At 40.4% G+C, this 121,896-nt stretch overlaps 8 protein-coding genes across 19 annotated transcripts; 4 read left to right on the top strand and 4 right to left on the bottom strand.

Moving 5' to 3' along the window:
• The first annotated feature begins 840 nt into the window (after nucleotides 1-840).
• On the top strand, nucleotides 841-34,213 carry LOC146717965 (ATP-binding cassette sub-family C member 5). Of its 2 annotated transcripts, none has more exons than XM_085433745.1 (30): nucleotides 841-951; nucleotides 1,168-1,214; nucleotides 3,829-4,017; nucleotides 4,541-4,696; nucleotides 9,303-9,450; nucleotides 10,313-10,546; nucleotides 10,862-11,035; nucleotides 11,945-12,092; nucleotides 13,030-13,178; nucleotides 13,613-13,720; nucleotides 14,447-14,791; nucleotides 14,992-15,063; nucleotides 15,266-15,390; nucleotides 15,483-15,555; nucleotides 15,709-15,912; nucleotides 16,162-16,287; nucleotides 16,605-16,716; nucleotides 16,797-16,981; nucleotides 17,366-17,512; nucleotides 18,357-18,486; nucleotides 18,817-18,970; nucleotides 27,831-27,959; nucleotides 28,176-28,362; nucleotides 29,439-29,528; nucleotides 30,006-30,198; nucleotides 30,307-30,466; nucleotides 31,263-31,341; nucleotides 31,433-31,546; nucleotides 32,119-32,283; nucleotides 33,039-34,213. In XM_085433745.1, the coding sequence occupies exons 3-30, from the start codon at nucleotides 3,839-3,841 to the stop codon at nucleotides 33,129-33,131; spliced, it is 4,179 nt and encodes a 1,392-aa protein (XP_085289871.1). In that variant the 5' UTR covers nucleotides 841-951; nucleotides 1,168-1,214; nucleotides 3,829-3,838; the 3' UTR covers nucleotides 33,132-34,213. The 2 variants fall into 2 exon arrangements, with proteins under 2 accessions (XP_085289871.1, XP_085289863.1); XM_085433737.1 differs by having other exon boundaries at nucleotides 841-997.
• A 3,154-nt stretch (nucleotides 34,214-37,367) lies between these two features.
• Nucleotides 37,368-72,864, top strand: med12 (mediator complex subunit 12). Of its 7 annotated transcripts, none has more exons than XM_085433616.1 (43): nucleotides 37,368-37,528; nucleotides 38,213-38,317; nucleotides 38,436-38,627; nucleotides 44,318-44,477; nucleotides 44,628-44,803; nucleotides 45,405-45,515; nucleotides 45,865-46,137; nucleotides 46,250-46,396; nucleotides 46,866-46,965; nucleotides 47,049-47,185; nucleotides 47,552-47,683; nucleotides 48,564-48,690; nucleotides 48,890-49,119; nucleotides 49,217-49,276; nucleotides 49,380-49,553; nucleotides 50,505-50,649; nucleotides 51,554-51,672; nucleotides 52,911-53,054; nucleotides 53,152-53,315; nucleotides 53,993-54,124; nucleotides 54,296-54,523; nucleotides 54,613-54,757; nucleotides 54,983-55,103; nucleotides 57,934-58,044; nucleotides 58,128-58,241; nucleotides 58,375-58,511; nucleotides 59,001-59,180; nucleotides 59,688-59,759; nucleotides 59,874-60,037; nucleotides 60,173-60,334; nucleotides 60,536-60,737; nucleotides 62,700-62,809; nucleotides 63,083-63,218; nucleotides 63,977-64,126; nucleotides 64,387-64,749; nucleotides 64,856-64,985; nucleotides 65,119-65,333; nucleotides 65,512-65,586; nucleotides 65,776-65,996; nucleotides 66,132-66,297; nucleotides 66,806-67,015; nucleotides 72,293-72,374; nucleotides 72,467-72,864. In XM_085433616.1, the coding sequence occupies exons 1-43, from the start codon at nucleotides 37,427-37,429 to the stop codon at nucleotides 72,502-72,504; spliced, it is 6,462 nt and encodes a 2,153-aa protein (XP_085289742.1). In that variant the 5' UTR covers nucleotides 37,368-37,426; the 3' UTR covers nucleotides 72,505-72,864. The 7 variants fall into 7 exon arrangements, with proteins under 7 accessions (XP_085289742.1, XP_085289723.1, XP_085289705.1 ...); XM_085433597.1 differs by having other exon boundaries at nucleotides 66,806-67,027; XM_085433579.1 differs by having other exon boundaries at nucleotides 64,856-64,997; nucleotides 65,119-65,324; nucleotides 66,806-67,027.
• A 392-nt stretch (nucleotides 72,865-73,256) lies between these two features.
• mars2 (methionyl-tRNA synthetase 2, mitochondrial) lies at nucleotides 73,257-76,716 on the bottom strand. Its single transcript, XM_085433678.1, has 3 exons — nucleotides 76,089-76,716; nucleotides 75,408-75,742; nucleotides 73,257-75,065 (listed from the first exon to the last, which is right to left on the bottom strand). The coding sequence occupies exons 1-3, from the start codon at nucleotides 76,363-76,365 to the stop codon at nucleotides 73,887-73,889; spliced, it is 1,791 nt and encodes a 596-aa protein (XP_085289804.1). The 5' UTR covers nucleotides 76,366-76,716; the 3' UTR covers nucleotides 73,257-73,886.
• A 2,474-nt stretch (nucleotides 76,717-79,190) lies between these two features.
• LOC146717962 (magnesium transporter NIPA2) lies at nucleotides 79,191-83,447 on the top strand. The gene is made up of 6 exons (XM_085433702.1): nucleotides 79,191-79,354; nucleotides 79,552-79,684; nucleotides 80,928-80,984; nucleotides 81,286-81,376; nucleotides 81,631-81,791; nucleotides 81,913-83,447. The coding sequence occupies exons 2-6, from the start codon at nucleotides 79,552-79,554 to the stop codon at nucleotides 82,545-82,547; spliced, it is 1,077 nt and encodes a 358-aa protein (XP_085289828.1). The 5' UTR covers nucleotides 79,191-79,354; the 3' UTR covers nucleotides 82,548-83,447.
• Nucleotides 83,448-83,518: 71 nt separating this feature from the next.
• Nucleotides 83,519-84,607, bottom strand: timm8a (translocase of inner mitochondrial membrane 8 homolog A (yeast)). Its single transcript, XM_085433727.1, has 2 exons — nucleotides 84,371-84,607; nucleotides 83,519-83,755 (listed from the first exon to the last, which is right to left on the bottom strand). The coding sequence occupies exons 1-2, from the start codon at nucleotides 84,479-84,481 to the stop codon at nucleotides 83,594-83,596; spliced, it is 273 nt and encodes a 90-aa protein (XP_085289853.1). The 5' UTR covers nucleotides 84,482-84,607; the 3' UTR covers nucleotides 83,519-83,593.
• Nucleotides 84,608-87,823: 3,216 nt separating this feature from the next.
• Nucleotides 87,824-100,229, bottom strand: btk (Bruton agammaglobulinemia tyrosine kinase). 5 transcript variants are annotated; one of them, XM_085433647.1, is made up of 20 exons: nucleotides 100,134-100,229; nucleotides 98,527-98,604; nucleotides 97,549-97,600; nucleotides 97,159-97,322; nucleotides 96,929-97,033; nucleotides 96,283-96,364; nucleotides 96,046-96,171; nucleotides 95,898-95,959; nucleotides 95,623-95,810; nucleotides 95,164-95,226; nucleotides 94,923-94,977; nucleotides 94,760-94,839; nucleotides 94,305-94,432; nucleotides 93,856-93,927; nucleotides 93,282-93,453; nucleotides 92,889-93,108; nucleotides 92,701-92,765; nucleotides 92,491-92,609; nucleotides 88,811-88,968; nucleotides 87,824-88,716 (listed from the first exon to the last, which is right to left on the bottom strand). In XM_085433647.1, exons 4-20 carry the CDS (start codon nucleotides 97,297-97,299, stop codon nucleotides 88,645-88,647), a joined length of 1,908 nt encoding a protein of 635 aa, XP_085289773.1. In that variant the 5' UTR covers nucleotides 97,300-97,322; nucleotides 97,549-97,600; nucleotides 98,527-98,604; nucleotides 100,134-100,229; the 3' UTR covers nucleotides 87,824-88,644. The 5 variants fall into 5 exon arrangements, with proteins under 5 accessions (XP_085289773.1, XP_085289756.1, XP_085289781.1 ...); XM_085433630.1 differs by having other exon boundaries at nucleotides 98,527-100,229; XM_085433655.1 differs by having other exon boundaries at nucleotides 97,159-97,317; nucleotides 98,527-100,229.
• Nucleotides 100,230-100,682: 453 nt separating this feature from the next.
• On the top strand, nucleotides 100,683-105,967 carry rpl36a (ribosomal protein L36A). Its single transcript, XM_085433714.1, has 5 exons — nucleotides 100,683-100,765; nucleotides 101,349-101,454; nucleotides 102,342-102,409; nucleotides 103,571-103,693; nucleotides 105,887-105,967. The coding sequence occupies exons 1-5, from the start codon at nucleotides 100,763-100,765 to the stop codon at nucleotides 105,905-105,907; spliced, it is 321 nt and encodes a 106-aa protein (XP_085289840.1). The 5' UTR covers nucleotides 100,683-100,762; the 3' UTR covers nucleotides 105,908-105,967.
• gla (galactosidase, alpha) lies at nucleotides 103,571-112,208 on the bottom strand. The gene is made up of 7 exons (XM_085433690.1): nucleotides 111,816-112,208; nucleotides 110,360-110,534; nucleotides 108,170-108,344; nucleotides 107,423-107,514; nucleotides 107,164-107,325; nucleotides 106,769-106,966; nucleotides 103,571-106,572 (listed from the first exon to the last, which is right to left on the bottom strand). Exons 1-7 carry the CDS (start codon nucleotides 111,974-111,976, stop codon nucleotides 106,243-106,245), a joined length of 1,293 nt encoding a protein of 430 aa, XP_085289816.1. The 5' UTR covers nucleotides 111,977-112,208; the 3' UTR covers nucleotides 103,571-106,242.
• Nucleotides 112,209-121,896: the final 9,688 nt, after the last annotated feature.

Here is a 121,896-nt window from a genome sequence, read left to right as displayed (position 1 = left end):
ATAATTTCAGTCAGATTAATGAACTAAGTGTGCAGATCAAAATCCATATGAGACATCTGACCAGAAATCTTACTTATTTAAGCCAATTCTTACCTTGAATATAGATTTATTTCTTTTTTAAATAGTGGCCATAATTTAGAAGATTATTAATATTAATAATCTTGCCACGTGCATTCAAAAAATTCTGCCCAAACTTCTAACTTTCACTATTTTAATTGCATGTAAATTTTCCATGTAATTTTGTACCATGTTATATTTAATGGAATCTGTTCAAATGAAATCTGCTCGAATGGTGTAGATTCGGTTTAAACCGAGCACGTTTTCTTTAATATATATCAACCATTAATTTTATATATCTCAATTTACTCAGAATTATTGCTTCGTGTTTATTGAGGGTGATCTATCATTTTATATCAGATATAACTAAAAAGCCCATTCCCTTCTGAAAAAGTGAGAAATACCTGATGGGGTCACTCACACATATTATTTCTTTATTATATTTATTATCTCTCTAGGACATTTCTCTAACCTGGACTTTTTTTAAAAAAAATGAAAGTCATTTGAAGCTCATGCGGGCGCCGAATGATCCATTAGAAAACTGTCTACATTTTGATGATTGTGCAAAGAAAGCCTTCCGATGAAGGGACGGACAGTATGTATGGTGCACTTTGAGCGGTAACGAGAACCGGGCGAGCCAAATATAACCAATCACAGCAGAGCGGCCCTCCCAATGCCTAACAACCTAGCAACCAATTAAAATGCAGCATTCTTCCGCCTGTTTAAAAATATCCTCTGTGGACCCGCCCCTCCCTGCTGCGTGCACTTCCTCGTTGTTATCCCCGTTACTAGGGTGACCGCTAAGCTCTGTCAGCGGTTGGTGGAGACCGTGTGACATAAGAGCGTTATCGGGAATTCCTCTCCCCTCGGGGCTCCGTGTGACGGCAAAAGGAGGTAGCTTCAGTTAATGCCGGGAGAAAGCAGCACGCATTTCATACACGTGAGGCGCTAAAGTTTCCCATGTTTCCTAAACGTGTATTCATCCGAGCGCAGCTCCGCAGATGAGGAAGATGTGTCTGTGCGGAGTTTAGACTTTAATGAAATGACAAAAGTTAGAGAAGAGATACCATGGTCGTTAGAATCTTCTTCTTCTCTGGTTCTTGCTTATAGGCACAACATCTGAGATCTGTACTGACCTGACCAAGGAGGACTTAAAAGTAAGTGTCACAGTGAAAACATAAATTAATCCCTCTGTTTCCACACCAGTAACAGGAACATATGATCTTCTGCGGGATCTCTATAATTAAATGCCTGTTTAGAGGGAGGCTGCGTTTTAAAAGTATTGATTTTTGATAAAGTCATCAAGGAATTTAAGGGCAAAGCGTGTAAGTGTGTCTATCCTAATATCAGACATTATGTTTACCGTAACTCCAGTTATTAACTTCTCTGCCTCTAATTTCTACTTTTCTTTGTGCCTTTGCTACTTTTTAGTTGATATGTGAACTTTATGTGTTTATGTTTTGGTAAAATGAAAGCTGCAAAATGACTTCTCTCATGCATGTTTATGATTTTGTTGTCCCAGCTGAAACCTGACTAACAAGTTAAACAACTATCCAGCATATTTAGTCTGAACCTTCTTTGTTTTGCTCCAGGAGCTCTTTGAATGCAGGCTGCAAAGGTTTATATTTTAAACTAAAAGCGTGCAGCCTTTCCCCTAAAGAGAGCTTTGAAACTTCACAGCCATATGACAAACTTCACATGACTGGGGCATGGAGGACTTTTTTTTTCTGTTTTTCCTGAACTCAGAGTTAGGTTCACATCATACTTTTACATTAGGAGTTACAGCATGTTGTTACTTTTTGTTATGCAACTCTGTTATGCACCTTCGGTATGCACTGTATTGAATCTCACTATCTACCACGGTCTCTGGTGAGTCTCTTGGCACAGGTCAAGCTGACCTTGTCATGGAGGTTTGCCATACAAGGGATCAGTGACGGTGTGTGGACACACCGACAGCTCAGATGTCTGTTCCCGAGCTCCTGGGGCTGCTGGCAGGTTGTCTTTAAATAGATAAGCACTTTAGTTGTACACCAGAGAGGGGCTGTGACCTATGAGCAAGGTGATTCTCGAGCCTATCTGTGTCTCAGGGGACGATTCAGCAAAACACTCACCATATGTTATAAGCCATAAGGAAACTCCAGAGGTTTTGATAATGCTATAATCAAGCAAAACTGCTAACAAAATCCTCAAACATTAACATATGTTATATCCTCCTGAGATTTATATGGAAAAAAGGTATTTTGATTTTTTCCATATAAATCAAGTGTTGGGTTGGTAAAAAACACATTGCAAAAACAATTTTGTTTTTAACTAATTTTATTAAAATGTTACAACATGTGCACTACAGTGCACAAGGAGAGTTCATTGATCACGAATGTGAAACTAACAAAATTCAGTACTTTTCTTGATTTCTAGAGAGAACTCTTCATCACTGGTATTATTCAGGTCTTGTTCATATATTTGTCCCTGTTCATCATACAGACCTTTGTTGGCCTGGGCAGATTGAGGCAACCTTGAAGGACTCTCTTTAGAAGTGGTCTGACTTTCCCCAGGAGATCCTTTTTTTTCTCATTTTCTGGCAGCTCATCGACTACTTTCAGCGAAGACCTGATCTTGTAGAAATGACCACATGTCATGGAATCAGCCATAACTGCGACTCTTATTTTGGCAGCCCAGTACATTGGCATGGTACACTGAGATTCCTAAAAAGCTATTGGTTTCTTCTGGTGTTGTGTTGAATCCTGTACCATACGCTGGTTGGTCAACAAGGACAAGTCCTGAATTAGTTTTACTGCTGGAAATACTGCTGTGGGCTCCAGTCATTAAGTGTCATTAGGGTACCATCATCTCCAATTCTGCATTCTTCCAACAAAGTCATAAACCGAAGATAATGGAAAATTATTTAGCAAAATAAAATTTAGATACTCCAATATCCGATATAGTTCACTTACAACACATTTACACCATCTTTATAAGTTAAATCAATTTACTGGAAGACATTTCTGCACGTTACCCGTACTTTTTTCACTCAAAATCAAAAATTCCTGATTCTCCTACATGCTGGTGTTGGACCAGATAGGATGACGGCAGATTCCAGCTGACCCTGTGTCGTTCTCCATTACATCCGCCACTGCATCTTGATAATGTTTGTCTGGCTCCTCCTGGGTTTTCACCCTCTCCTATTTGGCTCATATGACTCTCATCTTCTGAAAGATCTATGTCTGAATCTCCCTCAATGATTGTGTTAAGAATTCTTTCTGCCTCTGTCAAAGAGTTGTCTACTAGAAAAAAGTGAAATAAATTTAAGTACAAAGTCCTGACGAGCACCAGAGTACACATTAATAAATGAGTCATTTCCTCTGTGAAACTAAATAAGCTTAGGTCTGAAAACCCCCTCAAATTACTTACTAGATGTTTGTTTTTGAAAATTAATCATAATCTGAGTTTAAAAACATATTTTAAATGTAGACATCATGCTTACATGTGACATCATGCTTACATGTGACATCATGCTTACATGTGACATCATTTTAAAGCTACTGTTGTCCTCTAAGAAACATCAGGACTCAGCAGAGTGGCATGTAGAGTGTGAGTGATGCAAGCCAAAACTAAATGTGTACTACAGTGCACAAAAATGAATTACTGTGTCTGGAGATATTATATAACAATGTTTGGGGGTTTTGTACTATTGATCAGTTACTGTGTAACAACTTGGTGTAAATAAATAGAAATATTTGTACAATGGCTTTCACAATGCTCTTTTCTCCTCAGAGGGCCCAACATGTTCCCTGGTGCACTGGAAGCAGCCGAGTGTGTAGAGGGTCTGTCACTGCCCTCTCTGCAACCGCTGCCAGAACTGGAGGAAGAGGAAGCAGAGGCTTCATTGGAGAGGGGGCCAAAGAGGCCAGGACGCTACAGGAAAAGCCTTCAGCTTTTAAAGCCCTTCAGGATAAGGCACAAGTAAACAAAATCGACTTTAATTGTATTTGATGACTCTGGTAGCGAGAGAGATGAATGAGAACATAAAGGCAGAGACGGTTTTAAGCTCCTACAGTGTGAAGATGTTGTTGTATGTTGAAGTGTGAAGATACACACAGACTCTGGAGTACACATTTGCTCTGTTTGGCCCCTCCCTAATGTGCTGACTATTCGGGTGTAGCCTGAGGCCATGATAAGGGCTTGCAACATATCTTCCAGCAGCACAGTGCCATGTCTGAGCATATACCCACTGATAACCCCCCACACACACACACACACAACTTCTTTTTCTTTTCGCTGCACTCTTAGATTTCTGTGAAGAGCGTGTAAATTACTATCCAAACACAGCCGGCATGATTCACCTTTCATTGACTCTGGCGAGTCAAAGGCGCCGATTATTTCTCAGAAAACCTATGTCTGTCTGTTCCCCCAGCATAGCGCCTCTGTGTGTGTACCTGTGCTTTTATACATCTCACCTATTTCCACGTCTTCCACTCTATTCCAGGCACCAGCATCCAGTCGATAATGCTGGCCTCTTCTCATTTATGACTCTGCACTGGCTCTCGCCGCTGGCAGTGAAAGCCTACAAGGCGTCCAGCTTGTCTATAGATGATGTGTGGGGACTGTCTTGCCACGAAGCCTCTGCAGTCAACTGCCAAAGGTGAGGTAATTGTGCCAAAGCTGAGGTTTGCCTGATGAAAGGGACCTGCGGTGTTAGGAAGAGTCTATTTATTGTTGAAACAGTATTCCCACAATACTGGAACCTGGTGAGGCATGAAATAAAAAGGTGAGGTGGGAGTTATTTGACGGTGTTAGATTTTTACGTTTTCTTTATAACAGAGAAATTTAATATATGGGAACTGTCCCCTCTTTAAAAAAAGGGACTTTTGAGTGAAATCACAAAGCAAAACTATAATATGCTGTTTACACAGACACTACATGTTGTATAACATATTAATATTGAGTTTTGATGAGCCAAACTGTTTCTTCTACTTTCTTTCTTTCTTTACAGTCAACAATCTGGGAATTATTTTAAATCAGTCATCTGTGTAGCATAGCACTGCGGTAAATACAGGCTAGTATATCTAGCTGGCTGTATTTACCCAGCATCAAATGTGCTGTTCACTCCTTTATGAAACAGCATTTACTAAAATTTGCAGCGTCATTGCACAAAATTATAGCCTTATTCAAGATTTATGTCGTCATTAACAAAGAGAGTGAGAATGAGGGTCACAGACAGAGTGTTGGAAACTACTGAAGAACAAACTCCTGTTAAATGGATCTGCCATTTTCTTTTTCTTCATCTTTTCTTCTTCTTTGTATTATTATTAACATCCAAGACTACATATGCAACATATATACAAAGGAAAAAAGAAACAAGAGAAACAACTTTGACCAAGCAGGAAGGTTTCGACTGGTCAGTACAATTTAGTTATAGATGTTCAAAAACAATACCAGGTCTACAGGGCGTCACAGAGCTGACCAATATTTCCCAGTGTAAAACAAATTGTTCAGATGTATAACTGAGAAATGCTTGTCCAGTTTATCAATGAACATTGTGATTTCCATTCATGTATTAGATGTTGGGCTCTCCTTCCTAGTCTTTCTACCAGCCACCAGTAGTTTCATTAAGTTCTTATTATCTCTTTTATCTAGTCTAGAGGTGTATACCCAAAATATATAGACTTGCTCGTTAGAGGAATTTTTCAATTAAAGTGTCTTTTATCCCCCTTCAATAGTCTTTAATAACAAGATGATGAAAAGACACGGTAGTACTTTAGAGATAGCTGATAGTAGTTGACAGGGAGGTTAGCCCTCTTAAGCCTGAGATTTCTGAGAGGGTGAAATAAAAAATCTTGTCAAATTCTTCCAACAAAACCTAACCCGTCTATCTTTTTTTGTTATTTATGTTAACATTTATTTATGTTAACATAAATACGACTTATTAACACTTATTCATGTTATTCTGATATTGTTCCACAAGTTGTAGATGTGATATTTTTTATTTTTTGCAGACTGTGAAACTTTGCCTGTCTTTGCTTTTATGAAACGGCCTCTCTAAGATGCTCTTTGTATAACCAGTCGTGTTATTGAGCCTTCTCTTTTTAGCGCCACTTACTCTTCTAACCTTTTGTTGACCCCTCCCCGACTCTTTTGAGACGTGCTGCTGCCGTCGAATTCAAAATAAGCTAATACTTTTTTGTGAATTGGCACATTTTCTCAGTTCAAGTAGTTGATATGTTCCCTACAACCAGCTGCAAATAAAATATGGATTCATGAGATTTGCAAATGGCTGCATTATAGGTTGATACATATGCACAAAACTACAGTTTTAGTAGCCTAACCTATAGCATAGATTAACTGGATGGTCTGTAAAATGGATTTCAAAAGGCACCGGTACCACAAGGACAGTCGAGAGGGCACAGACATAAATGAACCCAAATGAAGCCTGGCAGGCAGCCTGAACAGCCCCTTTTTGGCACTAACATCGGCCCTGTCTCTCAACAAGAAATGAATAACAGAGTTACCCTTTTTTTTTTTGGTTCGGTGTAACAACATTAATTTATACAGTTTTTTCGAGGGGAACTCTGTTGACTTCCATTTTCAGCCCTTGTAGTTGTTGCTTGGTTTCTTTATAAGTGTTGAGTAATGCCAGTGTCATCATTTTAAGTAACATGCAGTCAGCTCACTGCACATGACTGGCATCTTCATTATATGCTCTGATGCTTTAGCTGAAGGAGTGAAAATGAAGTTACTAATTTTCAAATATTCAAATTGCTAATTAACATCTAGTGAAGTTGTGGAGGAGAGTTGCTAATCCATTCTTGGTTAAAATGTGCTTCGGTCACTTGTACAAGTAGATTCTCTTTGTGCTGCAACCCTGAGCTGAGATTGTGTTATTTGTCCAGAGTATCCTGTGGAGCTTGCTGTTTGAGGATGAATTCCACTGATATGATATGTAACTGTACAAGCCTGTTTCAGTCTCGTGGGACAGGGTTGTCTTTTTAAAATAAATATCGAGAAAGCCCTTTTGTTAAACCTAGTGAGATTAATTGTGACGAAAACGGAAAATGCAAGTTCACGTTTCATTCAGTGTTATTAGTCAGGGTTTTTGGAGTGATACAGCTGTTATGCTGTCGTTTTAGTATTCATAATTATGTACCGTTTTGTGTGTTTGTGCAGCACATAGTTAAGCTATACCTTGAGACTTAACTGATGAACATCCTGTGTCTGTTTACAATACAGGAACGATGTGATGGGATAAAGGCAGGGGAGTGTTGCTAAGAAAGGCTGGGATTACAGATTACCGTGAGAATTTGTGCCTCTCTTAGACAATAATGGCATTAAGTGTGTACCTGCAATGCACAGTGTCTCCCTGTCTCATCCATTAGCTGTCACTGACAGGAGCCGGGCTGGGGCAGACCGTGAGATAAAAGGCCAAGCTACAGCTTGGGAAATGCCTCGTAAAGACGCTCTGATTCTATGAATGAACCTAAATGTTTTACATTAAGCTTATTATTTGTGCTACTCAGGGAAAGTAAAACCAGTGTTTTTTTCCATTGCTGCTGTGACTCAGCAGTAAAAAGGAGAGCGACTATTTGAGGAAGTTCACTCTTGTATCTGGTGACAACTGCGTAGGTTGCCAGTAATGCTTGTTCTGTTTAAAGATCGTGGCTCAGGGCTGAGAGTTTTTGTGCTGCTTTGTGTATGTTAAAAAGAAGCAGACACAGGAAGCAGCAAAAGAGCACAAAGCCACTGGGTGGGTGTCTGTCACAGTTTACATAGCAAGAACATTTACAGAATGGAGATGCAAAAGCACAGCACGGGAAATTGGAAAGGCGCCCTGGGAGAGTTGACACTTGTTGGTTGCTCAGTGAGGTGCGAACCTTGAATGCTGTGTGCTGTTCAAACACACTCCTGCAACATCAGCTTTGCGTGCCATCTGGCATGCTGAAACGATGGCTGTCAGGAACATTTCACTCCTGTTCGAAAGCAAATAATTCCTGCTTTACAGCCCGCACTGTTGCCCCGCTGTTCTCCTTTTCATTTATATGTAGGTACATGTACGCACATGAGATCTAATATGGTATTTCTAAATACACATGACTTTGGATTTGTGCGATCAGAAGTTTGCATGTGCTCATCGTGCATATAAATATGATGGCAGCTGTTTAGAAATGGCTCAGAGAGACCTCCCCCGCTCGTGTAAATCTACAATTTCCCTTCATAGATCTTGACTGAGTTCCTTGGACTTTCTCATTGTTTTGAATATTGGCCAGTCCTGTCACACAAATGCTATGTATGTGCACATTTTAGCCTGTATGTATACTTTTGTCCCCGTGTGGATTAAATCCATTATAAATTCATACTTGTGCAACCAGTTCTTGCTTTCTAAAGTAATGCTTTAAAATCGTTCCACCGTGGAAAAAGAACAGTTCAAACTCATTAAAATCATTAAAACTCCCAAATTATCTGTAATCTTCTGACCACAGTTGTATATTCATTTTGGACAGTAATGGGGGGGTGCTTAAAAAAATCTCTTCCAGTTTAATTTGCTATTCCTCGCTTGGTTCTTTGATTGGATTTAGGAACACTAGTCTAACTTTCTGTGAATCAAACTGTGTCTCTGCAGCATTTGGAGTGCAAATAATTGCAATTCCTTAGATTTAGCACCATTTGACTTCAAGTAGCAATTACCAGGCCGTGCAAGAGTGTAGCGGGTATAATGTTGTGTCTATCTCTGATACGTTTTTAATAAAGTCGTTAGGGCGTTAATTACTTTCTGCAGCTGCTCGACTGCTGCTTTATAGAGTCATTAGCCGTGATGCATTTGGCCAACAAGATATTTACCCACTTCAAATGGCATTATACAGCAATAAAAGTGCATTAGCACATCTTTAACATGTTTGGTGGTACCTTTCTCAGTGCGATTATGTGAAGCGTGATTGTATATTGTAGGTCACCTTTATACTATTATCACCCTAGCTATCTTCAGTTGTCTTTGGGGTTTTTTGATTGCATTGATTGCCTTCTATACTGTTTTTATCCTCTATTTTGGGAAGTGCTGATTTTATCCAATTAAAGAAAAAAATATCCAAGAAACTTTTGGGCTCTTTACCACCACATTGGATAGCACTGATGCGTGAACAAAGGGGAAGCCGTTAGAGAGTTATATATATTTAGTTTAGTGAGAATGGACTCATGTTTGGCTGAACTGTGCACTCCTATAGTTTGTCACTATTTGTGATCCTGGGTTTTGGTTCCAGGCTTGAACATTTGTGGCACGAGGAGCTCAAACGAAGCGGGCGAGAGGGGGCATCCCTGACAAGAGTCTTCTGGAGGTTCTGCCAAACCCGTATGCTGGTGGCCGTATTCTCCCTGCTTCTCACAATGGTGGCCGGCTTTGTTGGGGCTGTGAGTACAGTCTAAATCCTTCTTTGCCTTTTATATTTTTTTGCTGATTCAGCTAAAACGCCTTTCAGCATGGTCGCTGGCTTGGAGCCTCAAGTCCATGTATTTTCAGAAAATCACTTTATCCTGTTTCATGCTGGTCTGGAAATTGAAATGAAAACATACTGGGAGATTACAAAGCCTTAGATACTGAGAGTCATATTAATACCATAGATTAGCTGTTTTGTACCCAGTCACACTTTGGTCCAGATATGCGCAGGGCTTTTTATGTGGCACACTTGTAGCTTTAGATTCCCTGCCAAAACAGCTCTCAGATGATTGTCGCAGAACAAACTCAAAGTGTGAATATTTCTAAACATTCCTTATCAGAAAACTGAAAACGGAAGGGTAATGATGTTTGAAGTTCTAAGTCTGTGGCATGTCTGAGTGACTTTCATTGTTCCTTTTGCTCCAAGCTGTTTCTTTTGATGTCTTATGTGCATACTGTGTGATTCCTGTACCCACAACTAATAGCATTAACTGGATTTAGTTCTTAGACAATGACACATTTGTCGCACATTCTTATGTGATTTTTTCCTCTTTAGTGCATTTAATGACAAAGCAATGTTGTATGTATTCTTTCTACTGACTAATTTTACTTATCCAGGCGAGCAAAAATATTGCTTAAAAATGCATTTTGTCATATTTTATTTTGTCCACTTTTAATCAAGTTATATATGAAATATTTCCTGTGTTTCTGCTTGTTTTTATTCTGTGTCTCCTACGTTATCTCTGTCCTTGTTGTTCTCTGTTTTGCCACTGCCACTTTTTCTCTGTGCTTTCCTTCTTTCCTCACTCTTTCCTTCCTGTCACTCTATGTGGGCAGGCTATCCTGGTTAAATCTCTGCTGGAGTATTCCCAGAGCTCAGAGAGCTCTGTGTGGTATGGCCTGTCTCTGGCAGCCGGGCTCTTCCTCATGGAACTGATGCGCTCCTGGTCTCTGGGACTCATGTGGGGCGTCAATTACCGCACTGCAGCACGCCTCCGTGGGGCCACTCTTACCCTGGCCTTCCACAAGATCCTCCGCCTGCGCAGCACTAAAGACATCAGTCCGGGCGAGGTAGGTGTTGTAACCCTGGAGGGAACTCCTCTTCATATTAAAGAAATCATCCCTCGCTGCAGGGCACCACATGCAGATGATTGAGATGGATTTAATTTCTGCTCTTACACCAGTCCTGCTTAGATTTCGACAAATCCCATAGCCTGAGGGAGGGGAGGCTGTCTAAGATTAGTCATTACTCAGCTTAAGAGGAATCATTGTCCATAAGTGAATGTGGGAATAAGGATAACTGTGTTCATAAAACTGTTTTTGTAGTAATATTTGGAGGAATTTTGAAGCAGTACTTTATGTAAATCACTGTCTCTCTCTACCTAGCTGATCAACATCTGCTCCAGTGATGGCCAGCGGCTCTATGAAGCAGTGTGTGTGGGCTGCCTTCTGGCTGGAGGGCCACTTGTGGGAATACTGGGTCTATCTTACACTGCATTCTTCCTGGGCCCCACGGCTCTGATGGGGTCATCCATTTTCATCATCATTTACCCTGTCATGGTACGACTTTCACTATAACATCTAACCAGAGGCAAAGAATGGAAAACATGGTTGTCTGTCTGTCATTCTTTTTAAAGTGGACCTTTTATGCTGATTTCCGGCTCCTTATTTTTTATTCCTGGACTCTGCTAGACTTGCATGAGTCACAGTTCAAAAAACTGCTTATTTATCTTGTGCTGTGCCTCGTTGCAGCACCTCTATTCCTTCTCTGTCTGAAGCAAGCTGTTTTTCTCCTTTTCTCCCATCCTCCCTGTAAGCCAACTTTTTTTTAAAGACAGAGTGGTGTGCTTTAGATGACCGTATTAGGAATATCTGCTCTCTTTGACAAACAAATCCAGCAGCAGAAGAAATTGAAATGGAGCGTTTAGGGCAGACTGAAGCTTTTTGGCTCATGTGGATTACGTGTACATAAATTGACCTGATTTAAAATTTTGGTGATGTGTAATATGAGCGTCCATCAGTATGACAGTTCATCGATATGAGAGAAAATGACATAATAGGTCCACTTTAAGATAATGTAATTATAGCAGTTTCAAAAAGTTTTACCAAAGATTACTCAGCAGAGAGTTTATTATTGCTGATTCATTCTTAGTTGAAGACAGAAATCGTAACGTCATTAAAGTCTTTAAGTTAATTTAGATTATTGGAGAGCCAAACAGACACTTTTTAAAAGCATCATAACTCTGTGGCTATCAGTCGCCTGTCAACTTTCTAACTGTTGTTTTCAAATTACACTCAGTCTGAGCTGTAGTCTGACAGCTAGAGACCCTGCTATTGATGGGGAAGGCGTTTATCACTCTGGTCTCCGGGACAGGCCTGCAGCACAGTTAATGTGATTATGTCTGCTTTCATTTCCTCCCCCGCCACTTATTTCTCCTGTCATCATTTCCCCCGTTCCTGTCTGGACAGATGCTTGCATCGAGGTTGACGGCATATTTCCGCAAGAAGTGTGTGGCAGTCAGCGACCAGCGCGTGAGGCTGATGAACGAGATCTTGGGCTGCATAAAGTTCATCAAGATGTATTGTTGGGAAGATGCCTTTGCAAAAAACATTCGCAGTGAGTGGCAGTCATGTGACTCAGCAATATATCCAATGCTCATTTCTTGAATGTGGTGAAGACCTGGGAACTTTGTGCAGGTCAGCATTTTTGAGAATAAAGTGCCACTTCACTTGAACATCTTTTACTCATGCAAATTAGTCACTAAATGAGCGGTTTATCACCTAAAAGTAGGCTTGTCCTCGTAGCAAACTGGCATGATAACCCTGCCCCTTAATCCATTTCCATTAACCTGCCCTGTTTAAGTGTGCCATTGTCTATAATCAAAGGCACTTTCAATCCCTGCACTTCAAGATTAATTTGCAAAGTGTTTGGGGCCCTATGATACCTTAAATGGCTGTCAAGGCTGCTCTACTTATTCATGACTAAGCGATGGCCTTTTCTCATGAGGTCCTTGCTCTAGGTCATGGATAAGCATCATTTTCCCTATTTAATCTGCTCCAAATTAGCCAGCTGGGTCTCACTTTCATTGCTGTCTTGTGATTACCTGCTATAATAACAATAATTAATTGGCGTTCATTGGTGAATGAGTCTTAAGAGTTACAATGTCATTCCAAATTTACAGTCAGCAATTGTGCCGATGACTCCTCCTTTGTAGTTTATGCAAGAACACACACATCCCAATGGGGAATAAGGACAATGAAGTGACTAAACGAGCCCGTGCAAACGGGATATACAAACATAGACGAGAGGGTCAGGATTCAGGAATTGGACTTGAAAAGTTTTCAAGGATCACCAGCTTTTGGAGCCCCTTTGAAGAGCGAGTCTCTTGTCCTCTCTTGTATCTATTTTTGTGTGCTTGCTATTTTGGTGAGTGACTCTGATTGTGGTGTGGATTGGCTGGCCAACACTTTCACTCGACCCTTACGTCACATTCGCATTCTTTGTGTCTGTCCTTGGTTATTTATCATCTCTGTCTTTCTAATCTCCTCGACAGAAGTGCGGTTAGAAGAGAGGAGCATACTAGAGAGGGCCGGGAACGTCCAAAGCATAACAGTGGGATTGTCTCCTGTCATTATGGTGCTCGCAAGCGTCTGCACTTTCTCCTTACATATGGCCTTAGGTTATGACCTAACCGCAGCTGAGGTATTTATATATAAAAATCTACCGGTGTGTGACAAGAAAATAGGAAAAACAAATCATAAAGACAATGAATGACAATTATGCTTTGTGGTATGTAGAAAAGTACTGAGCCCGGCCCAGAGGATTCTGATTTTCACATCAAAATGGCAACAAGACAAAAAAAATCTAAGGGACATATTGGGGCACGGATGGTCCACTGGCTAAATCATTAATCAATGTTGTCCAAAACTGAAGCACTATGGTGTGGTTTTCCTATAATTTGTCACCCATCCGTAGTCAGCATGTTGACTGCATATTTATTTAAATCATGTAACTTTTAAGATGCCCACCGAGTCTGTGGTCATGACGAGCACATATACACATTTTAAAGTCAAACTTCATGAATATAAATAAATTATTGAGTATAACTGTCTCCATCTCTACACATCCCACCTCAGGCTTTCACTGTGGTTGCAGTTTTCAATGCTATGACCTTTGCCCTGAGAGTCACACCACTGGCGGTGAGGTCACTATCAGAGGCTTCTGTTGCAGTCAAAAGATTTCAGGTGAGAAAGACGGACTGGTGTCTTGTAAAAGTGGATAAATGATAATGTTTCATGTAAAGAATAGTGATGTAGCTGTTGATGTCTTCATGTCTTAATAGTATTTTAAGATGTCAAGGTTGATAAAGCATACATGAACTTAATAATCCATATCACTTCTCAGAATAAGTACCTTTTTTTAGAGGTCACACACTAAATTAAACTCACATAGTGTGTCAGTGGGGAAGCAGTTTTTAGCCTATTCACGTATCACATCTGACATTTTTTGCTGTTTTCCAAACACGTGATAAATACAAAGCTAAGTAAAAAGCATTTTTTTAAAAAATATACTTTATTAATCCCCTGTAGTGAAATTACTCTCTGCATTTAACCCAATCAGTCAGTAAAGCAGTGGGCAGCCACCAATTCAGTGACTGGAGAGCAGTGTGTAAGGACGGTACCTTGCCCAGCGGTACCTCAGGGTAGCCGTTCAGTGGATTTGAACCCCCGACCTTCTGATCATTAGATTTATCCTTGGGTTTTCTGTTTTGTTTTATTTTTATTTACAGTCGTTTCTTTATTTTTTCCGTTTTCGTAGTACTTAACCTGTTTACCACATGTAAACATGTTTTTAAAAAAGGATTAAACTGCACTTTTGTTTTTCAAGCACTAAAATATTTAAGTAACTATTAAACTGGTCATCACAATGCGTGTTGTCTATAATCTATCCCACTACGTTTGACTCCACAGAGGCTCTTCACGATGGATGACAGAGAGGAGGTTGTAGAAAAAATGGAGGATCCTGGCAACGCCGTAGAATTTCAGGTTGCCACGCTGGCTTGGGAAAAGGCAAAAGGCAAAAAGCCAAACCCGGCTCCCAAGAAGCGAGGAGTAATGAAGCATGTGCTGCGAAGGGAAAAGCTTAGCTTGTACATTTCCACAGAGGATGGCAAAGGAAACAAGGAAAACCCCAATGTGCAAAGTCTCCTCACAAATATGGAGCAGGAGAGTCCACAAAGCACCGTCTCCTCCACTCAAAGCATACGCCCCCCACTGCACAAGACCCTGCACCAAATTAACCTGCGTATAAAGAAGGTAACACCACAAACACATATCAAGTCGATTAATTATGCTTTTTCTCAGTTGTAGTCCTTCCATACATGTTACTTACAGTGGTGAATACTCATATTAAACATGACAAAAGGGTATAAAGTAAAGATCATTTTAAACAGTGATTCCTACAAGGCTACTTTGGTAGCATTAGAGAATGTTCTCTATTTTGCCACTGCTACTAGGGGTCGCTGGTTGGAATCTGTGGAGGTGTCGGGAGTGGAAAGAGCTCTCTTCTGTCTGCTCTGCTGGGACAGGTGAGATTCGAGTGAATGCTCAACTAGATGCTCACTTTAGATTTCCTCTTCAGATAACCCAGAATAACTCATGAATAACAACAAGGACAGCTTTTCTTGCTGAAGTTTTCAGTCACACACAATGTCACAGTATAACCTGCAATCTGAAAAGGACTTTTTCAACTGTTTTCTCTGCTCCCTACCTTCTGCCTTTGTGTTTTAGATGACTCTGTTAGAAGGAAAAGTTGCTGTCAGCGGTGGCTTCGCATATGTGTCCCAACAAGCCTGGATCCTAAATGATTCTCTCAAGGAAAATATCTTGTTTGGAAATAAGTATAACCCAGACAAGTAAGAATAAGTACTGTATAACCGTGTTATAAGTAAAAAAGCGCTAAACCTGCAAATTTATCCCTAACTTTGCATATTTGTTTCGACATTAGATACAGTGCAGTGCTGGAGGCGTGCTGTTTACTCCCAGACATTGCAGAGCTCCCATATGGAGACATGACAGAGGTATCTGTTGCTTCTTTTTAACAAAATGTCAGCTCCGAAAACATCGATTTCTCAAATATCATGCCCAGCAGTTTCATTTTATGCAATAAATTTAATTCAGCCTCAGCACGAGGAGAGTTTTGTGCAAAATGTATTTTTATTTTCTCTTTTTAGATTGGCGAGAGGGGTGCCAACCTGAGTGGAGGGCAGCGTCAGCGAGTGAGCCTGGCGCGTGCACTCTACAGTGAGCGGCCCATTCTTCTCCTGGATGACCCTCTCAGTGCTGTTGATGCCTGTGTGGGCTCCCATATCTTCAGTAAAGCCATTCGGGGGGCCGCTAAAGGCAAAACCATACTCTTTGTAACGCATCAGCTGCAGGTAAGTATCACCTGTGAAATTCCAATAATTTCCATCAACATCCTTTTGCAGTTTCTGCTCTTTTAGAATATTTCAGTCCTTTCTGTCGAACTGAGTCTTTCTTGCTTTTTCAACCATGAGAAATGTTGCCTCTTTGCTGGAAAAGCTCCTGCGATCAATTAATAAAAAGTTTAAACCTTCAAAAATCCACAGAATGTCTGCAAAATTAATATCTTGCTCTTTTGCCTCTTTCATGCATTTATCTTTTAGTATCTTCCTGAGTGCGATGTTGTTATTCTGATGAAGGACGGCCAGATTGCTGAGCACGGTACCCATGTGCAGCTAATTGGTAAAGACCGCAACTATGCCATGCTATTCAACAGCATGCAACAGGAGGTAAGGCCAGGGGCGCACGAGGAGCAAAGCCAACTCTTTTGAATAAGGCATCTTTGCCCTCACGACACAATAAAACTGAACATTACAAGCTGAATAATTCATAAGCCCAGAAAGGCAGGCCCTGTAGCAAGGAAATGTTAATGCATACAAAGGCTTTTATTATTTATGTGTGCAGTGATTTACTGGTGAGCTGCTAAAGACCATGTCACCGATATCTCTGTTTTAATAATGTCCACAATGCCATTGCTATGGCCGTTGTGATTTCTGCTGGTGACATGTGTCAAAACTCTTCCCCCACTCCCCTTTTTTACTCTCAGAATCTGGTGAAAGAGAAACTAAAAAACAAAGAGCAGAGGGTAGGTGGAAATAAGGCTGACAGTGCCACTGATGTTGCCGAGGTCAGCCCAAAGATGGAAAGCAAGAAAGGAGGTGAGAAACTCTGCCCGTTTTCATGCTGTTTTCCATGAGAATGGTTCATAAGTAACTTCTTTTCTGGCTTTTATATTTAGAACCATTGATGAAAGCTGAAGAGAAAGGCTCTGGTTCAGTCCCGTGGTCTGTTTACGGAGCCTACATCAAAGCAGCGGGAGGCCCAGTAGTCTTCGTCATCAACATCTTCTTCTTTGTTTCCACCACAGGCAGCCTAGCTTTCAGTAACTGGTGGCTGAGCCACTGGATCAGACAGGGCAGCGGGGTGAGTGTAGATGACTCTAGTTTTCTATAATACAGGATTCTCAGTGGTGTGTGTTTGACTCCCAAAAGAAAAATAACTACTGTGTTTGGATGAGTGTGGCAGCCGACTGAGCATTAATTTGGATGTGCATGATTAAAAAAGTAACAGCACCTTGGTAAACTTAATTAAAAACAAGAGTGAGCAGTAAAGAAACAGATGTGCAGCTAAGCAGTTGGTGGCTGCTGTTGAGAAATGTGCTTGGAATGGCAAACACCACCCAACGGACTGATTTTCATGCCTTTTTTTGTGATCCAAAGTGTGCTTTTCTCAATTTCATTAGAGACCAAATGGGGAAAGAAAGATTTTTTTTGTCAGCCTGTAATTTGTTGCTCCATCTGCCCTCAGAACACATCATTAATCTCGGTGAATGAAACAATAGCGAGCAACAGCATGAGACTCAACCCTCATATTCGGTACTATTCAACTGTTTACATCATCTCCATGGGAGCTGTGTTGTTGCTGAAGACAATCAGAGGGTTGGTGTTTGTGAAGGTAAGCCCCTTTCTTTCACGTTTGTCCTCTTAACCACTGATGAACTTTAAAATTGAGTAGAATGTGTACCTTATATCCAGACAGCGCTCCTGCTTGAACGTCTACACTGTCATTTGTTCATGCTCTTATGGATCCAGTGCTTGCAGGACAAGTCAGTTTATCTGTCCACTGTCCTGTCTCACAACTCATACAGTGGCTGCATGCATATCAGTCTGTTTCTTTATGAGAAACGGAGACAAAGAAGCAGAGAGAAAGAGCGTGTGAGTGTGTGTGCGTGCACGCTCGTGTATTTCAGCATCCCCTCGAGTGTGCATCCTCGTTTTCAAGCTAACCCATCCTGACACTGCACTGCAGAGGTTAGATCCCCACGTTAATGTGTGCCACTTAAAATTGCTAATTTTTCAAAGATGGCTAATCTTTTTTTTACCTCTAGCTGTGATGAGATCTTTGTGAGTGTTAAATATTCCATTAATAGAATAAATTTGTTCTCTGCTGCCACATGTAATTTCTGTCCAATTGTTGAAATGTCTCATGCGCAGTAGGTCATGACCTTTTATGTCCGCCTCCCGGAAACTCATCATAAATGAAGATTTGACAGCACTACTCTGTGCATGACAGCTACCCACCACTGTGCACATGCATAGCATATGTAGCATTTATAACACTCGGGCAACATATGTGTTCCACTGTACCCGCTGTGCTTTGAGGTTTAAAACTGTGTCGACTAACAGACAATTTCACTCCAACTGTCTGTTTATCCAAGCAATGAATGTGTCCATACGGTTGTTGTTTACACGTGTCAGGTCTCGTGTTCAAGCACAACATGTGTTGTCTGTGTTGACAGTGCACCGTGAAGGCTGCCTCCGTGCTCCACGACAAGCTGTTCAGCCGGATCCTCCATTGCCCTATGCACTTTTTTGATACAACACCTCTGGGTCGTATCCTGACCCGCTTCTCTAGGGACATGGACGAGGGTGAGTCTTGATTTGTCTTGACTGTGAACCTTTCCCCCAGGAGACCTTTCAGTCAGTGAAGTCACCCTGGTTGACAAGGTGTAGTGCAAAGACACAGTGTGATTGGACATGGAGCGTTTTCCCTAGTGAGTGGCTCTCTGTTATGCACTTCACTGGTGTCTTTGCTTGACATGTTGATTTGTGAGCTGTTGTTTCTTTGGGTGGTTGGGTTTAATATTTTCGCAGACTCTGCTGTTTTTTTGCCGCTCATAGATTTTCCCCTGACAAAAGACACTTAGTGGGACCTAGAGAGACTCTACACAGTGCATCTGATGTACTTTATCTCCACAGTGGATGTGCGTCTCACCATGCAAGCTGAGATGCTCCTGCAGAACCTGTCCCTGGTGCTGCTTTGCTTGGGAATGGTGGGCATTGTCTTCCCCTGGTTCCTCATTTCAGTCCTGCCTCTGGGAGGCTTTCTCTACATTGTCAATCGTCTTTCCAGGTCAGACATTCAACACTCTCGTCCTAATCTTGGCTTTTGTTATTTTTTCCAAGACTATAATGCAGACAATGTACAATGGTCAGCTCCATACTGTGAAATTGCTCCATACAGACAAAATGACTTAAGCTTTTTATGAAAAGCAATAAATTTCACTGTAACTAATATTGAACCCCAAGTACCCCATGATGCATCCATCTGGGTTTGGATAAATGCGTGACGATTAACAATGTGTCTGTGAATGCAGTTGTGATCATGGCTTTGAAACTCAACTTGGGATTCAGCGTTGACTAGCTAACTTGATAGATAGTTAGGTTTATAACATGAGTTAACTAGTAGAACAGCTTGGGAGCACAGTGGTGCATTGGCTGCCAAGCAAGAAGATTCTCTGCTTGTCATTTTAATTCGTCATTCTAAAGTGGCTGTCGGCGTAACCTCTCACCCAGTATCTGGTGTATGCTTCCATGGATGAATGAAGTGTGCCAACATGATTGAGCTGAGCCAAGGGTAAAGAGCCTTCATGTGACTTTATTTTAGTCTAAAACTTAAAAAATCAAGAGTAAAACCTCTATAATTTATCCAGTTTTTAGTAAAAGAGCTGTTTTCTATGATAGATATGGACATAATGGAAATTCTGAAAATTCAAGTAGCTAATACTGTATGGTCCCTCAAATTATTGACCCCAGAATATCCACTTTTGAAAGATTGTATCAACTATGTGCTAAAAGTGTGATTTGTGTACACTAAAAACATGCTCCACATGCAGGCATACCAAGAGTCATGATCACACAGTTTCTCCATTTTTCCTGCCTTCATAAGTTTACAAAAGTTACGGGTCCGCTAGTCTCTTGGTGGTTCATCCCACCACACAGATGCTTAAAGTCTTTTTTTTTTTCAAAGCAAGCGTAACTGACAAGGAGATACCGTCATGCAATGCAAAGTAATTGGAGAGCAGTAAGTTGCTTTCCCCTATGAGTTGTATTTTTAACTGACAGCTGCCTCTTATTTTCTCTACATGGAGTTGATAAGAGTGAAGTGCATGCAGTAAAGGTGAGGCTTAACACACAGAGCTAACACAGGCAAAAAGCCCACCGTAGATCGTCAAAGTTAGGGTGATAAGTCACTCACTAATCAGAACACCTGCATTTTTGTTTTCTTTTGTTTAGTTCTCATCTCGTTTAGTTCTGGTCCACAGATTGAAACAATACCCTTCATTTTTAGTGTCTCTCATTTTAAAATTCAAAGTTTTAAGAGAGACACTTTTCTAAAGTCCAGCCTTTATCTGACAGCCAATTTTAGTACAAGATGGCGCCAGTATGTTCGGCTCGCCGTCACTCCTCCTCCTGTTTTTTGGTTTTTTGTTTGCTGTTCTTTGCCTTAACTGTGGAAATCAACTCGCTCCGGACTTATGACCGGCAAACTCTCTTTATTATTCGAGACTCAGCAGTGTCAGCACCTTTGTCCTCTGTCTTTGATGGACAAACAAGCGGTGTGCCTCCACTGTTCGATGGTATTCCACCTTACCTACGTCGCACCTGGTTCCTCCCTCCCAAGCTACACCGGAAAAAACGTTGGAGAAGACGAGGGAAGCGAAGTGGTCTCCTGGCTCGCACAAAGGCATTTCTATCACTCTCCTGCCTGGCTGATCCTCCCCTCGCTCAGATGGGTTTCTGCTACTCTGCTGCGGTGAGGGGCTCACTCCAGCCCAGAGGACCCTGGGTGAAAACCGTCTCTCAAACTCCGCCTGCTGTTGCTCCGGCTTTACCGGTAGGCCCGCTTCTTGGCCCGCGCCTCCCTCGGTCATCTGGCTCACTCCTCGCCATGCCGGCGGCGGCGTTCTCCTCTGGTAGGCGACTCTCTGCTATCTCCGGCCCACGCCTGGTGTTTGCTCCCTTCCTGCGTGACTCTCCGGGTCCGTCGCTCGCTGTTTCCGTTCCGGGTCCTCAGTCATCGGCTCTCCTACAGCCACGGATCCGCAGATTTGGTGCTACAAACTCTAACCTACGCCCACTCACCCGCATATCAACCCCGATGACAGCTACTGATCTCACCTTATCTATGGCTTTGATCAACACTCGATCCCTCTCCAATAAGACGTTTCTGCTCAAGGATTTTTTTCTCTTCTTACGACTTGGATTTTATGTTCCTGACGGAGACCTGGTTACGCGCTGGTGAGACTGTGGCTTTCTCTGAGCTTCTTCCTCCAGGCTGTTGTTTTTTAAACACTCCCAGGTCCTCTGGCAAAGGCGGAGGCCTCGCCTGTGTTTTTAAATCTGTTTATGACTGCCATCAGATTTCTTTTTCCTCTTTTTCCAGCTTTGAACTACAGCTTTTTAAACTAAACTCATCCACTCCGTTACTGATTGCAGTGGTATATCGTCCTCCCAAATTTAACAAGGACTTTATCAGTGAGTTTGGGGAATTCCTTTCAGGGCTTTCAGTAGATTTCGATCATTTTCTTATTGTTGGTGACCTGAATATTCATGTGTGCTGTCCATCTAAACCCCTGGTTAGAGACTTTGTTTCACTGTTGGATTCCTTCAACCTTACTCAGTGTGTGTCTGGCTCCACACATGAGAAGGGTCACACTTTGGACCTTGTCATGTCTCACGGCTTGGGTATCCACATCTCTGAAATTTGTGAGAGTGCGTGTATCTCCGATCATTTTCCTGTTCTATTTTCTGCCACTGCACATTGTTCTGATGCTGCAGTTAAACCTCCTTCACGCCGTCACCGGATCATCAATACCCATGTACCATCTCAGTTTTCTGCTGCTTTTAGCAACTCTGAGCTCTCCATGGTGGACTGGATTGATTCCTTGTGTGCAGAAGATTTAACTGCTCTTTTCAACTCAACATGTACTTCTATTTTGGACCTCATCGCTCCCCTAAAAACACTCCGTCCCAAAGCTCACGCTGAACCCTGGATTACAGACTCTGTTCGTGCTCTCAGGCGCACCTGTAGGTGTGCTGAGAGAAAATGGAAAAAGGACAAGCTGCACATTTCTTTTAATATCCTCAGAGACTCTCTTTCAACCTATCAGAAAGCCGTTAAAGAGGCCAAGTCCTCCTACATATCAAACCTGGTTAGCAGTAGTGTCCATAAACCTCAGACTCTGTTTCGTGTTTTAAATTCCATTGTAAATCCTTACACATCCACCAGCCTCACACCTTCTGCCACCCTCTGTAATGACTTTCTAAAGTTCTTTGTAAACAAGATTTCCTCCCTGCAGTCTGTCATTCCATCTTCACCTTCCAATCCCTGTGTTTTGTCTTTGTGCCATTCTGCCTTTAATCAGTTCGAACCAATCTCTCTCTCTCAGCTGCATGAAATAGTCTGCAAGGTTAAGACTACCAACTGTTCCACCGATGCTATCCCCTCTCGGCTTCTGAAGCAGGTTCTGGACTCAGTCGGACCTTTCCTTCTGGTCCTGATCAATGCCTGCCTCAGTTCTGGTTGTTTTCCAACACCCTTCAAGCACGCTGTTGTTCAACCTCTCCTTAAAAAGCCTAATCTAGATCCATCCCTACTCTCTAACTATAGGCCCATTTCCAACCTCCCTTTTCTGTCTAAAGTACTGGAACGAGCCACCCTCACGCAGCTCCAGCTATTTCTTGACAATAACAATCTCTATGAGAAGTTCCAGTCTGGTTTTAGAGCTCGGCATAGCACAGAAACCGCCCTTCTGAGAGTTTTTAATGATTTGCTTTTAACTGTTGACTCTGGTTGTGCTGCTGTCTTAGTAACCTTGGACCTGACAGCAGCCTTCGACACTGCTATCCCGCCTTCAACATTGTCGGTTTAAAGGGCACTGTCTTAAAGTTTTTCCAGTCCTATTTGAATAATAGGAGTTTTTCTGTTCACCTTGGTGAACTGTCATCTCCCAGAGCTCCTTTAACCTGTGGCGTACCTCAGGGGTCCATACTAGGCCCCCTGTTGTTTATTCTGTACTTGCTCCCTCTGGGCGATGTGCTCCGTAAACATAATGTGTCCTTCCACATCTTTGCCGATGATATTCAGATCTACCTCCCTCTGAGGTTGAACTGCAATGTTTCTTTGCAGCTGCTACTCTCCTGCTTGTCTGACATTAAGACTTGGATGACTCTTAACTTCTTACACCTTAATGAAAGCAAAACTGAAGTCATTGTGTTTGGGCTTCCTAAAGATCCCAACTTCTCTCTTGACTTTTTGGGACCCCTAACCTCCGATTGCACTTCTTCCATTAAGAGTCTTGGTGTTATTTTTGACAATGCTTTTAAACTTGATAAACAAATCAGCTCTGTAGTTAAGGGATCTTTTTATCATTTGCGGATTTTAGCCAAAGTCAAGTCTTACCTTTGCAGGAACGATCTAGAAAGAGTGGTCCATGCTTTTATTACTTCATGGCTAGACTACTGCAATTCCCTCTATGCTGGCCTAGATCGTTCCTGTCTACATCGCCTTCAACTGGTGCAGAACGCTGCCGCTCGCCTGTTGACCGGTTCAAAAAAAAGAGACCACATCACTCCGGTTCTCTGCTCTCTCCACTGGCTCCCAGTTGCCTTTAGGATTGATTTTAAAATCTTATTGCTGGCTTTTAAGGTTTTAAATGGCACTGCACCTTCTTACCTGTCAGAACTCCTTAGTACTTATCGCCCCAGGAGATCTTTGAGGTCAGCCGACCTGATGCTTTTAGATGTTCCCAGGTATAAAGACAAAGGGAGAGAGGGCGTTTGCTGTGGCTGCACCCAGACTGTGGAACAGTTTACCTCCTCACGTCAGACTCTCCAAAAGCCTAGAAACTTTTAAAACCGCTCTTAAAACTCACCTCTTTTCATTGGCTTTTAGAAAGGTTTAATTTATTTGTTTTATATATTTTTATTTTATTTTTATCAGCGAGGTGTTATTACAAAATTGTGTTCTATTGTATTTTTATCTGTATTTACTGTACAGCACTTTGGTCAGCCTTGGTTGTTTTTAAATGTGCTCTATAAATAAACTTGACTTGACTTGACTTGACAGCAGTGAAGAAAGCAAAGTTAAGCAGATTTTCTTTAAGCCTGATGGATGCTTCGATAAAGAAAATTAAATCCAGCTATAACAAGGACTGAGAAATTACTTGAGAATGGAGGAAAGCTGGTGATTCTCAAAGCCTTTTGGCTCTTTTCCTGTTTTGTTTTACTTTTCCCATTTTTGCACTGAGGGAATATGACACAGTGCACAAAGTTTAGATTAGATATATCAAAATTTAAGACTTGCTCTTAGCATTTGTCATGTGGCTCAAGTTCTTGTACACAAACATACTCTTTGCCTTACGCTTAGTTTAGTCAGTTTGGATCTAATCACCCCAGTGGGGACCAAATATTGGAATGTTACTATACTTGTGGGGACCAGCAGACTTTATGGGGACAATATCCCATCCCTATGAATTTGAAGGCATTTGTGAGACTCAAAATGTGGTTTTAGTGTCAGGGTTACAATCAGGTTAGGGTTAGGCATTCATTTTTGATGGTTAGGGTTAGGGTGAGCCTTTAGGGAAAGCATTATGTCAATTAGATGTCCCCACTAAGATATGAAAACAGACCTGTGTGTGTGTTTGTTTGTTCCTTTTTAAAATGTGGCCATGCAGAGCTGGCAGATTGTGGGTTGCAGCTTTCTTGAGAACTGCTCATCAAAACATCACGAGTGACTGAAGTAAAACCAAAAATACATGAAAATAAATCAAACTGTCTACTCTTCTGTGTGTGAAATAGTTTGAAATTTAGACCCTTAGAGTGATGACATTTTGTAAAAGCTACATGTCTCTGTCATGTCTCCTTTTCAAAGACTTCAAAGGCCTCTTTGAGGCTTAAACGATTGAATAAGTTTTACAGATAGCTGTAGACACTCACTGTTGTACCACTCTCCTGACCTCCTCTGTGCAATTTGACAATGATTTGAACCAAAAATGTCAAATTTGGATTCCTCACTCCATAAGACCTTTTGTCACTCACTTTCAGTCCAGTTCTTGTGTAATTTAGCAAACCTCGGTGTTTCTCCCTGTTTGCCCTTTTTAAGAATGGCTTCTTGACAGCGAAGCCTCCACTGTGACCATTTCTGATGAGGCTTCGACAAACAGTAGATAAGCTGAAGGGACAGATGTATCTCTCAGGTCCTATGTCAAGCTTTTTCTGGCTTTTTTTCCTATTTATTAAGGACACAACTTTCATCTGCTGAAGATGATCCCCGGGCTTGCCATTTCTTTTGTCACATAACATAGCAAGCTGCAAATAACAACATATCAAAAGACAGAATATAAAATTGGTTCTATCGTTGATTGTCTGTTAGGTGTACACACAACACTGGTTCTTCCTTTGAGTTTGTTGCCTTTTTATGCGTGAATGATTCATAGGTCAACATATTCCTCTGAAGATGATCAGGTACAAGAACTAGACTGAAAATGTGTGGAGTAAAAAAACAGCCAAAGATAAACTTTGAAAGGCTTTCAGAAAGCCTAGAAAACTATTGCTTAAGACATTCTTCCCATACACGAATATGAGCAGGGATCATTCAGTCTGGGTGAAAGTCTGGTACAAGTCTTGAGAACTGCTAATCCAAAAATATTTAACTCACTACTGCACTTACTGGGGCGATCGTGGCTCAAGAGTTGGGCCTTCGTCTTGTAATCGGAAGGTTGCCGGTTCGAGCCCCGGCTCGGACAGTCTCGGTCGTTGTGTCCTTGGGCGAGGCACTTCACCCGTTGCCTACTGGTGGTGGTCAGAGGGGCCGGTGGCGCCAGTGTCCGGCAGCCTCGCCTCTGTCAGTGCGCCCCAGGGTGGCTGTGGCTACAGTGTAGCTGCCATCACCAGTGTGTGAATGGGTGGATGATTGTGTAAAGTGCTTTGGGGTCCTTAGGACCAAGTAAAGCGCTATACAAATACTGACCATTTGCCATTATTCAGACTGAGAACTTTTATTGTCATTGTACAGTTGCTTGCACAAAGAAATTATGTAACAAGACCACAAGGTGCAAAAGTAAAAGACAAACACAAACAAGCCGCCAGTTAAAATCTTCTCCACTTATTTAAAACATGCTCTAATCAGTAGTGTTTAATATGGAGTCACTTTGGACCACAGAGAGAGACTGCTAAAGGTAAATACCATGGAAAGAAGTACTGTGATAATCTTTATCTGAACTGATCTGTTCCATAGTAAATTTTGCAAATGCACCTAGTCATTTTATATAATTTTTTCAGCAGTTGTGCAATATAGGTGAAACCACAGAGGGAAACAACAGCTCGCCGGAGTCTCGGGAAATAACCAGAGCATATTGTTATTTCCTCTATCAGTGAGCTCAAGAAGCTCACGAGTCTCTGTGTTATTGCTGCTCCGATGTGAAATCTGAAAGCACATTTCGATTTAAACACATAAAACTATGAGTGTTTTTGACTTTTAGACTTGTATCATAATGACAAATATAAGATAAACTGATATACAGTAGCTATGATTATGTTTGGAGGTGGATTTAGTTTCAGGGAGCTCAGACATTTAAAACTTTCCCTCCCAATCTCTGTATGTACCGCTTGATATTTTTAAACTGGAATTCTTGATTACTTTAATCAGACTTGACACCATTTTTGTCTCTCGAGTGATTAATAAATCACTAAGCATCTTCAGTCATCTTTAAAGAAACATTTTATTTATGGGTAGTGCAGGAATTAGTGATGAATTCTGAGTAAACAACAGAGACCCAGAAGGAAGAGATGATCCCCACCTGTCACTGGAAGGTAGTGATGACCCTTGGCAATGCTGTTGAACAGGACGAAATGCTGTATCTGACAAAGTCACGACATCCCGAGATATTTATGGATGTTACATCAACCTAGATCTCCCATTGATATTACCCACTTCTAAAGCAGCTTTTTATTGAATTCTGAGACGGAGCAGCCCAGGGCATAAACATGTTTGTCTGGATCACAGCCTCGAAGCGAGGAAGTATCATGTTCCTTCCGTCTCTCTTCGCAGCTTTTTATGAGAAAACTGAATGATTCATAGGAGATGTGTAATTCCCATGTACTGTTCGTTCAGTCTTGGCATCTAAAAATAGGAAGACACCACACCTTTGTCAGTATAACTCTCTCCCCGACACTTTGTCTCGAATGGCGAGTCTGATGTCTGGCTGTCTGTGTGTATGAAACACTGCTCATAATGTTGCACAAGCATCAGATAGAGGGAAACGGTAGGGAAGTAAGAAAAACTGGTGCCATGTTTTGGACCATGTGCCGATCCGTCTCTGCCCGTCATTTCATCATGATTTGTCTGCAGCGCTCTTGGATCGTTAAAGCTGATGCGTTCTCCATTCCTTCACTCCTCACTTGTGTTTCGGTATTAACGTGTGAGGTCAGTTTTCCCTCCGAAATAGAGGCCAGTGCAAGTAAAGTAAAAATGTGGCTGAAAGCTGCACTGTCAATTTAACTGAAATATAACATATGTGCGTTGGTTGTCAAAACAAACATTACTCTCGTGTTTCATAAAATTGTCTCTTTTGCACGTACTCCGGCTCGTCTTTTGTGATTTCCAGTTGAATGTAATCCATTTGAACCATTTACCCCGCACATGCTAGAGCGCACTTTCTCACAATGCCTTACAATTTTCATTCAAATGAGACTAAGATGAGTGGAGGCTTTACAGTTCTGCAGTGTGCTGACTCATTAGGATTTTCATAACCATTTAGGGCTGCAAATCACAACATAAATGAGTTCTAATGTGTTTCTAATATATCTGCTTCTGTGATGTATACACAGTGGAAACGGCTCAGAGTAACATCAATACTGAGCTATGTATTTTAAATAAAAATGTGAATTTCATGGAAGTTCAATGTATGATTTTCATTGTTCACTTGCAGGGTACTGCTTCGTGAGCTAAAGCGCCTGGAGAATATCAGCCAATCGCCATTCACCTCTCACATCACCAGCAGCCTTCAAGGCCTCTCCACCATCCATGCCTATGGAAGAGGGCATGATTTCCTTCAAAGGTGAGTACAAGGCTAGCTATGGGCATCATTAAACTTTAATTTCATCTTATCTCTTCTTGTAGTTTTTGAGTTTGCTCCTCTGTTAGTAAACATACCAGAGCCCATACCAGAATATTTCCCCTCAGCAAGCAGGAGAGTGCAGAGCTCTGCTTGCTTCTACTCTGGCTGAAATTAGTTTACGGTATCTCTCTTTCTCTCCCTCTCTTTTTTTTTCAGATATCAGGAATTGCTGGACACCAACCAGGCCTCAAACTACCTCTTCAGCTGTGCAATGCGTTGGCTGGCTATCCGCCTGGACCTCATCAGTATCTCCCTTATCACTGCTGTAGCACTGCTCATTGTCTTCATGCACAATCAGATACCTCCAGCCTACGCAGGCTTGGCCATATCATATGCAGTGCAGGTGTGTAAACAAACTCATGTAGTAACACAGAATGTGCAAAAACACTGACGGCTCTGGTCCTCTGAATGGCAAAAAAGTTGACAGTTTGAAGCTCCGGGCTGTGTAGGAAGGGTAGCAAGGCAGCCTCTATAACTGTGTGCGTCTAAATGTGAGTTAAAACTTGTCTGAATATACACCGATCGCCTTGTGTACTTAACCTTATTGAGAAAACTGGTCCGGGCAGTTTGGGGCAAGCACATGTGGCTGGATGTTGCCAACGTGTACAGCACGGGCCGGATAGGTCTTGTTGCAGGCGCATCCTGTGGATGCTTAATCAGACAGGGATTTTAGTCAACACTGGGAGCTCTTTGTTGAGAATTTCAAGTTAGTCCTGAACAGATTCTTCAGTGTGGGTGTTCTGGTTGCTGCCATGGGTGGTAAGCTTTGTCTGCACCATTGTTTGGGTAGGAGTTACGTAACCACAATATAACCACAGGAATCCCATGAAGTAAGAGTTCAAGGTGGAACATTGAACTCTAACAGGGTTACCATTGTCATTCTTGGCATCTTCACCTTGCCTAGTTTTAATGTTTGCTTCATCGATTTGAAGAGACAGATTAAAATGAGGCTTTTTGTGTTTGACAGAACAAAACATCATTCATCTTTTTTATTCTGCAGTATTTTAGCTGTTATTTGCTGCTTAATATGGGTCTTGTAGCACTGCATGAAGCAGCCATTGATTAGCACAGGTTACATGGTCTGGCTTTAACGCACACTCTCACCTTGCTGTACACAGACAGGATGATTTTCACAGTGTGTCTTAGAAATATGTTTGTTTTCTCATTGCCCAGTTTTTGGTTTTTTAAGATTCTGTTCTTTACTGCATGTTATAATCGACACAGAGAATTGAAATCGATTAACAAGATCGTGAAGGAGCCATATCAGCAAACCTGTTTATTAGGCTGTAAATTGCCAGTTGTTTTATTGCTCAATTGCTGAAGGGGGCAGCGCACATAAATAGCGAGTGTTTCATAGTAATTGGTGTGACACTGTTAATCATTAACCTTTTTACCCCTCTGCTTTTCTTTCTCTTCCAGCTGACTGGCTTGTTTCAGTTTACCGTGCGGCTCCTCACCGAGACAGAAGCTCGCTTTACATCTGTTGAGAGGATCAATCATTATATAAAGGTAACAGCATTGATTAGCACAGTGAGAAAGGTGGATTGTGTAACAGCATGTCTGAAATAACAGCACTAGACCAGACCACATGAGATATATGACACCGTTTTAATTCAAGGCTGTTGGCAAGTCCGTGTGTGTGTGTGTGTGTGTGTGTGTGTGTGTGTGTGTGTGTGTGTGTGTGTGTGTGTGTGTGTGTGTGTGTGTGTGTGTGTGTGTGTGTGTGTGTGTGTGTGTGTGTGTGTGTCACAAGCATTTGATTAGGAATGATAGAAACCTCTTGTGCAGTATTAACACACTCCAGGGCACATGATAGAGCTTATGTCACACAACTGCCATCAAACCACAATATCAGCTCAACTTTTTCTTCTGACGTGCCAAGAAAATCTCATAGAAAGAAAATCACTACAAATCAGTTAGGGGGCTTGCCCCTACACAGAGATTTACAGATTAATGCCAGATACCATCACCTTTTCCTTATCTAAGACTCTTGAGAGCGAAGCACCTAGACGAAGTCCTGAGGCAGCCCAACCTGCCCCCTCCTGGCCTCAGGAGGGAAAGATCACCTTTCAGGATGTTGAGATGCGTTATCGCGATGATCTGCCGCTGGTGCTTAAGAACCTGTCCTTCACTATCCTGCCTGAAGAAACCATCGGCATTGTGGGCCGCACTGGATCAGGTACGACTGACCTTTTCAGTTCCCCAGCCGGCAGACTTTTCAGCTTCCGTTTCCACTTAAATGTGTCTGCATTTGTTAACGCAGCATGTTTTCTATATGCGTTTGCAGGAAAGTCCTCCCTAGGAGTAGCTTTGTTCAGACTTGTGGAGCTGACTGGGGGCTCTATTATCATTGATGGAGTCAATGTTGCACAGATCGGTCTGTATGACCTGCGGAGCAAGCTAGCTATTATTCCTCAAGAGCCTGTGCTCTTCATCGGTACTATCAGGTAATCCATTGATAATTACTTTCATTATTAATCACTGCAACTGGTTTATTGAACTACCTTAAAAATCTTTTGGCTAAAAAATCATATCAGAAAACACCAACGTTTTGGCAATTAATGCATCTGCTTTAATGGAAAATTTGTTTTAGTTGTACAACCAGGTAGATAGCTACTCTCTTCCTCGAAAGTGCCTATAGTCAGCCCATCTGTTTAAAGCTATAGTATATGTGTTGAACATCAAAAGTGAGCAGGATATTTTCCATCTAGTCACTCAGTGTCTGTGATTGTGTTTTCAATTTTGCCTGAAATTGGCTTTTGGGAGATGTTGGAAGATGTCGCTGCTGTGTGTGCACAGCGGTGATCTGATGTGTGCCCATTACAAAAAGGAAAAATGATGCTTTGTGTTAAGAAATTAAACAACAGGGGTGCTAGGTCTGACAGGCCAGAGTATTCAAAAGCAAAAAAGCACCTCTGTTTTGTGAATGAATTCCCTCAGCTGCAGGTCAGAATCGATCCTGGCCATGGATTGTTTTGAGCTCAGGATCAGAGTATGCTGCCCTTCTTGTCATAATGTGAAATAGACACGGGCAGATGCATTTCAGGAGGTTGAGTTTGCTTCGATCACCCTAAAACCTGCCCCAGATGTACCAATTTGTGAGGGTGTGTGGTCCTCTGCATAAAAAAACACACTTCATGAGACTAGAAAAGTATAATAGTATAATATATAAGTGTTGTCCATTTATCACTGTCATAATGTATAATCAGTATGAACGTCAATACCATGGTTTATTTCCAATAGGAGCAATTTAGACCCATGGGATCAATACTCTGATGCTGAGGTCTGGGAAGCTCTCGAGAAGACACATATAAAAGAAATGGTGAGTTACAAATTGGTTGGAGTGTAAATTATATTTTACATGACTAAAGCAGCTTCCTTTTACATCTTTATGTCCCTTTGACCTTCCTCAGGTCAGCCAGCTGCCTCATTCACTCCACTCAGAGGTGACAGAGAACGGAGAGAACTTCTCAGTGGGAGAGCGGCAGCTCCTCTGTGTGGCCAGAGCCCTGCTGAGAAACAGCAAGGTGCTGATTGTATAATGCTGCTGGTTTATATTTCCATGTGGAATAGTTGATAAACTCCTCAGTTCTAAAATGAATAATCAGTCTTGCCATACAACCACCTGCATGGGATACCACTGCCCCCTGCTGGTGGTATCCCATAGCTGGTACGGCTTCTGAACAGATAGCATGAGGTCGGACATCATCAGGACATAGCGTATAATTTTATTTGTTTTCAGCTATTTTTGTGAAGTACTATTTCATAACTTTATATGTCAATAACCATGCATGTGCACCACAATTTCAGCCTTTGCTTTGTTTGGAAGGTTTCTTTCAGTTTTCTTATTTCATCTTATTTTTCTGCAACCTTGGTTGATTAAATCAGCTATCACACACCTGCCCCTCAAATGCCTCTCACATCATATAAATTCTCCTTCACTGAAAACAAAAACTTTGCTTTGAGCAATATTTGCATCGTTTTTTTTATATTATAAAAAATTACTCGATTCCATAATGTGGGTCGTTAGAGTCAATGAAACAGTGCAATCGAAGTAACCAAACTCCCATAATATGAATGCATGTGTCTCTTTTTAAAGATCCTTTTATTGGATGAGGCAACAGCAGCCATTGACACCGAGACAGATCGTCTCATCCAGGAGACCATTCGCACTGCGTTTGGCAGCTGCACTACTCTCATCATCGCCCATCGTCTCAACACAGTGATGAGCTGCAGCAGAGTCATGGTCATGGACAGCGGCCAGGTGAATATAAATGCAGTATGTCTGACTGTGAAACTCGGTCCAGTGGTTGAAACTCAATCGTTGATGTGATATTCCCTAAATTACTGTGTGTTTGATATGACGGATGGAATGAGACAGTTCATGTTTCACTTGAGCAGTTTTCAAGACTCTTGATGGTAGCTGATAACATGAAAAGCACACAAGTAGTCACCAGTTTATGTGTTTCAGCCCTTATCCCTTAATCAGTTGAGTTTGCATTTTTGGCATCAGTAAGTAGAGTAAAATAAGATGGATGCATCAGAAGAGACAAGATTTATAGCTTGAATTTACACCCAGTTTTTTGGCTGTGCAGTGGAGTGAAAAAATCACAGATATTCGTAAGCGTGTTGTTTTATTACTATTAGATGTACCTAAATGGTTCATTACTTCATGCATTTTGCATTAAAAAGACAATTACATTTCCATTTTGTAATCTTTGGCTTTGCCTGTATTATAAAAGATCCCAAAATATTTTGTTGTTCGAGCCTCGTTGATAATGTCAACATGGCTCAAACAGTGTTGGCCACTGTGTGCCGGGAGTGATCGCTACTCCTTATAGGAACTTATGATTCAGCAAAGTGCAGCAAAGGCTGTCTGAGGACAATATTTCCCACATATTGAAATGCTTTTCATACACGGCCGCTGGGAAATATCTTCGGTTGGAGTAAGTTTGGAGATAATGTGCCCAGACTTTATATGCAAGTGCTGATTTTGTTTTATCCTTTTCATTCTCGTAGATTTTGGAGTTTGACAGTCCCGTTGCCTTGCTGGCAGATGAAAACTCAACATTTAGAGCCATGATAGAAGCATCAGAAAACCAAAACAGATAAAACACGCTGGAGCTGAACTTTGGACCTGAGCTGTGATCCTACAAAATATCAAGCTGAATAAATGATTTGCACACACACACAAATCCTGCCAAGTGTGAAAATGATGAGTAAAGAAATCCACTGATGGGTTGTCCATGCAACCGTGTCCGTTTATTTCCTCACCAAAGACACAGAGACAGCACTTCCTAACAGCACATCAAATCTTAGTATGCTAAGTGAGATCTATCAGCCACCTGCTCTTTGCCGCCGTGTCACAGGAGTTGTTTCCTGGGCACCAAACAATTAGCTGCAAGTGAAACAGAGCTGCGTCTCTGACAATAGCACTTTATGTGTCATGTGGACACTTGGAAGGACGTAGGATGGTTCTTTTTTTCAGTTAATCAGTCAGACACTAAATTAGTTTTATTTCCATGACTGAGACCTGACAGTCCAGGAAATTAATGTTAGGCAGAAAATGGTGTGGATCAGATTTAATTTCTTATTTGCATTGCTACTGATGTTTGTTTGTTTATGTCAGGAATTTATTTGTTTGAATTAATTATTAAATACAGTATATTTGAAAAACATCACCTTCTATTCATTCCTCAAAATGGCTTTCCAAAAGAGGCTAAAATGTTTGTGTTTTTTTGTTGTTGCTGTAATGAGATAATTTCAGTAAATTATTGCAGATGTGATATGTGCCTAGACCTGTAAACAATTCCAGGTTATATAATGGAGTTAGCCATGTAAGCATGCTCTTTTTAGACTGCATGCAAGCACTGTGTTTTCAAATTAGCTCATCTTTTCAAATGCTGGAGTTGAATGTTTTGCCAGCAAGATCATTTAGGTGTTGAAGTATGGTGTGTGGTTTGCAACAAAACTGAAAACCATCAGGGTGTGTCTGTACATGTTCTGTTTTCACACATGAGAGGACTGCAAACGTCTGCCTTCGAGTATGTGCTGAACAATCATGAAAAGTGCAATATCCCTTATTTTCAAGATTGCCTTTGTACACTTGAGATTGTGAAGCTGTAATATAAATTTGTTAAATGTGGGATTTTTGATATATAGAGGTTTTTTTGAATAAACCTATTTTTAATTTATTGGTGACGTGTCTAGTCTATTCTTATAAGATGTCCATCAAGGATGTTATGTGGTTGTTTGATTTGTCTCTGGATTCCTCAAAAGGTTATGAATGCATACGCAGGAAAGTGTTACCAGAGGAATTTTTGGAAAGGATCTTTTGCATTCCTTGAGAAAACAAACTAGGGCAATTCATGTTTTATCTTCACATTGAAATAATTTCGATACATGCTTTTGATTTACTAGACTCGATTCATACATGCTGTGGAGGTCTTTATCAGCCTGAAAGCCTTGAGCCTTCTTCATGCTACTCTTGTTTTAATGGTAAAGGAAATTGCATTATTTTAAAAGTAAGAGCAGTCAGTATAGTATAGAGGGAAAAAGAAAGTTTTGTAAAGTGTCTTGTTGCTCCTTAGCAGCAAAACATCTGATGATTTTTCCTTGGGTGACTTGCCTAGAGTTAGCTACAAGTTTCAAAATGAGAATCAGTTAAAAGAAGTGAGCTTACCGGCCTTCATCACCCTCACTTTATTCCCGCTTGAGGCTATTAGCCTGAGGAAATAGTACCTAATGCTACCAGTAAACATGATTTGCATTGTGGGTACTGCAGACACAGTGTGTGTTTTTTTTTTTGTTTTTTTTTTGACAGGGGAAAGAATGCATGGAATACAAAACACATCTGGTTCTACTGAATTTTAAAGCATTTCCAATGTGAGTGTAACAGTGCCGCAGACGAGTCACGCTGTATCAGTCAACTCCTATTTTTCAGTCTATTTTATAAAAGTCACAGAGACATTTATACATGAATATTCCATTAGCTCGTTAGGGAATTGTGAAGCCTTTTGTTTCAGAATAACCCCGCATGAACATGACATCTAAGGCCTCCTCCAGTACTGTATGCAGGCGTTCAACAAACGCAAAGGTTAAATTGGGGTTTATGAGAACATTTCAAAAGTGTAAAGTCCTAATCTGCAGATTTCAGCAACAATCTGCCCACATGCACTTCAGCAAAACTAAGAAATCCACTTTTTTTTTTAACCCTTGAGATCAACTCCAAGTGAAGAAACATGAAAGTAACAAATAGAACATATGACTTTCCCATCTGGTCACCTCTTCCTGCAGTATGAAAATCCACCAAACTGGCATAAACAGCTGTTGGTAAATAACATTAATTCCTTACAAGGTAGGGAAATATCTGAAGATCGTGAAGTCACACAGGAGTAAAGGGAATACCTTTAATTTATGAAACTTGAACTATTCCACATAATGCAAAAGTTACACTGCATTTCATTTGGAGTAACCTTTGTGTGTGTTTTCTCGGACCCCCAAATGATTGCATATCAGACTCAGAATGTTAATATTTTTTGCCCAGGATTTACCTCCTCATCACACACCTTACAATAACCTTACCTGCTGCCTTCATGCTATAATGTATACTTGAAGAGAGTCCACAGTGTTTTTGTGTTGTAACTTTTTATTTTATTTTTTTGGAGGAAAATATTTGAAATGTTTGACTAACTGTGAAGTTTTTTCTTCTTAAAAGCTCAGACTCTGACTTCCTCAGTCCGAACTGGAGGGACAGATTTTCATATTACACTGAGATAACTGCTAATGTGCTGAAACTGGAGTTAAATATGGAAAATTTTCTGGAAGATTATTTCTGAAGACATCTTAAAGAAATTACAAGAAAGCTTGCCTGAGTTCGGACTGTGTTTAAGAATAAAAGTGCTCATACCAAATATTGACTTTCCAGTTAGATGTACAAACTTATTTTGCCGTATTACACCATGTATAAAAACCATGTATATTTATTTTGTATATCTGTGTGCGTGCGTGTGTTGACTAGGCTTTAAAGGTTAAATGGGAGACCACAAATTATGCAGGATGTAGATTTTTTTAGTCAGACATTAAAGCTAAATACCCCCTAATTAAATCTAATATTATATAATAGCCTAATAACCAAATACACGTGAGTGTTTTTAATAGCGCGCTTTTAATCAGAAAGGAAAAACATGGAAACGATTAAAAACATTATTTGTTCTCTATTTACTTACTAGAGCAGGGGTCAGCAACCTTTAACACCCAAAGAGCCATTTGGACGCAATTTCCACGCAAAAGAAAACACTGGGCGCCGCAAATACTTTTTGACATCTAAAATGAAGATAACACTGTATATATTGTTTTTTTACCTTTATGCTTTGTGTGAAGAACTAAGGTGTGTTGCTTAAATCCATGAAGTGCTACAGAGAAAATTACATTTTATTTATGTAATGAACACACTTTGAACTCTTAAAGAAATATAACAAAAGCAAAGACACGCAGCTGAACTAAAATGATCCAGCAAACAAAAACTGTTGTGAGCCGCCACCCTTATATCGCCTTTGGACTTTTGGAGCCTTGACCTGACTGTTAAAAAAAATTATTGGAAAATGAAAAGCAGATGTTTGCAAAATTCTGCCTAAATATGTATTTTACCCGGTTAATGTGTGCAGCCCCGCTGCAGGGGAGGCGGACGCACCTGAGCGGCGCCCGCAATCACGCCTTAACGTCTGTGCTCTCTATGCTGTTGTGTTGGTGTGTGTCGGGCAGTGAGCTGCAAAGCTACAGCCGGCTGTATGCGTACAGCACCCGTGTGTGAAAAGTGGTCAATAAAGAGATGCTGAAAAGCCTGTTCATGGAAACATCGTCGGGTCTGCCGTGATATGTTTACAATGGGACTTCTGCTCCTCAGCGTCTGCAAATCGAGGCTGTACGAAGTCACTTTCAACTTTACGCAGGACTGTAAGCTGTCGTCTGTGAGGCGTGAGCGCTGTTTGAGCGGCTTATTTTGAGCGATCAAAAAATAATAGAATATCATTTTAGATTTATATTTCAATATCACAATAATCTTCCAATTTAGAACTACAAGTTAAAAAAGAACTAACATAAGTAAAATACACAAAAGCTAATTACTTTAAAAAACTAATTAATTTTCCCAAACCACGCGGAGCCGCACTAAAAGGACTAAAGAGCCGCCGGTTGCCGACCCCTGTACTAGAGTAACTTCTTCTTCTGTATAGGGTCTACTGGCGGTTTACTAGAGTAACTAAAAAGCACAAAGCTTTTTATGCAATTTAGTTTCCCTGACTTTTATTTTGAAGTTCACGACTGGAACCCTGCCGGAAGTGAGTTTGGCTGTTGTAGCTCGCCCCAGGCTGCTGGAAGGAGGAAAGCCTTAGCTGTGATGCCGCTGGATGATGGCTGCTTTCGGGATCTTAAGTTACGAACACCGTCCATTAAAGCGGCCCCGACTCGGCCCTCCGGACGTTTATCCGCAAGATCCAAAGCAAAAAGAGGTCAGATTTGACGACGTGCTCCCTGAACGGCCGGGAGTAACGTTTTCTCGAGGAAAATTGTAGGCAGAGGAGCTGTGCGAGCTAACACTAGCTTGCAGTCCTGTGAACGGTCTGGGCCTAGCAATAACAATGAACAGAACCTAGTTGTCAGTTTGTTAGCTAGCTTGCCCTTCTTAGTTGACAATCAGCTACTTGGTAAGATCGCTGAGTTTGCTAAGCTAACTCTTCGGGTGGCGGATGCGTTGCAGTTTGATATAAACTGCAGCCATTGTCTTACTGTGTGGTTTTAAACAATATGCGCTCGGTGTTGGATTGTGCGTGACTGTTTCTGTTTAATAGCCATATGGTTTGTTTTTACGAATAACCAGACCTTCAAAGCTAATCTTTATTACCAGCAAGCTGTAAATTATTTGCTGAGTTTTTAGACTGGAGTTTGGCCTAGCTGAGGTATCCCTGTTCGTTCATATCCAGCAATAACCTGATGTAATCTGTTGATGCAAATGGAAAAAGTGACTCTTTATGTTTCCCCAATAATAATTAAAAAAATGTTTTTATTGTTATTTATGTTTACGTCATGTCTGCAAAACCAATCAACCACGCATCCTGACTTTCTCAGTGGTCTGGGATCTCAAACACTAACGTCGCATGAAAAATATCATTTCTCTTCGCTGAAATGTGTTTCAGGATGAGTTGACTGCATTGAATGTGAAGCAAGGATTCAATAACCAACCAGCTGTATCCGGTGATGAACATGGCAGTGCCAAAAATGTCAACTTCAACCCTTCCAAGGTAATGGCTCATTTTAACACAGCTCCTGCTCTAGCATACCATTCACAACTGGATAGATTCACCCCCCCCTCCCCTGCTGGTTTTTGGCCATCTTACATGTTCCCCTCTCTCTTTATAGATCAGCTCAAACTTCAGCAGCATTATTGCAGAGAAGCTGCGCTACAGCACGTTTCCAGACACAGGGAAGCGTAAACCACAGGTCAACCAGAAGGATAATTTCTGGCTTGTCACAGCGAGGTCACAGAGCTCCATCAATAACTGGTTCACGGATTTAGCTGGGACTAAACCTCTGACACAGCTGGCTAAAAAGGTAAGACTTAAAACCCTTGTTTATTATTTATTATTGGGCATTCCTGTAATTGGTTTCCTAGTTGAGCACAAGTCATTAAGCCACCTAGTTAGTGAGTTAATTGTTTTTAAATTTATGATATGAAGTAAGTACACATTAAAGCATAGTTTAAATTCCTGGGCTGTGGAGAAGCAAAATCACAACAACAACTACACTTTAAGTCTTCCCAAAGCATGCAGGAGGAAAGCCTCAAGTTCAGAGAACCTGAAAAGTTATTAATGATTTTTAATGTGCTTCAGTAGCCAGAAAAGCTACTGGGGGGGATGGTAGGTCTGACCACAGTGCCATATTCTTCTCCAGAAAGCTGACTAAAAGCGACTGAGACGTCAGTAAAAGCATGAATATAAAAAAAACATTGATTCCAAATAGTCAAGAACAACATTTAATGGCAGCTCTAAATAATTTCGATTGGAATAGCATACTATAATATGATGACACTAATAAATGTTGTGATCTATTATACTCTTCTATTAAAGGGGTCTTGTCACAGTTTCAGAACGAGAGCCATTGAAAGAAACGAGTTTATTCCTTGCTTTGGATTAATACTGAGTGTAAACAGCTTATGAGACTCAGAGACCAGTTACTTAAAACATTGTTACAATCTGGATTAAATACTGATTGATTACATTTTATATCTGCAAGGAATAAAGTCGCACAGACTTTGAGAATGGCAAAAGCAAATTTTTTTTCATGACTGTAATTAATATTGCTAAAGGAAATTGTAAGCTAATTTGGGAAAATATTAACTCCTTGGTAACAGTAAGCATAATGCTGATAAAGACCTTGAACTTAAATTTGCCAGTGAGCTGGTATCAGAGCCTCTCAGCCTAGCTACTAAATTAAATGATTTTTTTTCCAAAGTACTATTAATGAAATTGCACACGTGTTTTCTAATTCTTGTGACCCTCAACAAAATATTGGGAATACTGACACCAAAGAGGATGTTTCTTCTGAAGATTCAAAGTTCAACATTTGAAAAATTACAGAAAATGAAGTAGAAAATATAATCTCTAAATTAAAAAGTTCTAAAGCAAGGGATGAGTGTGGGTTTCATACCAATTTCTTGAAGTATTATAAATCTTGTCTTTTGGTGCCTGTGACCCATCTTATTAATTTATCAATGACGCAGGCAGTCGTTCCTCTGAGTTGGAAGGTGGCAAAAGTTACACCAATTTATAAATTGGGTGATAAATAGACCCTGCTAACTATCGACCTATTAGCATACTCCCCATCTTTTCAAAGATAGCAGAAAAGTGGGTTGCTAAATCATTGAACATCTTAATGACTCCAATCCGGGTTTGCACCCTATGCAATTCGGGTTTCGCACTCTTCACTCAACTGAAACGGCTGTCTGTGTTTTTGTTGAGAGAGTGAAGTCTTACTTAGACAAGAGCAGTTACGTTGCGGCTGTTTTTCTTGATTTCCGTGCGTTTGACACTGAATCATCTTAAGCTCTTGTCTAGACTGTCAACATTTAACTTTAGTAATCACACCGTTAAATGGATACAGTCTTATCTATCAGATAGAAAACAATGCGTGCAAATAAAGAATAGCAAGTCACCCTATCTTTACTGTGCGCAAGGTGTCCCTCAGGGTTCAATTCTAGGCCCCCTGTTATTTTCACTTTATGTAAATGCCTTGCCCAATGTGTGCAAAAATGTGGACACGATTATGTATGCTGATGATATGGTAATTTTTACACAAGCCAAAACTGCTGATGATGCAGCCCATCAGCTTTCATTGGCATTACATGATTTACAAAAATGGCTGAATGACTCATGCCTGTGCCTTTATGTTAAAAAGACCGTATCAATGTTTTTTAGTAAACCTAAAACAACCGTGGCTGCAGTAAAAGTTTTCTTGGGTGCACAAGAACTAATTAATGTTGAGGAATTTAAGTGTTTGGGAGTGCTACTAGACTCAAAATTATCCTTTAAAAAACATGTTAAAAAAGTAGTGAAAACTGTAAATGTTAATATAGAACTTTAGACATATCTGCACATCATTAACAGACACAGCAGCGATTACATTCCTGCTCTCTATGATACCGGCTCATATTGAATATTGTGTTACAAGATGGTCCTATACGAGCTCTGCTGCTATTGGGCCAATCGAAGTGTGCTACAAAAGAGCATTGAAAATATTACATAAAAAACCTTTTTTATATTACCATTGTCAAATTTGAGATAAATACAAGTTTCTAAATTTTACTAATTTCAAATTATTTAAATCTGCCTGTCTAATATACAACGTTATACATGGTCTGGTGCCTCCACCAATCAGTGATTTTATTAAACAAAAGTCTAGCAGTGTTGCCGGGTCTCGACTGACTCGAGCCACTGAGAGATGTAATTGTGAATTGGCATTTAGACGGAGCACCTTTTCATAGATGCTCTGTCATATCAGGGAGTGAGCTTCTGGAATACTCTTCCACTGTCAGTGAGGGAAGTACAAGTCTCCCCATCTTTAAGAGTCACTTAAAAGGGTGGCTCAGGGACACACAAACATGTGATCATGTTTAATTAATCATGCTTTATATTGGACATGAGAAAGAGTTAGTGTATTACAACTATTAGTGTAATGGGTCAGTGCAATATCAGGACAGTCAGGGCATGTGTAATTTTGGGGTTTTTGCAATATAATTGATGTGTTTCCATTATTGTTATCTATATTGTCCTCTCTTGTCCACTCTTCTTGTCATTGTTTGTTCTAATATAATGTGCTCACTGTTTTTGTCCTTGTCACCTGACCTGTAAATAGTGTCTCTGTATGTTTTTACTAACTTGTGTGTAACACCAACCTGCCAGAGGGTCTGCAGATGCAAATTAGCCCAAGGCTATAATCTGTCATATTTACATTTGTTAACTTGTTCATTAATATGTATTGCCCCTCTTTCTAAATAAAATAAATAAATAGATAAATAAAAGAGACTTTAATGTTTAGCCAGCAGGCATGCCAAGTGGATCCATGTTTCAAATTATGGGGCATTTTCTTAAAGGTTGATGAATAACAGGGGAATGTATGCCTGCAGAGATTGCATGTTACCGTTTTAGGATTGTCTTTTGAAATGGTACTTACTGAAATGGTCCCACACTTTGGATTTCCTGCATGTTTAATAGCTATATAACCATAAGGAGCAGCAGTTTGAAGTTTAGTGGCTCTTTTGCCTCTTCAAGTTGAAATGTGATGTTGTGTGCTCTACTAGATAAGCTATTAACAGAGCTGAGTGTTGTAGAATATCATTTATGAGTTGTCATTTTTTGTGTTATATATATATGTATTAAGTAGCAGAGAGCAGGAATAAATGGCAAACAGGAGAAATATATACAAAAATAAGAGAAAGGCACACATTGTAGAACATGGCCTGGTACTTATATACTGCCTTTCAACTGCAAATCTCATTTACCCAATAACACAGACATATACTGCTTAAGATTTCTAACATTTACACACACACTTGCACCCTGATAGATGCATCAGGGACAAGTGGTTCAGTATCTTGTTAAAGGATACTTCTGCATGAGGACCAGAGGAGTCGGAGATCAAGCCACCAAACTTACAACTGGGCACTCCACCTGAGCCACAGCAACAACTATATTTTTTGCTAGCTATATGAATTTGTAGGTTTTTTTAAACCTAGTGATTTTAGCTAATAACAGTTTTTTGTTGTTGTTGTTGTTTTTTTTGTTTTTTTTTATTGAGCTGACTGAAGTTGATAGGCTTGGTTTGAAAGCTTTTCCTAGTGAGACAGAACTTAGTATTTATTATTGAGCAACAGTATGAGGAGTCATCAACTCCTCATACTCTTAGGTTGCTTCTCAACCCAAGAGAAGCAAATGGAGTGTGTATATAAAGCCCAGGTGAGGTCATCAAAGAGGACTCTTGATGATGTTATAGAAAGCATCTGGGGGTAAACCACACCAGAGCGTGGCAGATGAGGTCGTGATCAAAAGAAATGGTGGAGTTAAAAAAGATCAAAATATAAAAATATTGTTGGCAAAATCCTTACGTGTACATGACCATGAGAAGAAAGTGTGTTGGTTCTGTAAAAGCTGAAGGAGAAAAGGCAGCAGTTTGAATGAGTGTAGAGAAAATAATTCCTATATTAAACAGAACTCCCCTGTTTGGTTGAGATGTTACGAAACAGGAACAATTCAAAAGTGCTTTTTAAATAGCCTAGTTAAGAAAACGTAATGCTTTTGTGTAAATCAAGCCTTTTGTTAGTCTTGTTTGGGTGTATTGACCCAAAACACAATGCATGTCTTTATTTGAAAGTGTCAGCAGCTTATTTTTCTTTTTTTAAAGAACTACGAAATCTGTTAGTCATAGATCGTCTGAATTGTTTTGTTCAATATTGTGAAATTATTCTCCAAGTAAGTGCTCTTACAAATTGAAGCATATAGATTTTGAAGTTTTAAAGCATCGAAATAAATGAAAGGTGAGCTTTGTGTGTGTTTTCAAGCAAGCTGCTTATCATTTTACCTGCACATTGCAGTTTTTAAAATTATTTTATTGCTTAACATACTTCACTGTGCCGTGATAAACTGGCTGGATTTATTAAGGACTTTGGCAGATCATTTTTCCCGAAGGATAACAATTCCAGGTTTCTCCTTGGCTGCGTTTTAGGTGTTTTCTTTCTCACCATTTATTTTCAAAGCAGATCAAGCAATGAATGAAATGATTTCTGAAGACTGGAGCCATATAGTTTAGGAATAACATACATTCCTGATATGTATGCTACATTTTGATGAAGAAACGTGACAGAATGAGGTGAAGTTACTGAGGTCTCATCCTGGGAACAATTAAAAGAATGATACCCTAATAAAATAAAAGTAATATAAATATATGTAATTAAACATTAATGTTAATAATAATATAGATAGACATAACAAATAAAGGAATTATTAAATAATAATGGCTTACCAAGAAGTCTATAAAAAGTGCAGAATGCAATTTGTGTGTATTTAGAGGTGTGGCAATTTGACACAGTTCTACAGTCTCTCTTAATTTTATCCATGTTAAACATTTTATTAATGGCCGTCATCACTGTGGATATTTTTAGTCTTATTATGTTATTTCTTCCTTTTTAACTTATGATTAAGGTTCTTTTAGCTCTTTATCACAGTGGTTTTGAGCAGTTTGCCAGCACACGGGGCGATCGTGGCTCAAGAGTTGGGTGTTCGTCTTGTAATCGGAAGGTTGCCGGTTGGAGCCCCGGCTCGGACACTCTCGGTCGTTGTGTCCTTGGGCAAGACACTTCACCCGTTGCCTACTGGTGATGGCCAGAAGGGCCGATGGCGCGATATGGCAGCCTCGCTTCTGTCAGTCTGCCCCAGGGCAGCTGTGGCTACAACTGTAGCTGCCTCCACCAGTGTGTGAATGGGTGGATGACTGGGTGTGTAAAGCGCTTTGGGGTCCCTAGGCAGGACTAGTAAAGGCGCTATACAAATACAGGCCGTTTACCACACAATTAAGATAACACAACAAAATAAATATCAGCCACTGCAATCAGAAAATGCTGTCATTTTTACATATAAGGAGCTGAAGATATCAGTCAGATATAGCAATATTGTTCGGTCGGTGTACTCCTGCTTCCCTGTCAGCAGTTCAATACAGCACTCCATTAAATTTGTTGCTAAATCTTTTTACAGGTACCGATCTTTAGCAAGAAGGAAGAGGTTTTTGGATACTTGGCCAAGTACTCAGTCCCTGTAATGCGTTCAGCATGGATGATTAAGATGACCTGCGCATATCATGCAGCTATCACAGAAACTAAAGTCAAGAAGAGGCATGTGATTGACCCGTGCATAGGTGAGCATGTTACTTGGGTCTTTTCAGTCTCGAGGGATCATTTGGCTAAACGATATAATTTTACCTTTCATTTGATATTGTGACACCATGTATTAGATATGTATTAGCTGTGAAAGTAATTTCTTTGTGTGTGTATGTGTGTTTGTATAGAATGGACCCAAATCATTACCAAGTATCTCTGGGAGCAGCTTCAGAAGGTGGCTGAGTTTTACAGACAGTTTCCCAGCCAAGGCTGCAGCTCACCCCTGCCAGCTAATCCCCCTGATGTGGAGACGGCCATGAAGCAGTGGGAATACAACGAGAAGCTGGCCATGTTCATGTTTCAGGTCAGCTCACACTCTCAAGTCTGCTGCTGAAAAAGTCTTGGAGTTAAAATGCTGCAGTTGAGCTTTGGTAGTTACACGAGTTACCTGCTGTGCACAAACTTAATGACGCTCCATGGCAACATTTAGGTTTTGATGAATCGCACTGGTTTATTATACTATTTTATCTTTGAGTCACAAGCGTGCAATTTGTAACAAATATTTATCATATTTAATTCACTAAATTGTGCCGTCTGTAATTGATATTTAAATTTAAATGGACGTGTTACAGATGCTGATTGATGCTTTGAACTTCAGGGTTGTTGCTGTATCAATAGTTTCTCTTCTAAAAATTATCATTTGTTTTAGATCTGGAAAGTTTTGAGGTTAGATGTTGCCAAAGGATGTTGCTCTTGCATGTATGTGCAGCATATTCAGTCATATTAATCTCAGTAGTCTTCTGAGTGGATGATATGAAGTCTGAGGCAGCTACTGTGTTCTGTGTATATATGATGATGTTGAAAATGTTCTAATTTAATACATTTTTCAGCCACACAAAGGAGACAGTGTGTAGGAGTGTTAAGATCTGCATAGTATTAAGCTGGACTTGTGTTTCTGTGCTCAGGATGGTATGTTAGACAGACACGAGTTCCTGACGTGGGTGCTGGAGTGTTTTGAGAAAGTCCGGCCTGGTGAAGATGAGCTTCTCAGACTACTTTTGCCCCTTTTACTACAGGTATACACATCTGCTCATTCACTGTCACCTCATTATGAACCTCAGTCTTTAGTTTCAATCTAACCTCATCACTCGTGCTTTAATGGATCACATTTGCGAAACCTGCACTCCTCCTTAACATTCATACAGCTGTGCAGATACACCCACCCACCTGCTCTGTGGTATGACGTGCTTCTACAGCTGTCACCACTTTATCCTGTTTTGTTTCTTCGTGTGATGGCAGTAACCTTTGGTGACAGCACCCACCGGGGCCCACAGCCCTCATTTTGTTTCAATTTCTGTAGCTGACTGATGTGAATGAACACCAAGTGCTCTGGTTAATGCTGTGAATCTCTCCTCTGTGCCACAGTACTCGGGGGAATTCGTGCAGTCTGCTTACTTGTCACGAAGACTGGCTTACTTCTGCACGCGCCGCCTCAACTTGTTGCTAAGTGACGGGAGCCTGGGCCCCGGCACAGGAGGGCATCCAGCTCACGGCATCTTGACACAGCAAAGCAACGCTCTGCCCTCCACACCAACCTCCCAGCCAGCGGGAGGGAACCAGCCCCAGACACCTTTTACAGACTTCTATATCTGTCCACAGCACAGGCCTCTGGTGTTTGGTCTCAGCTGCATGTTACAGGTATTCTATGTCCAATTTCATTCTCATGTACTTAATACATGGTTTCTAAGCCCGGTATTTATTCCTTTATTCCTTCTCCCTGCCCCTCTCTCTCCTGTCATTGTCACATTAGAGCATTGTGTTGTGCTGTCCCAGTGCTCTTGTGTGGCATTACTCTTTAACAGACAGCAGAAACAAGACTGGTTCCCCTCTCGACCTCCTGCCCATCGCTCCTTCCAGCTTGCCAATGCCAGGAGGCAACACTGCCTTTACACAGCAGGTACCTCCATCCATACTCACATTTTCCTTTTTTTGTATGTGAAATTATTCATATGGTGCTCAAAAAAAACCCCTCATGGGCTTTTCTTTCATTTGTTTGCAATTAAAGTCATTGTATTGGCTTTTCTAGTGCACAAAAGCAATGGATTCCAGTGTATTACAGTAAATCAATAAAGAACAAGAAATGCACAGAGCAAAACAGATTTGTGCACAAACAGGCTCCTAGTGCAGAAACACAAGGACAGTCTCTGAAGTACCAACAAAGCCAGTTTGAGCAAATGGAAGTTTGCGTTGAAATATATGTCAGGTGTTTGGAGATTCTCTACTTATAAACACAACTGTGCTTTACATAAACCTTCTTCACTACTTTTAATTGGTTATTTAGTTACCTCATAATCTTAAGATTTGTTGGCAGTCCCACAGGTTTTGGGTTTCTGTTTCTTGCCCTCTAACAGAGTGGTCTTTCACAGGTTCGTGCAAAGTTGCGGGAGATTGAGGAACAAATTAAGGAGCGAGGTCAGGCAGTGGAGTTCAGGTGGTCGTTTGATAAGTGCCAGGAGACGACAGCGGGTATGAACACTGTTTCTTTCACTCTTTAGATACTTGATTGCAGCTTTTAAGAACAAATTAAAATAATGTTGATCTTCTGGCAGGATTCACCATCGGAAGGGTTCTCCACACTCTGGAGGTTTTGGACAACCACAGCTTTGAGAAGTCTGACTTCAACAACTCCCTGGATTCACTGTACAACAGGATATTTGGTTCAGGCCAGAGCAAAGATGGCCACGAGGTAATGAGTTTGGTGTATATTTTAGTGAGTTAACAGTTAAATGCAGTTATAGTTAGTTACATTTTGTTTGGTATTCAGTTTAGTTCTAGTTTTCGAAGTAGTTTTGGTCGTTTCCAGTTTTGATTGAATGGTTCACTAAAGGCTAGGTTTCTATTTAAGTTAAAAGTGATTTTTCCCACAGTTGTTAGTTTAGTTTGAGTTAGCTTTAGTAGTTGCATGCTACAGGAGAGTACTGACCACGTTGTTGTTAATTGTAATAAAAAGCAGACTGCTGATGCCATGTGATTACCGATCATCAGATAATAGTGTGACACCGAGTGATGTTATTTTTGGAGATGTTGTCTCATAAAGCGTGTTTCTACCCAGATGTCACCTGATGATGATGCGGTGGTGACCTTGCTTTGTGAATGGGCTGTGTGCTGTAAGCGTTCAGGCAGACACAGGGCCATGGTTGTGGCCAAGCTGCTGGAAAAGAGGCAGGCTGAAATAGAAGCAGAGGTAAGAAACACACCGCCCTCCAATCTGAGTTCTGTTGTGCCGCTTCTGCACCTTTAGTGCAACTTCTGTCACAGAAACCTTATAATTTATTACATTTCTTACACAGGATATATTCAAATTTAATGACATCCGTGGCTGTCAGCCGCAGATCTAACACTAATAATTTTTGCCACGTTATTACTGTTACAGTTCCTTACCGAATGTTGCCATGCATGTCATCCATCATCATAACATCATCATCATCATCATATTTTAATATTTTCCTTTTGTGATGGATTTCACCATTCACTGTTTTTATGACTGGGCCTCTGTGCTGTGAAAATGCTTTCCAGACTGTCCCTTATAATTGCCGATACAAACTCCCTAAAACTTCCTCATGCAGGAGAAGAAAGCAGTGGGGACACAAATGAAACTGTTCAAATAAAATAAAAGGCAGAAATGCCATTTTACAGGGGGCTTACTATTAACATGACCCATTTGACAAAATTTGGTGGTGAATTTGCTGCATGCTTCATGACTTGCAGACATATTTGTGACATTTTGTGATTAAGATCACAGGTAAGCTCTCCATTCCCTACAACATAGCATGTATCTCCAGATAATGTGTGAATAGGGTTTTATTCTTTAGTTTATATTTTGAAGTCACGGTAACCATCTGTTGTGTCTGAACATATCAGTCTCTGATGTTGTTTATTTGTAGTTGTCGCATCCCTAATCTTTATCTTTTGAGTATAAGATTTAGTGAGAAGCTTTAAATGTGTATACACAGTTGACTTTCAGCGTGTGTGTAGATTTACTGTAAATCCAAAGAAACATGCTAAGTAAGAACATTTTTCTGAATTTAGCACTCAAAGACTGTCTGTTGCACATTTGTTTGCAGAGGTGCGGCGAGTCGGAGGTGGTGGATGAGAAGGGCTCTGTGTCATCTGGTTCCCTGTCAGCTGCCACACTGCCAGTCTTTCAGGATGTGCTGCTGCAGTTCCTCGACACTCAGGCTCCCACCCTGAGTGAGTCTTTCTTTTTGTTTGTTTCTTGCAGCGATGATTCTCTGATGTGTCACACATGATCTCAGTCTAAATATTGAACGAACTTTACGTCCTTTTGTCTTTGCCTTTTTACTTCATTACTCATTGCATATTTATTCGAAATGATTTGGCAGGGGAAATCTGCTAATAAATTATTCAAATCCTCTTTTCCCCTTCACAGCGGAGCCTGGGAATGAAAGCGAACGCGTGGAGTTCTCCAACCTAGTCCTTCTCTTCTGCGAGCTCATCCGTCACGACGTCTTTTCCCACAATATCTACATGTGCACGCTCATTTCCCGTGGCGACTTGGCTTCTGACTCCCACCTGCCCCGCCCACGTTCACCCAGCGATGAGCCCTCTGATGAATCGGAGCGCAAAGAGCAGGATGCAGGCAGCAGTGTCAAGATGGAGGCATGTTGGAGGAATCTGTTGTCGATGTTGTGTAGAGTTACAGACACAGTAGCTGTGTGGTGTAAAAAGATAACATGAATTCTTGTTTGTTCAACAGGATACTGGCCTGTCGGAGTCCATGGAAATCGATCATAACTCCAGTGCTAATTTTGATGAGGTATATTTTTGCCAGAATTTACACACAAACACTAGGAGCCATTTCTGTCTGAACATTTTGGTGTTCCTCGCTTGAAGTAATTTCAGCCTTCTTTGTCCTGCAGATGTTCTCACCTCCAATGCACTGTGAAACCAAGGGAAGCCCCTCTCCAGAGAAGCCGGTTACAGATCAGGACAGCAAGCCCAACTGTAAGGACAAGGGTATGGACCCCGCCTTTCCTCAACTGTATGAGCAACCCCGTCACATCCAGTATGCCACTCACTTCCCTATTCCTCAGGTAAGAATCCTTACAGTGTGACTTTGAAAACAGAAATACCCGATACTCTCTCCTACAGGGACTTAAGCGCAGATATCTTCCTAATACACTGAAAGCACAGTATGACTCAGTGATATTATGTAGTAAATGATAAAGATGGAGAATAATCTTCTTCCTCTATACTTTGACAACATCTGAACTGGATGTTTGTCGGTACATCTGTTAGTTTTTATTTAGTTTCCTGAAACCCGTTTTCATTTTCAGTCTCAGTTTAACTATAGCCTAAATTACTGAAAAGCAAATTTACATTATGAAATCAACCCAGATCAACTCAGGTGGCCAAAAGAAAATATGTTTTGGTGGTTTCCTAGTTTCCTAATGAGGTCTGGAATTGTTTTTCAGCTATTTTAGATTTGATTTCCTTTTCCCATGAAGAGCTAGCTCTTACTCTCTGTATCATTAAAGTCTTGTATATTAACTTGATTTGTTTTGCAAGGTCTTTGTGAATGGGTGTAAATGCTATAAAAAATGACTTTGCTTAATACATGAAGTTGCACATACACTGAGGCCATTGAACTTTTGAATCTATTAAATCTTGGTCCCTAAATGTTGTTTAAATTATATAAATGATGCTTTATAATGTCATTGGTGGACAAAAAGCATTGATGTGAATAATTTCTAATATTAATATAGCTAAATGAATATGATATTTTTAATGTTATTTGTGAAATGGCTCTGTTTAGTGCTCGATGAGATTTTTTCATACACAGAATTATAACTGCTTTAATTCTGGACTCATTCACAGCATGATTTTAACACAGTTCAGTGTAAGATTCTTTTTTTGGGGTAGTTTTTATTGTCCTTATCAGCTGGTTTGAAAAGTTTGCTAAATTATTGCTCGTCTTTTTCTTTTGGTTCCTGTCGTTCTTGATTTTTATTGAAGTTCATCAGGATCTCTTTCTTTCTTTTTAGGAGGAAAGTGCCAGTCATGAATGCAACCAGCGTTTAGTGGTCCTCTACGGTGTGGGCAAACTGAGAGATGAGGCGAGACACACCATTAAGAAAATTACCAAAGACATCCTGAAGGTGCTAAACCGCAAAAGCACAGCAGAAACAGGTAACAGCGTTCCTCCTTTGACTGATGCTAAACATTTTCTGTTTGCTTCTCCGGGCATGAATTTTGTCTGGCAGTTTTATGTTTTTTAAGATTACATTACAGTTTTATTTTACCTACTTTTCACCTTTAAGGATGAAAATGGGAGTCAGGGGGTTGTTTGAATGTTTTATACATGTTCCCCCAATTTGTTGACTGAACGTTTCCCCCGCATCTTTCTGCAGAATAATCCGTGTTTATCATATGAAAGATAATGTTTTGGCTGAAAACAACATGGAAAACAGAAGCTTTATCATGTTTGGTTGTTTGTAAAACATTTTTCACACGTAGGGTAATTGCTTGCTTTCCCACTGTGGCCGTTCCAGCCGTTATCCGACTAATAATTCTCCTCTTTGTGTACTTTACATTTGTAACGCCTTTCTTCTGCCCTTCTTAAAAGAAAAAGCCCTCTTTTTTTCCCTTCTGTTCTCTATGAACCCTCAGGGGTTTACATCACTCAATCTTCTTTCTACCCAATTTCTATGCTAATAGCTTTCATCTGTTCACAGACACTTTATCTCAAATACACGTGACCTTATTAGTCTGATTTAAGGTTTTGGGAGTAATAATTGCACATACCAGAATGTTTTATGGCAGATTTCTGAGGTTGTGATGACCTTCCCTTCACAGCTATGTATCTCTTAAATAAAAAGTACCTCGTTCCTTTTCTTTAAAGTGCCTCCATAGCAATGTATTTTGCAGCGAAGCTTCGAAGTAGGCTGGAATAAGATAAGACTCCACTAGCTTAACTAGATTTCATGGCTGGCCTGTTTGGCGGACTGGAAAGAATACTGCTGACCAGCAAGAGTTGCTGCTTCCTTTTTTTTAAATTTCTTTTTCTTCTGTTTTTTACCCTCTGCATACACAGGAGGAGAGGAAGGACAAAAAAGGAAGAGGAGTAAGCCAGAGGCCTTTCCCACTGCAGAGGATATCTTCTCCAAATTCCAGCACCTCTCCCACTTTGACCAGCACCAGGTCACCTCCCAGGTTAGACAAGGAATCATTTTATCTTCTCATTGGAGTCGTGTTTTAGATTCTGTTATTGTTTAAACAGTAGCCAAATGGACCCGAAGGAATGACCTTTCAAATGTATCCGTATAAATATTTCTTCTGTAAGATGTCACAAAACAATTTAATGCCTCAGAACCAAAACAGCTCTGAGAAGGTTGGAACCTGAAAACCTGAGTTTATAAAATATAGCCATTGGCCATGCCATCAGCTGGTTTTTACTTTGCACCTTGAGGCCTTAACATTAGCATTTTGGCCATTTTAGTTTTGACTTGTTGGAGAAAGAAGTGTGAATATTTAGTCGGGTACCAGCTTGGTTAGCATTTAGCATGGTTCCATCTCACAGACCTGAGACAAGTCTCTTCAGGGTTGAGTCGTTAAGGGCATCTGGTCTAAAAACACAAACTGGAGCGACCCCCTGTGTATAAGGGAGCAGCTGAAACAGCATTGGCTCTATTTTCAGCTCCTGAGATTGCCACTTGGTAAAAACGCATCATAATGTCATCTATTTAAATTATAAATGGCAGAGAATGCAGTCAGTCCTGAATAGTCAAGTGTTTTTAGTATTAGCCCACATATTATAAACTGTGTAAAACATTTTGAAAATTTCATTTGGAACTTTTTTACTTTATTAGTTGGACTCAAGTCTTCAAGGGCCTAATTCAGATTTCAGAAGCCTCAGGAGGCCAGACGTTGTCTCATAGTGTTTGGGGATTTACAGTTTAATACATAAGGATAACTTTCCACCACTTTACGGCTGAGTCGGTGTCTGTATTTATATTAAAGGAATCGTTTGACATTTTCTGAAATATGCTTATTCGCTTTCTTGAAGATTCAAGTGGGTAAGAAGATTGATTCCATCCATATATCTCTTGAACATTAAGCTTTTTCTTTCTTTTTTAAACTTTTATAAAGAGCCAGACTGGCTACTTCCCCATCTTCTGGTCTTTACTATAAGCCAAGCTAATCACCCTTCAGCTGTAGCTTCAGATGTGACAGTTCAGTCGTCCTTTTTATTCATCAGACTCTTTGTGAGAAACTTTGAGCGTTTATTAGTTTTCCTCTTTTGCTGGTAGTTAAACTAAGTTTGCCTATTTACCATGATTTGAGTATTAATCCACATGCACTTAAAATTCCAAATTGGTTTATTGACTCTAAAGAAGATATTTGTTCTCATATTTCTTGCATTAATTTCACGTCTGGTATTTTGTGTGCAGGTGTCCAGAAATGTGCTGGAACAGATCACCAGCTTTGCCTTAGGGATGTCCTACCACCTGCCTCTCGTCCAGCACATTCAGTTCATCTTTGACCTCATGGAGTACTCCCTTAACATTAGTGGCCTCATAGACTTCGCTATTCAGGTACTGGCACTTCAGTCACATTTTATGCAGACAAATCAAGTTAACTTCACCGTTTACTCAGCGTCATGTGTAAACATCTGTTGACTGTGTTGCGCAGCTTCTGAATGAGTTAAGTCTGGTGGAAGCAGAGCTGCTGCTGAAGTCATCCAGCCTGGTGGGCAGCTACACCACAAGCCTGTGTCTGTGTATTGTAGCAGTGCTGAGGAGGTACCACTCCTGCCTCATCCTCAATCCTGAGCAGACAGCCCAAGTTTTTGATGGGTATGTTACAAGTTTTAATGTTTGGAAAAGCTCATTTTATACCAGTTTAAATTGCAGTCGGTGGACCAAGACTGTGTTGTCATCTTTCTGCTAGATAAACTGAAATAGAGATTTCATCACACCCATAAAGGGATGTTTGCAGGGTTAAGGCTTCAGTTAAACTTGTAATTAAAGTAGTAAAGAGAGGATGCGTTTAGTCATTGCAGAGTTAAAGAATTGTTGTTGGTTTGCACTCATTCAGAAAGGCATTCACTTGACTTTAATTGGGATTTTTATACCGCAGGGATGCTGACGGTGCATTTGATTCCTGAATGCTGTGTACAGTAAAACACTTAACAAACGCCTCTTAATTGCACCTCTAAAGCGCCGTTATTACCACAGTATATCGCTTTCTATTCTTTTGTGGAAACACATGTTCAGATTTTATGTGGCAGGCAATTTCTTGATTTTTAATGATGCAGGCCAACAGGACCCTCATAACCTTGCGTATATGGTGCATTGTTATTACAGTAGTGTTTTCATTAGTGGTTTTTAAATGGATTTTATTACATTTTATCAGAGTAACATATATATGTAACACTGTTTCTCCGTGCTGTCCCATCACATCCTCCTCAGCAAGAAATAACCAACTTTTTCTTTTCATAACTGAACGAATCACATTTTTGTTGTATTGACAGGTTGCGCATTGTGGTGAAGTCAGGTGTGAACCCAGCAGACTGTTCCTCTGCTGAGCGTTGCATTCTGGCCTATCTGTATGATCTCTACACCTCCTGTAGTCACCTCAAGAACAAGTTTGGTGAGATATTTAGGTAAGGGGAAAAAAAAACTTGTGTAAATGCACAGGAAAAAATGCATAGACTCATAAATTATGCTAGAATAGAATAATTTGAACCCACTTTTGAACTAATATGTTTGTTTGTTTTTATTGCTCGGTGCAACATAATCTCAACTATTTGTTTTTGCCTTGTGTTCTACCACAGTGAGTTTTGCTCTAAAGTGAAGAACTCCATCTACTGCAATATTGACCCATCAGACTCCAACATGCTTTGGGATCCTATGTACATGATGGAGGCCATCGCCAACCCCTCAGCCAACAACTTCAACCACTCCGTGATTGGCAAACTCTTGAATGACAGCCCACCCAACCGCTACAGCTTTGTCTGTAATGTGCTAATGGATGTGTGTGTGGATCACCGAGACCCAGAAAGGTGCGTTACTCCTGCTGGGCTACGCGGGTGTAGGGCTCGGATTGCTGCACTACTGGACTTTGGTTTCATGACATGTGATGTGCTTTCAGGGTGAACGATATTGGGATCTTGTGTGCGGAGCTGACGGCATATTGCCGCTCCCTGAGCGCCGAATGGCTCGGCATTCTCAAGGCTCTTTGCTGCTCCTCTAACAACGGCAACTGTGGCTTCAATGACTTGCTGTGTAACGTAGATGTAAGTTTCTTTTTAAAGTAAACCTGTTTTCCTTATTTTCTCTTATGCATATACTCTCAACAGTGGTCGAGGCTCATATTAAGCAAAGCAAATGCTAGTTTCTTCCGAAGTTTCATAGTATTTTGGTTTTTTTGGGGTTGGTTTGTTTTTTCTAAATTAGGGAAGAATGTTTTTTCACAAAACACGTGTTAAATTTGATCTCTTTACTTGTCTTGTGTCCTTAAGGTTAGCGATTTGTCCTTCCACGATTCTCTGGCAACCTTTGTAGCCATTCTCATTGCCAGACAGTGCTTGCTCCTTGAAGACCTGGTTCGTTGTGTTGCCATTCCTTCCCTTCTCAATGCAGGTAAGAGTTTTTAAATCCCATGAATTCGTGTAAAGGAAGTACTTTATGCCATTGCTTCAAATATTATTGGTCAGATGCCGGGAGCCTTGATCACATTGGTGAAGTTTACAGTTGTAGTACTAAAACAGAATCCACAGGAGCTTGATGCTTTTGCTAGCTCGTTTTCACAAGTTCAGTTAGGGATGCCTCAATTGTGAAATTGTTAAAGTAACAATTTGTTATTTTCCATCAGTAAACATCACATTGTTGATCAGCTGGTATCAGACAGAAAGGACATTTTTGGCAGACGCAGATGTCCAGCTGAGATATCGATTTCTCCGTGGTTTCCACTGTTCGTCAAACGCTTTAAGTTTTACAATCTACAATTCAGCTCCTTATCTTTTCAAAAGTAAAATTAGACAAACCAAGTAAAATAAATGTGAAGATTAAAAGAAAATAGAAAGCACTGAACCAAGACAAAAGGAACAAGTAACTATGTTATGTGTATATGCAAGGGTTGAGATTTAATTCTGATCGTTTCACAAAAAAAGAACAATAATGACACAACTCCATCTTTTGATTAGATGTAGCTTTGTGAAGTTTCAAAGAGTGCGCTCTTTATTCCATGTGACATATGAGGACTCTGAAGTTTTGTGACCTACACAACTTCAGTCCCAATAGTGCATTTAGACGTTGAGTTTTGTCCACCTAACTAATGGGATGCATTTCATTGCCTTATTTAGGGCTGGGCGATATGACCCAAAATTCATATCTCGATATTTTTTAGCTGGATGGCGATATAAGATATATCTCGATATATTTTTTTAAAGCCATAAAGTAAGAACAAAAAGAGAGTTCTTAGTCAAAGCTGTGTCCCAGATGTCACACAGGCACTTTTATTAACATAGAGCAGATGTACATAAAATTTACTCAAAAATAAATTATGAGCATTTATTAAATAATAATGCTCCATAAATAAAAGAAAACAATGTTGTTTTTGTGCATAACAAAGAGCTCACAATTGTGCAGTCAAAATGTAAACTAAAAGACGCTGAGCACAATAACAAGGACAGATTTCACAGCTGCTCTGTTCCCAACTTGTACTGCGTGACTGACAGCCTGGAGTTTGAAATCCGCTTCGCAACCACGTCTCTTAACAGGTGCCATTTATGGTCCTTATACACAGTAAGGTAATATTACGTTGAAGCACAGTAGGTATCACTCCGCGAGGCTCAGCCGTAATGCTCCGACAATCCATCAAGCGGTGCAGCACCGTAGCTTACCAAAGTCGTACTAAAACATTTTTTGACAGATTGCTGAGCGCCGTGTTCCACATAAAATCGGTTCGCGGCCATCAAGCACAACCAGAATTCATACATAAGGCGCGCTGTCAACTTTTGAGAAAATGAAAGGATTTTAGTCCGTGCAGCACCTCTGGGCTGCATGGCGTTAGCGTGGTTAGCTCGTTAGCGTGGTTAGCTCGTTAGCGTGGTTAGCTAGCTAAGACATTGACGCCGTCCAGCCCCACGCACGGGGCGATGCGCAGTAACTCGTTAACGGAGATTTGCCGTGTCCATCTTGTCGCTTCCTGCAGGTGAAGCGATGGGGGAGGAGGGGGAGTTGTGTTCAGTGAAAGAGAGGCGAGGCGGAGTAACGTTGCGTAGAGACGGAAGTGGACGAAAGAGAGGCAAACTTGCGGCTCCACAAGTATAATTATAACGTAACATAGACTATATCGATATAAAGGATATTGTCAGATCTTATATCTCGTATAAAAATATATCGATATTTTTTAAAAACTCGATATATCGCCCAGCTCTAGCCTTATTTTAGCATTGTTCTAGAGATGGTTAAACTCTGTCATCGGTGTGCTCCACTGCTAAACCCAAAATAATAATAATGTATACTTTATTGCTCACCGTGGAGAAATTACTCTCTCTGCATTTAACCCATTCACTCAGTGAAGCAGCGGGCAGCCACTAATCAGGCGCCCGGGGAGCAGCGTGTGGGGTACCTCAAGGTAGCCGTTCAGTGGATTCGAACCCCCGATCATGGGGCGACTGCGCTACCTACTGAGCTATCCCTAAGTATCATATTTGAATATGATATGTGTGTGAAATACTTATCTAATAATAGATATGGATAAGTATACTTCTTTTATGTATTATTTAAAAACTGCCCCCTGTGGGAGTGTTTTCTTTAAAATATTCTTTATAGTAAAGCCCATTTGTCCACTAAATCTCTCGCTTACATTTTTCCTTTAGCCTTACTTGCGTTCTCTATACCACTTTCCTTCCAAGCATCTCTATATAACCGCACAGGCATTGGGCATTCTATAAATGAGTGAGCAGCACATTTCAGCCTGGCTCACAGGAAGGAATATCCAGCTTTATAATGCATTAGTTCTATCAAAGGGGAGAATAAACGTGACGGATTTGATCTGGGTCCACAAAGCCTCGGTGCAGTTTGTGCTTTCGCCAGAAAAGTGCCTCTCTCCCTGCTGTTAATCTTTTTTTCCCTCCCAGAGTGGAGACAAAGCCTCATTCAGCCATGCTGTTTGGTTGCATTTGGCTCATGTTATAACACTACTACATGTGCCAAATGCCAACAGCTCTCACTTGTAGTAAATGCTTTGTTCTCACTCCCTGTTTCACGACAACAGCTCTATGAAAATTCATCTTTATCTTGCCTGATGAGGAGCCTATCTAGGACAGGGTTTAAATTTAGATGTGTGACTTTGATGTAGTGGATTGTGTAGCCCATCCAAAAAGAAAAAAGGAGTGAACCTTCCTGATGCGATGTGAAGGAACTCGGTGTTAATCAGAGCATATGTTTTGATCCGTGACTTCAGCCTGCAGTGAGCAAGACTCTGAACCAGGAGCCAGACTGACCTGCAGAATTCTGCTGCATCTTTTCAAAACACCACAACGCAACCCTGTCCCCCAAGATGGCGTGAAGTCAGGTAGTGAGCGCATCTACAAACGTTTTACCATTTTTCTCAGCTTGAAACAAAGCTTGTCTTAAACTGGTGTTATAACTTTGCAGACAAGGCTTCAGTTGGTATCCGGTCGTCTTGCGATCGCCACCTTCTTGCCGCCTCCCAGAACAGCATAGTGGTTGGAGCTGTATTTGCTGTTCTCAAAGCTGTGTTTATGTTGGGTATGACTATTTATATTCCTCTTATATAATTTAGAGCTTAGAGTGCACCATGTAAAAACTGGTATCAAACACAGGCATAATCAGTTTTGTCAAATGTTTACTGATTGGTTTTGCCGGCTCCTTCTTGTTGCAGGTGATGCTGAGTTGAGAGGCTCAGGGTTGTCTCACACCGCCGGCCTCGACGACATATCCGAAGGACGCAATGTCTCGATCGAGACGGCCAGCTTGGATGTATATGCGAAGTATGTTTTGAAGACCATCTGCCAGCAGGTGAGAACATGAGTTAAGATGGTGTGAATATAGTTCACAGTAAAATGGCTAAAAAAAGATTGCTTTTTACTTTGAGAACTTTGGTCTTTGGTGCATTGTTTTTGTCAGAAAGCTTTTGTGAGACAGCAAATAGTAACTGATTATTCTTATTTTGTACTTCACGTAGCCAGAGGTGCATAAAAAGCATGAATGAGATCATATTCTGCACCAGATGTCACTTAGATATGAAGGCTGGAGGAAGAGCTGGCAGCTCTTCAGATCTTAGAGGAATGTACTTGCTCTGAGACCTCATGAAATTTCCAAAATATTTTTTAGTCAGCAGCTCTGTTTCATAAGAATTGACCCATTGCCCTGTTTTCATTACCACTCACTTAGCTTTAGTCATGCTTGTTTTGGATGACAGAGTTTATCTTGATACTTGAACCTGAACCTGGGGGTCGCTGAAGTTGTTGACATTTCCCACTTTACGCCTTTTCCCTCGTTTTTCAGGAATGGGTTGGAGAACGCTGCCTGAAGTCTCTGTCTGAGGACAGCAGTGCCCTCCAAGACCCGGTGCTGGTGAACATTCAAGCCCAGCGACTGCTGCAGCTTATTTGCTATCCTCACCGCCAGCTGGACAGTGATGACGGTGACAACCCACAGAGGCAGCGTATCAAACGCATCCTCCAGGTAGAGGGAAAAAAAAAGTTCACATGATGCATGAAACTTTGTTTGCCGTTTAGAACGAGCGTGTTAACTGTAACAGCTTTAATGTGTCTGAAATCATTTGTTATCAAGTTGTTGCTTGAGTTGGATTGGTGGAGTGTTGCTGCCCTCTCCTGGCTAAGTGAGGCTTTTAGGACAGGAGTGTCAAACTCATTTCATTTAATGGGCCACCAGAAAAAATCGGATCAGTAAAGAAAAACATGCCCCTGTTTTAAAATACAGACACACAGTGAACTGTTTGTTTACATAATAAATTATGAACAGCCTTAGGTACGTAAAGTATCAAAGGCTGTTTTTAATATTCACATTATGTCCCTTTACATGTGGTTTAAAACAAAGCAGAAAATCTAACATGTTTAGGACATGGTTTAACACAGGACTAATGCCTCAACTATCCATAACCTGTTCATGACAGGTTGTTCGTTTCTACCACAAGAATAGAATTTAACAGTAATCCTTTCCCTGATGCAGAATATGGACCAGTGGACGATGAGACAGTCATCTCTGGAGCTGCAGCTGATGATCAAACAGAGCACCAACAATGTAAGTGTTATCTGCTTGTTTTGGGGGGTTTTTAAAAAAAGAAAAGAAAACAACATAATCGTGGGATTTCTGTTATCAGGCATATCAGATTATTTCTTATCTGTTTTCCTTTAGGAACTCTACTCTCTCTTGGAGAACATAGCCAAGGCCACTATAGAGGTGTTCCAGAAATCAGCTGAGATGAACTCCAGTAACCCCTCAGGGAACGGGGCAGCAGCCCAAGGAGGCTCTGCATCTAATAACAACAGTACCACAAGCAAAATGAAGCCTATTTTAAGGTGCGTCTCTCCTCGGGTCTTGTTAAAATTTGTTTGTTTTTTTGTTGTGTCTGGACATTTATAAGGAAAAAATCATAGCCATTGCATTTGGGTTTGAATACAGCGATGCTGACGTGTAATATTTCTTATCTGCAGCTCATCAGAGCGATCGGGTGTTTGGCTGGTGGCTCCGTTGATAGCCAAGCTGCCCACGTCAGTCCAGGGCCATGTGCTAAAGGCGGCAGGAGAAGAGCTGGAGAAAGGGCAGCACCTTGGCTCTTCTTCACGTAAGGAGAGGGACAGGCAGAAACAGAAAAGGTATGTGGCCAACTAACATTTCTTTGTCGTTAAACCAGTTAGATTTCTTTGATCTGGAATCTCAGAAAGAAATGTTTGGCAGGAAGGACATTTTTCATTTTGTAGCACTTACACATGTTATGAAATCTCCAAAAACTCAGTCTGCCCACTTCTGGACAATGATTCCTTTTTCATCAAGTGAAATTTGTTTTCCTTTCACAGTATGTCTCTGCTGAGCCAGCAGCCGTTCCTGTCTTTGGTCTTGACCTGCTTAAAAGGGCAGGATGAACAGAGGGAGGGTCTCCTCACCTCCCTTTACAGCCAAGTGCAGCAGATTGTCACCAACTGGAGAGAAGACCAGTACCAAGATGACTGCAAGGCAAAGCAAATGATGCATGAGGCACTGAAGCTACGACTGAATCTTGTAAGCGTTTTTAAAGAAGAGACAGCTGGTTTAAAAGAAAGAAAGAATTGCATGAATTAAATCAAATTACAAAGAAGGCAAAAAAAATCCACATTGTTTTATAATCTTTGTGGGGAGAAGTACCTAACATTCACACTAGGGCTGGGTATCGTCACTGATTTCTAGAATCGATTCGTTTCTGATGCACAAAGTCCCGAATCGATTTGATCTTCGATTCGATGCGATTTGAATCGTGGAAATTTTGCCTCAGACAGTCAGAAATATTACAATTCAGATCATGCATCAGTACATTTCCATATTTTTATATCTATAAAACGAACGCTGACACTTGCAAGACTTGATCAAAGGTGTAAAAGCGTCACAGCAGATGCCTTTGTGTCAAAGTAGCTGAGGATAAAACAAAAACGTGGAGGTGATTCTCCTGGGATTTTATGAAAATATTCTGCAGTCGATCAAAAACGAAAGAAAACCATTAATCAACATATGAACATTACCTGATGCTGCTGAAGTTACAGAGGTTTTATTACAGACACAGCTGAGCGTTTTCCAATTTTGCATAATTTTAAAAAGTTTACATTTGTTCAGTATTGAACGGCAGAAATGAGGCTTTCGTTTCAGAAGTAAAAGGGAAAAAAACAGCGTCCGACAGCGCTGTAAACAACGGTAGACTTGTGCGTAACAAGCAAGCGAATAATGCAGAAAACAGGTTTTTAGACAGGAAACTGTTCTTGAAGTACAGAGAGAGAGAGAGAGAGAGCTGTGCATGAAGTGTGATTTTTATCCTGGTGGAAGCAAAGCAGCAAAACTAAGAGTGAAATCACGACGATGTTTATGTGAAGCGTAGTTTGGATCTTATTTTGCTGTAAACAGTATTGTTTGGAGAGAGATAAAACCTTCAGCTTCATAATCACCGCAAAAAGGGCGTGAACACAAAGCGCGACCCGCCGAAACATCGGAATCAGCGAGCTGTCGGCTTTCAGCCCCGACCGTGTCCGTGCCGTCGGGTGAGAAAGTCACATCTCACTGATTCTGATGCGTCGGCGCTTTGTGTTTGTCTTTGTGCAGAGTCCGTGTTCCTGCTCTCATTGACTGTTTTAGCTGTTTGGTGGTTGTAGAAATTTTGTGAGGTTTAGCCTGAGATTCTGGCATTTCGGCCAAAAAAATTTCTATTAAAAAAATCGATTCAGAATTTTAATGAATCGATATCACGTTATCCAAACTAGAATAAATCAAAAAGCAAAACCCACCCCTAATTCACACCCTTGCAAAGTCATTGAGAGCAACTAGCATTCGGTATCTGAAATCTTTGGCATGCAATCCACTGGAGCAGCCAGGGATCGAACCAACAACCTTTTGATTATCTACGTCTGTAGCCACAGCCACCCGTCCAATCATAGGATGCATCCTTCAGTTTATTATGAGGAAACAGAGATGTTGTGTATCAGTGCTACTTTGTATCTCTACATCATTTGCATTAAATTGGTGGACACTAGCACACAAGTTTCACATTTGAAACTATGATGTATTGTTTTAGAGAAGATGGTGCTGAACAAAAATGTGATTTTTGGCTTTACATTTGAGTGGGTGTAAAATGGATTTTGCTGATGTTTTTAGCAGAGCATAAATTTGTTTTTCAGCTCTGAAACATTTATATTTGAAGTTAAAGTAATTAAAAAAAAAATGTCCAAATTTTAAAAGAGTGAAATTTTGACCGGCTGCTATGTGCTGTGAGGGCACATAGTTGGTTGCAGGGTAAAATTTTGCATGGCTTCATTTAATATATGGATTATGAAGCAGTCATGTGGAAACAAATCAAATCTTAGTAGATTTGGTTTGTTGAAAGCTGGAATGACCCAGCGTTTATCGTGGAAAAAAGCTGAGACCAATAAAAGAAATGCAAGCAAGAACATCTTTCATGTGAGCACTATTTAAAATCACCTGTTTTTCTTCTTCTCCCATCAGGTCGGTGGCATGTTTGATACAGTGCAGCGCAGCACGCAACAGACCACGGAGTGGGCGGTACTACTCCTTGACATCATCAGCAGTGGCACAGTGGACATGCAGTCCAATAAGTAAGTGTTTGCTTCAAAGTAACTTCTATTGAAATATTGGCACATTATTTCTTGAATTGGACACCATGAGCTGGATTCTCCAGCTGCTAGCACTTGACCTGCATTTTTAACAGTTACAGTCGTATTTTGCTTTGCAAGAAACTGTGGAGTACCATCTAATGTCACTCGTGAATCTTTGAATAAACAGTCTAATAAACTATAGTTTGAAAATCTTGAGTGTTCCTACTGGGCACTGACTTTATCTAACTGACTAACTCTGCTTCTGTCCAACAGCGAGCTCTTCACAACAGTGCTGGACATGTTGAGTGTGCTGATTAATGGCACACTGGCTGCTGACATGTCCAGCATCTCTCAGGGCAGCATGGAGGAAAACAAGAGAGCCTACATGAACCTGGTTAAGAAGCTCAGGGTAGGATGAGCACAGTTTCCTCACTTATGCAAGATTTTGTTACTGTGTATAATACTTTCCATGTGTGATGTTATGTAATGCTCAACTGTGGTCCTTATTATGAAGGATAAAAAAAGTCACTCTCTGAATAAGTATTGCATGAAATATATTAACCATGTCATTTAATTTTCCATTTAATTGTATTAACTCGTTAAACTGTTTTTAAATGCACGTATTTATTCCTTTTTAAACTTGTATTTACTGCTAAATGATCAGTAATATTAAGTTACTATTACATGATTATTAAATTACTTAATACAATTAGTAAATAAATACCAAAATAAATAAATTCAGTGTCAAAAGAAAAATGTTAATGCATGATCTGCTTTAGAAGTTACTGCGTATGTAACAGCGACTTCCTGCTTTCCTTATAAGTAGTAAAGGTGTATTAAGTAGCGAACTCGCCAGATTAAAGGGTGAGCGCCGTCTATAAAAATAACCACTTGAGTTCAAGTTAAAAATGAGACTGACCACATTGTTCAGAGTGACAAAAGTGAAACAATTGCTTTTTCACCTTAAGTGCAAAAGGCTTGTTTACTTTGAAGACTAAAGGTCATGGTTAATTCTAGCTGTAACTATCTTGGTTATTGATCATTTTGCATGTGAAGGCAGCCAAAGTAATGGCTTTGCTCATGTAGACATTAAATGAGAAGAACTGCATTTTGCCCATGTAAAGTTAAGTTTTATTAACACTCACTCCATCTGTTTTGTGTCCACAGAAAGAACTTGGAGATCGGCAGTCAGAAAGTTTGGAAAAGGTTCGCCAGCTTCTGCCGCTGCCCAAGCAAACCCGCGATGTCATAACCTGTGAACCTCAGGGTTCGCTGATAGACACTAAGGGCAACAAGATAGCTGGCTTTGAGAAGGAGGTAAACACTTTCTTTTTATTTGTCAATATACATCCTGTACATTAGGCTTAAAAAATTAGATGTACACAGTTTTTATATTTTGAAAGAGGGGTAGAGAAGTATGTTGAAGACAACTAAAGATGCAAATACTGCAGCTTGTAAAGATAAATACAAGTTAAGGTCACAGGAAAACCAGATAAATCTGCAACGAACTGATGCTAACTTGATGATTTTGAATTTAGCAAGAGTTTAGTAAGTTTAATTTGTCTCTGATCTATCAGGGTCTTCAAGTATCTACTAAACAAAAGATTTCTCCGTGGGATGTTTTTGAGGGTCTGAAACACTCCGCCCCTCTCTCCTGGGGCTGGTTTGGTACAGTACGTGTGGACCGTAAGGTGACTAAATTTGAGGAGCAGCAGCGATTCCTCCTTTATCACACCCACCTGAAGCCCAAACCACGTAGCTATTACCTGGAGCCTCTTCCCCTACCCCCTGAAGAGGAGGAACCCCTGACACCTGTCTCACAGGAACCAGAGAAGATGATAGAGGTGGTGAAGACGGAGAAGAATGTAGCCACTGTGCCACCAGAGTCCAACAAAAAGTCCAAGTCCAAGAAAAAGAAAACTCCTTCTAACAAAACAGAGGTCTGTTATCCTGCCAATTGATGTTTTTGCTATTAAATATGAGAGATCATTATATTTGAAACATTGATTTCCAAACTTAAATAAATACTTTATCCTCTGTGACTAGGACTATAACCGAACACCAGGTCCTGCATATACAAGTATGGCACCAGAGTTGATGCAGAACCCCACATATCCCAGGACCATGCCCTATAATCCACAGAATGTGTACACACAGAGCCAGCCTCTACCTCCAGGTCAGATTACAGGTCAGATAGTAACTGCAGGATACTCTCATCATTACGACTTATGCTGCTGTAGCACCCAAGAGGAATTGCCACAGCTGGAACATCTGGGATTGAGACTTGTGTTTTATTTGTTTCTCCACAGGAGGTCCAGGTTTAGATGTTCCATACAGACAACCAAACCGCAGCCAAATTAGCAAAATGATGCCTGCTCGGCCTAGTTATCCAGGCATGATGCCAGGCATGCCGGGAAGCATGCCTGGCATCATGGGACCAGACAAACAGTACCAAATGACCTTTAAGCCCCATGCTACCATGCCACAAGGCCCGAATCTGCGACACCAACTACAGGTCAGACTGGTGAGTCTGTACCTCTGACATGTCAAGCAATACTTACTCCTTGAGAATAGTTGTGCCACCTTAGCACTATTTAGTAAACTTAAACAGACGTAGTTTGTGTTTAACTGCTGCTTAAATTCTGATCCTTGATTGTTTTTGTAGTAGAGAAAAATGAGTAATTCAATTTTTGTGTTTTCAGCATCAAAATCCAAATGCATTAGGGCAGATTAGACAAATGCCACCAAACCAACAATATACTTCAATGCAATCCCAGGTAAGTGGTGTGTTTTTTTTTTTGTCACATTTAACACAAGGTTGTATCAAACATGATACCATAGACCACAGACCGTTTTTGAAATCTGTCCTATATTTTGCCTGTGGTCTTTCCTGGTTTTGTCTGCAGTTGTCTCCTCCTTGCTTGGCTTGAATTATCAACATTGTTTTTATTTGTGCTATACCACAGGGCTATACCACATACGGATCACACATGGGAATGCAGCAGCATCCATCTCAAAGTGGTAGTATAGTACCTCATTCCTATGGCAACCAAAATTTCCCAGGCGCACATCCTGGAGCCAACCCTGCTGTAGTGGAACCTCTAAGGCAACAGAGGTCAAGTGGGTATCTTCTCCAGCAGGCCCCACAGCCCACAGGCTACCCACAGAGTATGCAGAACACACAGAGGTCAGTATTATGTTGCAAGTAAATCTGCTAGTTTGATAATTATTAGCACTTAGAAGTCTTTGTGTCTTTTTGTCCTTGTTATGCTTGCTGTATTGTTGCATATGCTAATTTTTCTTATTGGCTTGTACATATCAGGTTTCCCCACCAGCAACTCCAGCAGAATCCTATCATGCCATCCCATCTCGGGCAAATGGGACAAGGTGTCCATCCAGGCTTGTCCAGGCCCAATCAGATATTAACAGAACAGCAGCAACAATTAGTGCAGCAGCAGCAGTACCTCAGACAACATGCAGCGATGAGGGTATGTCACTTATATGAAGTTAGTCACATCTTGGCCATGGCTTGGGTTTTCTTAAAACAGAAAAAAAGTTGCCTGATGCAGCCTTAAGAACTAAAAACAGGTTGATGGAAGGCTGTGCTTAAAAGGCATGGCCTGTAAAAGCAGAGAAAGTTCCTCTTCTAGCATAGATTAAAGTTCTAACAGCACATCACTACTGTGTTAGAAGTGTAGTGGTATTGAATAGCGTTAACTTTACTTTTAAACACGTCACAGCTAAATGTTTCCTCCTATGCTGAATAAAAGTTGTTCCCAACAAAATTAGTCTTATCTCAGATTGATAGGATTGGTTCCCTAGCTTTGTCTTCTACCATATTAGGGGGGAAACACCATTTGGACATGTTAACTTGTTTAAATCTGCATCTTTTGAGATTAAATCCAGTATGCAAGAGGCCCTTGCTGTTCTTTCAGCTGTTGTGGTGCATTATTGAAATTTACAAGCTTTTTCTGTGTTATGTTTCCCCAACCAAAGCAGGCACAACAACATCAACAGCAGCAGCAGCAGCAGCAGCAGCAGCAACAGCAGCAGCAACAGCAGCAGCAGCAGGTCCAACCACAGCAGGTTCCTCCTCAACAGCAGGTTCCACAGCAGCAACAGCCACAGGTGACGGCTGTGCCTCCACCGGGCCAGGCACAGAACCAGGGCCTGAGCATGCAGCCGCTGCCACCGCAGCAACCCATGGTAGGAGTCCAGGTGATTTTAGTGGCTTTTAGTACTCCAGGCATTCGCAGGATTTATTCATTACGACTGGACAGGTGGCAGGTGCTGGGAAGTTTTCGTGGAAACGTCATCTGTATTTAAATATGTTTTGGATGTGGCGAGATAAACTAAAGGATTAAGACTTGTTGTTATGCTGCTAAATAATTATTTAAAGTCTGTGTTCAGTTATCACAAAAAATAATTCACAAGAGGGATAAAAAAGGTGCTGTTTGCATCAAAGAGTAGCTCCAATGTTGTTGGGTCTTTTTTCTCTTCCATTAATTCTGATGTTTTTCTTCCATTTTTTTTTTTTTAGAAAGTGCAATAAGGAAATGGTCTTGCATAATAAAACAAAAACAATTACAGATAGGGACACGTCCACCCCCCATGAAATTTAAAGTTTTTGTAAACATTTTCCCAAGTACTTTTTCAACAGAGCAAGGCATTTCTAATGTACTATTTCTAAACATAATAGTTTAGTAATTTAGTTTAATATTTAGTAATAATAGTTTAGAAAGCTTAAATTAGTGATTTGAACACAATGACAGAAATTAATCCAGGAAAAATACAAGTCAATATAATTAACTGCCTGAAAAACGGACCTTTTTATTGAGCAATAGCACAAATGACTGACATGTAATGACATGTTTTAGCTTAGTAATGATCAAAACATGTAAAATCAAGTTAAAACCAATCTACCAATTTACACTCAGTGTAACAACTTCTGCAAGGGTTGAAGAGAAGAAAAAAGGTGACGGTGAGACAGCGGAGGCTCGAAGCGAGGAGGAGGTTTAAACCGTGTCTGCCGTCTATCGTGATGGGAAATGTGCGATCGTTGGCAATTAAAATCGACGAGCTCTCAGCACTGGTACGGAGTCAGAGGGAATACCGAGAGTGTAGCCTGATGTGTTTCACCGAATCATGGATGCACCAGGTCATTCCCGATGAGAATGCTTCCGTGGAAGGCTTCCACACTGTTCGGGCGGACAGGGACAGCATCGCTAGCGGTAAGCGGAAAGGAGGTGGGCTTGCTGTTTTAGTTAACAACCGGTGGTGTAACCCTGCCAACATAACAATCAAAGAAAGGATTTGTTGCCCGGACACTGAACTGTGTGCTGTTGGACTCAGGCCGTATTATTTACCCAGGGAATTCTCTCACGTCATCTTGGTGGCTGTTTATGTACCCCCCTCTGCTAACCCCACAGCTGCATGTGACACTATCCACTCTGCCATAGCTCGGCTACAGACTCAGCACCCGAGTGCCTTTATTGTGATCTCGGGTGACTTCAACCATGTATCACTGGACAATACACTACCAACATTCAGACAATATGTGGACTGTCCCACCAGGGGAGAGAAAACTTTAGACTTACTGTATGCTAACGTCAAGGATGCATACAGCTCCTCCTCCCTCCCCCCACTTGGTAGGTCAGATCATAACCTGATTCACCTCACCCCCCGCTATGTGCCAATTGTGAGGAGGGAACCTGTGACCACCAGGACTGTCAGGAGGTGGTCAGAGGAGGCAATAGCGGAACTACAGGGCTGTTTCGAGGTGACCGACTGGGAAACACTCTGTGAGCCTCACGCCGAGGACATCAATGGGCTTACTGAGTGTATCACAGACTACATAACTTTCTGCACCGACTCCATTGTTCCAGCTCAGACTGTTCATTGTTACCCAAATAACAAGCCGTGGGTGACTAAGGACATCAAAGCCCTCCTCAACAACAAGAAGAGGGCTTTCAGAGGGGGCAACAAAGAGGAGGTGAGGAAGGTCCAGGTGTTACTAAAGGACAAGATCAGAGAGGCTAAGGACAATTACAGGAGGAAGCTGGAGTGGAAACTCCAGCAGAACAGCATGAGAGAGGTGTGGAGGGGCATGAAGACCATCACTGGATTCAGGCCAACCAACAGCAGGGGAGCTGAGGGAGGTGAGAATAGAGCCGACGAGTTGAACCTGTTTTTCAATAGATTCGACACCACAGTGTCTGCTCCCACCCCCACAACCTCACCTGCAGTCAGCCTGGAATCCAGAGCCACACCACTGTGCCAGCCTCTCTCTTCACATGTTGCCTCCTGTGAGATTCCTGACACCCCTCCCCCACCCATCACCTTCACTCAATACCAGGTTGAGATGCAAATGAGGAGACTTCACTCAGGCAAGTCTGCTGGACCAGACGGAGTGAGTCCCCTTGTCCTCAAGGCCTGTGCCCCCCAGCTGTGTGGAGTCTTTCATAAACTGTTTATGCTGAGTCTGAGTCTGCAGAGGGTCCCGGTGATGTGGAAGACATCATGCCTCGTCCCTGTACCAAAGACGCCTCGTCCCAGTGGCCCCCAGGATTACAGGCCCGTGGCACTGACCTCCCACATCATGAAGACCCTGGAAAGGCTCATCCTGGACCAGCTGCGACCCATAGTAAGACCACATCTGGATCCCCTTCAGTTCGCTTATCAGCCTCGTCTCGGAACAGAGGACGCCATCATCTACCTGCTCAATCGTGTCTACACCCATCTGGACCAGCCGGCGAGCACTGTGAGGGTCATGTTTTTTGACTTTTCCAGTGCTTTCAACACCATCAGGCCGACCCTCCTGGGTGATAAGTTAGCAGCGATGCAGGTGGATGCTTCTCTGGTGTCCTGGATTGTTGATTACCTGACAGGAAGACCACAATATGTACGTCTCCCACAGTGTGTGTCTGACAAGGTGATTAGCAACACAGGGGCACCACAGGGGACTGTCCTCTCCCCCTTCCTCTTCACCCTCTACACCACAGACTTCAGCCACTGCACAGAGACCTCCATCTTCAGAAGTTTTCTGATGACTCTGCGGTGGTTGGATGCATCAGCAGGGATGATGAGACAGAGTACCGGGCTGTGGTCGACTCCTTTGTCACGTGGTGTGAGCAGAATCATCTGCAGCTCAACGTGGCAAAGACCAAGGAACTGATCGTGGACTTCAGGAAGACCAGGAAACACTTGACCCCTGTTTCAATCCAGGGGGTCAGTGTTGACATTGTGGAGGACTATAAATACCTTGGAGTACACATTGACAATAAACTGGACTGGGCTAAAAACACCACAGCACTTTACAGGAAGGGCCAGAGTCGTCTCTATTTTTTGAGGCGACTGAGGTCCTTCAACATCTGCCAGAAAATGCTGAGGATTTTCTATGAGTCTGTGGTGGCCAGTGCGATCCTCTATGCTGTTGCATGCTGGGGGAGCAGGCTGAGGGTCACAGATGCCAACAGACTTAATAAACTGATTCGTAAGACCAGCAATGTTGTGGGGATGGAGCTGGACTCCCTCACGGTGGTGTCGGAGAGGCGGATGCTGTCCAAGATAAAGACAATGTTGGATAACACCGCCCACCCACTCCATGACATGCTGGTCAGTCACAGGAGCTCGTTCAGTGAGAGACTGAGATTACCCATGATGCACCACTGAACGACACAGGAAATCATTCCTGCCTGTGGCCATCTCCCTGTACAACGCATCCACTTAACACACTGTTTACTGCTACAGCTACACATGTTTCTTTTCCAACTATTTATTTATAAGTGACTTATGTATGTATGTATGTATATATATGTATATATTGTACTATTCTTAGTTAGTGTATTGTCTGTCTTGTCTTAATGTTGGTTTAAAATGGAGCACTGTAACAAAAAATAATTTCCCCCAGGGATCAATAAAGTATTCTGATTCTGATTCTGATTCTGATTTAGCCTCACTGAAGATAAATGCCAAGAATAAGAGTAATCATTTTAGACTTGAGAAAAAGACTTGTTGACACTCACAAATAGGCCTGTTCGATATAACATATATATTGGATGACGATATAAAAACATCTGTCCTTTCATTTTACGCTATCGTTTGTTTCATGGTGTCGCAAAATAAACTGTTTACAACAATATTTTTCATGGTTCTGATGTCACTGTAGTGGCTGTATTCATTTCTCAAAGTTCTCTCTTTCTCTTATATTTAATATAACCACACTACGGACGGACAAGCGACTGTTTTTATGTGTTGTCGTTAGCAACAACGACAGTAACACCATCACGTGTCCGCTTGTTTATGTTCCACATAAACCTTTCACAATAAAGCTCAAGATCCTGTTGAGACTTTTCAAAATAAACTGAATCACGTGAAAGAGCAGATTATTTACGGATGAGAAGTAAAAAAGAGCCGCCAGGTGCTAAAAAATAAACCTTAGACTCAAACGTTAGAACAGGCTTCTCCCCGCAGCACGCCGTGTAATAAATACTCACAAAGAAAACGGCGCCGTTACAACTTATGTCTAAAAATGTATCGTTTCATGCATCGGTTAAAACTCCAGCTACACGACGCGCAGCTGGAAACACTTCACGCAAGTCGAGCTGCCCGAGATTCACAGAAATTACAGAAAATGTTACATTGTTGTGATTTACATCGTTATCGGACGATAGAATTCTTATATCGGGATATGAGATTTTGGTCATATTGCACAGCCCTACTCACAAAGCAGGAAATGGCTATACAAAGTTATCACTGCATTTCCAAGTGCCAAGAACTGGAGTGAAAAGTATCATCAGGAAATTCTAAGAGAGCCACACAGCACAGAAGGCGGCTGGCAGAGGTAGGAAGCGAAATGTTTCTGGAGAGAAAACCGATGAGAGATGTGTTTAAAGACCCCAGAACAACTGCCAAGACACTAGTGAATTTGTTAGCCAACTCGACAGTCACTAGGATCCTGCACTGAAAAACTCCACTTCTGCAGAAGAGACACTTTAAAGCCAGACTGAAGTGTGCTAAGGACAACATGGAGAGGGACCATGCATACTGGAAGTGCATCCTTTGGTCCGATGAGATGAAACTAGAGCCAGCAGCAAAACCGGGTCTGGGTCATCACTTTGTCTTACAGGATGATAGCAATCCAAAACATACGTCATTCCTGGTGAAGAACTCACTACCGAAGACCAGCGTGAACATTATCGAGTGGCCGATCAGTTTGTGATCATTTACCAGCCCACTTGAGCATTCAGGCACCCCAAATATTCAGTTGCTGCTAAATGGCTGCTTTTTAAATAAATCAAGGTTAAAGGAGAGAGACTGGCCAGTTTTACTAAGGTTTCTGTGGACTATTGTCATCTTGCATTAACCCTGGGTTAGTAGGGCTGCTCTGACTTCCAAGTTGGAAATCCAGCTTGAGTTTATTTAAAATGAGTTAATTTGGATAAAGGTGCAAAAATAGTTTTAAGTACCCTCTCTCTCTTTTAGTTCCCACGACAGGGAATGCAGCAGACTCAGCAGCAACAGCAGACCGCAGCGCTGGTCAGACAGCTGCAACAGCAACTATCAAGTAAGTCAGAAACCTCTTCAGTGGCATCTTCTCACATTTCTAATGCGTGTTCATTGTTCCACATTTGTAAACCTTTCCCCTCTGTTTTCCAGGTACACAACCATCACAGGGCACCAACTCTTATTACTGATAATGTTTGTTCATAGTGGTGGGCAGAGTGGAGGCCCTGCTCTGTGGATTGGGGGAATACATGTGTCCTGTCCCATGAAGGTAGTTAGGAGGGATGACTTGAAGGCACAAAGGACCACCAAACAGATTAACGAAATCCAATATTGACCACAATCAGAGATGATCTTGTGTCACTTGTGTAATTATAGAATATCAATGGAGTGATCCTTATCTGAAGTAAACACGTAATGCTTAATGATGGAGCCTATGTAAAGAAAAAAATTACCACAAATTATAAGAATAATGCAATTTTTTTTTTTTCAATTTGTACAATTTTTCTCAGTTTCGTGTATTTCTCATTAAAAATCATGTCAGTTTTTAATGTCTGGTACTTGTGTTAGCTGCCTCTTTTAAAACCGGGTAGTGAAAGTTTTTATCTTTCGCTGCTCTTTTTCAAGCTCTGGGAGAAGGAAAATGACAACGAGTGCATAAAATGTATCAAACTGATGTAAATACCACCGTAAATGACTGTTTTGTAAAAGTGTTCCAATAATGAGTAAATAAAACGGTGTTCTTATTACAAGGACTGTGAAAGTGAACCAGCTAAATGGGACTGAGGCATCAGTTCATTATTCACGTCTGTGTGTTTAATATTGGGAGAGAGGGGGAAGGCATACTGGTAAAGTTGGTGTGTTTCCTCAGCTTGCGACCATAGTGATTAGTAAAAAGAGTGGAAGGACACTTTGACTAACAACTGTTCAGAGACTGGGCAGCTATGAAATATGTAGTATTTAATTATGTTTTTTTTTCAGTACAACTAATCTTGGAGTTTTCAAAAAAATTTCAACACAGAAATACAAACAGCAAGGTGTAAAGGCCCTGTATACACGTAACTATACAGGTGTTTTCATTTCAGCTTAACAGTGTTTAGAATAGAGTTTCAATCCAGACAGTATGACATCCAACAGTAGAATAAAAAGATGTTGAATCATGGCTCCATTCGGTTTAGAGTGATGATATTAAAACAAAGGCTTCAGCTGTTTTCAGACAGGAACTGTCGATTTTTGGAATCCGAATGAGACTGATGTCCTTTCTCACATGTAGCACTCAACAAGAAATGACTTCAGATATATTCTCACTACTGGAAATGTGCTGCAGTATAAAGTGTGCAGATAGCAGTGAATGCACTTAGGTACTTTGATGCAAGCGCAATCAGATATAAACCCTTATCCTAACGAGGTTTTAGATGAAAGATGGCCTAATGTGCAGTGTGACTGAGTTAGATCTTTGTGTTCTCACACCCACCACTGAGGAAAAGGTTCATGGTTGCAATGCATGTGTGACAACTCTCACACTGTGAAACTTACTTTTGAGATTACATTAAAAAACAAACCCACACCATCCTCATTTCAAATTTGCAGACTTTTTCGTTTTCTTAGGTTTTTGTTTATCGGCATTATGAGGTTCCAAGCGACTGAAAAGCACTCCGCTGTCAGATCCTAGTGCTCTTCCTTCAAAAGGACAGTCCATTCCTTGGTACCTCGCCAGGAAGTTCAGACCTGCCCAGCTCCTCTCATGCGGTTGCACCCCAAGTCGTGACAGCAATTTGTTAGAAGTCTCTGGTACAATTGGCTGGAGAAGTGTGCCATATATCCTCAGACACTCAAGAGAGATATGAATGAGGGTGTCTACCCAGCGCTGGTCTTCATTGTTTTTCCTATCCAGTTTCCAGGGTGTGTGGCGCTGGACAAACCCGTTAGTGAGCCTCACACAGGCACTGATGGCCTCCAGAGCTTTGTATATATGCATAGCCTCATAGTGCTTTTCCACCACAGCTGGGAGTTTCTGTATAGCATCCAACATGTGGTAGTCTTCATGCACAGCTCTGCCTCCGTGTGCTCTGGGGAAGGACTGAGGACAGAAAGAGGGGTAGACCTGAGCTGGGTTGAGAGCTGGTGCCGTGCAGCGGTTAAGCAAACCACCCAGAGAGTCTGCGAGCTCTGCGTTGAGCAGCTTGGCAACTTTGTCATCTGTGTAATCACAGTCCGAGTCAGGAACACCCTGACGCAGGAGAAAGTATCTCATACCATCAGCTGTAAACATTTGTGAGCGTTCAAGAGGATCGACCACATTTCCCAAACTTTTAGACATCTTCTTTCCTCCTACTGTCCAGTGGGAGTGCACATGAATCACCTGTGGCAGTGGCAGTCCAGCTCCTAGGAGAAAAGCTGGCCAGTAGATGGCGTGAAATTTTAGGATGTCCTTTCCTATAACATGGCGGGCCACATGCCACCATTGGTTGTGTTTATCTGGATATCCTGCTACTGTGAGGTAGTTCACCAGAGCATCTAGCCATACGTAGATAGTCTGTTCATCATCTCCAGGGACTGGGATCCCCCACTGAAGACGGCTTCTCTGACGGGACACCGAGAGGTCAGGAAGGTCTTCCTGCAACCACTTAAGTACGGCCTGGTGAAAACGCTCAGGCTGTACAGCCTGAGGATTTCCTCTGAGCCAGTCAAGCAGCTGAGATTGAAACGCAGACAAGCGAAACATATAGTTCTCCTCTTTCATCCACTCCACCTGCAAAACAGTGGCGAGATAATCTGTTTTTGAAACTTTGTTAATGAAGTTAAAATAGCTTCATATAAACACTGAAAAGGGGAAAACGGATAAAAATCTCCATTTCACAATTCGTTTGGGAAGCATTTTCAGTGTTTATTTGGCAGGGCAGTAGAGCACAGACAGGAACTACATGCAGTAAATAGTCTGTGGTAAAATCGAACCCATTGTTAGGCTCCACGTACTCAGCAAATGTCACGCACTAAAGATTAGAGGCTCAAGTTAGCGTATTTTTCCTAGACTTCTTAAAGCTCCTCAAGAGACAAAAGGAAAAAGTTGTTTGCACGGTTTGATCGAAATTACCTTGTGTCCACTCTCCAGCGACACTTTGATCTCCTTCCCTAATGAGTCCAAAGCATCACCGACTTGAGAGGGCATAAGAAAGCTTTCATCTTGCGTGGAGTACCAGCCTTCGTAACTCCCCTTGTAGATGAGCCCTTTGTTCCACAGCACCGACCAGAAATGCTCCACAGCCTCACGGTGTCTCTGCTCGGTGGTTCTTATGTAGTCTGTGTACGATATGTTGCAGCTACTGAAGAGATGTCTGAACTGCTTGGACACACCCGTGCAGAAGGTCAGGGGATCTTTTCCTGCAGCTTCAGCAGCTTGTTGGATTTTCAAGCCATGTTCATCAGTGCCTGAATGTATGACAAACATAACAAGAGCATCATCAAAAGCCAAAAAGTCAACTGAGCAATAATAATGGTTAAAATTAAAATGCATTCCACTCACAATCATATAAAACAGAAAACGAACTAATTTACTTTTTCAACAGTTTCAAAATGTCAAAATTATAAGGTGATCACAGAAGAGTTTTATGTCAGCATCTTAGTCTTTTCTTCTCTGTTATACCATTTTCTCGTTTGCCCTGATCTGTTCAGTGTAAGGCTTAAAATGGTGTATAACAAAGACCTTAATACCTATAGACACCCATTAATTAAAGTAACATGAAAAACGAACACTTAGCGTAAATGGAAGATTTACCTGTTGCAAACTTTGAGTTAAATCCCTGCAGTAGTTTGTACCTGTGTAAGCAGTCTGCTAAGACAGCTGAGTAAAGGTGTCCTAAATGAGGTGAAGCGTTGACATAGAAGATGGGAGTAGTTATATAGTAACTTCTGTCATCTTTGCATAGCTGAGTGCTCAAAGCAGCGCTGCTCCGATGTTCCCAGAGAGGTGGAACCGGTGATAAAAACTGCTTTTGATGGAGTCTGTAAACCGCTCTACATCCTCTGGTAGCAAACAGAAAGGGGAACCTCATAGTTGGATACCAAGCGACGTCCACATGAAGACCAAAACACGATACTGAATCCACGTAGTGTAGAGTGTTAGCGTAAAACCGGCAAATTCAGTTCAATGTAACCCTGGAATCCTTGTGTTTCATTGCCTGTGAAGGTTGAGGCTTCTTCCGGTTTCTACGAATAACAATAATTTGTCCAATGAAAACGCTGTATGTTGCGCATTGACTATCAACCACCAATCAGATTACGAGGTGTATTTTCCCCCTATTTCTTTCTTATTTTTCCTTTTTTTCTCTTTAATTTAGTGTTACCGCTGATATTCTAACACATATTAAAAAAAGAAACTATACAAAAAGCAAAATATTTACGGTAAAAAAAAAAACTACATCGATTTCAGTGGGACGTTTTTTTAAACTTTGAATTTATTGACAAAAAACAGACTAGGAAATTGACATGTGCACAGGCACATGGTTTCAGTGAGGTAAATACAAAGGATTTGTTTTTTTTTTAAATCCACTCATCACAATTAAGTTGTTGAGTTGTTGCATATATTAATACAACAATGTGCTTAATAAAATGCACATTGTTGATGTGATTATTATTGGAGCACAGTTCAAACAAAACTGTGATTGTTCGAATCTTCTTCCAAACCTTGGCAAAGTAGTGACACATCTGAATAACTTGTTCCCCCCTTTCCTCACTCAAACCAGATCCTGGGATACTTGAATTCCTCCAGAAACATGTCCCCACTCCAGAGTGAGCACTCCACCTGTTCTGGCTGAAGACCATGGCCTCAGACTTTGAAGTCACAAAACACATGCAGACTGGTTGGCAAACTCCCATGCACACTCAGTTATCCTCAACAGGATAAATAGATGGTCCAGCGCTCCACCAGCGCAAGAAAACAACATTGCTCTTCCCGAATCTGGGGTTCAACTAATGGACAAACTCTCCTTTCCAGTAACCCCGCTTCCTCTACAGAAGACGTGTCAGTAGGATTAAAGAGGTTCACAAAGTATTCCTTCTACTGCTTGTCTATGCCCTTAGTCGAAGTCAGCAGTGGTGGAGCACTGCTTTCCCCGCCTGATTTCCTGATGATTGGCCAAATTTTCTGGATTTGGTGGATTTACTGTATCCACTGATAGCTTCGTCGAAATACGAATTATTTTGTATTGGTGAGTCCAGTGAGCGGTGTCAAACAAATCATTTTTGCTGGCAAAAAGAAACTTCCAATTGTCAATCATTATTACTAACGAGAAGTTAGTATGCCTTGGCTTTGTCAAGTTAAAAGATATTTTAGAACGTTCAGCACCACTTCTGAAAAGATTTAAGTGGTCCTGTGTATATGTTTGACTCTGTATATATACTTTTGTCCCAGTGTGGATTAGAGAAAATCCAAAATAAATCCAAATTTTTATTGCTTTGTAAAGTCAGTGAACATGTGTTCCATACAATTTAATCTACCATGGAAATTTTTCAAAGAAATCATCAAAAATTACCATCACATTCATGCCCATGACAAGTAAACTCCTGACCACAACTGTATATCTACTTAATAATACTGTAAATATTATTAAATATTGATATTGCCTGATGTTATCAACTGTCAGCATTATTTAAGTAATGTATAATATTTTTTTAAGTTTACATATTAAACTTACAAAAATATTTTCCAATTCTCCAGAACCAGAAAATGTAGATTATAAAATTGTAAAAGTTTAGATTTTAAAAAGGTGATGATGGTTGCCTTTACGTGGAATACTAATATACTAATACTAATAGCTAAGATTGATTCATTTAAGCAACTTTCTAAATCTACCTTGCTGAACTTTATAATAGTTACTATTACAAAGGTAGTAGATCCAACCCTTGTGAGCTAATAAAAAATGTGTTTATTTTTAATAAAAATTATATAGTAACAGTGTTAAAAACAGTGTAGGACAAGGCAACAGGGTCGAATAGCTATATTTGCTTTATTTGTAGATAATGTAATGTGGAATGTAATGTACTGTGGAAGTCAGGGATGAACGTAGTTAATAAAAGAATGAAACTGTGAAATTCATTTGTCTTCTTTTGATAATATGGGTAACAGGGACTTGTAATGGTTAGAGTGACATACTTTAGTCAGAAAAGCTTGGACAAATACAAAATATGTCAAAGGGACTGACCTTTGGTCTACCATTGGTGTTAGCACGGGACTTGATCATGTCACTTCTTCTTTATCATGCCACCTCATTGTTTTGTCTCTTCCTTTTTGAGGCTAAATAGGTTTCGGTAACAAGTCTGCACATATTTTGTGGGAACTTGCTGTGGATATATACGGTTTTTTTTAAACTATCCTGATGTTTAGAAAAGGTTTAAAAAAGGTTGAACAATTATAGATATGTTAACGAATTCAAAACAATCAAGTTAATGTAAAACTCATTTAAAATCCTATAGTGTATAAGACATGTCATTATCAGCAAGTAGGGACAAGAGAAAAATGCAATTTGTCTGTGTTTTAAATAATATTTTGGAACCACGTTTTAAACAACTAGGTACATTTTATCTTAGTAGAAGTGTGTTTTACACAACAAACATGTTGTCGTATTTCATACAGAAAATGTCCTGCAACTGTAGACTGACCCTTTACTGTTTTATCAGTATCATATTCTAACACCTTTCTCTGTTATTTCTTCTACGACTTTCTTTCCAGTACTTTGTTGATGTTATTAAGGAAAACAGCCATTATAACTAAATATCACGAAAACAATTTAATCTGTAATCCCGTATGAAAACATGGCGAGCAGCTGTTTGTTTGACCGGTAGCAGATAACCGTTTCCAAGACGATCACAAGGAAGTTGCTTGGTGACGACCAGCCAATCAGCTGCTTCTCCTCCCGCGGTCCGCAATGAATGTGACGAATAGCTTTAATGTGACGACGGAGGTAAAACATTTCACAAAATGTGACGTTAGCCGACCGGCTAAAGCTGAATTGCACTAAAACAAACTACAAGCAAATCAGAGCGGTACGTACTTTCATATTGCTCCGCTTTTACGGTCGTTTTAATGGGTAGTTTCAGTTCGTCGCGGTACGGTCAGCCTGTCATGTGACTTCTTTAAACATGAGCTTTCCGGCGCTCGATGCCTGGAAAGTTTCGTGTTTGAAGTAGGTCGACCATTTTTACACCCGGAACATGTTTAACTGCATTATCCGCTGTTTCAGATGGAGGTGACGCGGTTGGACTTCTACATTGGCCTCTCACTAGCTGTGAGCTCCAGTGTTTTTATCGGCTCAAGTTTCATCTTGAAGAAGAAAGGCCTGCTCCGATTGGCCAGCAAGGGGTCCATGCGAGCAGGTGATACAACAAAACTCAACTGTAGCGAAGTTTATGCGAGCGCGCGAAGAGATTTTTAGAACACGTAGTTGTATCAACAACAACAACAACACGATAAAGTAACCCTTAAAGCTGAATTGTTATTGCAATTGTCATGATGGAAATGATCCAGCTTTCATTATCAACAGTAAGATGGAGGGAGCTTAGTTGTCATGCAGCTGTGTTGCATTCACATACTTTGAGACTCTTACTCGCTTAACTATCACGTAAGACTAAAAATTTAATCATTGCATCGAAGTCTGACATTTTAGAGGGAAAATGACAGAATATTGGACTTTTCTGTGACAATAAACAAGTCAGCTCATCTAAAAAGCACAACTATGAGAAAACGTGGCATATTAATTTGAGAAAAAAATGTAAGAGATTTCCTTGTGACTTCTCCTATGTGATTCTGACACCTAGGTATGCAGAAACCACTGCACTGTAGCACCAAAGCTGCTAGTCACAGTATGCCAGTGGTATTTAACCCTGTTTTACAAGAGTTTACTAAAAGACACACCCATCTGGTACAGTAAAGATTTATCCCTTATTACAAATGAAATTAGATTTATTTATGTATGTTTTTTAAACAAAGAATGGATTTACTTTTTAGGGATTTACTAGTTAACCAGGAGTTAATATGTATAATAAAGCTTCAAGACATAGAGAAGCATTAAATGCTTACATTTAAGAAGCAGTAAATATGTAATATTTTGCTTTTGACAAAATGACTCAAAATGACTCATGGACTATAGTTCTTCCATAAATACATAGGCATTTCTATTAATGTCTTATTACTGTATTATTATTATTATATAAACAGCAGTTTAGCTTTTTGATATGGAATTGATTTAAACTACTTTATAAAACCTCGGGCTTTGTAACTGAGAACTTTATATCATGTTTTATGAGTTAATCATAATCCGTAAGGTCCTTGAGATGTTGGCTGTTTTGAACTGCATAAATAAAATCGAGATAAGTTGTGGAAAACTACAGCTATATGTTGTAGTGCAAAAGAAGACAGGTGTACCTGAATAATAAAAATATACTACAGCGGGTATCGGAAGGGCTGTGCACATTCAAGCTACCGCAGTACATTGTGTAACTTATGATTAGTAACATTAACCTGGTTGTTCATAAATGTACCAACAATGATGGTTTTGAGGGCGAAATCTGCAGCTGTTATTGTGAAATCTACTGCAGTTTCTCTTTGTGCAACTAACAGGTCAAGGGGGCCATGCTTACCTGAAAGAATGGCTGTGGTGGGCAGGATTAATTTCAAGTAAGTGAATCTTTGGCAGATTTAATCCTGCCCTGTAAACGGGCAACAAGGTCAGGATTCTTCCTAGAAACACTGTCTTCTTTGTTTTCTTAAAACAAAACAAGGCATTTGTGGGTTGTTGTTTTTTTTTTTTTGCTGGTGACGTGGCAGTAAGCACTGCACCCACACCAAATATTCCAAGTACACATTCCTTCAAAGAGCACATTTGCACATGTGGGTTTGGAAGAAAATATTTAACCTAAGCAGCTGCACCAGATATGAATATATCTGCATGCTAATGACGATCTTTGCTGTGTTGCAGTGGGAGCTGGAGAGGCTGCCAACTTTGCCGCATATGCATTTGCACCAGCCACACTTGTGACTCCACTAGGAGCATTGAGTGTACTTGTCAGGTAAACGTTTTAAAGGTTTAATGTATTATGTTGTATACTAGTATTATTAATGAAGGATGCATGTTGGAAATGCATCTGAGATTGAAAATGATCCCCAATAAATACAGTATATTTACTATGGTTTGAAATATCTATATATTTGCTAAAAGCTGTTGCTTTCACTTTTTTCCACTATGAAAGAAATACCCTTCTAAATATGGAACAGTACCATTTGTGCCAATGCTGCCTCTGCTGTGTATGTTTTTCATCTCCAGTGCCGTGCTGTCCTCTTACTTTCTGAACGAGAGGTTGAATGTGCATGGGAAGATTGGTTGTTTGCTTTGCGTCTTGGGCTCCACAGTCATGGTTATCCATGCACCGCAGGAAGAAGAGGTGGCTTCCCTCAGTGCCATGTCTGAGAAGCTCCTGGATCCAGGTATGACCAGACCTGCTTTGCTGTGATCTGATTAACAACACTGTGGAAGCTGAATCCCTGAAAGGAGCTGGATGTTTGATTTTTTTCAGGTTACTAACTCATTCTTGAATGCTCCCGTTAGGTTTCATTGTGTTTGCTGTGTGCGTTGTGGGGAGCAGTCTGATTCTTATCTGTGCTGTGGCTCCGCGTTTTGGACAGAAGAATGTGCTGGTCTACATCCTGATCTGCTCTGTGATTGGCTCGCTCTCTGTGTCTTGTGTCAAGGGCCTGGGCATTGGCATTAAGGAGCTGTTTGCTGGGACAGCGGTGCTGAAGGAACCTTTGTTCTGGGCCTTAATCATCTGCCTGGTAATCTGTGTCAGCCTTCAAATCAACTACCTGAACAAAGCCCTTGACATTTTTAACACATCACTAGTGACTCCCATTTATTACGTCTTCTTCACCACGTCTGTCATGGCCTGCTCGGCCATCCTCTTCAAGGAATGGTTAAGAATGAACATAGATGGAATAGTGGGAACAATCAGTGGGTTCTTGACCATCATTTTGGGAATTTTTCTCCTCCATGCCTTTAAAGACATTACATTTACCTGGGATTCCCTCCCACTTTATCTGAGGAAAGGTCCTCAGGGCTTTCCATGGGGCCAACAGCCATACTTGGCTCTTCCCAGCTATGACTTGCAAGCACAAGACGAGATGAATCTTCCCAGAGAAGGAGCCACAAATGGAGGGTGGGGTATACACCAGAGAGCACCTTAAAGAGGGCCAGTATTGTTATTATCACTACAAAGTCATTCTAAAACTTTAATGCATATCACAGCTTTACAATCTATCTTACAAAAAAGCGAGGAGGATGGGAGAGGAGGCTTTAAAATGAGAGTAATGCTATCAGTACACTGGATTTTATTTAAAATTAGTTGTCCACATCATACTGGTGTGTACATTTGGGGTTTTTTTTTACAACATATTGAGTTAAAAAGTAGCCTTCACAAGCCAGATTGTGCCTTCTGTTACTGAAAACTATAACCAAAGTTTTGCACCTTTAGCTTTCATCATGCTTAAAAATGTGTGAGCTTATTTAAATGCAGTCAGTGTTAAAGTCTTAATTTGCTCTGAGTCGATGATGTCAGTTACTGAATTACCTCAGTATTACACACAAACCACACCAAAGAATGCAGTCTACTTGTATAAATGTCTACCTAATGTGTGCAAGCTGTAACAAATTGCTGCGTTAACTGTGTTTTGGATGTTTGATAATGCCGATTAAAACACATTTACAACATCATGTCACTGCACTCTTCCAAAAGATGGACAATATTGTTTGGTTTTTCTTTTTGTTAAATTTATTTATTGCATATGTTCAGCCTCGGCTGCTGATCATGCCTCTTCTGTCAAGACATCTTTAGTTCCTTTCATTACACCAGCATGTAGTTAAGTCCTCTTGCTGCAAGTAAACCCCCCAGCAGGCCAGCTTAGTGTGTTTTTGCACATTTTGTGAGTTTTCACATTCAGACTCAGTTTTAAAGCTTGAGCTCTGTGACTTGACAAAAACAGAGTTTAGGTTTGTGGCTTTGTTTGTTTTTTTCTCAACACTCAGATGCCAGCAGAAGACAAATAAAAAAAACTACAGGAGTCCATGCTCGATGTTACTTTCAGGCACTTGTATGAAAAGGTAACACTTTAGATTCCTTTTCCCCCCATTGGCTGGACAGTTCTTCAAGGTACTGTACAGACAGCAGGGTCAGAGGTACGGTCCCTCTCAGAGCAGTGCCCGTGTGCCTCGTTAGCGCTCTGAGAGACAGTTTTTAGTCTGACATGGTCTCTGAGAACGACCCCCGGCTCCTCTGAGTCTGTTCCAGTCTGTTTAAGATGAACTGGCTGGTGTCGATGAATCGCTCCACGCAGTTAACAAAGCACGCTTCCGTCCTCGAGTCCAGCTTCGGCCCGGGTTTATCCATACACTTCTCCTGGAAACAGAGACACGATTAAAAGGAAATGTAACGGCAAGATTGGATACAGCGCCAGAGTTCCTGTTACAAAGTACCAACTTTACGTCAGCGCGTGATGTGCCCCAGCTGTGACCTCAGCACGCAGTGCGGCACTCCACGATTCGGACGTGTTGCTCAGACACTCGAAGTCGAAGCCAAAAGTGTTTTTAAACCAGTTATTCAGGAAATTCTCAGGCGGTCCTTCGTGACCTCACACGTCTGCCTTTTGCCCGCTTTGACATGAACATTAAAATACTACATGTCCGTCCACCTCGCTTCACTCCGATACTCCTTATCTAAAGCGCCAGCTATACCAAGCCGGGGTATAGTGAATAGTATAGTGTCTCTAACACTTTATTACTGAATCCCTGCTTTGACATAGCGGTAAGGGTCGCCTAAGAAAAGCGGTGCGACCCGGTGTTTGTAAACGGCTAAAATCAATTTTTAATATAGTTTTCTGTCCACGGCCAGTAAAAACGGAAGCCTAAAATTGTGTATAATATAAGACACACCAGCCATCAGTCAAAAAAACCAGATATATTTATACACATAGCAAATGGCAGAGCTGAGCTGGTAGCGTAACGCTCATCTTACCCAGCAGACCTCCGTCATTTGATGCACCAGCTGCTGAAATCGTTGTTTCTGAGACTCGATTTCGATGAACTGCTGAAGCTGAGGGTCAGCTGTCGCTCCCTGGCTGTCCATACTTGCTTATAAAGAGGTCGTACTAGTAATATTTTGCAAACTGTAAATGCTTAATGGCTTTATTGCTGACCTTCACGTGTGTGTGCACGACGGGAAACGGGAAGTAGTTCAGCCAATCACAGAGCACGTTTGTGTGACAAGCATCGTCATCCTGTACACGTAGACTTTCGTAACAACTGCGGTCAAGTGAGCCCTCACTTACAAAGTCACATTCAGGATGCAATGGTCTCTGTTCCATCAGCCATAATTTATTGGGCCAATTTTGTAACAGATATTGAATGGAAAAAAGTTTGGACTTTACCACAAAGGTTTTTCTTGACAAACAAAATTAAAGAGATTTCCTTTAAGTTGATTCATAGGTTTTACCCTACCAAACAATATTTGTCCAAATTTATGGCTGAAATAAATGTAAATTGTACCTTCTGTCAAGAGCAACCTGAAACAGTTTCTCATCTGTTTTGGTCGTGTAAATTTACGTGTAAATTCTGGAAGGATTTCCACAAGTTTATTACTGACTTTGTTCTCCCTAATCTTCAACTGTACTATAAGGATGTTATCTTTGGCTATTATAATTTTAAAGACAAGGACAATGATGCTTTCTTCTTTATAAATTTGGTTTTATTTTTGGCAAAATTTCATATACACAAAAGCAAAGTCCTCGGCAGAAAGCCTGAACTTCTTGTATTAAAAATGGAACTTGCACAATATATAAGGACAATCTCCTCATCAAAAAACACGAAGGCTCTCAAGACTGTTAACATCTGTAACCGATTGAAACTGCTAACTTGATTTTGGCTCTTGCAAACTTTTGTTTATTTATGTTCCCCTTGATTTATTTTATTTTTTGTACTCACTTTTGTCTTACTGTCTTTGTCACTCTTTCTGTTCCTCATTGTACTACCACAATGTTATCTTTTATGTGATCCCTGTTTTACTTGACTGTATGTCTATAATGTGATAAATAAAGTTTAAAAAAAACCCCAACAACTTACGAAGTCACAGTCAAGCTAGCCGCCCCGCCAGCCGCACCTAAAATGTGGTTGCACTACTCTTACGCATATTACGGTATAGGTGCCGACTGGCTTAGAAACGAAGTGTTTTGTGTCCTGACACTATTTTACTTCACAATCCACTCCCAGTTTTGGTTTATCTCCACTTTCCCCCCTATGATCCACAGCCCAAATTACCGTATGATTCAGAGAAAATTAACAATAAAATTTGCCCAATTTACTCTACTGTACTCTTAATATTCTCATTTTTGAGCTCAGATTACAGGAAAACTGTAAGAGGTGACACAGATATTTCACTGGATTATGACTCTGGGTGACCCCCACTCTTCACACTGTCATCCACAGCAAAAATTACTGTACGGTTTTTGAGAAAATTGATAGTAAAGTTTGCACAATTTACTCTACTGTACTCTATATATTCTCATCTTTGAGCTCAGCTTACAGGAAAACTATAAGAGGTGACACAGATATCTCACTGGATTATGACTCTGGGTGACCCCCACTCTGCACCCTGTGATCCACAGCCAAATATACTGTACGGTTTTTGAGAAAATTCATAGCAAAATCTTCCCATTGTGCTTTACTGTACTCCACATATTAACATCTTTGAGCTCAGATTACAGGAAAACTGTAAGAGGTGACGCAGATATTTCACTGGATTATGACTCTGGGTGACCCCCACTCTGCACACTGTCATCCACAGCCAAATTTACTGTACGGTTTTTGAGAAAATTGATATATTTTTGGGGTTTTTTTTTATTTCAGATGGTCAAAGTAGTAATGGAGGCATTCCCAAATAAACCAGAAATGACATTTTTGACGACAAAAAAAGAGATGGCCCAGGCACGAAGGACATTTGCACAGACAATACTTGAGGCCTCCGGTGTGTAATATCTTCTTCAAATGGACATATTTATTTGTGTCAAACTGATGAACACTAACACACACACACACACACACACACACACACATATATATATATATATATATATATATATATATATATATAATTGTTTTATGTTATCTACAACAAAGTATTTGACTCTGTGTCTTAAAGATTGTAATTGATTAAAACATAGAATTATTTACTTAATGTGTTTATGAAAGTTCATATGTTTTTGTTTACAGATCCAATGTGATAACCGCTGGTTCCATTCTGAATGCCTGGACATGACAAATGAACAGCTCAGCAGTGCTCAGAAGACAGAGTGGAAGTGTGTGCTTTGTGTAACCTAATTCCACATGCAGTGAAAGCTACTTGAATAATCTGCTTATAGTTGTTATTGGTGTTTTGAGGAACACATGTGTAAAACACAATGTGTATAACATTCTTGCTTTGTGCACGTACTTCAAGTATTTCCTTTTTGATTTTTTGGGTTGATTTGTGTGATGACAGATAATGAATAACAATATATCTAAACTGTGTAGTAGTAATATGAGAAATCAGTAATCTGAGAAATGTAATTTCTCACCCTGACCGGTTGAGGCAGATGGCCGCCCCTCCCTGAGCCTGGTTCTGCCGGTGGTTTCTTCCTGTTAAAAGGGAGTTTTTCCTTCCCACTGTTGCTCATAGGGGGTCATATGATTGTTGGGTTTTTCTCTGTATGTATTATTGTAAGGTTTAACTTATTATGTAAGTGCCTTAAGGTGACTATTGTTGTGATTAAGCACTGAATAAATAATGTCTAAAACTAAAGTTGCTACTTGAGGTGGTGTGTGAATGACATTTTGAAAAATTTAAATTGTGTGTGGAAAGAAATTTCTTGTAGTTAAGCAAATACTTCAATGAACTCATTTTGTTTGGTAATGGAATAGGATTTAATTTTATCAGAAATCCATACAGTAATTGTTGCTGTGGATCACAGGGTGCAGAGTGGGGGTCACCCAGAGTCATAATCCAGTGAGATATCTGTGTCACCTCTTACAGTTTTCCTGTAATCTGAGCTCAAAGATGAGAATATATAGAGTATAGTACAGTAAATTGTGCAAAGTTTACTATCAATTTTCTGGAAATCCATACAGTAATTTTGGCTGTGGATCACAGGGTGAAGAGTGGAGATGGCCTTGATTCAGAATCCAGTGAAATATCTGTGTCACCTCTTACAGTTTTCCTGTAATCTGAGGTCAAAGATGAGGATATTAAAAGTACAGTAGAGTAAATTGTGCAAAGTTTACTATCAATTTTCTCAAAAACTGTACAGTAATTTTTGATGTGGATCACAGGGTGCATAGTGGGGGTCACCCAGAGTCATAATCCAGTGAAATATCTGCGTCACCTCCTATAGTTTTCCTGTAATCTGAGCTCAAAGATGAGGACATTAAGAGTACAGTTGAGTAAATTGGGTAAATTTTATTGTTAATTTTCTCTGAATCATACAGTAATTTGGGCTGTGGATCACAGGGGGGAAAGTGGAGATACACTAAAACTGGGAGTGGATTGTGAAGTAAAATAGTGTCAGGACACAAAACACTTCGTTTCTAAGCCAGTCTTCACCTATACCGTAATATGCGTAAGAGTAGTGCAACCACATTTTCGGTGCGGCTGGCGGAGCGGCTAGCTTGACTGTGACTTCGTAAGTGAGGGCTCACTTGACCGCAGTTCGTAACAGCCGTATCCATTTGAGGGTGTGTTTACGCGTTTGTTTTCAGTTCGGTGAGGATAACGCCATCCGTGAATACAGCAGGTCTGTCGCATGGTTGGAAATTTTCATTCCATCTTTTGCACATTTTCATTTTTAATTTTCATTCCACATGATGATGTTTCAAACATTTCAAAGCCTGGTATACTTGGCTTTTATTTGTGCAATACATATGCGCGTACAAAGCTTGTTTAGACATGCAAAGATGTTTACACATTCAACAAATATTTCACAAAATTCACTACATACATACAAACTCAATCCGGTGCTCTTTAATAAAATGTACACAATTGAAATGCTACTCTATAGGAATGTACTTCTACTTATGGGATGGAAAGGATAGTATAATCAGTGAGCAACAGTGATATTCACAGTACACATATTCACATTTCAGAGGACTTCGCTGTGCTGTTACTTTCACTGACTGTTATCTTTCCAGGGGCATCTGAAGATACGACTCTGTGGGCTTCTGAGTGAACTGTCGATGTTTTGTGCTGATACATTATTCGGAGTCCTACTGGAGCTCATATAGCAGATCCTGAACAGTCAGCGCCAGCTCCTGAAAGTTTGGTCTCTCCTCTGCTTTCTGAAAGGAACAGCAAAGGAAACCTCTAGGATTAGGGCCAATATTAAATGTCAACTCAACCGAGAGTTGCAATAAAATATGAAAATTCACTTACATCAAGCCAGCAGCTTGACATAATGCTGTAAACTCTTTCGTTGGCCAACTGGGGGCGAAAGAGGCGCAGGCCCCGGGACACCTGGTCCACTATTTCCGTGTTGTTGAGGCGCTCATAAGGAAGCCGTCCCAGAGTGTACACCTCCCACATTAAAACCCCTAATGGATTATATAAATGGTTAGAATTTAAAATCATTATGCTTTTATGCAATTTGAGCAAACAAAACAAAACAAAATATAAAGGTCAAAAATAGATATCAACAGAACAATAAAACATTACATGCATAAAAATATATATTTTTAAATGAAGGTATTAATGCATTAATTGTAATATAAATTCCCGATGTATGTATTTAGTTTTCCATTTAACTATTTAATTACAATTTTAAAGAATACTTTTGTTAGCACATTTATTTTCCCTATGTATTCACCAAAACTGTTTTTATACAGTAGAGTAATTATTAACTAGAAAGTGCATTTTCTGAAGAAACTGCAGTGTGAATGCTTGAATCTGAATGTATGCACTGAAATGAATTAATTGCTGAATTTTGAGTTAAAAATATTGAATGAGATTAAAAAAAAAACAAAAAAAAAACACGAATTTAACCTGAAAACAAAGGTGCTGAACTGCTAAAAGCTGAAGGTTACACAGAAGAAGGAGTTGGAAAAAAACTGAAAATGTTTTAAATGTAAATTAGAAAACCCTAAGAAATGAGAAAAGAACATTTAGAGTCAGAAAACATCTGAATGAATATTAAAAGGTCATATTCTTTGAATCACTGAATGACTAAAATGTGATCCCTCCACTTGGACCCACACAGTTTAAAAAGTTTACATCTCTGAGCTTTGAAAGACAAGATGTTGGAAAAAGAACAACGATGGCGACGTTTTGAGGGTAAAATGATGGCTTTAACACTGTGGACACAGCAGCAGTTGAAAGAGAAGTGTTTAAGATGAATCTTGGCAGAGAGAGAGAGAGAGCTCGTTAAGCAGGCAGGTGTGAGCCTGGTTGCTATAGTGACCGCACCCAAGGGCTCCATACACACGTACACAGACATGCACCTCACTTTTGCTGCTTAAAATGAACAGAAAAGTCAGGCCGAAACAAATCGTTCCCATATGAAAAGTACAAGTCGTATTGACAAAATTCTTTCACCGTGAGCGACAGCAATGTCTAGTCTACTGAATTCTCAGTTTTCATGCCTGTGGAGTTTATTGTATGGACGTGGTGACAGTGGAAAGACACCATGCTCTTCTGATTTTCAAAAGAACCTTCTGAGCCATTTTAACATTAGAGTCTATGGAAGAGTTGGAGGGAGGAGGCTGTGCATTGGTGACATTTATGAAAGAACCATAACACCTAGGACAATAGTAAACACATTGGATGAAAGAGGACAGCGATGGCTACGTTTTGAGGGTAAAATGGTGGCTGTAGAGCAAACGCTGTGGACACAGCAGCAGTTTTAAAAAAGATTTTAAGATTAATTTTTTTGCTCCTCTCACTCTAGCAGTTGAGCTGTCTCACTCTAGCCCCAACATTCCGTCCCATACACACCCATTATAAACTCTGAAACGGGTGAAAAAACATCATGAAACTTAAACTGGAACTGAAGAAAAAGTATAATAGATATTGAAAAGATAAATACAAGTTGAATAGTTGAATGTCTTGTCTTCGTTTTAAAGTTTGAATGGTGGCTCTATGTCAATGTATGTGGAAGTAGTAAGAGTTTAAAAATGAGTAAGTTGAATGAGGATTTGAAGGGTCTCCCCATTGAAATACATTATAAATTTTTGTTGAATAAAGTTGAATAAAATTAAAAATATAAATGTTAAAAATATGAAAAATAGAAGCAGTGTTGTCCAAAAGAATAGGAATCTAACGGTGTTTGAATGGTTTTTCTAAGTTGAACGGTTTTGAAGGAGTAGGCTTTCAAAAAACGTACGGAATAGATAATAATAACTAGAAAGTGCATTTTCTGAAGAAACTGCAGTGTGAATGCTTGAATCTGAATGTATGCACTGAAATGAAATAATTACTGAATTTAAGTTAAAAATTTTGAATGAGATAAAAAAAAAACCCGAATTTAACCTGAAAACAAAAGTGCTGAACTGCTAAAAGCTGAAGGTTACACAGAAGAAGAAGTTGGAAAAAAGCTGAAAATGTTTTAATTGTAAATTAGAAAAACCTAAGAAATGAGAAAAGAACATTTAGAGTCAGAAAACATCTGAAAGAATATTAAAAGGTCATATTCTTTGAATCACTGAATGACTAAAATGTGATCCCTCCACTTGGACCCACACAGTTTAAAAAGTTTACATCTCTGAGCTTTGAAAGACAAGATGTTGGAAAAAGAACAACGATGGCGACGTTTTGAGGGTAAAATGATGGCTGTAACACTGTGGACACAGCAGCAGTTGAAAGAGAAGTGTTTAAGATGAATCTTGGCAGAGTGGCAGAGAGAGCTCGTTAAGCAGGCAGGTGTGAGCCTGGTTGCTATAGTGACCGCACCCAATGGCTCCATACACACGGACACAGACATGCACCTCACTTTTGCTGCTTAAAATGAACAGAAACGTCAGGCCGAAACAAATCGTTCCCAAATGAAAAGTAAAAGTCGTATTGACAAAATTCTTTCACTGTGAGCGACAGCAATGTCTAGTCTACCAAATTCTCAGTTTTCATGTCTGTGGAGTTTATTATATGGACGTGGTGACAGTGGAAAGACACCATGCTCTTCTGATTTTCAAACGAACCTTCTGAGCCATTTTAACATTAGAGTCTATGGAAGAGTTGGAGGGAGGAGGCTGTGCATTGGTGACATTTATGAAAGAACCATAACACCTAGTACAATAGTAAACACATTGGATGAAAGAGGACAGCCATGGCTACGTTTTGAGGGTAAAATCATACCTGTAGAGCAAACGCTGCGGACACAGCAGCAGTTTTAAAAAAGATTTTAAGATTATTTTTTTTGCTCCTCTCACTCTAGCAGTTGAGCTGCCTCACTCTAGCCCCAACATTCCGTCCCATACACACCCATTATAAACTCTGAAACGGGTGAAAAAACATCATGAAACTTAAACTGGAACTGAAGAAAAAGTATAATAGATATTGAAAAGATAAATACAAGTTGAATAGTTGAATGTCTTGTCTTCGTTTTAAAGTTTGAATGGTGGCTCTATGTGAACGTATGTTGAAGTAGTAAGAGTTTAAAAATGAGTAAGTTGAATGAGAATTTGAAGGGTATCCCCATTGAAATACATGGGAAATTTTTGTTGAATAAAGTTGAATAAAATTAAAAATATAAATGTTAAAAATGAGAAAAATACAAGCAATCATGTCCAAAAGAATAGGAATCTAATGGTGTTTGAATGGTTTTTCTAAGTTGAACGGTTTTGAAGGAGTAGGCTTTCAAAAAACGTACGGAATAGATAATAAAATATAAGAATAAAGATTAGAAGAACAATACTGTGAATGCTTTTCAAGCATTCACACTAATAAAAAAATGGAATAATAATAAAGATTAGAAGAACAATACTGTGAATGCTTTTCAAGCATTCACACTAATTAACCTATTAAATCATTTGCACCTTTATTATTTTTAATACTGAAGTTTCTGTGTCCACTCACTTTGAAGTACATCAATAAAACAGTAAAAATATATACAGTATATTACTTACCATATGCCCAGATGTCAGACTTACTGCTGAATTTGCAGTAAAGAAGGACTTCGGGTGGCGACCAGCGGACAGGGAACTTTGAGCCAACCGAGCTTGTGTATTCATCATCTAAAACATACCTGGAAGGTTTGGAGGAAGAGGATTTTAATATTATGCTGATGATGTACCAGTGTGTCTTGTTCTTTTTGCAACTTATGTAAAGTGTTTTACCTTGATAGCCCAAAGTCAGTCACTTTGACAGTGCCATTTCCATCTACTAAACAGTTCCTGGCAGCCTGGAGATAAAACAAACAATGCTTTTGGTTCAGGAATAATCATTAAACCTTCAGCGTTATCTTTGGGTAGCAAACAGGATTTTTCTTTTTTAAGCTTTGACACAGTGGATCATTGTCTCTCACCAGGTCTCTGTGGATGTACTGGTGTGACTCGAGGTAGGCCATGCCCTCAGCGACATCTTTACACATCTCTAGCAGCTGGATGCTTGTTGGGTGCTGCTTCAGGCCCTCCTTGAGGTATGTGAGGAGGCAGCCGTTTGCAAGGTACTCGGTCACTATATAAATAGGCCTTTGTTTGGTGCACACGCCATAGAGCTGGACCAGGTTCTCATGGCGAAGCTTCCTTGTTTGAGCAAAAAGAAGAAGGGACTTAAGCACTGTGAGCTGGGTTTCCTCAAAGACATTATAGGAACTACCATTCCCAGTATGACAGATCAGTTTTATGAGTCTTGTGCACAAACAGACTCATCTTAGAGTGAGTTAGACATTCAGCAATTATCATTTAGTTGTGCTTACATCATGATTTTTGCTTCTTCTATGAAATCATCTTCTGACATGGAGCCCTCTTTAATCATTTTAATGGCCACATCATGCTGTCCCTGCCACTTCCCATACTTCACCACTCCAAATTGTCCAGATCCCAACTCCTTGATGAAGGTGAGGTAGCGTGGGTCAATCTCCCACACACCTACGTCAAACAAGAGAAAATAATTGTGCTCTTTTAGCATGTAACGACCTCATTAAAATAACTGCTTGACACGTTGTATATATCTTTTTAGCGCTGCTGCTGAGAGATAAATGAGATGCCACTCTTGGTTACCATAAACACTAGAAACATTTTTCCTTTTATCAAACTAAAAACCAGGTAATCAGGTGCACAGACAGAAAACCATTTTTAATCTTCTGATCTCATACTAGGCACAAAAGTGTAATAACTTTGCCAAATATACTAATAGCACAAAACACTGTTAAAACAATGATCAGTATCTTACATGTTAGCTTTTATACACTCTCTGTATAATAAAAAAGAATACATTCATAATCCAAGAAAGCAGGTGTAATTAAATTTCATCTGCAGTCATAATCTTACCATAACCAAGGCCTGCTGTGGATGGGGGCCGTGCCCGGTTAGATACGATGTGTTTCAGTCTGCTAACCATGCCTAGTGGGGAGATAACAAAGCCACATTACCTATTAAGATAGTCATTTTTGAAAAGATGACTGGAATATGAATTGCAAGAATGAACTAATTCATTGAGCTTTGACATGTGAGTGAAAGGGCTACAGAAGACGTTAAAAAAGAAAATAAAAAGCAACTGTAAATTTAAGTTAAATAAAGTGGAGATTAATAATAAAAAAAAGAATAATTAAACCCACAAAATTTCCAATGGCCCCCTACCCCCCACTCAAACTTGCTTATGACTCATTTCCTTTTTCCTGTTACCGTAACCAAATTTGAAAATGAGTTTATTGTGTAACAAATACCACAGTATTAAAGCTGAGACTATGTATCCATATGGCCCGGGCAGTTATACTGACCTGCTGCGTTGTGCTGGTGATAGTTGATGAGCTCTGCGATGGTGTTAAAATTATGCTTTTCTGCCAAGTAATACTGGCTCTGCTGGGTGGTGCAGATGTTATAATGTCGGCAGCTTCCAACAGCTTCCCTGTAGAGAGAAGAGTAACACGGGTGGATTTAGTTCGCACGTTTTCACTGGAACCACCGAACAGGAATGATTTATCATATATGCATAATTAGGTAAAATCTCCTCAGTGTTCTGAACAGGGTAGCTCAGTCTTGGAATTTAAAAAAAAGTACCGCAGACACATTAGTCCTAGTTTTGCATAAGTCATTTACATCTCTCTCCCTCTGTGGGCCACTGTTTCCTCTTTCATTACAAACAGTTCTTCTTTTCATGCGTTCACACATGACCGGAGCAAGTGGATGCACTATATAAATGGTAGCAGTGTTTAACACCGCTAAGCTTACTCACCCGCCACCCCTTGTGAGCAGAGACACAGTGTATTTCCCAGCCTTGCTGGAGTCCCGCACCAAGAAGCCTCCATCTTTGTTCTGATTACAACAACATATTTCATAAGTTTTGACTTAAACACAGTCCGGAAACATATTTTTGGCAATGACAGTCATGGGTTTACCTCAGCCTTTAACAGTTTTTCTGCTTGACTACGGTTCATATTCTTGCAATACCAGCTGTCAATAAAAAAATAAACAATTTTTAATTCTTCCTGAATGTTGTTGTATTAGTTCAACAATAAGAAATTAATTAGAGTGCAGATAAGGAACCAAGAATGAGTTAGGTTAAAAATAATAAAATGTATAACCATATGTGACATTAATACACCTATTTAGGGGCAAAGCAATAACACTGATACTCACTCGAATCTTTCTAGCCCATCTTCAGCTTCTACAACATAATTGCTTGGTATATAACCCTCTTTTCTGGAAAAGAAAAGAACATTAACAGATGGCACATGCAAAACGTGAACTTCTTCTTAACACCAGCAGATTCTAACTTTTACAAATCATTCAAGTGAATCGTATATTATATAAATTCATTTCTACTTGTTATGCAAAATTTATGAACTAACGAGCCGTGTAGCCCCGGAAGCCACTTTTTGAACGTTCTCTTATATAAATGATCTTTAATCTGTGTGCTTCAAAATCATCACTGATTATCTGTCTTCCTCATTATAATGCTTGCAGTTGGTTTACTTTAGCCTCCACTGTAAGTTTCCAGAGTAAACTGATTGCGCTTGATTTTTGATTTGTCTGATGGGCTACGTGCGGTCACACTCTTCTTACGAGACATCTTTGGGTCACCTCTAGTCAGCTTACCCATATTTGTCTCGAGCTCTCCACCAGTTTGCATCGGACTTTTCCAGGATGGTGTACTCCTCATCCTTCCTTAGCTCCAGGTCTTGTGGTGTCATGGGTGTGTAACTGTACTCAGCTACAACAGTCATGCCTGCAGAGGACGCTGGTGGGTCAGGAGGCTGTGGAGGTAAAGGACGAGTAGGCTTTTTCTGGAAAAAAAAAAGATAGCTTTTTGTCATATAGAAGAAAACAGTGTGTACTTGGTGAATGTTCATCTCATAGTCCTAGGTCTATACCTCTGCTGGGGTTGGAGGAAGCGGCTTCCTTGTTGACCTTCGAGATAGCTGTGATGTCACTCCTATGAAGGCATTATTAGATATATTAATTTAAAAGTTTAGGACCTGATCATTTTAGACTTTAAACTAAGGGGAGTCTAATTCTCACCATTCTTACTATCAAGCACTTTGCAACCCATGGCCTGTTTAACTTCCTGGTGGCAGCACAACCACACCCCATCAACCCAGAAGCATGGATGGTACTTCTGCGTCAGATCGCTGTTGAAGCGCACCACTGTACACGTATACGGCCACAGAGTTTTTCAGATACACAAGATATGGTCATGTTCATGAAAGATGATACGAGATACGGTGACGAAATGCGAGAATAGACATGCACACTTACATTCTTTGAGCTTCTTTATCCACGCAACCCGGGTGTCTTCAGTCTTAGAAAATATATACAGTGGCCCTTCATCATAAATGACCTGTGGAAAAATCCACAGCGGAGCAAGACGGCAATTTTCAGTATTTTTTTTCTTTATTTTTTTCAAGTTTGGTATTGCAGAATAGATTGCTGCAAGTGTGGCAAAAGTCTCTTCAAATGCGTTAGCGGAAATTCAACACATGAACCCACGAAGTGTTACTTTGCTTTTTCTTTAATTAAGACATGTTTAGCTTGAACTTTTACTATTTATGGCAACATTGGCACTAAAAGCCCCTAGCTCATCTGAGTGTGAGAGGAAGTTTCACTTCTTAACAATTAACTTTCACAGTGTTAACTATTGGAGCACCGAACAGTCCTTGGAGAGCCTCACTCATGCTGCTGTGTGCTGCTCGTACGTGTTTTTTTTAATAGAAAGTGTTTGTTGTTCTTTTTCTGCAGCTCTATTCTTATATAATCTTCCTGTTACGTGTTCTGGCCCGAAGCTAAACAGCAGTGAAAGCAAGCAAAGTGTATATTTTATATAAAGTTTAATCGGGTACAAAGCATTTGCATTTGACTCTTGTTTATAACTTCAGTAATGAAAATTGGATTGAAAAATATCTACCTGGAATGGATACATGCGCTCTTGTGGGGCATTGGGCTCTGGCTGGACTATCTCTACACACTTGATCTTCTCTAGGTCAACTGACCCTTTCAGACCTTTTCGCTTCTGCTTAACAGAAGAGGAAACAGTCAGGTAAGTCCAAGATAAAGAGCCAAGTGTTTATTTGGTGGCCCAAGGTTGCCAGCCAACATTAATATGAAACGAACCTTTCTTCAGTTCTATATACATACCATTTTGTCTGTGTCAAAGTCATAGTAGGATATTTTTTCTGCTGTGAGAACAAACATTCTCTCTTTGTAGTTTAAAGGTGAGGTCTTCTTCTTCTGTTGAGATCTTTTAATGAAGACTTCTTCCAGTATAGAGTCTGACATGATTCATTCAGGATTCAGCTGCACTGGAACAAGTGACAAATGGATACGTTTAAAAAGAGTAATCATGGCGTAACACAATGCTTCTCCACTAAACAGCATGTTCACACCCCGACTACAACAGCATCTGTAATTCTGCTGAGAGCTGTGACTGGCTCAGCATTATGACAAAGCCTCAAGTTTTGCTGAACTTTACACTTATTCAGTGTTTTCGTTTCCTTTGAAAAGCATTTTAAAGAATGTAATACCTACCCACTGTTCATAGAGTTGGAGCAGTGCCACTGCAACAGGTGAAAGTGGAGATCTGGAAAGAGATGAACAGGCATGCAGTGTTAGCGCATATCGCTGTGTGATTAGGTGTAGTTTGCATAAGCCCTGCTTTTCCTGACAGCAACATCCTCAGTTTCCAACATTTGCCTCTGTGGCACATCTGTTTCTCTTAGCTGTTACATCCTGGTCATCTGGATACAGTATTTAACTCCTCTTTGCCTTTGGAATGGATATCAAGTGCCTGATTTGTTGATCCAAAAACCTGGCTAAATACAGTAGTATAGTTCTTTCATTTTATATAACTATACAGTCTAGACATGATTCATTTTTTGTTTTACTTCTAAATAAAATTTGTTTGCTGGCAAACATATCATGTAATATATCACTCCTACTATCAGAAGGCTTCCTTCCCCTCGGGCACATTTATACATTTTACCACGCACATAAGATAAGTAGGCAAATGAAAAAGGCTCTCTTTTTGCTTTATGGCAGTGTAGTGTGTCTTGTTTGCAGCACCTCCTAACCACCAGCGCTGAAATGAAACTTGCACCTCCAAAACAAGACACATTGATAGAATCTGAGTGAAGGGGAGCATACAATAATTAATTGTTGTGGAAATTAGTAACATAGCGACATTAACAGCCTGATATTTTAGGGGAAATATAGCTAGCTGAAACTTAATTCAGTATAAATAGTACTGCAGTGACGGTACACGCAGAAAATCACGACAACTGATGAAAACAAAGCTGAAAGATATTGATGATAGGTTGGGAAGCAAAGGCTTCTTTGGTTCTGACCAATGCAGAACTAAAACTAAAATCTCACCAAATGACCAGAAGAAAAGCCAAGGTATTCCCGTCACCACATTGTTCTAAAAGTGCAACAAAAGTGCACCAATGTGGGGAAGTTATTTGTTACCGGTTACCGCTCAAATGTGAACTATCAAATTCTCAGACTCACCCTCGTTACACGGCCGAGCGCTCACTGTGTGTCAGTTTCTGTCAGATGTGTGCGCACTTCAACTCAGCCTATTTTCAGCTTAGTGAGAGAGCGAGAGAGAGAGAGAGAACTTCCTTCTATCATCTGAACTGTAACTGTGGCACTACGAGAAGCTTCTGTTGCTCTCTGCTAACAGGGAGTCTGACATTTCTTCACACTCGAGTGACACTACCTGCTGGTGTTGTTTGTGCCTTCATGAGCAGACAGAGGTGTTCCCTATTCTGTGAAACATTGTTTACTCATTCCTCATTTAACACGACCCGTCTTTTCTCACATCACTAACTCGAGTGAAGGTCAAAAAACTCTGAGGGCGCACGCCCAAAACTTTGATATGTGCCTCTAAATCAGTGAAGCCTTTTGACTGAAACTGTGCAGCTACCAATGCATCATGGCTACTCAGAGGAGATTATTTTTTTGCCTTTTCTGATGGGAGTTGACTCATGGTGGCTGACACAGACAAACTCATAGGGAAGTTGCATCAGTATTGCTTTGCAATATGAAGAGAGAAGAAACCCTGTGGCCTGCACCTCTTCTTACCTGACAGTATCTCTCTTTTAAATTTTGCTGTGCATGAGTTGGACATTTGAAAAGCATGTAATGTACCAGTTTTGGCAGGTTCCATTTGTAATTTTACTCTTCTGTGTGTGACCTAGACTATATAATCTAATACAGGCCAACTGTGTCACTACACCCTCTGTGTGAAAGGCAATTAAGTAGCAAATAAATCATTATAAATGGTCATTATTGCATTTTTTTATTCTAAAGTGCACAAATTTTGACTGCATGATGTCTGATGTGAATGACACAGCAGACACAACCTTATCATGAAAGACTAATGTTAACAGGAACCTGTAAAGATGCTGTGTTTCCTGGTAGATAAGTGCTATGTGCAATAAAATGCGTACTTGTGTATGTGTGTTTGCGTGTGTCTCTGTGTGAGCATACGTAACAAAGAAACAGACAGAGAGAAAAAAAGTGAGTAATGTCACAAGACTGATTCTAACCACAAAGAATACTCAGGCATATTAAAATACCACATAAGTTTAACATTGTGGTGACTTGTGAGAACTATTTGTCAGGATACGAGAATTTCCTATGATGCACACGTAAGTATTAAAAATGACAGTTCAATGCAAGATACCTGTCATGGAGAGTCAGTAACTGTGTGAAAGTACAACCTGATTAGCGATAGCGATTTGCTTTACATTTAACCAGTTTCTGCTACAAAGAAAGCACTTTGATGAACAGTGTCAGTGTGTGCACATAAAGGATTATCAGCACTCAGCACACAACAGTACGTTTATGTCCAGAAAACATTCAAAACTTTATACATCGTTAGACTTTAAGCTGAAAATGTCACTTGTGGATTCATAATTTCATTGGTTATTTCACAGGATTTGCATACAAACGAAATTACAGTGGGTTTCAGTTGAGTACTTGCACTAATCTATGCTACTTTTGGCCTCGGTCTTTCAGATGAAGTGTACTCAAAGGTTGCTTCTCTCATTTATAGTTCTATGAACAAAGTGCGACTAAAAATACTTCCTTTAGAAACAAGTGCTGCTTACCCAGATGTTGAAAAATGACACACATCAGACAACTGCAGATGCTGAAGCTTGAAGAGTGGCATGGACCTTTGCCTCAGTAGCTGGCTTTCCATAAAATGTGTGTTGGTCTGTGATGCAAGAAGCTTAAAACACACCCACAGAGAGGAATCGACAGGGCTTACTTCCCCTTTTTCTTGCTGCTAATTTTCATATCAGCCTTCTGGACAGTTTTGGTGATAAGTGGAAGCGGGCTAAACATTAATGCAAGGCCATATTTGGTTGTTACATATAGTTACACTGTAACCTGAGTGGATTTCTTAGTTTCTCACCTGCTTATTACGTTGTTAAAAGATATTTCAAAATGATAACTTCTGCAGGCATTAAAGCCTTTTCACTGTGAGTAAAATGTATAGCTTGTGTTTTAGTATATTACTGACCCACTGAGTTTTGTCAGGTTTATGCTGTGCACTCCATGGCTGTCACTCTCCTTAAAATTGGGGCCGTTTGCAGTCTTTTCATGGTTTTGGCTTCTTTGCATCTCCGGCCGCTAGGGGGCAGACCTGTCTACGGCTGAGGTCTATTGAAGGGGCGACTTTAAGAACTGCTTCCGGCCTCCTTCTTCCTCTTTCCCTCTGCATCGGGTTGCAGCCATGGTATGCTACCATTACACCTAAAACAAATCTATCTCAATCCTGCCGATTAAAGTACAATTTCTGTATTTGATACACCCGGTCATGTTGATAATGTTACAATGTGCGTAACGATGGCGGTATTGGCCATCTTTGGTATATTTAACGCTGTTATATTGATGGATGCTATCTTAGTGGCGAAACGCCACTGTTGGTTTTTCTACTCCAACCGGCCTTTCTGTCAGAAGCGAAAAACTAAACAAGCGAAACATCACAATCAATTAACAGCTACGTCAAAACGTGTTTTGCTTTGTAAAAAGTATTGGAGCATCACTTGTTTACGCTGTTTTCATTAAAATAGCGATGCTAACGTGTTAGCTTGCCCCAACACTGCCGGCCACAGTTTAAATGATAAACTCGGTGCTTCTGTGTATTAAGTCAATTTCGAAAATGATTGAACAAAACTCTTTGATAGCTGTGCACTTGATTTTTCACAAGTGTTGTGAGTTTTATGGCTTGGGCCTGTTGGACGTGGCTAGCTAGTCCGCGTTGTGGTATTTTGTGTATACTGCACGTCTGCTCAAATGTTATTCTCTGTGTTGTGCAGGTGAACGTCCCGAAAACCCGCAGGACCTTCTGCAAGAAGTGCAAGAAGCACCAGCCCCACAAAGTTACCCAGTACAAGAAGGGGAAGGATTCTCTTTATGTACAGGGTAAATATGTTTGTCCTGTATTTAAGGGATGCACTGGTGTCTAAAGTCAAAAAAAGTGTCTGTATATAAAACACTGACCTGTGATCTGTCAAAAACATCTTTTTTAAGTGATATCAAGTCACTATGAGCCAGGAAGAACGTTCCTGTCGCAAAATACAAGCAGTTAAAAGTTTATTTTTCAGTAGATTTGATCAAGATTTTAGAGCAAATTGCACCAAATTTAACAGCATTTCCATAAATATATTTTAAGTAGCCAAAAAAGACTGGATTGGGGCAGGGATAGCTCAGTAGGTAGAGTGGTTGCCCCATGATCGGAAGGTCGGGGGTTCAATTCCCCTTAACAGCTACCCTGAGGTACCCCTGAGCAAGGTACCGTCCCTACACACTGCTCCCCGGGCGCCCAATGGCTGCCCACTGCTTCACTGAGTGAATGGGTTAAATGCAGAGAGCAATTTCCCCACGGGGCTCAATAAAGTACAATAATGTACACACTTTCTTCTTCTTCTTCTTGATGACGTGGATGGATTCTTGTAAAACAGGTCATTTCTTTATTTTATATATAACTCAGTAAATTCTGCTTACTACATCTACTAATACAAACAAAGATATACACAAAGTCACACGAGCATCAGCAGTAAATTTTTAGCACGACACTGGCCTCATCTATGGCATTATCTGATTATTTGTCGTCACATATTTTGATAAATCAATAGATTAGTGTCTTAGCACTTAATATATCTACAATCTTTTTCCTATCACAGAAGGGAAATTGTAAGATGTCTGCAAATATGGGCCAATATTTTGTTTTGAACCCATAATGCATCAGTGCATCCTTGCTTTATTTTATTAATTGTTCAAGTATGTGTTGACTACTAAATGTTTTTCAGGTAAGAGGAGATACGACAGAAAGCAGAGTGGGTATGGCGGTCAGTCTAAGCCGATTTTCCGAAAAAAGGTAACCATGGCTTTCTCATTCAGTGCTGTAATAAAAGTATGTCCTTTTCCAGATTTATATTTTTCTGCTAATTTTGTCACACTTTAAAGTTTGAGATCATCATCATACTAATTGTTTATATTATAAAAAAATAACCTAAGTAAATAGAAAGCACAGTTTTTACTTTGCCCTGTGTGAAATCATGATTTAAGTGTAATTAGCCACATTTTTTGGGTAGTTGAGTAAAATTTCAATAGCCTCTCCCAGGCCTGAATACTGCCATATCTGTTGATATGAAGAAGTCACTTACTTCAATGTGTTGTACAGGTTTTAAGTTTTTAAAAAATATCAAAAAGCGGCACATCACGCCACAATCTAAAGGAATTAAGAAACGATGACAAACAAGACATTGATGTTATTAGTATGAAAAGGGTTGCAATGCTGTTCTCTGGCTTTGGAAACATGGAGAGAGCCATGGTCCACAAATGGAGAAAACTTGTGGGCAGTAACGAACCTTCTCAGGAGTGACTAGCCTATCCAAATTACTCTTAACAGCACATCTATGGCTCATCTCGGAGGTCGCAAAAGATCTAAAAAACTTGCCTCAGTTAAGATCAGAGTTCATGATTCAACAGTGGGGAGAGAGTTGGCAAAAATGGCGTCCATGGGAGAGTTTCAAGGTGCAAACCATTACTGACCAAATAGTTTCACTTTCGCCCACCCTCCCCCTCCAAGACAGAAATATTCTGTGGACTGTCGAGAAGAGTTGAAATTTCTGGAAAATGTAAGTAGTGTTACATCTGGCACAAAACTAAAAGCATTTGATAAAATATACCAATCGAACATGGTGGCAGACGTGTGATGGTCAGAGGCTGTTTTGCCGCTCTGATTGATGGATCTATGACTTCTGCTCTCTGCCAGAAAATCCTAAAGTGTCCAGCCATCTGTTTGTGCTTTTATCTGCAAGTGCCCTCGGGTTATGCTGCAGGACTGATCCAAAACGCAACAGCAAGCCCTACTCAGATTATCTTTATCTAGTGTTAAAATGCTAAGGTGTGACAAATTCACAGGAAAAATGATCATGAAAAGGGTAAATACTATCTCACAGCATTGTACTGTTGGATTGATCGTGTTGAGATATATGTGAGGGGAAATGACACTCACTGAAATACTGTCAAACAGGCTAAGACTACAAAGAAGATCGTGTTGAGGCTCGAGTGTGTGGAGCCCAACTGCAGATCCAAGAGAATGCTGGCCATCAAGAGATGTAAGCACTTCGAGTTGGGTGGTGACAAGAAGAGAAAGGTAAGACTCACATATGTCCCTGGTATTGTAAAGATTGAAGTTAACTATTCTTTACAACATATTCTTTATATTAACTTTATTTCAGTAGTACTTTTCATAGTGGGTTTAATCTCGGCTAAAGCTACAGTTTGGTGTCAGAATCATCCCACAGAAATCTGTCATTAAAAATATTCTGACTTCTTATATTTGTAGGTAATTATTTTGTTACACATTTAATAACCTCATGTTCATAACCCACTATTAGTTTTTCATGCGACATATTGACATCTTTTATGTTAATTATGATAAATTATGGAACCAACACGGTGACAGCTATAAAAATGCACATTTTGCATATCAGCTGTTTTTTCACTTAAACATGGATTTCCTGTTTGGAAAAAATAGTTTGCATAAAGCTGTTGTTACACATGCACACTAGCTTTGCACGCTAAAGATGGATATTGCAAGATATTCAAAGAAGGTGCACGAGAATGCAAACGTTGGATGCAGTTTGATCGGATATGTAATTATCTTGAGCCTATTCGCTCTCTAGTCGTCCCATTTCCTGTCAGAATTATTTGTTCTGGCAATTGTTTAATTCTTCAGATGTACATATAAAAATATGAATTTTAGAGTATTTGTCGGCGCTTCTGCCTAGGCAACACTCTTCAAGAGGTGGAAAAATACCCCAACAGTTTTTTCCAGTAGTGTGAAAGCGTCTGACACGAGCTCTGTGTGTTAGACGAGGGAAAGGGCCAACCCTGACCATGTCCGACTCGATTCTGCCCACCCTTTTCTGATGTAATTAGTGAGAAACCGCTTTTGAAATTGAGTTGTGAAAGAGGCATGCGTCTGCATGTATGAACGCATTTCACACGCTATAGCACCAGAATTGCATTAGGAAATGTTTGTTTGCTACACTTGATAAATGTGCAGCCCAGCTTGGATTTTAACTGGAGCATATTTCGCTTTCAGTGACAGATTGTTTTTCTTTTTGTTGTCGTTTTTTGTGGTTAGTGGTAAATTGTATTTGTTTTGATGAGATGGTGACTCAGGGCTGGCTGTTGATTTATTGTGGTGGTTAAAATACGATGCATGAGTTGATCTCAATATATATACTGTCAATACAGTTATTAGTTTTTATTTATTTTTACAAGGTTTGCTGTTGAGCTTGTCGTCTTTGTTTTTTCTTCCTTCAATAGAAGCTCTAATACATGATTCTCAAATTCATGATTGGCTACCTTTTATTTCAATTTCAAATCTGACATCTGACCCACGTTAAACTCATGGACTGAACATACACACACCCACAATGGACAACTGTACCCTCAAACACACAATAATAACATGGACTGAACCACCACTCACAACCACTAGCACTTTATATAGCCTCTGTAGAAACTATCTACACCCTCACTTATCTTAACTGCACTACTGTATAGCTCTGTGTAAATAATCATTCTGTACATTCGATAATCTTTAATCCTACAACTGTTTACAACTTGCATAGTTCCCATTTCTGTATAGCTGTATATCCCAGATTCTGTAAAGTTATTTATTTCATATTCTGTATAGTTTTTCATATTTATATCCTGTTCATATCCTGTACATAGCTTGTACTCACTACAGCCTGTACATACTTAGTTATAGAATATTCACAACATACTTCATACCGTGTACATTATAACATACCATAATAGACCCATTTCTGTAGTATACTTACATATCTATACTATTGCTAATATATATTGTAATATATCTATATCACTAAAGCACTTCTGGATGGATGCAAACTGCATTTCGTTGCACTGTACCTGTGCATGTGCAATGACAATAAAGTTGAATTCTATTCTATTCTAATTCTAAATCACAACAACAGTTGCCTCAAGGTGATTTGGCTCCTGTGTCCCCCCATAACTCAGTATTCATGTGTTGGGTTACCTCATTAATCAGACTTTACTCTATTTAAAAGCTTCTGTCTTCCTCATCAACAGCACAAAAGTTAAGTCCTATCCACTCTGTATGCATATGTGGCAGGACTTTACAACAGGCTGGTAAAGCTGATGAATGTGAAGATACTGGGTTTTATTTAGTCTTATTCAACTACAGTACAAAAGTCAGAATTTAATTATAAATTCATGGCAGTCACCACTGTAAAGTAATGCAAATATAAGTTGCACATTCTCACAAATGTTTCCCTCTGTTTTCTTACAGGGCCAGGTCATCCAGTTCTAAACTGTGGTCCAGTCATATGGATGAAGTTGTCACTATTTTCAATAAATGGATCCAAACATACTTTTGAGTGTTTGAGTTGAATCTTTTTTTTCCTTGTACAAAAATTCAAGCTTTGTCTCTTATGGTAATTTAACCTTTCAGTAGTCTAGACAGTTAACAGCAAGTGTTTAATTTATTGGATATAAATGGGATGAAGTGTGATCCATTTCCAGGCAGCTTTAATTTTAATTCACTAAGATTTACACAAGATAAACACCTAAAACTTATTCAGCTTCATTTTTTCCCAGACAATTGAGATATTGTACACGTCTCGGGTGCGTTTAACCACCTGAGGACTACAAAATGGTGTGCTTTCGTCTGACAAATGTACCCTGCCAGTTCAGCTTGTGAAGCCTTGTGAAATCGCTGCTGATGGGAGTGACAGTCAACAGAGCTGTGCCTGAAGGGTTGACAGATACAATTATTTTGCTCTGCTGAGTCTGAACTCCCATCTCCTTGTACTGAGGCAGGATCTGTGTGACGTTGCACTGCGGGCCACAGATCTTCCAACCGGGGGCAGCCCCAATGTTGAACCCTCGAGGACCACCTGTCTCCAGTTTGTTCAGCACAGCAACAGCCAGGCGGTTCTTCGACAGCGGCCTCTCCCACACTTCAAAATTGTTCCCCTGTAGAAAAAGGGGAAGTCTTACTGGTTTATACCTTCATCTGCCATTACCCACACTGATCATTTGTAATTAATGCTATAAAGAGCCTGTCAGGCTGATCACAAACCATGTAGCATTTCTAAACAGCAACGACAGGCTACCATAAATACTCTGAGCTGCCATTGCAGAAGGAGTTCGTACTGAGTCACACACCCACCTTGGCAGTGCGATATCCCTGCTTGCCCATTGAATCTTGGCTGATGTCTATGATGCGTTTGTTCTGCAGGAGCTCCTTGGAGCGAGGACAAATGTCTCTGAGATCATTGGACATGAGCAGAGGAGATGCCATGATGGCCCATAACGCCATCTGAGACTCCTGCTGGTCGTGACTCAGGCCAAAGTTCCCAATTACAAGCTAGAGAAATAAATTCAATATGTAAATTCATAAGCAAATCAGGCTTATGCTACAGTGTGTCCACAACCTACAAAAATGTCTAAATACAATAGTAAGTATGAGGAGATTTAGATTAGCATTAGATAAAAAGAAAAAAAATAAGCAGGTTCATGATAGTAAAACCACTCATGTCCAAGGCCTTCAGTAGAACAAAGTACCATATCGGGGTCATTCCAGCCTCCGGGTCCAGCTGCAGGGACGATGATGTCCTGATGAGCGGCAGTCCAGTCCAAGATGGATTTGACGGAGCTCCACGAGTCGAACACGTCATCAAAGTTGCGCCAGTGATTACAAGTCTCACGGATAGCTGTGTAGTTGGGCTGGAAGCACAGAAATGCTCTTTATTTTGAGTATACTTCATTATTTTTGCAGCATCTTCTACAAAAAACCAAGTTAACCATTAAAACAAGTTCTCACCTGTTTTAAAGGCCACTCGTACAACGGCCACTCACAAGAGTACAGGATAGGCCGTCCAGTGTTGTTCAGTGCTTTTGACATGTTTGTGTAGCCTTAAACAGAGCAAACATTTAGTAGTTAACCCTTTAAACACCTTAACTGGTAAATAAAATGATGTTTAGGAAAGAAATTTGACCTCCTGTATAGATGGAGAGTACATGTCCACATTGTTTGTTTGCGCGTATATTTTTATATATATTTTATATGTATTTTTGTAAGCAGCTGGATAGCGTAGTGATAAGACTACACGCCTTTAGAGTTGGAGACGCAAGTTCGACTCCCGCCTGGAGCGTATGTATCCAGCTACACACCTCATGCTAACCAAGCCTACAGCAGAAAGAAACAAAAACATAGAGAGATGAAAAGAGCTTACATGAAACAACTAGAAGTGTTCGGAAGAAGACTGCTTTCACAGGTACAACACACATGCTACGGCAAGGGGGAGCCAGGATGCCAGGTCAGGGGGGGAGATATCATCACCCGAGATTGGGTACCAAGTGGGAAGGATCATTAAGAGGAAGATTGTAGCTAATCCAGCCCCATATCAACAGGCCAAATATGGCCTGAACGGTCACGAGGTCAAAATGGGAGATGCCCCCAAGAATGGCAGAGGGTTTTTTTGTACGTTCATATATGTGTCTGTATGTGTATTTATACGGTGCCTGTTGTTCACCTTTGTGGCACTGCCAATCAGAAATAGAAACTCACCCTCTCCCAGCAAAGCCCGATTCATGAAGCAACCATCAAATTTGAGCAGATCAACATCCCAGTCAGCAAAAGTCTGAGCATCTTTCTCGTAGTAACCAAGGCTCCCAGGATATCCAGCACAGGTTTTGTCCCCCACATCTGCGTAGATACCCAGCTTCAGGCCATTAGAGTGGATCTTAAAGCATAAAAAAATATCAAAGATTTGTTGATTCATCTCAGTGAATGACAAATACCAGTGACATCCATTTTCTTTCACTTGTCCAATTCAAGGTCATATGGGTGCTGGAGCCCATCCGAGCAACCATGCCACTGTGCCTGTGCACGCTGGAAAAAGCTTGTACCATATCCCTTTAAGGGTTAAATAGTAAATTTTGCCCTAAGGATACTTAGGAGTACCGGGCTGTGGTCGACTCCTTTGTCACGTGGTGTGAGCAGAATCATCTGCAGCTCAACGTGGCAAAGACCAAGGAACTGATCGTGGACTTCAGGAAGACCAGGAAACACTTGACCCCTGTTTCAATCCAGGGGGTCAGTGTTGACATTGTGGAGGACTATAAATACCTTGGAGTACACATTGACAATAAACTGGACTGGGCTACAAACACCACAGCACTTTACAGGAAGGGCCAGAGTCGTCTCTATTTTTTGAGGCGACTGAGGTCCTTCAACATCTGCCAGAAAATGCTGAGGATTTTCTATGAGTCTGTGGTGGCCAGTGCGATCCTCTATGCTGTTGCATGCTGGGGGAGCAGGCTGAGGGTCGCAGATGCCAACAGACTTAATAAACTGATCCGTAAGGCCAGCAATGTTGTGGGGATGGAGCTGGACTCCCTCAAGGTGGTGTCGGAGAGGCGGATGCTGTCCAAGATAAAGACAATGTTGGATAACACCTCCCACCCACTCCATGACATGTTGGTCAGTCACAGGAGCTCGTTCAGTGAGAGACTGAGATTACCCATGATGCACCACTGAACGACACAGGAAATCATTCCTGCCTGTGGCCATCTCCCTGTACAACGCATCCACTTAACACACTGTTTGCTGCTACAGCTACACATGTTTCTTTTCCAAATATTTATTTATAAGTGACTGATGTATGTATGTATGTATATATATGTATATATTGTACTATTCTTAGTTAGTGTATTGTCTGTCTTGTCTTAATGTTGGTTTAAAATGGAGCACTGTAACAAAAAATAATTTCCCCCAGGGATCAATAAAGTATTCTGATTCTGATTCTGATTAGACATACAGACTGGAGTAGCCAGGGATCGAACCACTAGATGACCTGCTCTATCTCCTGAGCCACAGCTGCACAGGCAAATTGCTAAAAAAGATGAACCCCCCAAAAAGCAAACAGATCATCCCAAGGGTCTACTTTACTCAAAAAAACAAACAAACCACTGATTCTGCTTAAAGCATAAACTTTCTGAGCAGGCAGTATGTTTCTTCCAGTAGGTGGCAATGTTGCACAGCTCTAAACGTGATTCTTTTAATACAGAACTCAAGGTTGCCTTAGTGGGCCTAAATATATTCCTTTCCTGCTAAACAATATATTTTTAGCAATCTTTATACGTGAAGCCTTATACATCGAAATGCGCCTGGCATCATGGCTTCCAGCTCCTTTCTATTGTGAGTCTCCTGCGAAGAGAGTCAACGGCAGCACTTTCCTATCCAACACAATATGTGCTTGCACATCTTCCCTGGCTCCAGGTGCTATACTGGAAGGTAATTTGACAACAGATTCCACATCTGCTCCTTTCCTATTCATTATGTAAATACCTGCAGGTCAGCTTGAATGGGTATATGATGAATATGTAATCACTTATTTCTAGAGATATTCAACCAGGGCTACAAGAACTTTTTAACATCTGAAATTTTAGACACGTTGTACTGACATGATAATACTGCATACCATAAAATCACAGCGGCATGTTGAACATAAAGTGGGTTTATCATTCTTTGAACTGTGTATATTATTCAAACTGCTGCCCCAAAGCTGGAAGCTACAATAAACGCAGTCACGTCCTCTCACATGGTCTCATTTTGCTTCTCCCAGCTAGTAAAGTATTTCTCACTTTCACCGAGTCTCTCTGAAGCTCTTTCTGTTTGATGTCCATAGAGGAATTATGGCATTAATACTATATTCACATCCAGACTTTTCATTCCTCTTCCATAACTAATACTCACATAGTCGGCCAGTTTCTTGATGCCTCCTGGGAATCGTTTGGGGTCTGCCTGCAGGCGGCCCTGGGCATCACGCTGGTGGGAGGGCCAACAGTCATCGATGCAGACGTACTCGTAACCGGCCTCTTTCCAGCCCTCCTTCACCATCACATCTGCCATCTGCATGTACAGATGCTCACTGCCAAGGCAACAGGAGGAGACAGGCGGGGTTAATATTAGCCGTTAGAAGCCAGTGTACAATGTGTAATGGATATATGGCACACACCAATATTTAGAGATGAAGGAGATATTATAACAGTGAACAAAAGGTTTGCTCAGAGGTGAATAACATTACGTTTTGTGAGGAAAAATATGCCAGGCACAAAAATGGAGGCATTAGTGAGGTTGAAAGCAAAACCACGTTTACGTTATCTTTAATTCAAGAAAATATATATGTTAGATATGTTAACCTGTAATTATGACTTAACATATCATCATTATGAGAAAACCCTGAATGAACCCTGCGGTAGTGTTGTGCGAAACTGCAAATTTTGGTATCAATGCCATACCAAGTAAATACAAGGCCAATATTACGGATACCAAAAACAATACTAATGTTTTTCACATATAACGGCATCTTATGTAGGGGACAGCAGTGTGTCATTAGTACTGATCCAGTATCAGTGTAGGTATCGATATTGGCTTGATCTGCCCACTTCTACCCTGCACCATCAAGTACACCCGGGCCTAAAACAGACCTACTGTGATCACTTCCAGCTCCTCCAGAGCAGCTTTGAATGATTTTGATTACAAAATAATGCTTACTTATCCTCTATTGAGCCAGGTTGCTTACACTGACCAATTTATTATTGCTCAGTATATGTACGTGAAACTTTGGCTATTTTAAACGAGTTTTCTCATTTTTAAAGCCTTGTTTTATATGTGCATCATTTCCCCCCAACCAATCTGGACCTCACATATTTCTCCACTAGACTTTAACAATAAATGACTTTTATGTTACAGCTGTTGCAAATTTTGCTTCCACAATACACAGTACTTGCTGACACCAATATCTCACACATCAACGTCCCCCAATGCCTGAATCCAGAGAACAAAGAAAGGCGAACTTAATCAGCTGTCAACGACTATTTCAATCACGTGATCCTGCTCTTATTCTTATGACAGCCCCTCATAACGAGTTCCTCCGTACTTGTATAAAAATACCACACTTTCAAGGCAGATTAAACATATAATGAATGGTGAAGGCGTACTTACTAGTTGTCACAAGAAATGTCTTTCCTCTTTAATAATACCTGATTACCTGGCTAAATGCAAATGCCACTTCCTGTAATCAATGGTGAATTCTTTTAGGTGAGGTTTTTAAATGTGTTTCAGTGATATGTTCAGTTTTAACAGAGTATGTAGGCTTGTGCTTTGATTTAACGTACATACACGTCAGGATAACCGGATCACTTCTTACCTGATGCAGTTATTTGGGTCCGTGTCACAGTCGATGTTACACATGAACCTCTCCCAGTGCAGCCAGCCCATGGTGGGTTTCAGCGCCAGACCATTGTCCAGCGCCTCAGCAGCAGGACTCATTAAGCTGATAATTACGAGAAGACAGGCAGCTCTGCTCATTTTAGATTTTCAGCTCGACAATAGTTGTGCAGTGACCGGCAACAAACGACTGTAGTTCTTTCACTATTCATTTCCTAGTGCCAAAGCCAGCCAGCCCGCCTCCCGTGGATGAGTGACACAAAGCTGGACCAATTGAATTAAAATGCGTCTGTTACCGTCCAATGACGTTGCTGGAAACCAGGAAGCGCCGGGATTTAACCTAAAACTCAGGTGAAAAACATGAAAAGTCAGGTGACACCACGAGGCAGGTGATGGTCTTGTGATTCACCCGAATACAAAAACATCGCCGCAACCACGTGATTAATTTCACACCTAATCTGGTAGATGGGGAAATAGTAAAGTTGATGCACATTTATAAGACTAAATTGGGTATGAAAACACTCTATTGTAGTAATTTTCCACCCTAACACTGTTTACACCGCTTTTGTCTCCAACAAAAGCTTTTAAAAATAAGCTTCCATCTCTCATTTAAAATGCCTGTCTGAGTCCCGCATTAAAGTATGCATTGCGTAGGACAGAATTTCAGTTTCCATCAGTATGCTTTAACAGAGATAAATGCATGTGGGTAATTTAATGTAGTAGAGCACATTGCCATTTTTAAAAATCGCAGTTAACTCCTATCATCATTACTGTCCTGCATGGAAAGAATTTTTTTATTTAAAGTTTTATTACTTTGAGGTTGATAGTTTTCAGTCCACTTAAGATCGAGTGGATTTGATCCTTAAAGAAGCATATTCGAGTAAATTACCTTGTAGCATCAGGTACACCTGTGCACATTGCAGTGGGAATAAGTAGTAAGTGAATGAGTATTAACCCCCAGAGTGAAAGTATCCACTGCTTTGACTCCACCATGTCAAAACAGTGGTGCTGCATCTAAGTAGAAGCAACCCTCCAGAGATATAGCATGTTTTCTCCTTTGCATCTTTTTGGAGAAGGAGTTATACCGAGGCCAAAGGATTCCTCCAAAGCTTTGCAAGAATACTTAAAGACCAAAAAGCATCAAGGAGTGCTCACTGCCAACAGAGCTCAGTCCCACTGAACCATTATAGGGTTACCTGAAGACTAAAAAATTATTATAGGAACACCGGGCTTTTCGGTAACATTATGTTATCCATGTCAGCTCACTGTACACTATACAAAGACATTATTTTTTACCTAGATAGGATTTTCAGAACACAATAACAGTGTGTTCTAAATTTGAAGCTGATGAAAAAGAGAAGTATATTTCAAAGTGATCTCAGACTTTTGGACCTCATTGTCAACTCCTGAGAGAAACAGCCTTAATTTCAGACTTTAATTTCTTCTGGTGTCATCCTAAATAGCTTATTTAGTTTAATGATTCAAGTAGCTGTCTTAACTTAATTGTCAGTTAAAACAATCTAATCATCTAATTTGATAAAAGAATTTCACTGGATAGTGATCAAAATTAGTTGCTATGTAAACCTTGGAGGTCTAGTTCAGGTAACTCAGTCTTTCAGGTCTTCCTACATACATACACTTTTCTTTTCTTTTTTTAATTTTTTTTTATTTGGGAAGTAAAGGGTAAGTAGATTAATCTAGGGAACCATCACCCTGTGCCCAAACTAAAGCCATGTTTTAATATAGGAGGTACTCAAATGTAAATGAAAACCCTTCACCTGATACTTGCATTTTCTTTCCATCAGACACTAAGAACAAAAGAAGAAAAGGACCAATTTACCCTGAGGAGCCCGCCTAATCAAAAATGCCTCGCACAGCATCAGCAATAACGCAGACTTTGTACATATTGATGTTGCTTCAAACTGTGTATTAGCTATGGATGCGAGACACTAATTTGTCTGCCGCTGACACAAAATGAATTACAGATAGCTTTCTTAATTTAGAGGTAAACGGACACCCTGGTGCAGAATTAATAATCCTGGATGTTTTTATTTGTGAAATCGTCTCACACACGCAGAGACAGCGATGAGTCTTGCATTAAATGTGCTACTTTGCTCTTTTGGAGAAATTTAAGGGACAGCTGCTACTGGTTTATTTGGCTGTCAGATCAGTTGTTTTGGGGTAGTTGCAAAGGAGAGGTGACATAATTTGAATCAGCAGACTGCCTGTGTAAAACCCCCCTGTGATCCTGCTGCTGACACTCCGTCTTTGTTGCTCATGACTCCTTGCATTCTGATATTGAGAGGAGTCAAAACAAATGACGCATCCCTGAGTTGGCACGCACCCAGATTATGACAATAATATCACCCCCCTGCTCCCCCCTCCACCGGTGGGTGCATGTAAAAAGGGAGCATTAATGAACACAAAACATGACCTTTCAGCAAAATGTCAAGGGTGCCCATTTCAACCCTAAACATTATCAGAGGCTTCACCCTGGGACAGGCCTGATACAAACAATTTGTCACATGCTATAGTTCATATCAGAGCCAGTGAGCAAAGGCGTTGGGGCTCTAAATGTCAGATTTCAATTTGACTCCCCTCCCAGCTGATGGATGGGCCAATCCAGCTCATCTGAATACACAGTTTTCTTCTTGTAAAAATGGGATGTCGCCCCCGGTTGTGATGGAAACCATTGTTTTTTCACAGGAGCGCATAAAAGAGGAGCATGCCTCTGTCTTTACAGTGGTTAATGGAGGTTGTTGACATATGGGCAGCCCGTGCTTGCTGTCTGGTATATATGGCTCCCCGGAGCTTTGACACCAATCCATCATGTTTCTTTCTTCCCCACTGTCATATAATTGAAATGACTGTCATGGCTGACTTATGTTGGCAACTTTGTTATGAAGTGTAGGGTGATAAAATAAAAGGCAAAGCTGTGTTACGGTGTGCCTCCTCACCACTGAGCTTCATTACTGTATTGATCTCTATGGGGACAGGTAGCAGTGCAAGTAAATGCCATCAGAAAGTTGTGCTTCCTTAAATACGACGACTAACACTCTATGGCTCACATATCCTCACTGGGGAATCATCTGTTGTTGTGTAATTAGGTGCTTAAGTTGTTTATGCCAGTGTCACAAGGGAAAGAGCCTACATGTGCTGATGTGGCTACTTTAATTAGGTCCTTGTTGGACGGGGTGTGTCTGAAACGGTCTCTGGTAATAACCTTTAGGGGCAAACTCATGACCCGTAAATGAGTCAATGTATTGAGTGCATTTTTCAGCTTGGTTATGTTAGTTAAATTCAAATCACTTGTGCAAACGTTTTTGTTAATGAAGTAAAGATTATATTAAGTGTAAAACCCAGCGTGTTTAATGATCAGAGGATTTATTTTGGTTTTTTGTTGTTTGTAGAGCTGCTTTCATTCGGAGCTCTCATGGCGTGTGACAAGTTCAATTCAATTCAATTTTATTTATATAGCGCCAAATCACAACAAAAGTCGCCTCAAGGCGCTTCATAGATACAGAGGAAAACCCAACAATCATATGACCCCCTGTGAGCAAGCACTTTGGCGACAGTGGGAAGGAAAAACTCCCTTTTCACAGGAAGAAACCTCCGGCAGAACCAGGCTCAGGGAGGGGCGGGGCCATCTGCTGCGGCCGGTTGGGGTGAGAGAAGGAAGACAGGATAAAGACATGCTGTGGAAGAGAGACAGAGGTTAATAACAGATATGATTCAATGCAGAGAGGTCTGTTAATACATAGTGAGTGAGAAAGGTGACTGGAAAGGAAAAACGCAATGCATCATGGGAATCCCCGGCAGCCTACGTCTATTGCAGCATAACTAAGGGAGGATTCAGGGTCACCTGGTCCAGCCCTAACTATATGCAAGTAGTCTATGTTACCTAGACTTGATGGAAAACCCATATTTTATTAATCAAACACATATAAAAATAGCTTAAAAATGGATTTAATACCCCACAGAGATTAAGTTGTTAGTTAAGCGTTTTGTCAGATGATCTTCCATTTGGACCTTTGCAGAGCAGAGATGCCCAGACCTCTGTCTCCTGGGCCAGCTCTTCCAGGAGGACACCAAGGCATTTGCATGTCATCTGCAAGATTTAATCTCTCTGGGGTGTCCTGCTTCTATCCTAGGGCTTTCTTCTGGTGGGAGATGCCACCTCATAGTTGGTGCTGGGAAGACATCCTGATCAGATGCTTCTGTTTTTACCACAAGTTTAAGCTGTTTTCATAACAGCTCATTATGACTGAGAATTAGATGGTTAGGAAAATCTGTTCTCACATTATGTATCTGTTCATTTTGATGTTATTTGCTATTTCTGCATCACTGTTTTCTTTGGCACTTCGATTTTCTCTCCCTGTTAAATTTACCTCCGTTGTAGTTTCAATGTCACTGCTCTTGTCACACAATCCTTTGTCATACATTTTTGGAGCCAGTCAGCCTCCACTCCCTTTCCTTCAAATTCATTGAGATCTGTCACTCTCCCTTTCAGGCACTTTGTTGTGGAGCTCTTCTCCTCCCCATCTCCACCTCATCCGGGTTGCCCAGGGCATCTCATTCAAAGTCTCCATCAGCCATCTGCTGACTCTGTTCCACCAGTTTCTACACTCCAGGGGGTCTGTAACTATCCTGCCTTTATCTAGGATTTTACCCTATGATTGCTTCCCAATGTTTCAATTTCGCAATAAATTGTATTTTTCTTCCAAATGATTTCTCCTTATTGGAATAAAGCTGCCAGTTGAGGACCTATGAGCCATCTGTTTGTCAAACTAGACTCTTTGACGTAGTTGTCCTCTCACTAGCAGAGTGCTTCATATGTTTGGTTGAAATCTTCTGTTTTTGATTGGTTTTTGTGTTTTTTTGTATTTCCTGCCTTTATTTCTTCATCCAACTGAAGGAAAGCTCCTCTCCCCCATTTTAAGACTGCACATGGCTGATGGTGGAGACACTCAGCTAACTATAACTCTTTAATACTTTGTTAGTTTACAACCATACCACCCTGTGCATGCATGATCTCGGAAGCTTAGCAGGGTTGGGCTTGGTTAAAACGTGGATGGGCCTGGGAATACCATGTGTTCTAAGTTTCAGCTCAGGAGGTAGAGCAGGTCATCTACTACTATTTGGAGTTTGATGGGTCAATCCCTGGATTTCAAACATTTCTAACTAAAGAAAATTGGGGGATGTTGGCTATACTTTAATATTTAGTTATTTTTTTAAATTTAGGATATCTATAATTACCATGTGATTAGAAAGAATGAACCACTAAGTTGTATGGTTATCCAGCTGAATTGTAGATGATATCTTTAATTAGATTCTCAATATAATTCAGTAATTCAGTGCTTCATTATTACCATTATTACAAGTGAAAATGCAATTAGGAAGTCATTATGTCAGATATATATATATATATATATATATCTCCTGTATGGTTAAATCCACTCACTCAGTATGTTGTAGTCATGAGATGGCATCAGGAATATTTCATTTCCTTTTCCCATAAAGTCACAGATGTAAGCACTCAGAGCAAAGATGGATTTCTTGGTCCTTCAGGAATCGGATTAAATCTCTCTCAGCAAGGGACCATGTAACTGCATGTTCTGTATTCCAGCAGATTAAGATGTCTAGAGGAATGTGAAGCGATGACATGCATTCCTTAAATAGCTCATTACACAGTTTTTCACTCCTTACTAATGTTCAGTCTTTCTCTGAGCAATTATTTGACATTAAACATGATTTTGACTTTGATTTCAAAGTGTCATGTATTTCATTTTCTATTTTTGTGCAGATCAGTTTCGGAGGCATAGGTACTTAAAAAAACCTCAATAATAAATTATTCACTGCTTTACAGCTAAAGGGTTGAACTGAAAGAAGTGTCTTGTTTGTCTAGTTTGGGACTCTCAAATATATTTTACTTTTTCAAGATTGGATGTTTTTCCTTGAGGGAAGAGAACCTGAAATATTTTCTCTTCTCACACCTAGACTCTGCAATAAACAACAGCTCTCAGTATTATGTACCACATTATGATTCTGCTCTTTTGCCAATGCGAGGATGTTGTTCAGTATTACTCTCCTAATGATTACATCTGAAATATTATTACTAATAAGAGGCTACTCCAGTGGAGATAGTTAGAACATCTCTGTGGAAGGCACTTCAGTATATATTGAGAAAATCAATTTTAATAGTAGAATCAATACAAAATTCAGTTTGTAGACTTTAAAAAGACAGGGAGCACACAAAGGCTGCTCTTTGCTTCAGTTTCTCTTACAGAAACACTGATTACCTGCCAGGGATAATCCTACCTTTAGGATTCCTGACGATGCACATTTTTTACAGTAATTAGATAGAATAGTCTGTTGTGTAGTCTTGCTGGTAAACAAAGTGTATTGCAAAAGCCAAAAGAAATAGACAGGCAGTACATTTTCTGATGAAATCAGTGATTTGCTCTGCTTAGTGTCTGGGACATTAACTCTAATAGTTTTGAGGCTGTCTAATTGGCCTCTGTTTAAGTCTTATTCTGCGGCACTTTTCATGTCTGTGTCTATTTAAGTCAAAGGGACAGTTGTGTATTGCCACAACTCTGGTGAAAATATTGTTTTCGGTTTTCCAGTTAATTCTTACCTGGAACAGTACGGTCTAAGTCCCTTCACCTAATTTAGCAATTAGAGGCAAACCAAATAATTGCAGGGGCATTGAAGTCAATACTGAGTACCTTTGTTTTAATTTTTGTATTGACTGAGAAGTGATCGATTTTTTGCAATGTGACTTGGATGATGTACCCTTCCGTTCCAGAAAGAGATGTCTAGACAGCTACTGAAAGGATGGCCTTGAAAATTTATCCCTGATGTTATCGTGCTCAGATAATGAACCTTAAATACTCTGATGATCATCTGACTTTCTATCTAGCAGCAGCAGCATTTACTAGATGGACTGACTGCTTATGGTTGCCACTTGATGTCCCTGCAATCCACACAGGAACATTTTAAATCGTATGCAGGACCAGTCAGATTAAAGTATACATTGTATTGCAATGGGAAGCTGTTGATGTTGGAGGTTGGGCAGTGTGATCTAGTTCAATCCCTCACATGAGGAGGAATTTTACTTGGTGATAGTAGGAAAGAAAAACTCCCTTTTAACAGGAAGAACCAGGCTCAGGGAAATTGATATTTGAATCAAAAAGAACCTTTGTTGCCATAACTTGTTTACCCTCCTCACACACTCTCCGTGCTATTTGCCCTCTTATGTGTATTCTTGCAAATTGTTTTTCTTCCTGATGTTTTGAAATAATCATTTTTTAGCAGTAGCCCTCCTCAAAAAATTGACCCCAAATGTAAACATGAAGCGAAAGGTTCCTGGCCGATAAACGTGGTTAACCTTACTTTGTTTCACAGAATCGTATCTTGATGTTGACAACTGGAGTTTTGGTTGACATGTCTTAAAAAGTATACTATAGTTTTAGTGACATTTTGGGAGGCTAAAAACATTCATGTCGTCCTTTAAAGGGGGAATGTATTAACCTTTGTGATCCTTTCATTTGACTTTATCTTGCCAGTTTGTCTATACATACATGGATTCATACATTGTCTTAATCACTTATGCAATTCAGGGTTGTGGCAAAGAGTGAATGCCAGCTGGCGCAGAGTGAGAGGCAGAGCACACCCAAGTCGTCAGTCTATTGCAAGACAACCACACACTAACACCTACAACTCATATCCGCAGACATGGGCAGTTTATAATAAAGTATCCAGAGAGAACTCAGACAGGCACAGAGAGAAGCTTGCAAGCTTCACACAGAAAGGATCCAGCATGACCGATATGTAAAATGATACAAACTTTTGTTATTTGGTGACTAATGAGACCTATAAAAAAATATTGTGAAATGTAGCACATTTTTTAGTTTGACATGGAGTTCATTAGCACTTACAGAAAAACACATTTATAAAGCAGTCATGTCAAAAGGTGTTATTCCAGAGTGAGCTGCTTTTGTTTCTCAGCCACTGCATGAATAGCTGCAAGCAGTTTTTTTAGTCCTCCATCACTGCCACTCATTGTGCTTTACTTCACTGATTTTGCTGTGTAAGTTCCAGACTGAGTGACCTTTGTTTGGGTGTTTTCTGGCTTATAGACTCAATAAACTCCGCAGGTTATTTGTGATTGCAAGGTAGATGTACAACAGCAGCTCTGGACACTTTATGCAATGCTTAAAGTGAAAATAAAGTCAACCTTTTGACCATTTCTAAAGCGTTTTTCGTTGTTGAAATGTAGCATCTGTGTGACGGATGCAAACTTGACCTTTCACATATTAATAAACCGTGATGCCATAAATGCACCATTAGATTTCAGATGCCAGACTAACCATGAACCAAGCAGTTTGCAGCTTGAAAGCTTACACTAGTATATTGGACTAAGCCCTTAAAGTTTTAATGTACTCCAGGCATACAGTAGTCTGAAAGTGTAAAATCACTTTCAAGCTTTTTGACCTGCACTTTCTGTTTAATTTTTCATCTGAGTCTGAAAGATTCAGCTTGTGTTTTCTTTGAGACACTGCTTTTGTGTTACCTGAAGAAATTATTCTGTATAGAAGTTCAATATGTCTCAGGTAACCATGAACCTGAAAATTGATTTCTCTGGGTGAGTTTGGAGCCTGGAGCACATCGTTTATTCTCTTTGCTTGGAGAACAAAACAAATAATGTCACGCGCACCATTCTGCTTCTCTGTTATCACAGAAATGTATTGTCATATCGCTCTATTTGGTGATGGAAATAAGCAATAGCCTGAAGGAAGCAGGTTATCAAGTCATATTATTCCACCTGGTCATGCACGGTGCGGTAGAGCCACAAAAAAGGTTATCAAAAAAGTCGTATTTCTCTGTTAGTTAAACTAGAAACTTTGTTTCTGACAGCAAAACAACACAAGTGATCTTAATGGACTAAAATAGCGTAGTAAGCCAGAAAACATGGCCCCCACTATGATTTGTTTTAGAGGGAAAGCATGGTCAGTGTGATGCAGGAATTAAAATTTTATGAACAGGATCACCATGGTAACAAGGCAAGTTCACCATCACTGTGCATTCAGGAGATCCCATGATTGCAATTCCACAACCATGTCCTCTCATCCCCCCTATTGTTTACAGACTGTGAAAATGAAGGTTTTAGCTCATTACTCCCGTTGCACTTGGCTGGTAAGCTTTGCAACACTTGAATCAAATGGCAAAGGCATAATTGGATTCAAATGAGATTTTAACCTATTAGGATGGTTTTCTGTATGCTTGAAGATGCTAAAACTTCAGTGCTTAGTTCTTTTTATATTAAATGCTAATGAGGGATTGATAGGTTAAAACAAAGCCTGTTCACGGCTCTTTAATTATCTGACAGAGACTAAAGGTTGTGACTGCTATTACGCTCAGAATTTTTCTGCCTGAATTTGTGATTTTTCTTTTCCAGTCGGTTTTGTAGATTAGAAGGCAATTTTAACAGGGCGTTCTGAATTCATCTAATGTGATAAAACTACTTAAAACAGGCAAAATAAAACTGACATGTACAGACGCCTGGGCATTGTTTGAGCTCGAATAAATCAGCCTGCTACGATTCAACACACTTTCTAATCTACAACATCACAAAACTGAATTTTCCCTCTTTGCTTTGACAAAACAGAAAAGGGCAGATAAAGGGTAATCCTCTCATGAACAGTCTGTTTTTGGGTGAGACAGAAATCTCAGAGTATTACTTTCATGATAAGAAGCTATGACAAAGTTTTTTATACTGGAGAACCAGGAATGAGTGCACAAATTTTTACCTGGAGAGGGTGTAGAGAAATAACATGATGTTAGATCATGTCGTCGACTGCTCCTTCTTGTGTGTCTTATGAATACCAGTGAGGCCACCTTCTGTTTTAAGCCCCAAAACTCTTGAAATCGAATGCTCTTTATAAAAGTAAATTTAAAGAGCAGTCTTTTTAACATTGCTATTGTCATCAACGATACATGAAGTAAAGTAAACTTGCACTTTACACTAATTTGTGGTTGTGTTTTTGGCCATTTGACAG

The sequence above is a fragment of the Copadichromis virginalis genome, linkage group LG2 (assembly GCF_057382275.1).
Source record: "Copadichromis virginalis isolate Kocher_CV1m ecotype Utaka linkage group LG2, C_Virginalis_male_GT1.1, whole genome shotgun sequence".
NCBI classification, from domain to species: domain Eukaryota; kingdom Metazoa; phylum Chordata; class Actinopteri; order Cichliformes; family Cichlidae; genus Copadichromis; species Copadichromis virginalis.
The sequence above is the reverse complement of the archived record's forward strand: the minus strand, read 5'-3'. Positions and strand labels throughout refer to the sequence as shown.

Excerpts from the sequence above, each read along its gene's own strand:
- med12 (XM_085433577.1), top strand. The coding sequence starts at position 37,427 with ATGATGGCTGCTTTCGGGATCTTAAGTTACGAACACCGTCCATTAAAG. Across the intron at positions 44,478-44,627 it reads TGTGATTGACCCGTGCATAG|AATGGACCCAAATCATTACC; the intron begins GTGAGCATGTTA and ends GTGTTTGTATAG. Across the intron at positions 65,587-65,775 it reads ATACTTCAATGCAATCCCAG|GGCTATACCACATACGGATC; the intron begins GTAAGTGGTGTG and ends GCTATACCACAG.
- mars2 (XM_085433678.1), bottom strand. The coding sequence starts at position 76,365 with ATGAGGTTCCCCTTTCTGTTTGCTACCAGAGGATGTAGAGCGGTTTAC. Across the intron at positions 75,743-76,088 it reads TAACTCAAAGTTTGCAACAG|GCACTGATGAACATGGCTTG; the intron begins GTAAATCTTCCA and ends TCATACATTCAG. Across the intron at positions 75,066-75,407 it reads CGCTGGAGAGTGGACACAAG|GTGGAGTGGATGAAAGAGGA; the intron begins GTAATTTCGATC and ends ACTGTTTTGCAG.
- btk (XM_085433630.1), bottom strand. The coding sequence starts at position 97,299 with ATGTCAGACTCTATACTGGAAGAAGTCTTCATTAAAAGATCTCAACAG. Across the intron at positions 95,960-96,045 it reads AGTGCTTGATAGTAAGAATG|GAGTGACATCACAGCTATCT; the intron begins GTGAGAATTAGA and ends ATGCCTTCATAG. Across the intron at positions 93,454-93,855 it reads CACAGCAGGCCTTGGTTATG|GTGTGTGGGAGATTGACCCA; the intron begins GTAAGATTATGA and ends TGTTTGACGTAG.
- rpl36a (XM_085433714.1), top strand. Across the intron at positions 101,455-102,341 it reads GGATTCTCTTTATGTACAGG|GTAAGAGGAGATACGACAGA; the intron begins GTAAATATGTTT and ends AATGTTTTTCAG. Across the intron at positions 102,410-103,570 it reads AGCCGATTTTCCGAAAAAAG|GCTAAGACTACAAAGAAGAT; the intron begins GTAACCATGGCT and ends ACTGTCAAACAG.
- LOC146717962 (XM_085433702.1), top strand. The coding sequence starts at position 79,552 with ATGGAGGTGACGCGGTTGGACTTCTACATTGGCCTCTCACTAGCTGTG. Across the intron at positions 79,685-80,927 it reads CAAGGGGTCCATGCGAGCAG|GTCAAGGGGGCCATGCTTAC; the intron begins GTGATACAACAA and ends TGCAACTAACAG. Across the intron at positions 81,377-81,630 it reads GCATTGAGTGTACTTGTCAG|TGCCGTGCTGTCCTCTTACT; the intron begins GTAAACGTTTTA and ends TTTCATCTCCAG.
- LOC146717965 (XM_085433745.1), top strand. The coding sequence starts at position 3,839 with ATGTTCCCTGGTGCACTGGAAGCAGCCGAGTGTGTAGAGGGTCTGTCA. Across the intron at positions 15,064-15,265 it reads TGTCTGCTCTGCTGGGACAG|ATGACTCTGTTAGAAGGAAA; the intron begins GTGAGATTCGAG and ends TTTGTGTTTTAG. Across the intron at positions 29,529-30,005 it reads GGATCAATCATTATATAAAG|ACTCTTGAGAGCGAAGCACC; the intron begins GTAACAGCATTG and ends TCCTTATCTAAG.
- timm8a (XM_085433727.1), bottom strand. The coding sequence starts at position 84,481 with ATGGACAGCCAGGGAGCGACAGCTGACCCTCAGCTTCAGCAGTTCATC. Across the intron at positions 83,756-84,370 it reads AAATGACGGAGGTCTGCTGG|GAGAAGTGTATGGATAAACC; the intron begins GTAAGATGAGCG and ends CTCTGTTTCCAG.
- gla (XM_085433690.1), bottom strand. The coding sequence starts at position 111,976 with ATGAGCAGAGCTGCCTGTCTTCTCGTAATTATCAGCTTAATGAGTCCT. Across the intron at positions 108,345-110,359 it reads TCAAGAAACTGGCCGACTAT|ATCCACTCTAATGGCCTGAA; the intron begins GTGAGTATTAGT and ends TTATGCTTTAAG. Across the intron at positions 107,326-107,422 it reads ACGAGTGGCCTTTAAAACAG|CCCAACTACACAGCTATCCG; the intron begins GTGAGAACTTGT and ends CTGTGCTTCCAG.